Consider the following 144,179-nt stretch of genomic DNA (forward strand, 5'->3'; position numbering starts at 1 on the left):
GCTATATCATTGAATGAGTGAATTAAGATCTTCACTGATCATCACCTCCAACTATTTGAAGGTGTTTTGGGGCCGCCCAAAGCACATCAATTCTGCCCAGTGCTTGAACGATCTGAGTTAATGTTAACATTTCAGATTTATTATGATTTCTCCTCAGTCCAGAGATTGGCACAATCTCAATGACATCCTCCATGATGGGCACTAAAAGCATATCAGGATGGCAGACATTTAACAATATGTCAATCCCATACAGGTAGATTTCCAGTTCTTGGAAAGCAAAACACATCCCCCTAGTTAGATGCTTTTTCCTTGTGAGAACTGAAAGTGGCTGAGCAGCCAATGCAAAAAGCATGATCGATGTTTCATGAAAAGAACCTAGAAATGTGCCAATTTCCCACACTTGGCCACCTCCTCAAACATTCTTGTCAGGTACGGACTGAAGTAATGAAGGCTTGGAAAATAAATATCTGATAATATGCCCCCTATTCCTGGTCACCTCCTGCCCTCCCACCATTCAGTTACTCTGTCACAAGTTTGAACCTATTCTCATTGATTTGCTCATTCACAGCTTATCTAAGTGGGCCTTCATAGTGACTTGCTCCTCTGTTTTATCAATCATAGTTTGCCCTGTTAATGCCCATTTCATCATTGGTGGAATTAGGACCCTTTCCACTTCGTATTTCATGAATATCTGGACGACTCATTTTTAATATGGATAAGAAATGCCAAAGTCTTTCCAGGGTGCTCACCTCACCATGTATTGCTTCTCTAGAGTGCATCTCAATAAACGTCCCTACCCTTTCAGATAAGATATGCAAGTCTGCAAGGGATCTATCAATCTCATCAAGTGCCCGCTTCTAATTTCAGAAAGGGTAATATGACTCCAATGCAAGTATATCATGTTTGATTGTGGGGAGAAACCCTGCCTCTCATGAATTGCATAAACTGCATACTAAAAACAAAATGTCCCTGCAGATGTCAACCTTAGAAACCTCTAAGCCAGTGCTACTAAACAAGTTGAGAGATTTTCTTGTGATAGGAGAGATGAAGGATAGGTGACTCAGGCCTTTTCCTGCACTGCACACTGTCTCAGAAACAAGTTACCAACGAAGATAGAACTAACCCCATACAATTGCTTTCAACCGTGACCTCTCCTTTAAAACACACATCACCAACAAGAGCCAACCATCATGGTACAGCTTGCAAATAAATCCTTTCATACCTTCCTTGTGTTTCAGAAGAGTCATACAGGCCCTTGTCATCTCTCACCTATACAGTGGCAACGCCACACCTGCAGGAGTTCCAGTTGTCACCTTGGCCCCTCCGAAAGCTGTCGAGTATGCTGCAACATGCTTCATCACAGGACCAAGAAAACTCAACCACAACACCCCCATTCTCATGGAGCTTCACTGGCAATCCCATCACATATTTAACATGTTCATGACTGCCTGCATCCCCTACAAAGTAGACACAAACAAAATAATGCTGTACTTGGCCAAGAAACTCAACATCTCTGAAGGCCAGCACACCGCCACACATCATAATGTTGCCAGTCTGGAAACAACGAACTTCAAGAGGGGAAAACAAAGGGAACAGGCATTGCACTGCTGTGCACCATGGCTCTGGAAAAAGTTACCTGCACAGAAAAGACATGAAGACCCTTTTCTTCAAATCTTGCCAATTGCTCCACTCAACCCTATTTCTTGTCCTATATGTTCACCCCATCCCCAGTTCTCATAACCATGCAGCTCCTCTGCCCCCCCTAAACTCTACTTCTAGAGGAGCAGCTGAATGTCTCTGCAGGATGTCCCACCCCCCTCCTGCCTATATGCTGAAAGCCAGAAGTCGCACCATGCATGGCAGCAGTGATTGCACCTATTCTGCGGAGAGCCTTTGAGAAAAGGTATCCACTAAGAAAGCCCTATCTGATGTATCACTGTAGAGATGACAATCTCTTGGAAGAAGTACCCAAAGGACTCTGAAGATGAGAGGAAGAGAAGTTGGTGACGTCACAGGAGATGAGCGTGATGCACTGAGAAGACTGACTGAAGAAGAGAACGTATGGACCTTATAGAATCTGATGACGAAGTAAATAATTGAGTAATCTATCATATGCAAAGTGCAGATTTCACGCGTGAAGAGCACTGTAGAAAATGCATGCTGTTTAATTTCTACAGATGTAGCAATGCAAGTAGACTAATTAATCATAGAAGCTAACTATACGTAGTGAATAGACTGCAGGTGGTGCCACCATTATATATGGAATCTGGACTTCGGTGTCACAACTTTAGTAAGCTTAAGCCCATGGAGAAAATGGCTGAAAACTGTGTCACATCAAAAACACAGCTGGAATCGAGGAAGGACTGAGAGTGTCTGTCTGGCCTGGTGTCAAGGGCTGGAGCACCAAAGAACTGATAATCTATCCTTGAACAACAGTGACTATGAGAGGGAAAGTCATCCATTGTTATGGTGCATAGAAAGAACGCCAAGTTTATTCATTTAATACAATTAAATGCTAGAAAAGGAGCTGAATTGTGGTCTCCTGTCATGTGGGCAATCGATGAAAATAGAAGGTGGGCATGCAGCTATAGACTTGAGATAGCGCATGCTCACATTCCCACATATTCTCAGTGAGGACACTTTGAAAGGCCAAGTCCAAAGGTAATTTGCATGGCAGAAGGCATGGGTGATGATAGATGTTGGGCTAATTGGGTGTAGAGACATGGGCAAAGTCCACCCACTGATACCTGGGGTACCAGCTTACGTGCTGCTAGTGAGCCAAATGTTCCAGAAGGGTACAAGCCTGCCAACCAATTGTAGAAGGCCATATAACGAAGAGCCTTATAGTTTGATAGCCAATGATCTGTGTGTCAAATAACTGTTTAAGATGACTTGCACTAGGGGTGGGCATAAGTTGTCCACCTGACTGTAGAGACCCAATCACAACCCGTTCCCATATAGAAAGTATGCTTGGATGTTCCCCTTAAACCAACCACAACCTCTCATAGGTTTTTCTTGTTTGCCACGTAGTATGATGTTGCGTATGACACATTTTTATTATATAAATGAAGTTTTTTATTAAATGCTTTGAGTGAGATTATGCTGTGTGACGTCCGTTGATGTCCATTGTAACTCTGTTTTAGACAATTGATAATAAAACAGTTAAAAGACTTTGCCTTCTTCCACAGTTGGTTTATTTGGTGTAAGAGTTACTCTGCATCCCCGTCTACTGCACAATATGCTACTTAATTAAGGGCCATAAGCTCACGTGGTAGCAGTGTGGTTTAATACCCATCGGCCTGTTAAGATCCAGTATTTCGGACAATCGGACATCCTCCACCACTTAGCCGGAAGATTGCTGGGGAGAGTGGCTGAATAGAAATCTTGCAAGACAAATCGAGACGGTGAGCAGGATCCCTCTTTGACGAAATCCCTACCTGGTTTCAACAGGCACTCTGCAGACGGAAGGTGAAGTGGTTGGTTGGAGGAGGAGATGATACTGAGGGCCTCAAGTCGACCGAGTGAATGGTGAGTAGACAGAGGAGAATGGCAAACTAAAGGAACAAGGTTGTAGTAATTTAAAAAAAAAGAAATTTGGGGCACTTGATTTAGGTTTGGATTATAGAGTTGTTTAGAGTTGTTTCTCTCTTAGTTTTTCTTGCATGATTGCATCCTCTTTCAATGGTTGTGCTGTGATATCCCCTTTGGAGAAATTGCTCAGTAAGAAATTTGCATTCTGCCTGGAATGATTGATTATTGTTGCAATTTCTTCTGGCTCTTATAAATTCACCCATTGGGATGATGTTGACAACTTGTTTTTGGTGACAACTTGTTGCGTGTAATGTGGGATTCTCTTGTGTTGGTTTGCGATATGTTCGAGTTATTAGTTGTTGGTTCATTATTTCAATTTGAAGATCCAAGAAACAGATTTTTTCTGTATTTGTTTTGCATGTGAAATTGATGCCTAAGTCGTTGGAATTGATAGTCTGTGTTAATTGTTCCAGCTCTTCTATGTGACATTCCAAATAGCAAAAACATCATCAATGTATCTTGTCCAAAGGGACATTTTGTAAAATTGTCAAAAATGGACATAAAGTGATTTGCCAAGGCGGGGCATATTTGGTGCCAAAGGAACTGAAAGTGGTGACTGGGTCTAGCAATCCGAGATACGTACTGCTTGCTTATAGCAGTGACGATAGTCCAGAGGAGATTAAAAGAAAAGAGGAGATCTTTAAGATCATTCCAAGCAAGGAAGAGGAAAATGAGCGTTCAAAGGTGTTGACAGAAATAGAATGAGAGATCAAGAGATGGAAACGAGAGAAGGATAAAGCTGACAAGGTAATGCTCGTGCAAAACGAATGAATAGGAGGACAGATATTACTCAAGCCAGATGGGAAAACAATCCAGGAAGTAAGGCAAAGAGAAGATCACGTCGAACAAGATAGAAAAGACAGGGAACAAGAAAAAAGATTAAAGGAAGACAATCATAAAATAAAGAGCAAGGAGCGACAAGAACAGAAGTATCAGGAGGAGCAAGAAAAAAACAAGAATGGGCAGAGAAGCAATGAAAGTACGACAACAGGCAAAGAACAATAGTAAATAGGAATAGATGAGAAAGGAAGAGAGAACAGGAGGAATCGCCGAAATTAAGGGACAAAAGAATACAAAGGCAAAGAGAAGCAGAAGAAAGGAGAGCAGAAGCAAGAAGAGAAGAGAATGGAGGCGAGAAAGCAAAGAGAATGAGATGAAGAATTAGAACAAAAGAGGATCCAGCTAGAGCTTGATATTAACCGCAGTCAAAAGGAGCTAATGGGGCCCAGCATTACAATGGGATAGAATGGAAGAGTTCCTCCCTTTAAATCGAGCAACATCAGGGGCATCTAGAGTAGCACTAGATGTAGAGAACTTTGATATAGAAAGTATCGGACACAGGATCGATAAGGCCTCTCAAGAATTAAAGGAAAGTAGCAAATCGGGAAACCGAGGAAAGGGAGCTCAATCCCTAGTATTTGGATTACAATACGAAGGCAAATATCCATTCAACCTTGAATACAGAGCCTTATCCTTAAGTAGACTGAACTTAGATAAGGGTGAAGGGTTGAGAGTCATACTAGTTGGGGACTAGACATGTCAGATTAGGAGGGAGAATCCTTCCATGGGGAAGAGGGAGGAGACACATGTGCCCTCGAGGGTAGCCTACAGGCAGATAAGGAAGTAAGCTGGTCTGATCTGGAGCAACCTAAGGAAAGGATGCAAGATCCTATAGCATGGTATGGTGATAAAGGAGAATCGCTGCCATGTATAAGCAGGTTAAGATTCCTACCAGCAAGGAGAGGGTCAGGTACCATTGTCCCTGCCACAGATAGGCAGCTGGTAGGAGCCGATTGCAGATTAGGGTTCATGCATTTTCCCTTATTTGAAAAAGGGGGAGCAAGACTGCAGTATATTCCATGGACGCAGATGAGGATAATGTAAGATGCAAACTCCTAAATTTGATATCGCGGGCAATAAAATGGATTTATGACCTGGAAAAAATGACAGGAGGAAATACATTGGCCATAGGGGACATTAAGGGTCTCTTAGCAGCCATTCATGGGGAAAGAGCTGATATGGACATATGGAGGAGAGCAGGCTATTTAAGTGTGACATCACAGAACACAGTGCACAATGGAACGCCATTTAATAATTGCAGAACAGATGTTGGTAGGGCTCTCAGTGTGCAGTATCCTGACACATCAGACATGGGTGCAATTATGAGACGTAAGATGAAAGAAGTTGAAGATCTTATTGCTAACATTCAGGACATTCAAGAGCATTGGTCTCTTGAAACAAGGGAGCCGTGGGAAAAAACGTTGGCATTATTTTGCCAAATTTTATGTCAGGGGTTGCCCGAGCAAGTACAGAGGCAAATGATAAAGCAAGTGGGGATGAAAGTGAAGACATGGGCTGAAATACAGTTGGCAATGGTACATCACTGTCGCCAATTGCAGGAGAAAAATAAGAAGATCAGACGAGTTAAATTGAGTAAGTTAATTAGTTCAGAACAAATTCTCAAAATATGCCATAGAAGGAGCGGTATTGACAAGCGGAGAAGTGTTGGGAATACAGCAGGCAGTGGGTACATTGCAGGCGAATAATCAGCACCCGATGGACCAAGGAGGGAATGAGTTCATGCCACAAGGCAGAGGCATGGGCTACAGAGGAAGGGGTAGAACCCAAAACAATCAAGGTGGGTTTCAGAATGCACCGAATGAGAATCAGACTGTGAAAGGAGGATTCAACCAAGGGGGACTAGTTAGCGGGGTTCCTCCTGTATGTTGGACTTGTGGGATTAAAGTGCATATTGCACACATATGTGGGAGCCAAGGGAATGGCCAATTCTCAAGAGGGGGGACAGCTTATCCTCCACCATATAGCACACAGGCTAGGTAAGGGTTTTCCCAAGATCAGACAGTGTATCAGACACAAGCGCTGCAAATGCAACATACACAGCAACCACAGCAAGTGCACATTAATCCACTGCAAGGGCAATCACAACATGCCCCCATGCAGACATAGCACTATGCAAACATGGGACAATTATTGACACCCAGAATAGGAGGTGCCACTGTAGTGGAATGGAATCATTTTACAGGTAGAGGGGTATGAATATGCCCACAATAGGACAGCTCACAGGGCGACTTGATGTGTTCAGTACTATCAGTGAAACAAGACCTCCAAGAGGAACCAAGGGTCGATGTGACGATAGGAGGCAAATCGTTTTCTTTTTTAGTAGATACTGGGGCTACACATTCATATATACGAGATGTAAAATATTTTGGGAATTATCATGAAAGCTCAAGGGTTCTCTGGAGCTACAAGTCGAGTTCCTTTTATTGATGAATTACCAGTCTTCTATAGGAGAGTGTTGCATGTCTGTTCCATTATTGTATTCACAACAGACATCGGTTAACATTTTGGGAAGAGATTTGATAACAAAACTGAACATGCCGATTTCATTTACTGACAAAGGGATAGTGTGTTCCACCCCTGGAATACACTACATGAATGTGGGTGAATTTATACTGGCATTCATAGGGCAAGCAGCTCTTTGAAATGTACCAGTAGAGCTAGAGGGTTTTCTTTATGGGATGAGACATTGAAATCCCAGGGATCAAAATTGTCGGATGTAAAATAGTCAATCTAGCCACATTTGTAGCTGAGTCAGTGGCAGAGAGTGATCATGTGCATGACTGTGTGAATTATGTCGACTTTTATGATGATGTGTCACACGTGAAAGAGAATGGGCCTCATTACGAGGTTGGAGGTAGCCTTTCCGGTAAGAGCAGCAAGGCTACCTCCATACCAGCATGAAAGTCCGACTCCCGCGAAGGGGCAATTATCGGGGTATTCTAACCACACCGACCCGGTGATTGTCCTTTCGCGGGTGCCAGTGCCCCTAGAGTCCCATTTCAGCCCCATAGTGCTCAAAGGGAATGGGGATGCCTGTAGCACTGTTTATAATGGTGCTGGTGCTACAGGCATGCTGTGCTCTCGGGTGCCTTTCATTCTACCTGGGCAGACCTGGCGGAATGAAAGGCACCCGCGGCACAGCTCAGAGTTTGCCGGTCCAGTAACAACGGTACCGGCAAGCATAGCGGTACCGTTGTTACCAGACCGGCAACCTCGTAATGAGGCCCAATGCCTTGTCAGGGGGGGCGGACTCTCTTTCTTGATGGTTCTTCAAAAATATATCAAACAAGTAGAGAAAGATATTCTGGTGCAGCTGTAGCAAGGCATACAGTGAATGGGGAATTTGAGGTTGTAGTGAGTATAAGGCTACCTTCTCACTTTTCAGCACAAGCAGCAAAATTAGTGGCGCTCATTGTCGTGCTCGAAAAACACAAAGGACAGGAAGTGACAGCGTACAGTGACTCTGCCTATGTGACATCAACCGTACACGCAGGGCTAGCACGTGGAAAAGGAGGGGTTACCTCTGAGCGGACGGCACTCCAGTGCGGCACCTATCCTTATTGGACAGGCTTATTAAGGCACTACAGCTCCCAGCAGCAAAGGCGATAGTTAAATGCACAGCACACACTAAGCGGACAGACTTTGGGGGTCATTACGAGTTTGGAGGTAGCCATGGCTATTAGCGCCATGGCTGCCTCCAAACCCGGGTCCGTGTCTGGTTGAATGGGGATTTACCGGGACATTCTGACCTGTGCGGACCCGGTAAATCCCCATTCAACCCACCATTCCCCATTCCCATTGAGCCCACATAGGGCTCAATGGGAATGGGGAAGGCGCTAATTACGAGCCCGCAAATAGCAGGCCCGTTATTACCGCCCTCGTACCTTAGCGGGACCCGCAAAGGACGTGTGGTCAGACCACACGTCATTTGCGGGTCCCGCTAAGGGAACTCGGAATCGGGCGGTAAGGTTTTACCGGCACCGGGTTCCTTACCGGTGACCGGTAACCCTTTCCAGCCAACTCGGAATGAGGCCCTTTATCTCTTGTGGGAATGAAGACGCAGACGTAGAAGCCAAAAGGTTTGCATGCTCTTCAGATATATCGAGTTTCGATACTCGTAGCATAAGAAAGGGAGTAACCATGAGTGTGTCAATGCAAGAAGATTTTAATCATTTGCCAAAGACACAATTAGTAGAGATTCAGGGAAGTGCACTGAAGGAAGAGCAGGAATTAGGGAAACGAAGGGGGTGTTCTTTATCCCCCACAGAAGCATTATGGTGACAGTATAGCACTGGAAAGCCAGTGATGCCTGTGATGTTATTAAAGATAGCGCTAGAACAGCTGTATTACCACGCGCATGTGACTAGGGTTAGTCTTGCTGCAATAATTGCCGAAGACTGGTTTGTTTCCGAATCTGTTAGCGCGTGTTGCATTCCATTTCGTAAATTGCATCGTATGTCAGAAGTTTACAGCTGGGCATACACTGAGAACAATTAGAGGAGTAATTCCTCGACCGAATGGTCATTTTCAGCATTTACATATTGACTATGTTGATATGCTGCAGGTGTGTAATGTATACAGGTATCTGATAGTAGTGGTGTGTCCCTTCTACAGGTGGATCGAAGCAGGTCCAAGAACGCACCGTGATGCCACTTGCTCAGCGATGTTTTTAGTATGAGAAGTCTTTCAAAGATGGGGTGTGTGTGAAGTGCTGATATCTGATAATGGGCCACATTTTGTCAATTAAGTGTTTGAAAGATAGGACTATTGTTGAGCATTAAGCACATGTTTCCTTCTGCTTACCACCCACATGCGAACAGGATATGTCAGAGACTCAACAGCCTCCTTAAAGAAAGGATTGCCAAGCTCAAGCTAACGTTGAAAAAGGGATGGCTATATCACTTGCCCTTAGCTTTATATGCCCTAAGGAATCAGCCTGGGTAAGACCACCACCTCTCCCCCATGAACCACTAAGGGAGGTGAACTGGAACACCTCTCACACTTCCATCGAGGAGTAGAAGTGATACACAGAGTACTGCAAAATTGCTAGGTGATGAGCTACACATTTGGTATGACTTCTAGCATCTATCGCATTTCAGATCAACTTACGCATCAGGGGGGTCGTTCTCAGAACATAGATGAAAAGAATTCAGCAACCGGATCTCCAGAATTACTATCAGCACCTAGACTATTTGTTGACGACACCATGCTAATCAGAAACTTCACTAGGAAGTGGCACGAGCTGAGATTTAATGGCCCCTTTTGCGTTCAAAATGTCATTCCCTCAACAGTAAAAGTCCAAGGCAGACACACTTAGATTCACCTGAATGCAGCAAAGTTATATGTCAGCAAGACTGCACCACCCCCAACTGTTGATCCAGAAGCATGACAAGAAGAAGATTTCAGCGTGTGCAGACTGGATCGATGATAAAGAAGAAGGACGATATAGTGACTAAGCGATAAAGCGCCCAACTGATAAATGCAGATTTTGCATATAGACTGTGGCTCGTGTAGACACTCCTTATTATAGCGGAAGTGCAAAACCTGAGTTTGAGTTTGACAACTAGAAATGCAAGTAATTCCCAGAATCGTTTCTTACTGAGTTTCTATTTGGTTAGCTCTATGGTTTTAACGAACGGAGATGTCCACAGACTTATACTTGTTGTTTTTCTATTCATCCTTCAAGCTTATCCTGCTCTTGTCAGAAGGGACGTTGATATTCACACTTTTTTTTACAGGATCCTAACAATGGCCCTGTAATCAGAAGGCTGCTTGTAGCAATAGTACAGTTGCCAGAGTAGAAGTGTTTCTTTTTCCTTAAAAAATTGAAATAAAAATGATAAATGTTGAAGCATGTACGATTTTGGGGGAATGAGCAAGCCCAGTCAATTCCAGAATGCCACAAGTGGTGGGGGTTAATAAGTTGGTTCGTAATATATATATGATCGACTATGCTTTGTGTCTTTCTGTTTCTCCTTTTTAACCTTCCTCATGATATAGATGCTCCTGTTGAAACAGAGACTACTATGATTTCTCTTACTACAGGAACTACTCTTGGTTTGCCTACTTCCACTGGGTAGATGTTCTTATGATCCTCCCCACAGAGAACTTATTTTGATGTGATTCATGAGTATCACATAAACCATGCATTGGGGAGATGCAAGAGAAATGCAGAAGAAGATAATGATGGGAATAAACACTTATGTAGATAGTACAGCTCACCTGGGTAATAACATGTGGTACCATCACATGAAAAAGGTGGGAGAGAGAACATTAAAGGAGGTTTGCTGTGTGTGTTCTCTAGTACCTTATGCCATGGGAACCTCCAAAATATTTATAGTTACAGAAGTACCAGTGAAAAAAGGCCATGGCCTGACACATCTCGCATTTTGACTGACAATAGGACAGTTTGAGGGCCAACAGCATCCATAGTGTGGATGAATAAAGCAACAAATCAAGGAGAAGATAATTATTTGCAAAGTTTAAAGACAAGAGAGAAGCTAGAAACAAGGCATCAAATAATAAAATATGAACATCCTGGAATGAATGGAGGTGGAATCAGGATTGAAGAAAACAAGATGTTAAATAGACAAGGCAAGAAAAAAGAAGAGAAACGGATATGTTTGGAAAGAGGACAATTAGAAATTAAAGGAACAGTGCTGATTCACAAAGGATGGGTTGACAGATTGGTTGTGTGCAAAGCAGTAGCATTAATCGGACGGTGGGAAAACGTTGCGTTGAATGCAGAAAAAGAATGCAGGGATCAATGGCCAAAGATTGCAAAATTGTTGACATGGGTCGACGATAAAGGAGGACCATTGCATAACTATGCCTGAAGAGTGTGTCTTTATGCTTCAGAAATAACAACATGAGGAAAGTCGCAGAGAATCACCAGTGTGGATGAATTTTTGATGTACCAGGCATGAAAGAAGGAACGGCAGTCCTAGTGGATTGATATTGGGCTTGTAGGTCCAGAGCCTACATGAAACTGCCCAAGGACTGGGGAGGGACGTGTTCCTTAGTGCTTATCCATTTTCCAGCATTAGTGATTCTACAGAGTGACCTGAACTTTGGTGAATTTCCAAAAGCAGATGCCAATTTGAGAAGGAGAAGAGCACTCACATTTCTCAACTGATCAAAGAGGGAAAACTATTTGCTGCAAAATCAATAGAAGTGGTTTCCTCCTATTCCATTGTTTAACCAGACAGCAGCAATATTCACAATTATATTTATGCCTGGAATCCAGACGATGGCAAATGTGAACACCACTATAAAAGGATTCAATGCTATCAAAGAAGAATTGAGGGCCATACGACTGATGACCCTCCAGAATAGGTATATCCTTGACATGATCACGGCGATGGATGGAAGAGGTTGTGCCAAAATTGGGCTATCATGTTGCACGTTAAAACCTTCACATGACGGCGAGAATGGGACCTTAACACAGGCCACCACATTGGTGACAAAACTGCACAACCAGATGGAACATGAGACAGAGGTCACTTCAGATGACGATTGGTTTGCGTCTATCTTTTCATGGGTTCCACAGTGGATGACGAACATCTTCAAGTTTCATGTAGCAGTATTAGTGATGATGATGTTTGGATTCTGTGTGATCAAGATAATAATTACACAGTGCAAGAAGACAGCAAAAATGCAGTAGGAATGAAGATCATGATCAATGTCGAATCAGGGTTTGGACCAAAGGAATTGACAGATGAAATATCAGAAAATATATAGAGGCCAACATCTTAGCACCTGCAGGAACAAAGTTCCTGCATCCATGGAATCACAACAAGTATGTGGGATGATGGGTCTATTATAATCTGAATTGACAGTGCAGCTACATGACCTGGAGCGTAGAGGACCACGTAAAATCAGCAGGTTCCCTGAAAGGAGTAGTGAAGATTTGGACCCCGAAGAAGTACGTTTTCAAGAGAAGAAATCAAATGTGGAGATTAATAAAGGTGTGGTCGATGAATCAACCAGAGGGTGGAATGTAGAGGAGCAGCCAAATGCCTCTGTAGGAAGTACCACCCCCCTACTGTTTATATGCTGGAAGGCAGAAGTCACGCTATGCATGGCACCAGTGATTGTGCCTATTCTGCAGAGAGCCTTTGAGAAAAGTTATCCACTAAGAAAACCCTATCTGATGTATCCCCATAAAGATGTCAATCTCTTGGAAGAAGTCACCAAAGGAATATGAAGATGAGAGAAAGAAAAGCTGGTGACATCACAAGAGACGAACGTGACACACTGAGAAGACTGACTGAAGAAGAGAACGTATGAACCTTATAGAATCTGATGACGAAGTAAAGCATTGAGTAAAATGTCATATGCAAAGTGAAGATTGCATGTGTGAAGGGTACTGTAGAAAATGCAAGCGTTTAATAACTGTACAGATGCAGCAACGCAAGTAGACTAAGTTATCATAGAAGCTAGCTATAAGCAGTGAATAGACTGCAGGTGGTGCCACCATTATATATATCTTAAGCCCATGGAGAAAATGGCTGAAAAATGTATTGTAGCAAGAAATCAGCTGGAATTGTGGAAGGACCGAGAGGCTGTCTGGCCTGGTGTCAAAGGCTGGAGCAGCCGAGAACTGGTTATCTATCCTTGAAGAACGTGAGAGGCTGAGTCATCCCTTGTTAAGGTGCAAAGAAAGAAGACCATGACTGCCAAGTTTATTCATTTAATACAATTAAATGCTAAGAAAGGAGCCAAATTGTGGCCTCCTGTCACATGGGCCATGGATGAAAACAGAAGGTGAAATAGTAGAGAGGTCAATCATTTGTAGGTACTGCATTATGCATATGACTAAATGTGTGTCCATGTGATTGAATGTCTTGTTTAAAAACTTTCTTACATACTCCCTAAATACTTCTTTCTATAAAAAACTTCAACCTATATCTGCATTCAAATAAAATAGGCAGATGTAGCTAGTTTCTGTGTATGAATGGATTTTTCTCAGTGATACAAACTTGGGTTTTTGATCCACTGTTATCTTTACGAAGGTTTGAATAATTTTTGCAAGAAATTATTGCTTTTACAATTTACAGGGCAGGATGCCCCCCTGTATATTGAAAACAGAAGGTGTGCACGCAGCTCTAGACTTGAGATAGCGTTTGCTCACACTCCCATATATTCTCAGGAGTGAGGATTCTTTGGAAGGCCTAGTCCAAAGGCAATTTGCTTGGCAGTTAGCATGGGTGATGATAGATGTTGGGCTAATTTGGCGGGGCGACACGGTCAAAGTCCACCCACTGACACCTGGGGTACTAGCTTACGTACTGCTAGTGAGCCAAATGTTCCAGAAGGGTACAAGCATGCCAACCAATTGTAAAAGGCCATTTAATGAAGAGCTGTATAGTTTGATAGCCAATGATGAGCTGTGTATCAAAAACTGCTGAAGATGACTTGCACTAGGGGTGGGCATAAGTTTCCACTTGACGGTAGAGACCCAATCACAACTGTTCCCATATATAAATTATACTTAGATGTTACCCTTAAGCCAACCACAACACCTCGTAGGTAGTATGATGTCACGTATGACACATTTGTACTATATAAATTATGTTTTTTATGAAATCCTTCCAGGGAGACTCTTCAGTGCGACGTCCGTTGATGTCCGTTGATGTCCATTGTAACTCCCAGTTTTAGACAATTGATAATAAAATAGTTATTTGGTGTAAGAATTGCTCTGCCTCCCCATATACTGCACAATATGCTACTTAATTAAGGGCCATAAGATCACTACTTGTAACCCATTGAGTGAATCTCCTTTGTACAGTGTTCTGTTGCTGCCCTGCTAGTTTCTTGTACACATACATACATACATACATGCATAGCCAAATGTACATCTGAATGTCGTTTATTTGTGTGTTCATGTGTGTGTGTGTGTGTGTGTGTGTGTGTGTGTGTTTTTGTGTCTATTAGTGTGTGAGCACTTGTGTGCATGTGCATAAATGTGTGTCTGTGTCATGGTTGCAATTAAAATGTGGGGGACTGAGTTCTGAGACAAATGATGCCCTCCTCCTTGACTCAGTAAACAATAACCTCAGAAAGCACTAGAAGAAAATCCTGGCTGGAGCCTCATTGAGCTGATAAGGCCATGACATTCTGTTGCCTCATTTATGGGACTTCCAAACATCAAGTAACCTTTAAATATCATCCAACTGTAAATTGTTTAAGCAGTTCAAGACATGCATCTGATCACTTAACTGGAGCAGTGCATCATAACTTCAAAGATCACACTAAATGTACTTAATTAAATCATGGAGTCAGTGGATTCAAGCATCTTGCCATTCAGCCAGTTGCAGGACTCAAGGTTATCTAGATTGTGAGAGTAAACAGTTTTGAAGGCAAGCAAGCATCTGCCAATTGCCACAGCTAACAGCAGGCCTTTTACATCGTCATCTTTGTCTATGATGGCATATTTGAATCCCGCAGACCTATAAATGTGGATAACGACCTATGGATGTGGATAACCACCCCCATTCATGTGGGGGTGAAGGAAGAGAAGCACCAATGCAAACGGCATCTACTGGCAAAACACACATCAATTCTCAAACAGTTTCAACGTTTGCTTCTTTAGGGAGTGGGTGAAACTGTAAAAATAAGTATTTCAAATGTTTCTGCCAAATTAGGAGCATTTGGCAGCTCCTAATGTAACCCTGATGTTCAGGGAGACATTAAAAGATTAACTCTGACACGTCCTTTACAGAGTTGCATTAAAAGATTAACTCTGACACGTCCTTTACAGAGTTGCATGCTGTGGGAGTACTACTGAGTACTACTGCATTCTGTTCTTATTGCTGGCTGCACCCAGAGAAGTGAAAAACACCATTTTGAGAGCATAAATTGCCCAATGCATCACTGATTATTTCATTTGCTTCACCCTGACTTCCTTATTAATCTCAAAGTAGGCCTTTACAGCAGCATGTACAGCTCTGGTGATGTCCAGAGAGATGGAGATTGATGATTCTTTGTTTTTCTGATCATCCTCCTCCCTCAAGTGGCATATGGTTATCACCTTGCCTCTGTAATTGAGCAGTCAGACATTGATGGGTCTTAAGTGGGCGCCTAGAGCCAACCAGGCCACCAAAGATCCATGCTCCCGCTCAACCACAAACATTAAAGAATTCTGCGGGCTGATCCTTGACTCTAAAATTGTTTCCATGTTGTCTGTGGCCATCGAGTTAGCAACTGTTTTGAATTCATTTGTATGTTTTAGGTTGTGTATAGTATGAACCTACTTGTGAGGCAACAGAGTGCTGTAAAACAAGGAGATACAGTTATAGAGTACTATGATATGGATACATTTAAAATGATAGAATATTGAAGGTGCACATGAAAGAACAGAGAGAGAGTGGGAAAGGCAGAGGTTCAATGGCAGGTAATAAAGGTTATGAAGGAAACAGCAGTGCCCATTCTTGATTAATGTGTTGATGTATCCTCAGCTACACTCCCACTTATGCTATAGTTCTGCGTTTCATGCAATGTAATGTTCATTATGGCACTATTGAGCTCCTCAATCTGCATCAGCAATTTTCTAATTTGTTTTCTTCTTCAAGGATGCTCCCACTAGGTCCACAATGTATTCATTTGATTGTGTGGATGGTAGCGTGCAGATGCTTTTTTCTATGTTCACAGATGAGGTAGCATCCTCTACTACACATATATGATGCACTACCTCGTCCATCTATCGTCAATCCCATCCAATCTTGCTTGTGCATTTTCAAATATGCAGGTTAGATCATCAAGTGTGACCCCAATGTTAGCCATTATATCCTTGAGTATCTGAAACATTGCCTTGGAATTACTCCAGACGTTCAGACCTTCATGGTTTGCATTATTAGTGTCAGTTCTGGTCTGTGCATTGGGCATTGAATTGCAAATTTTCTTCTCTACTTCTTCAAAATTAAGTCTATCATGGCTTTTATGTATTGGATTTGCCCATTCTGAAGGTAAGAAGACCAGAAAACAGTGACAGAGGTACCACTGACAGAAACATCGAAGCAATTGTTGCTGTTGCAAAGCTGCACTGACTATAAGAGAGCAATTGTGCATACAAAACTGTCCAGATCATTATGTTATTTATGCCATGTCATGTCAAGGCCATATCTTTTATTTTTTATGTATTGGTCATTTGTAATGCACCTATACACAAGTGTTCGGAGCTGCAGGAATGCAGGAGGTGGGAAAACAGGAAGGAGAAAGTAGCAATCTTAATATACCATGCAACATTGAGATCATACAAGTGCTGTAAAGGGAAGTATGCCAGAAGCTCAGACTAGCTCCACTCAGGTTTAATTATTAGTGGAAGGTGTGGAATGACCACAGTGTGCCCAGCAATCACCCTTAGGGCACGAATCAGGGCCATCTATGAGCAACCACAAGCAATTGAGATCCCCGGGACAGTGAAATGTTTGTCCAAAGTCATTCAAATTGATTAAAGGAATACAAAGTCTGGTGCTACTATTCTGCTGTAGGCTTCCTTCCGAGAGGCAGGAGATTGTTGCTGGAAGTAGACTTAGGGAAACAAGGGAGGGCCAATAAACCAAAGTGGAGCTAGAGTCATTGAGAGGTTGTTGGTGAGTGAGGACCCAGTCATAGAGTAAGATTTAGGGTAGGCTGTGTGAAGCATTCAAGGATTTGGAATGGGGGAACAACACAAATGCCATCACCAGAGGTTTGAGGAGGTGGGTGACACAACAGTCAGTGTCTTCTTTAGAAGCCAATGAACAAGACACATACTACCAGGTGCAAACTGGGGGAAGAGTGGGAGGAGACAGGAATTCTAGAGGGTTCATATGATAGATGCATGCTTGGCTGATTCTGCTGCGATTGAGCATCAGTGATTCAGGGATTTGGTAGACAAACACGTATGTGTGCATCTCTTGAAGTGAGTGAATGAGACGCATGCCATTGGGTTACACTTTTGAAGAGGACTGAAAGGAGTTAGTAATCCCAGAGGGCAGCTTGTAAGAGAGCCTTACATGCCCCATTTGATGTGAGAGAGCACCAAAGTTTCAGGGAGGCAGATGCTACACCAGTGAGTTTGCATCTCTTGAAGTGAGTGGACAAGACACAAGTCATAAGGAGAAACCTCAGAGGAATATAGGGAGGTGATTGGAATCCCTGATGACAGCATATTGTTCTGGAACGGTGTAGCAGAGAAGTGGCACACACATCAGTGTCAGTCTTTTGAAGTGAGTGGATGAGACACATATCTTCTGGGAAGATGATTGACAGGAGCCAGGAAACTGAGGGCAGCTTGTGGGAGAATCACTCATGCCTGATTTTGCTGGAATGGATTATCTGGGAAACACCAACCATTGGCCACCTCTTGAACTGATTGGATGATAAAAACTAGGAATCCATGAGGGCAGCTTGTGAGCGAGTCACACTTGCCAGATTTCTCTGGGAGGGAGCAGCAGACATTTGGGAGGGGTTCTGACACACTAGTCAGTGTCCCTTCCGTGAAGAGAGTGAATGAGACATCTACCACCCAGTGACACCTGGGAGGAGGAGTGCATGGGGCTGTAAATCCCTAATGTCAGCTACTGGGACAGTGACCCGTGCCTGATTTTGCTGTAGGCAGGAGACATACATGTTAGTGTCCTTCTCTTTAGCAAGTGTATGAAACATGCATAATTTGATGATTCCTTGTAGGAGAAGCAGGAGCCGATGGGAATACCTAATGGAAACTCAGGGCATGTCACACTTGCCTGATTTTGCTGTGAGGGAGCATTAGAGGTGCAGGAAGCCAGTTGAAGCAGTGCCCGTCTATTGGACGAGTGGACAATACCTGTACCATTGTTGACACTTGAGAGGAGAAATCCCTTTGGGTAGCATTTAAGACTTGACTTGAATTTAGTAGGAGGAGCAGCAGAGATATGGGGATGTGTAATACATGCCAGTCAGTCTCTGTATCTTGAATCAAGTGGACAGGGCACATGCAATAAAGTGACACTTTGGAGGAGGGATGGGAGGTGACAGTTGTAGCTGAGGGAGCTTGTGGAAGAATCACACTTGCCTGATTAAGATGAGAGGAAGCACTAGATATTCAAGGAAGAATTTGATACATCAGCCAGTGTCCGTCTCTTGAAGTGAGTGGATGAGACAAGTGCCATTGGGCGACACATGGAAGGAGGAGCATCTGGAGCCAGGAATCCATAAGAGCAGCTTCTGTGAGAGTGACCAGTGAGTGTGCTTGCCGGGAGTGAGCAGCATACATTTGGTGAATTGAGTGGCATACAAGTTAGTGAGTGGATGACATATTTGGAACAACATATTAGTACCCAAAGGGGTCATGCATGGGGAGACATGCTGCACATAGTATTTTCACTCCTTAAACAGTGCTTAGTTTCTACACTGGTATGGCCATAATTGCACAGGGTTGATTAAAGGTATAATCCAACTCACATGCCATTCCCCGTCATATGTAGCTCTGCAGTATATACATTAGTATAAGAACATGCATGAATATTGCACCACAGCTATGACAATTCCCTGAAACTCAGAAAGGATCTTGCACATTAATGTGTAGCTGCTATTTCAGGGGCAGAAGGGGGTGGTGCTCAGATCCAGCAAGAACAATGCACAGAGTATTAAACAATGAGAGGAGGATACAAATCAATGGCATCTATCTCCACATATGTCATCCATTGATATGTCAGACAATAATGATAGTGGTGTGATGGATGATGGATGATGATCAAGATAAAGAATATGATCCATCAATGTCCATACAGCATTGCTGTTGAAAAGCACTGATACTTAGGAGGAGGAGGAGAATAACATCACAATTACACAGGTTTAATTATTATTAGAAACTCACCCCCACCTGTGTACAGACTCTTTAATAAACAACCCGTCTCGGAAATATTGGAAAGAGCATAACACACTAGCTGATGGCACTTCATGCCAAGCAGTTTTGCAGGACCCTCTTGAGAGATAGCTAAAAGTGGGTCCCAAGAACTAACACACTAGCTGATGTCACTTCACCTTAAGCAGTTTTGTGGGGCCCTCTTCAAAGATGGCTAAAAGTATATCCCAAGAACCAACCTTTAGGTGCATCTTGGGACGGAACCGCCATGGGCACTAATGTCGGCCCTATGCCTGCAACCTGTTCTATAGCCTTGGAAAGAACGGCACCTGCTGTGGAGGATTGGCATGAGCCTGCCAGCTACCATGATTCCAGAGATTCACTGCCACATTCAATTATCCATACCGGCCATGAGGTTCAACCAACTGTCATACCACATAAATGTTTTAAGTTCTATTGTGACAAAATGGTACAGCTTCGGAAGGGGGTTAAAGTGGAGGAGCTGTCTCGCTCTGCCACCAGGCCCTTCCTAAATCGGGACCATCTGATAACTTTGTTGCACCGATTTCCATCGGTTAGAAATATTTGTAGGGAGGATATCAACAAATTGTTTACCTAAAATGTACACCCCTATGAACTGGGCCATTATATAATTCATAACACCTGCAATTCCTGCCCTATTGTTTCCTTACCAATCAGAACTCATGAGAATGGGATTTTTGCTCACGGTTTGCAAAAAGAGAAAGGTTCAGCACTCATTGCCTGACTGGGGGCACTGTTCCAATTTCAATTCTTTTTGGGCGACATAATGGAAATGCCCTGCACAGAAGAGCGGTTCTAGTCTGCTGGTGAGGTGCTGATCTCCAATAACGTCTGCTCTAAAGATCCTGCTAGAAAAGGGTCTTCTTACCATGTATGAACTCATGAAGTGGTGACTAACCTTTGTTTGGGGTTCTTAGAACACAAGAGGTTTTAACTCCTTTCTGAAAAATCCTTTGGGACAGCGTTCATTACTGTCCTGTGACATTTCTTTGCTACAGGAGACCTGGTTATGGGGGAAGTTTTGCCCCTGCTTATTGAGCGATTAAAACTGTTTTGATTGGCTAACACTCGAGGTACGCCAGCTAGGAACTTTTTTGATGTGGCCATACAGCAAAGAAAGGTAGGCTATCAACTTGAACGGGCAATCATTAGAAGAGCCCATGATTTATCTTGACCTATATGTACTGCATTATTGATTTCTTTGGCCACAAAACACAAAAACCGGGTCACGAAACACCGGAAATTGTTAAATAGTGTGAGCTGGAGACACATGTTTGATCTTCTTCGCACTAAACATAACAGACAGTTCTGGTCTTTCCTCAAGTCCTACCTGGCTGGTAGCAATATGCAAGAGTTGAACCACATTGCAGAGGTAACCTGGGTATGTTAAATTAAACAGCTATATCTCAATCCTGCAATTAACTATAAGCATACCGCCCGTTTTACAAATAAAACTAGAATTCTTCAAGGCTATGAAGCAGATAATATAGAACTTGTGATTAGGAGACTAAGGAGCTCAAGATCCCCCGGTCCGGATGTCATACCCAACATAGTCTTTAAGGTTAATCCTTCTCTTGAGGGCATGGCTAGCTGCCATGGAGTAGGTCGGCATCCCCCCACAGCTCCTGCCTGATCCATGACTGATCTGTCCTAGAAGGACTTCATTTTCTGCGGATAATTACTTAAACTGATGGGAGGCTGCATGAATACCCAGAGATTGAGCCAGTAACAACTACAGGTCCCGAAATCGCACGCTCTGACAGACGGGAGCCCCAAAGCCGTCTACGCTGAAGAGAACCGTGTTACCAAAATGGTGCCCGCCAGAGTATAGTCCAACAACGATCGCAAACCCAGACCTGAGGACTGCTGGCACATATAATTCACCCCTTGAAGCGCCCGGAGAGGCAACCTTGATATGGCACAGTCAGGAACAGAGCGCCTGCAACGTTGATTTAATCCGCAAAAGAAACGAGGTGAGAGCATAGTGTCTCCCACCCCCCTTCTCCTCCATTTGCCCAGAGGTGGAAGTGCTGCCCCAGCAAAGGCACAAACACATCTGCACCCCAGTTGAGGGGTAAGGGTGGATGATGGCTCATAGCAGTGACCCTAAAAAAGGCACACAGAGCACCGAAAAACAGAGCCCAACAACGAGAGACTTCAATGAGATGCGCAACGGTGTATGCATATACAAACACAGAGAGCTACTGTGGGTGCAAACAACACAGCGCCAGCCACTTGTAACAGTAGGAGAGTCCCACAGCACCCATCTCCATGCATGGGACACTGCCCCCAACTTATCAGCTGCAATACTTGCATGAAGTAAGTCATATCAGAGGATAAAACCTCCCACGTGGCAGCCTCACTAGGAACACACAAGGCCCCCCACGTAGCCAACACAAGGATAAGCATAGACCCCTTCGAGATTACATGAATATCACAAGCCGGCCCTCAATACATACTACCAAACCGCACAGCTAGGAGCTAGGAGCAACAGCAGATCTACAGACCAGTAAGAACACAATTTACCAGAAGCTAGTAAGTAAACTTAATTTTTCTTATATATTTAAAAAATGTCTGTATTAGATGCAATAAAAGTAATATATATATATTTTATTTTTCAGAGAAATGTCCAGTACTTTAGAATGGCTTAAGGAGAATTTCCCACATGAGGAAATTTCTGAAGATAGTGATACTAATGGTAGACACTTCTCTAACCAAATTAATAAGCATTACTTTATGTACACTTAACATAGATATATATATTTTTTAACAGACCATACAAACATTGAAAATAGTACACCAAAAGATACGTTGGAAAAGACTCTCCAGCGCATGGAAGAAAAAATGGAATGCTCATGGCAAATTTCAACCATTTGAACATTTTTGTGGAGGACCACATAAAAGAAAATAATAAATACCATTGTCCCACATGTACCTGTCCCCCCTCTCCATATCCCAGTCAATTATCCCCAAACCCTCTCCACGAAGAAAAACGTTTTGATGAGACTTCCATCCCTTCATCTCCTCCTACCCATCCTCTTGAAACCCCCAGTTCCCATGCTCTTTCATAAATTGTACATCTATATATAATAAAAAATATATATATTACGTGTGTTTTAATTCAGTCTTTTTTTTTTAAAAGGCAGTTGGGCTGTCCACGGACAGCGCGGGTGTCTGGGATGTCCATAAATAAATGGGGGTGTTTTAAGGACACTATACCTGTCCGTAATGTCCGCAGTCAAGTTGAAACTGTTCTAAAAACATACACGGTGTCCGGGATGTCCGTAAATAAACAAAATGGGGGTGTCCTGATGACACTATGCCTGTCCGTACTGTTATAGGCAAGGTGAAACTGTTCTAAGAACACACGCGGTGTCTGGGGATGTCCGTAAATAAACAAAATGGGGGTGTCCTAAGGACACTATACCTGTCCGTAATTTCTGCAGTCAAGTTGAAACTGTTCTAAGAACACACACGGTGTCCGGGATGTCCGTAAACAAAATGGGGGTGTCCTAAGGACACTATACCTGTCCGTAATGTCCGCAGTCAAGTTGAAACTGTTCTAAGAACACACGCGGTGTCCGGAATGTCCATAAATAAACAAAATGGGGGTGTCCTGAGGACACTATGCCTGTCTGTACTGTTCGTAGGCAAGTTGAAACTGTTCTAAGAACACACGTGGTGTCCGGGGATGTTCGTAATTAAACAAAATTGTTGTGTCCTGAGGACACTATACCTGTCCGTACTGCCTGAAGAACATCTACGCACATGCGCACCACACCCATAAGTTCTACGAACATCGCACCTGTCCGTAACTGTTCGTCTCACTTGTGTCACACTTCTAATTAGTTTCAGGACCTGAACAATGTCCGTAGAATATCTACGCACATGCGCACCACACCCATAAATCCTACGAACATCGCTCCTGTCCGTAACTGTCCGTCTCACTTGTGTCACACTTTTAATTAGTTTCAGGACCCGAACACTGTCCGTAGAACACCCGTGCACATGCACACAACCGTTCCTGTGCATTTGATGTCCTGGGGACACCCTTTCCCTTCACGGACATGCTTGCGACGCCATCATGTGACCGCACTCACGCTGAGCGTGTGTCCTGAATTGCAGACACTGTGCGGGTCCCTGAACATTGTAAAAATACCCTTTCAGGCAATCCACAGTATTTTATAGTACAAATTAACCATAGCATATGTCCCAGACAATGAGCCTGACTTTTGACATACTTTTTGGAACTTTTTGAGCCTTTTTCGGGTGTTCGGTCTGTCTGCGGACAGCGCGAGTGTCGTCGAAGCGCGCACGCATCCGTAAAAAAGGCAAAACCTCAGAGCTCATCCTCATTATGCTTTTGGCTTTTTGAAAAAGTATTGTCTACTTTGGCTGGTATTTTGCTGCTCTTGCTGCTGCTTTCCATCAGACCTGATGGCATCAATGCTTGCTGCTCCAGCTGGTGCTACATATGTCTCAGCACCACCCCCAACCTCTCCACCACCACCACCTCCCCAAGGGCCTGGAGAGGTAACAGGCATGAGGATGTAGAGGAGGAGGATGAAGAGGATGACGAGGATGAGGTAGTGGCGTGAGTCTTGGGTGTGGCGGTTATTTACCACGTACCCAAGACGCACGTGAACAATGTCACCTGCAACCAGTGCAATATGGTGCTGAGTCACGGGGGCCTGGTTCGTACAGCTTTGGTACAACAACTATGAAGCGACACCTAAGGTCGTTCCACGGTGGGGCTGTTCGCAAGGTTGTACCTTGTGAGGAACGTAGTAGGTTGAGTTCCTCTACTACATCCTCTGTTTCCGCTCCTCTAACCACAAGAGACACTCCTGTGGGAGAGCGCATTCCTCCAGCTGCCTCACAGGCCATTCACAATGCTGAAGACCTTTACCTTTCGAGGGTCACAGTTTTATGTATGTACTGCGACGCAGTACTCTGCAGGGGGGAGAGACTTTGAAGTGCTTTCGAGACTGCGGTCTCGGAGCACGAGAAGACCTGCCCACTACCTAAATAAGGCCCACCCTAAATCTTCCTCTCTCCACCTGCCCTTTCTTATCCTCGTGGTTGGTATCCCCTTTTGACCCTCCTTTCCCCTCCTCTCCTAGTGTGTCGTGTTTAAAAAACAAAAAAATATACAAAACAACAAAAATAAAAAAAGGCTCTTTTCAGAGCCGCCTTTCACAATCTAAAAATAGAAGTGACAAATAAATGGAGCAGGGCCCTGTGCATTTTTTAGAAGTGCGCAGACAGTTCGCGGATATCTTACATTTTGGGGTGCTGCCCTATCAAAACCATTGCACTTTTCTCTGGGAGGAAGTGGTGGCTCTGAAAAAAGCCTTTTGGTGGTGTTTTTTGGGTTTGAAAAACTTGAAATAGTCAACACCTACTGCAAAATGGATGGCTGTAATTCCACAAAAGGTCACAATGAATTTTGTACATTTCTCAGAATAATCTCATTACCAGCATAAGTAAGGTGAACTCCATCTCTGCGAAAAATGTGTGCGCTACGAAACATAATATTTTCATTGTGGAAAGAGGATATGCCAACATCTCTTAGAAAGGCACAAACAGCCTTATTAACATTCCGCCTTGCTTTCTCCATTTGTGGACCAAATGAAGAAGAACGCAGCCACATTTGTCTCTGCGCAGTACGAAAAAATATTACTTGGAAATTTAGAAACATGTCCATGACCTTCCCAAGTCCTTCTTTCATCGCAAATTGCAAAGAAATTCCTGACACATGTCCTAAACTGTTCCCTCCACAATTAATTATAATTATGTCTGGATGAAGCTCTGTCTCCAAACTAGCACAGAGAGGTACCAAGTCCAGCCACTTCATTCCACGCACTCCATGCCAGTGCACTTCCACATGAGGGAATCCGAGATCTGCAGCTACTCCACAGCATTCTGCATGCACCTTCAACGAATGTGTCCATGAGTCTACCAAAATCCAGACAATCTGTTTTCTGAAACACATAGCCATAGCTAACTGTTCTTCTCTCAGGAAAAAGACTTTCTGACAAACTCTCTCCTTACACAACACACCCACTAAATGTTACTGACCAATCAGTTGCTCTGCTCATTCTCATTTGCATGCCTCTCCACCCCAAAATCCCCGTATGTAATACGCGGTGTCCGCGAACTACCGCCATGTCCACGGACATATCGAAAATCTGAGCATGCTGAATGTAAATTTAAATAGTGTGCCCCATTTCCCCTTTGAGGTTGGCTCTGAAAAGAGCCGTTTTTTAGTTGTTTTTGCAGATGCTTGACAAACACCTGTACTTTTGGATTTTTTTGGGTTTTTATTTCTTACTTTACTCCTGAAATATTCACATAACCTTCTCCAAAGCAACCCTTACATTCCAAAACAGAATTGCATTTCCCAAAAAAGATAAGGAAATACCATCTTCTTCAAAATTACCAGCATTACTGGAATCAATGTTCTCATTATTATAGAAGAACATACCAGCTCTAAGCATGAAAGCACACATGCCTTGGTTGATTGCACACCTAGCAATGTTTTGCTGAGGACAAAAAACAGAATGATTGTCCCATATTGCTCTAGGTACTAATCCAGAAGAAATTACTTTGCAATTTGGAAGGATGTCCATTACTGCTTGAACCAAGTGTTCCAAATCTTCCAACAAAGTAGGGGCACTGACATAGCCCAAATGGAAAACTTCATAATGCAAAACTACCACATGGGGACTGTTCATCCTGCTCATATCTTTACAAACTTGTACAACTCCCTGTACATTGCAAACAGGCACAGTGCTCCACACCACCTCCACTCCTTTAACTTCAGAATTATTTGTCACATGCCTGCATTGAGCATACTGCTGTAAACCATGCACAAACATATCTCCAAGCACCAACACCCTGACTTTCTCCACCTCTGACATCTTCACTACACTCTGTCTCTTTCAACACAAATCCACAACCTCAACATCTGATTGGCTGATCCTTACAGTTCCCTTTTCATGCTGCATTTGCTGGAAAACCCCGGATGTGGCACGCCCTGTCCACAGACAGCTGCGGTGTCCGCGGACTGCGTAACTCTTAGGCAGCTCTTCTACCTTTCCACATCACTTTCTGTGCCATTCCCCCATTGGATACAGCTAAGCAGTCACACAACCATCCATCAATCACATCCAAGACCTCTACATCTAACTCCATCATCAGAGTTCAGCACTTCAAATGTACTGTTGATCACTCTGAGTACAAGTCTCATATCATTGGAAAGCACTTACTACAAAAACTACTCTACAAGTCTCCAAGATTTCTACTTGAAGTTGCATCTATATCCACATGCATGAATACAAACTACAGGTATGCATATTATCTGCACAGTACATGTACAACTCTTAAAAATGCATATAAATAGAGTAACTGCCACTCAACCTGTATAACCTATAAAATGAATTTATTGTCTTTTTTTTCCATCTGCTATAATCAACTGTCACTTTCAAACCTGTCTGCTATCTATTTTTTTTTTTTACACACACACCTATCTAAAAAATTATATTAGAAGATGGAAGAAATAACAATATCATTGTGGAAAAACACTTAGTAGTGTATCATAAAATTACACACAGCCAGTAAAATTTAATACATCTTCATACACTCAGACACATAGACACTTTCATTGAAATGCTCTCAGCTGCAATAACACCACTACCTGTAAATCACATTCTTCTACTTTATTACCCACAGCTTCACAAATACATATATTCCATGCTTTTCTATACAGTTTCAGCCATTTACCTAATAAAAATTGAAAAATAAATATAACATTATTTCTTCTTTCTCCTAACATTATATAATACAGTTTTAAAAAACCAGGATAATTTCATACACTTACAGGCCGATTCATGGAATTAATGTGCACTGAAAATCTCTGCGCAAGCGTGCAAAAGCATGTGAAACGCAGTGCAAGTGTGAAAATGTGCACAAAAGCTGCACACATCGGAAGTCTGTGTGCGTGTAAATCCATGGATGTGCTCTAAAATCCTGCGTGGTGCACGCGGGCGCACACGGCATCAAACAGCATGTGCTACGTGCACAGCAAAAGCACACATAGCGCGGTGCACACAACAAAAGTAGGCATAACACGGGGCGTAACACGCGGAATGGGGAACAACGCGTGAAAATGTGGGCGTTACGGGGGAAGTACAGGAGGCAAATGTGCGGAACGCCCACACGCGCGCCCACATCACGTATTCATGGAATCGAACAGGGCTAACGTGTGCGCCAAAAAAGACGTGCTTATCCGGAAACACGTACGCTAGCAGGAAGCAGGTGTATGTGGACCCGCGCAGCATAAAAGTACACGCAAATAACAAACAAGCTCAGACGCTATGATGAATATACCATTCCTCGCAGCAGTGGTCGTGGGATACCGCAGGAGGAGGAGGATAGTCAGGGCCAGAATTTTTACACCCAGGACCAGCCTTTTTGGAATGCCTGATAACCAGGTCTATGGGAGGTACACACATAATACTCGACCTGGTGAGTGAGTGGGAGGATGACCTCACAACACCCACCCTGTGCTCCCAAGCACTTAGCCCCTTGGAAAAGGTGCTCAATGTACTGCACTTCTTGGCCACTGGTTCATTTCAGCGGACAAGTGCCATAGTTGGGGGGTGTCACAGGCCACACAGTCACGCTGCCTACACCAGGTGTTGGCCATCATGACTGCACGCCCATCAGTCCGCAGCCACATATACCTGCCCAGAACACCTGCAGGGGTGGCACACTTCCCCAAAGTGCTAGGTGCCATTGGTTGCACCCATGTGGCTCTTCGTCCTCCCAGGGCAACTGAGCACATCTATAGAAACCGCAAGCACTGGCATTCCATCAACATGCAGGTAGTATGCGATGCCAAGGGAATCATCACCTCAGTATATGCCAACTATCCAGGGTCCACCCTTGACAGTTTCATTTACAGAATGTAAACCCTAGAAGCTGGGCGGCATGGAGATACATGGCGGCATGGTGAGTATAAATGCCACTGCACATGCATGCATGTCACACACAGACAAATACACAAACCCCAATAATCACAACCATTATCACCACCCCATGGGACAGTGCCTACCCTCTGAGCACCCACATGATGATGCCAATTCGGAACCCCACCACACCACCCAAGGTAAGATACAACACAACCCATATTGCAACCCAGGGCATAGTGGAGCACACATTCTGAGTGCTCAAGTCACGCTTTCGCTCCCTTGACCGCTCTGGTGGGCAGCTGCTATACGCTCCCCAAGTAGTGAGCAGGATCATAGTGGCAGCATGTGTCCTGCACAATGTTGCAACATGCCAGGGCCTGCCAGTGGACATGGTGGTGCCCCCACATCCCCAACCACATGCATGGCTGCTGCACATGGGAGGGGAAAGGGCACATGGTGAGGCAGCCCATACGCAGCTGGTGGCTAATTACTTTACCTAAAATCACACCCCTGTGGAGTGCACACAGCCCTGGCACATACCAACTGACAATCAATGATGATGACATAAGGGACAGTCAACTGTCACAATCATACCAGCCTGAGATTGGTCAACTGGAAGTGTTACATTGTCTGCATCCCTACCTACCGAAAGACAACCAATGCTGTGTCACAAAAAGAGATACATTTATGCAGCATGAATGACAACCCCCTTGCAAAATACAACATGAAAATAACGCCATGTCACCCAACCCCTCCCCATCTCCGCCACCCAACACACCATGGCATGTCATGCAATGTGATAGCAAACAAAGGAATGCACAACACCTGACACAAGTGTCACAAAGTGCACTGTCCCAAATGGAAACAGGCCATAGACAATATGCACCCAGTAATCAATAACAAACAGCACACATGACCAAATACTTACCAGCAACACAATACAGCAACACAGCATGAAACATTGCCAAAATATGACAGTACAAACTCAAAGTAGTGCAAGTATTAAAACCTGAATAAGCCAGCACATTGACCCCTTCCAAATGCAGAGTGTTGCTGTCAGGCAAATGTGTCAGTGTACTGCATACAACATGAACTGCATCTGCAAAGGAGACAGCCTTGTGAAGACATGAAGAAGGTACCTGCGAATAAGCTGGAAGACATGAATGCACAAGCACATATCAATACACCATGCAGTGTTCAATACAACAACAATACCCAATAGGGATGTCCACACAGTATTGACTACAGACTGCCCACACAGCTCATGGGAGCCCAATGTCACTGTGTAAGTCCCTGTCACTTGGTCACACCCTTTGCAAGCCCATGGAAAAGGGAAGCAGGAGGGGTGTGTGTGTCAGGACCCAAGCATCTAATCTAAACACAGGACAAGCCTGCATGTGCCCAGCCGGAATACACAGTGGATGCCCACGGGAGCCACACAAGGCAACACACTGTAAAAACAAAAAACAAAAAAAACAAAAAATGGCCATCTGGGGGCAAGGGAGGGAGGCCACCCAGGAGGTTCGGGGACAGGGTGCACACCAACACCCACCTGCGTGGATGTTGGGAAAAAAAATACCACCATGGGCTCATAGCCTGCACGGCTATGCCATTGTGGGAGAATTGCTGTCGCTCTCATCACCCTCTGCTGCTGCATCAGAAGGTGGTGGTGCTATGGGAGGTAGCCCACGCAAAGCCCTGGTATGGTCCTCCATGGCAGCAAGCATGCGGGTGTGGAAGGTCTGATTCTGGAGGATGATAGTGCAGAGATCCCCATGCAGCACCTCACGGGTAGCCTGCATTTCTGCAAGCATGGCTTCACGTGATGCCCGGACCTCCTCACGGATAGCCTGCAGCTCAGCTGAGAGCGAACATGTGTCTCAAGTCTCAAGTTCAACCAGAGTCTCCCGGAGGTTATGGAGTTCTACCCTTAGGGCTTCTCTATGGCTCTGTGACTCTATTGATATGGTTTTGCTCAGAGTCTCCAGTGCCGCCCGTCGGTCCCTGTTGGGCTAACATGTCTTCCCTGTGAGATTGGCAAATGGAGTCTGTTGCCTGCTGTTGTTGCTCCATCTGCCTTTCAGGGGGGAGAATGGAAGTGGCCACCCTCTCCATTGTCTGAGCCATCATTTCAACCGATGCTCTCTGTTGTGCTGCTATACTGTAAATGGAGTTTTCCCATACAGTATTGCCTGGTGGCGTACGGCCACCACGTCGCCGGGCACCACACCTGTTTGGGGTAAGGCGATCTGCACCTTGCTGTGCTGGCACTGCCTGTGGCTGCAGGTCTGCATTCCCCCTCTGATTTGCTGGCCCAGGAACAGGATCAGATGTTGTGGAGTGTGACCCTGCATCCATAACCGCCAAAGGCGGACCTACCAACACTGACATCCCCATAGAGGGTTCTACCCCTGGTGCAGGTGGGTTGGACAGAACAGAATCCCTGCCAGAAACACTCACCTGCGACAGCACATATGTCTCATCATCCGATTCAGCACCTAAATAGAGGTCTGGGGAGGTGCACCCAGAGCCACCCCTGGACAGTATGGTCTGCAGTAAGAAAGGGGTTTCACCCACCACCACACCACGTCCTCCACTGTTGCCCGGTTGTGGCTGAGATTCCTCCTGGGTCTGCACCATCTCCTCAACCTCAACAGCATCAAGTGCGTCATCACCTGCAAAAACATAAAAGACAAAAAATGGAAACAAGCATGAGCACCATAGCACACACATAGACTTGACAAGCCAGAGATCCAGTACATGATTTACACATGTCCCACATGACAATAACCCTGGCATGCATTCACTGTCAATGAGTTGGAAGGGGCGGCAAAAAGCAGACACTGCACTGAGGACACCAAGATGGAAAAGCAACACATTTGCTGCATGCTGGGTAGCACTGGCATCACACATTAGCCTGTGAGTGGCATGTCCAATACACATACATGACACATGCCAGCACACAGATGGCATGTAGCATAGCCATGGTACATTTGACAAGTACAGCCATATGTCAGTGAATGAGTACTGTCACCCATCCATGTGAGATGGACATGATGAGATGAAAAATGCCAAATAGTGTGACAAAATATACATGTGCCACACACTGCAACATATCCAGTGTACAATGATACATTTATTGCATGCAGATGTACACATCAATGGTTGGTCACTTCAACATGACATGAAACAACTATCATGTTCCACATTCCAAGAGGCCCCCAAAATTAATGTGAGCAGGCCAATTCTCAATCAGCCTGAATGGCCTAATCATTCACATAACAAGGTAACAAATGTGGGCCAATGTGGGGTGTAATCAATGACAGAAGCATGTCACGTATGTGGCATTAGGGCTGAAAAATGCATTTAAAAAATGGGAGAATTGAAACAATCAACCTGAATGAACACTGACAAATTTAGAACAATGTTGTTGCAAGATGACAGTTCAAGGGCAACTGCAGTAATGTGGCGCTAATTGCCTACTGTGGTCAGAAGGGATACTGTCATTCCAAAATCCAGGGCCGTTTAATGTTTTGGAGGAAGCACATGGGTGACCCATACCACTCAGGAGTACACACCCTCACCTGGCACTCATTCAGAACCCATCACCCAAGCAACATGCACATGGATTACACACACATGCATGGGCACTCACCGGACAATGCGTCGTAATCTGGTAGGTCTCCCACACCTTGGATCTGTTCCTCTGTGACAAAGGTTCCAGCAACAGACTCATGTTCAGGGAGTTGGTTGTCCTCTGGTGGAGACCCACCGTCAGTCACCAGAGTAGAGGCATGATTTGAGGCCAGCTTGTTCTTTGCTCTGCGTTTCAGTTCATTCCACCACTTGTAGCAATCATCAGCTGTGCGCCTCACAAATCCAAGGGCACTAATGATGTCCGGGATGGTCTGCCAGTGTGCCCTACGTTGACCAGGTGTGGTCTTGCACCCTGCAGTCTCCACCATTTCGCGGCTATGTGCTGACACATAGGCCACTAGTGCATCAAGTTCACCGTCATTAAAGCTAGGCTTCCTTGACGTGCTGGAGTGTGTAGCCGGATCTGGGGTCTCAGCCCGTAGTGCCAGAGCACCCTTCTTCTTCTTTTTCGAAGGTGGTGCGGATCCTGAGTGGCTTACACCACTCTGGTCAGTAGGGGCAGAAGCGCAGGTGGACTGGGTACTAGAAGTGTGCAAAGGCACAATGACCATAGGTCTTAGAGCAGGCATTGGCTGCAGGGTGATGTTGGCAGGGCCAACGTCGGTTTGATGGACCTGGACCGACACTGTCCCGGCTGGGAGACTCAAAGCTGGTGTGGATAGAGCTGCAGCTGCCCCTGGCCTGGTCCACGTGGCCTGGTGACAGCAACCTTCCCCGCCACACGTGGCTAAGACTTGCTGACCTGGAAGTCAGCCTAGGAGTCATCCTGTGCCAGTTCTGCTGCCAAAATGGGCTGGTCCAACAAGGGCTGAGCTGGGATGGTGTCAGCTGCGTTTCCCACAACCATTGGGGGGGCATGGGTGTCCCTGATTGGTCCTCCACACACGTGGGTTTAGGGGCACACTGCAACTCCTGGCCATGGCCCCTACAGCACCCACCACACCCACCTTTTGGAGGTCGGCCACCTTTGCCTCCCTTACTGCTTGGTCGCCTCCCAACCATGGCACTGATGTTGTTGTGCGTATGGGAGTAGCAGTAAACAATTGTCCTGGGCAATTGGGGTGAATTGGGGTGAAAGGGGTAGGGTACCAGATGGAATTCGTACCCTAGTGCTCTAGCAAGGCTGTATGTGACCCCTGGGGGAAGATGACGGGTCACGCAACGCACAGGCAACCCAAAAACAAAAGCACACATGCACTCAACCCCTGGTGGAAAAATAAACCCGCACTACTCTGTGGCACCCAGAAACACAAAAATAAGCGTACGCATGTTACACGCAGTCTACAATGACCTCTGAAGGGGTACGCGACACACGGGGGCAACCACAGTTGGAAAATACGTGTGCGATTCACTGTCTGCCTTGAAAAAGAATGTGAACAAGACGCGCGTGTGCGCGTAGGCAACACCCCCGCCAAAAGAAGAAAAGAACACAGTCTGAGGAAACAGGGAGTACGAACTGTAAACGTTGTGATGTAATCGCGTATGAACCGACAAGAAGTAGAAGATACATCCGCTCGCTCTCCACAAAAAGCACGTACAAGGAAATAGCGCGATACTCGTACCTGCTGGAACCGAAGACTCCCGACTGAGATACTATCGCTCCACAGCTCAGCCCCAGGACCCAGTTGCCCGCCCACACCTGCCTCTGGGGTTGCCATGTCGGTCACAACACCATCTGGCACCACTGGCAACCCCCAGCCAGAGAGGCAGAGGGCCACCAGCTTCAGTGCCAGGGAAGTCGGTGTCCTGGTGGAGCAAGTCCTGGGGCAGTATGATGCCCTCTTTGGAAGTTTGCGCGCCGACAATGAAGGACGGACCAGGATCTGGATGGATATCGTGACTGCCATCAACAAGGAGGGGGTGGCAGTCCGCGACATCAAACATGTACGGAAGCGCTGGGAGGACTTCAGGTCCAGGACCTTCGACAAGGCCCAGCGCCTCTTGAATGCAGCGGATGCCAAGGGGCGCCGGGCCAGCTGTCAGACCACCAAATAAGGGTCCTGGAACGCACACGCCCAGCGCTATACAGCCAGGTCCTTGATAGGCAGACCCATCTGGAGTCGAGCAGTAAGTGTACATGCATACTGATTGGACGCTGTGCGTGTTGTGGTGTGCCAGTAGTGTGCAGGTTACACATGTGTTTTTGTAAGGCCATGTATGGATGTGTATGTACAGGGGGCGTGAGGCTGACACATGTGAGTCCTCTCATGTGTGAGACACATGGATGGTGTATGTGTTGGTAAGCATGCAGGCCAAATGCAGGTGGGGGAGCACACAAGTTTGCATTACTGTGTAGGTACATTGGCATGGTTGTGGTGTCACACATGGTTGGTGGTTTCAGCTGCATATATCTGCACTGTGTACATGTGCATGTGTGTGTATTTGACAAGTGTGCAACCATGATGCAACATGGATACATGTGGCACTGACATGTAGAGGGCTGAATGCCAGAGGTGACTTGGATGGCAATCTCATCACTTTGACAGTTGGTGGACATGTACACGTGCATGTAAGTGTGGTGGCGTGTGTGCATGTGTTGTGCAATCCCCGTGTTTCATGTGACGTCAGGCTCACCTTCGGATGCTCATGCTGTTGTATGTGTATGGATGGTGCTGCCTGGTGCAATATTGCTGTGGAATTGCTCATGTGTGTGAGTAGAAATGACATGTGTGTTGGGGTGTGTGATGTCATGTCTGAAGTTTGACACTGTCACTCATGTACAACTGTCATGTGTGTATCAGTCCATTGTTCAGTGCCATGATGCCCGTGTTTTATCTCTCCCTGTCTGCAGCGTCAACTGATGAAGAGGGCGGAGAGGGTGCTGTGGAGCAAAGCAGCAGGGATCGCACCACTAGCCGGAGATGCAAGGCCCGGCTCCCCTCCCAGACTGTCATCTCGTCGGGGAGTGAGGAGTCTGGTGCCGCGTCCCAGGCTGCAGCTGCCGAGGGTAGGTTCAAGAGGCGGAGGTCGGACGTGGACTCCTCGGCAGCAGAAGGGGCAGCTGAGACCCCACAGGGTCCGACGGAGGAAGATGGCACAGAGTCATCCAGGTTGGTGGGGGGTTTGGTGTTGGAGGAGGCCGCAGAAGGGACACACAAGGGGTCTGGAGGTGGGGATTCCACTGGTGCTAGTGGTGCAGTGCAGGGGCAGGGACAGGAGGCAGCACAGGCTGCCGCTGAGGTACCTGTGTGTAATCCTGTCCCTGATCCTGTGACTGCATCATCTGGCACCAGCAGGGATGCCTACGTCCAGACCCGTTTTCAGGGAGGGGATGAGCGCACAACTGGCCTTCCTCTCCCTGCGGACGTGGCTATCCAGGACCGTATTGAGGCTGTCCTGGCTGGGATAGCGTTGCGTCAACGGGGCGTGCCAGGTGACCTGCAGTCTTTTCGTGAACAGACTGCATGTCATCTTGGATGCCTCTTTGACCACGTTGACCTACTGGGACGGGTCACCAGTGCTGGATTCCTCTGTGTGCTGGATCTTCTTGCGACCCCCTCCTCACCTGAACCCCCTGCATGCCAGTCGTCCTCCATGCCATCTTCCCACCCATGTATCACCTGGGTACCCTGTGAAGCTGCCTCTGACCCAGCGGCCAGGATGGTGGAGGACACATCCCTGCCACAGTCGGGAGTCGGACGTCCAGAAGGGGTGGCCACCACGACAATTGCACCCCAGCCAGAGGAGGACATGCAGGCAGCAAGAGCCAGGGCGCAGGCAGAGGCACAGCAGCAGCAGCAACAAGGTGGGAGCAATGATGGCTCGGGGCCTTCAACATCGGAGAGGCAGGCATCGGCCAGAGGGCAGGAGGATGCAGGATTGGAAGTGTCTTCCATGTGGCAGCAGTTTGGCCAGGCTATAGGTGCGGAGCGGTGGCGGGCGGAAGAGGCACAGCTCACAATGGTCATTGGGGAGAACTCCATGCGGAAGGCACTGAGGCGGGCCGAGTGCCTCGAGGCAATTCGCAGGGGGTTGGAGTCCAACATGTCATCGTCCCTGCGAACCCTTGGGGCCATGGAAGAGGACCGCCTCCAGGACATTGAGCGGGAGTTCGATGATGCCCGGGCCCGGGACATCGAAAAGTGAGCCGTTGGACTAGCCCGCCGCCATTGTAAATAGTTTTTAGTGTTAGGTTTCATTTTCATTTTCCTTTGATTTGGGGTGATTGGACTATGCCCCACACATTTGTATATAGTTTTTTTCTTAGGTAGTTTCTTAGGTAGGTTTCATTTCTTTTGTTGGGCTCATGGACCCTTGACTATGGATTGTACATAGTTGGACATTGGATTTATTGGAATTTTTATTTGGTTTTGACCATGGATTTTTGGATTTTTCTTATTGACAATGGATTGTACATAGTTGGACAATGGATTATTTTGAACTTTTTCTTTGGATTTCACCATGATTTAGTGGATTTTTCTTTTTACGTTCCTTTGGATTTGCTTTGGTGGAGGGAGAGTTTGGACTATTTTTCTTTTGGATTTCTTTGGATTGGCTATACTTTTCATTTACTCATCTTTTGCACATGCTTTTCATTTCATGTTTGCCATTTTGTTATGCTTTCATTTCATTGCTTTTTTTGTCCATAATACATTTTGATATTTTACTTCCGTGTGTGTAATTCGCTCATTGTGTTCATGCATGTGAAAATGTGGGTTTACACAATCAATGCCAACCAGTGTGTGTGTGTCTGACGGACATGTGTTGGTGTACATAGTTGAGTTTTGGTTTGTGTCTTGAGATAGGCATGTCAGTGTGGGGTGGATTGGGAAATCATTGTGTCTCAAGAATGGGGTGGCGTGCTGTGGTATTTTGGTGTAGAAGTGGGCCATGATTGTGCATCTTTATGTCATGTAGGGGGGGACATGAGTGGGGGCCTGCTGGTAGGTGCCCCTCACTGCTGGGGGGGCGCTGGGGGACATGAGTGGGACATGATTGGGGGCCTGCTGGCAGGTGCCCCTCATTGCTGGGGGGTGGGAGTGCAGGGGGACATGAGTGGGACATGAGTGGGGGCCTGCTGGCAGGTGCCCCTCACGGCTGGGTGGTGCAGGGGGTGCTGGGGGACATGCGTGGGGGCCTGCTGACAGGTGCCCCTCACTGCTGGGGGGTGGGGGTTCAGGGGGACATGAGTGGGACATGAGTGGGGGCCTGCTGGCAGGTGCCCCTCACTGCTGGTGGTGGGGGTGCAGGGGGACATGAGTGGGGGCCTGCTGGCATGTGCCCCTCACTGCCGGGGGGGTGCAGGTGTGTTAGGCAGAAACCTGACCTGTTCCCTCTGGGGCCACTGCAAAAGATTTAAGACTACAGGTGTTTGGCAGTAAACCCACTTGGTAGCAGTCTGTACCACACAGATTCACTTGGTAGCTGTGACTGAGCAGTCAGACTTCCCTCAATAAGAGTTAGGCAGTATACAGAGTATTCACAATAGGTCAAGAGAACACGATAGAACAAGTAAACACTGACCAGGGCTTGATGTAAAAGAGATATAATTATTTATTTAAAACCACATCTAGAAAAACACACAGTCACTAATAGTAAGCAATTCAAAAACACGGTCACTAAAAGATATACACTCCCTTAAAAGAATATTAGACAAGTCTTAAGTAAAGCCCCACTTATTTTCAGACAGCGATGAGCGCTTAACGTAGATGGCACTCTAATAATTTGTTTTTAAAAAGGGAGAAAAAAGCAGAGAATAAATTGAAACAGATCCCAACACATTTTCACGAACACAACAAGAGCGGAAGGCAAAGTAGCACCGTGAATTCAGACTCAGTAGGCCGGATCCGCTTTAAGAGGATCAAAACGAAATGTGTCCAAGGTCACACGGTTGCAGTGCACAAAAGTCTTGTAACGGTTCAAAAAGGAGTTGGACCAAAGAAAGGGACCAGTTAGAGGGTCAAGGCAGCCAGCCCAGTCCAAAAGGTTGAGGGGTTATTATTACCTTGTAGCAATCTTTAGAAAGGGAGGCCTGGCGGACACGGTACCTTAAAGTGGTGAGAACACTCCAGCGGGGGCAGTTGTTCCTGGCAGCGGATGCAAGTCGGTACTTCATCCGGGGGAAGAGAGGATCTCGTTGGGGAGGAAGACAGGAGTCTGTTGCACTGCAGGGAAGAAACCAGCCGCGGAGTTTCTCAGGTACAAGGAGCAGTCTGTGGAATTGCGGTTCAGTGATAAGCGGCTATCCGGCCGCCGGGGTGCTTGGCACGGGCAGTTCGACCACAAACTGGTCTGGGGTGCGAAGAAAAGAAGGTAAACTGGTTGTGCCCACCAGTCAGGGGAAGAAGCCTCTCCAGCCAGGAGATCTTCTCTGTCATCGGGAAGTGGTGAGTCGGTTCTGCAGGGCTCCACCAGTGGTGTCGTCGTGGTAGGTCGGCTCAGCTTCTCCCTCGTCGGATTCTCAGGTCCTGTGGCGACTTCTGAAGTTCCAGTCCACAAAGCCCTGCTTTTATGCAGCATACCCCCATTCACTCAGCCTAGCTGTCAATCAAACATGCTAAGTGGTGAGCCGGCCGGCTCACCACTTGGGCCAGTCACACAAGAGTGTGACTTGAGTTACCAAGGTAACTCAGTCCAGGGTGCCTAAACCCCCTCCCACATCCCCTGTGGTACCCAGACCGAGTGGCACCACTTTTGGAGGCTTCTGTGGAGAAGCCCGCCAAAAAGTGGAACAAAGGGCTCGACTTGGGTTGGAGTCACAGAAGAGAACACAAACGCCATTTTAGAATCGAGTCCTGGCAAAAAATACCAACCGGCAAATTAATATTAAATAAATAAACCAGCGGTATGTTCGAGGCTATGAGAATTAAATAATTAAAGTTGGTAGCCTCGAACAATGGGAAAATCCCATAGGGATATATTCGCGGTCAAATATAAAAAGTAGTATTCACTGCCACCAGCCAAAACTCGATCAGGGGGGACGGAGACGTGCCCCCTCGACTAACAGACCCCGGGGCAATCGAATTGCCCCGACCCGTACGTCCACAATATGATGGTTTGTACCGGTTTCTGTTAATAATTTGGGACTAGTAAAGCCAATGGTGACTTTACATGCCCTGGGAGGCAGTAGTCAGTCCCAGGGTATGGAGTCTATGGTGGGTTGTAACTATGACACCCCTGTGTTACTGCACGGAGGGTGCTGTGTGACACACATAGTAAAAACACTTGAGACCCTATGGCGTAAAGGACCCCATAGCCCAGAAAACACATTAACAGTCAAAGGAACACCATAGATCATGTCCAAGAGTGGGAGAAAAAGAGTCTCACTCTTGGCAGGAGAAAAAAACAAACTCCAGAAATCCAGCAAAGCTGCTGGGGGACTCACTAGGTCAGGAAATTCAGCCTAAAAAGAGAATTCTCCCTAACAAGGGGGTGCTGGGAGACATGAGTGGGGGCCTGCTGGCAGGTGCCCCTCACTGCTGGGGGGTGGGGGTGCTGGGGGACATGAGTGGAACATGAGTGGGAACCTGCTGGCAGGTGCCCCTCACTGCTGGGGGGTGGGGGTGCAGGGGGACATGAGTGGGACATGAGTGGGGGCCTGCTGGCCGGTGCCCCTCACTGCTGGGGGGTGGGGGCGCAGGGGGACATGAGTGGGGGCCTGCTGGCAGGTGCCCCTCACTGCTGGGGGGGTTCAGGGGTACTGGGGGACATGAGTGGGGGCCTGCTGGCAGGTGCCCCTCACTGCTGGGGGATGGGGGTGCTGGGGGACATGAGTGGGACATAAGTGGGGGCCTGCTGGCAGGTGCCCCTGACTGCTGGGGGGTGGGGATGCATGGGGTGCTGGGGGACATGAGTGGGGGCCTGCTGGCAGGTGCCCCTCACTGCTGGGGGTTGGGGGTGCTGGGGGACATGAGTGGGACATGAGTGGGGGCCTGCTGGCAGGTGCCCCTCACTTCTGGAGGGTGGGGGATCAGGGGGTGCTGGGGGACATGAGTGGGGGCCTGCTGGCAGGTGCCCCTCACTGCTGGGGGGTGGGGGTTCTGGGGGCATGAGTGGGGGCCTGCTGGCAGGTGCCCCTCACTGCTGGGGGGTGGGGGTGCTGGGGGACATGAGTGTGGGCCTGCTGGCAGGTGCCCCTCACTGCTGGGGGGTGGGGGTGCAGGGGGTCATGAGTTGGTGATCACTAGTGCAAGGTGACATGTGGCCTGGCTGGGGGGCATTCCCATGGTGGATGGGCTACCTGCGGGACATGACCAGGGGTGCAGGCTAGTCCCCTGTGGTGTGGGCTGCCTGCAGGGGCCGTGGAGGGGGTAGAGGGCACACCTGGGAGGAGCCACACTGCCAATTCACGTGTGGGACTCCCCGCGCACCCCACTGGATACACGTACCCCTCTCACCACACAGGGCCAATCACATGTGAAACTCCCCGCGCACCCCACTGGATACACGTACCCCGCTCGCACAGGCCCAATCGCGCGTCAAACTTCCTGCGCACCCCAGTAATACGCGTACCCCGCTCGCACAGGGCCAATCACGTGTGAATCTCCCTGCGAACCCCCGAAATACATGTACCCCACTCGCACAGGGCCAATCGCGTGTGAAACTTCCCGCGCACCCCAGTTATACACGTACCCCACTCGCACAGGCCCAATCGCGTGTGAAACGTCCCGTGCACCCCAGTAATACACAAACCCCACTTGCACTGGGCCCATCGCACTTGACACTTCCTGCGCACCCCACAAGATACACGTACCCCGCTCGCACAGGGCCAATTACATGTGAAACTTCCTGCGCACTCCAGTTATACACGTACCCCCTCGCACAGGCCCAATTGCGTGTGAAACTTCCTGCACACCCCAGTAATACACGTACCCCGCTCGCACTGGGCCCATCGCTTGTGAAACTTCCCACGCACCCCACTGGATACACGTACCCCGCTCGCACAGGGCCAATCGCGTGTCAAACTCCCCGCACAGGGGTGTACATGTATTCGGAGGGGTGCGCGGGGAGTTTTACAGGCATTTTCGTGTTTGGGGGGCTATATGCTGGTCCAATGGCTTGTGCGCCATGTACGGGATTTGTGCGCTGTGCATGGCGCACGGGGAGGGGTTGGGGGCCTAACTGGCGCTGCTGCAGGGTCGCTGGGACACTCTGCGCCACGGCTGGTTTTGGATGTTTAAATCCATGAATACGCTGTGCGCGGAAATGGATTTTAGCGCACGTGGCTGGCGCAGACTGTCGCATGCACAAACTGTGCACCAGCCGCGTGCGCCACTTGTGCGCTGGATTCTATGAATTACCCCCATAATATTCTACTCATTTACAAAGCATGTTGAACTAACATAATATAACTAAAATATAAAGGCTGTACATAGTCAAATGAAGCTGCATGCATACACTATGTTCAGAAATCAAACAAGAATACTACTACAAAGACATAAAAATGAACCTCTCAATTAACATCACTTCTATAAACACACAAAATTACTAACTTCTTTCTTTTACAATTGCAGTGAAGACCACTCTCCTGGAAAACAGCAACATCTGAACTATGAAGAAACCTGCTCATTCCACAAAAAAAGAGTAAGTACCATACTACCTTAGTTTCTCTGCCTAGTCTTTAAATCTCTCCACAATCTTGCTCCCCCTTATCTCTCCTCTCTCCTCGCTTTCTACACTCCCTCCCACTCCCTTCACTCTGCTGACCACTTTCTTCTCACTGTTCCTCCTTCTCCTTGTGCCACATCCCGTTTCCGCTCCTTCCATCTCCTAGCCTCCCTGCACTGGAACTCCTTACCTCTCTCACTCCACTCTATTTCTACCTTTTCCTCATTTTGCACTTTCCTCAAATCTCTCCTTTTCCATTCCCCACCATGACACCCCTCCCACCTTCTTTGCCACTCCCCCCTTGCCTTATCTCCTTAATCATCTCCCTCCTCTTTCCCCTCCCCCTATTCTCACCCTTAACCCCATCCGCTTCCCCCTCCTCCTCTTCCCCACCCCTCCCTCTCTCTCTCCTACTTATACTGCACTACTGTCCTTCTCCCCTTCAGTTTAACTATTCTACTTACTGTTTTCTTGGTCTGATCTCAATTTTAAATTGCTTCAACTGTTACTGTTATAATGTTAATTGTTATATGTATCCTCTTGTTGTTAAAATGTGTTACTCAAACACACTGTGCGGGTGATTCATGTACTTTGGGCACCAAAAAAATGAAGATTTGTGCACCATTCTGCCTACAAATCACCATCTATTAAACGGGGATTTGCATGCAGAATGGCACACAAATCCCCGTTTTTTCAGAGCACAAATAACATAACTCAGCCCCTAGAATATTAGTATTACAAAACAAAGAATTGTTTTAATTTTATACCATTTGATTTACTATTAGTGCTTATCCTCACCACTAGCTCACTTTCTACTGTCATCGAAACCGCAGTATAGTAACACACAAATAGAAGAATAGACTTCCCAACTAATTGTAGCTGCCCAATGCACAATCATACACCACCAGATACATCTTTACCATCATACTCAGACACTCATGCATACAGCACACATACATTGCACAACAGCCCAACCCATACCTTCTATTTTTTTGTTTCAACAGACCCCACAGAATGCCTACCAGAAAGCAAGTCCATAGAAAGCAACGCAGAAATAGAGCAAATGAAAATAAAAATGTCCAAAATAAGCATCTAGCAGAGTGTGTACAAAAAGTTCAAACTAAACAGATAATATAGTCATATAGCAAAACAAAACAATCTTCCAGTATAGAAAAGTTGCCTCCTCTATCAAAATGTAAAAGAAAACAGAAAATGATTAACAGAAATGCAGCTACCACTACTGATAAAACTGCTCCTATAAATCTTGATATAGTAGGAAGTAACCATACCAAAAAAAGTATATTAGCAAAAAATGTTCGCCACAGAGTCCTTCAGATTCTTATAAAAACAGGAGACAAATCATGCACAACCCTTTAAATCTACCATAGAATATTAATCTTAGAAGCTTTGATAGACAGTGCAATCCTTCTCAAAAGAAAGTTATTTATTTTAGTGTTAAACAGAATGAAACCACTAACAAAACTAAGTACTAAATTAAAAAAAGGCTTCTCAATAAACGGAATGTCAACAAAAATAACTTCTTAAATATCTGTGGAGGTGAATGGAGTCACACAACAACCACAGAACCATATTTCAATGAAGAAGCATACAAACAAATCAAACAAACACAATTGCCATCCATAGCAGTGGACGAGGTTATAAAATACGTAATAATACCATAATGGAACAAGAAATACTGCTTATAAAAATATCCCCAGAAAACTCAGTATCAATTCTCCATTTGACTGAACCAGAACTTCAAGTATACAAATGGCCATGCACGTCAATGTGTAACATTGCCAAAAAATCTTTCAAATCTTTAAGGCAGTTCCTCAATCAATATGTGAATATGTGAAAGGCAAAGACAACCTGTCCAGTGCGCAAATACAGAGGACTGCAAGGACATTCATTGGCCTGCATTTCAGGACCTATTTGCAAAAGCAATTTCCATCATATCAAAATTATATCAACACATCATTCAACTATAAGAAATCTACTCTATAAAATGTACTATGCTAAAAGTCCTGCTTTAGCACTAGCTAATTTAAATAACAATCTTCTACATGGTACAGCCAAAGACCAACTCGAAGAAATCAACCATATCCAGAGGAAATATTTTGGAAGTGAAAACCACTTACAGAATGCAATAGCTTTACAACAGACTAGCAACAATTCTGCACATGGCAACCTTCTACTACACACATACAAAAAAGAAATACAAAATTCAAAAGTACATCCGCTGAAGTACCAAACCATGTGTGTGTGTGTGCTGCCGCAGACATTTTTATAAAAGTAACACAAAAACTATAGACATAACATACAAAATAGAAGACAATGAAGATTCCAAATGGTTTCAATTAGCTCTCTACCTTATAGCAGAAAACAAATACAAAATAACTGACCCCCTAATACTTTGCAGTTACTATAATTTGGAATTATTCCCACTACCAAAACCCCTGTAACAACTCAATTTATATGAGAGCATCATAATTCAAACAGTGCACCCATTTCAAGCAATAATATGCCTTCAACCAAAAACAGCAAAATTACCTCCCTCTGAATTGGTGAAAGGCATTCATGGCAAAGTAGTATATTTACCATTAGATCTAAAAGCAAATGTGCACACTCTGGGAGTGCAACGTCCAATAGAGCAATCTTTAATTGTCTTAGTCAATGGTGTACCGACAAAAGACAAAACAAAATAGCAACAACTGGAAGACTTACATAAAGTTAGACAAGCCTTGCAATATCGAAAAGACAATAATGAATACTACAAAGAAATAAATATTGAAGAAAACTTAAGGAAAACAACTGAAATAATTCAAGAGTCATCAGAAACTGGACAATTTGAACTTCTAGATCCTGCTACAGTATCCAATATTTTAGACTATTATAAAATGCATTCATTACACTCTAATGACACCATAGAAGATGCACTAGAAATGTAACAAATGCGACAAACGAAAAGATCACCAACCAGCATATGGAAAAAAGTATAGAAGCACATGCTTTTCCTATACTCTTTCCTACTGGCAAAGGAGGAAGGTACGATAATAGACCTATTCAAATAACAGCATCAGAATACCGCTCGTTACGGATGTATTCTGAAGATCCCAGATTTAGACAAAATGTGGAATACATATTCCACCTATTCTTTGAAAGTGAACTAGCAACTCTATGTTATGGAATTGCACACACATTAAAATCAGGAACCCACTTTCAAAATATGTCAGCTATGCAATTACTACAAAAAGTGCAAGAAAAAGATGAGGTTTTACAATCAAGCATTATAAATCTGTTAGCAAACATGCGTGGTACAAAAGAGTACTTGTTCCGATGTCACAGAGATCTACGTTGTATGATAAGAAACCATGGCCCACCCACTTGGTTTGTTACATTAAGTTGTGCAGAATATGCATGGGAAGATCTAAATGATTGAATTTGCATTTTAAACAAAAACAAAAACAAACAGAGATATACTAACACTTGGAGAACTTTGCTCCGTAGATGCTGTTAATGTTTCAAGATATTTCCATCATCGCATCATTGCTATGCCACACTTTATTTGTAATAAAACTGTTCCTCCCCAAGGAGAAGTGCAACACTTCTTTTGGGGAAAAGAATACCAAGCCAGAGGAGCACCACATATCCACATGCTTTTATGGATTAAAGATGCCCCTAAATTTGGTCAAGACAGTGATGCCAATGTGTTACAGTTTATCGAAAAATATGTCACTTGTGAAATTGCATCAGAAGCAACAAATTGTGATGTTCATGCACAAATTGTACAATTTCAAAGACACAAATGTGGCAAATATTGTCGTAGCAAATACATTGGAAATACTACACCAAATGCCGCTTTGGTTTCCCTAGACCGGTTACAGAAACAGGTGAAGTGAACAACTTCATGTCTTCAGTTAGACATAGTGTTAAAGGTAAATCACCTAGAAATACATATTACATAAAAAGAACAGAAGAAGCAAAATATATCAATGATTACAATGCAATCATTGCCCTATTGTGGAATGCAAACATAGATGTGCAGTACATTGCAGCCAATTCCACTGCATTGCACGATATGTTACAGCCTACTTAACCAAAGCAGAGCTTCAAGACCTCTGGAATGACCTGTCATCAGACAAAACACTGTCTCAGAAATTTTACAGCTTGGGCATAAACATGCTCTCCCATAAAGAATGTGGCTGCTATGAAGCTGCAAATCATTAAACCCGTACTGCTTTGTATGGAAAATCTGAAAGTATACTATGGCAAAGTCTTGTTCCTGCCAAATCTAGAAAAAAGAGTTCTCAAATCATACGACGACATAGAAACAATAGCCAAAAATGGTCCCAACAGCCAAGACATTTTGAAAAACACTTTACTGGACACATACTACCCAAACAGAAATACCACTTTGGAAACCATGTGTCTATACCACATTGCCCAAAACCTCACATACAAAAATAATATAAAACCCAATGAAAAAAAAAGGTAGATACAGAGTGACAAATTGTGAAGGCAGCTTAGTAAAACTTACCAAACCAAGTTTAATTAATCATATCAAATTGTCATTAAAAACTCCTCAACATAAATAACTATATTACATGTCCCTGTTACAACTCTTTAAACCATGGAGAAAAGAAGAAATACTAGATAACTATGACTCCTATGAAGACGATTTCATAGCAAATGAAAGCACTATCACCGATGTAAACTTTACACAGTACAAAACAATGTTGCACAATGGACAGCAACACGAAGAAGAACTCCAGGCACAACTAGATAAGGACACTCCTGACAGTAGTTCACCTTCTGTAACAGGAAGCCAAGAACCACTGGGACAGCCACTAATAGCAAATGAGGCAAAATTAGCTATGACACAAGTAGAAAACACCATGTGTAAGTATGAAGATACAGAAGACTTAACTATACCACAATCAAAACTAAACAATGAGCAGTGTAGCATTTTTCAAGAAGTAACAAAATAAATTGCATATGGTGTACTCCATGATATTAAAGAATGTACCTGCCAAAATTACAAACCTATACTACTATACGCGAGTGGTGAAGCTGGTTCAGGCAAAACATTCTTAATCAAAATCATCAGCAAGTTCCTTCAACAATTGATAAACAACAAACTGTCAGCTGTTGTTGTTGCCCCCACAGGTTTAGCTGCTTACAACATAGGCAGTGTCACTTTACAACGATTACTACTCCTGCCAGTAGGACACCAAAACAAATTAGAATATTACAAACTTTCTACAGAAACTGCAATGGAACTACGCAGAGTATTAAAACAAATGAAAATGCTACTAATAGATGAAGTGAGCATGGTCTCCAACCTAATGTTGGCTTTGATTCACCTCAGATTGCAAGAAGTACTTAAAACAAACTACGAAGAGCTCTTTGGAGGAAAACACATTATTGTTTTCGGAGATCTTCTTCAATTGACACCAGCGAAAGGTGAACCTATTTCTTAAACCTTAGGACACAAACTCTGCCGTAAAACCTTTGGCAACATTTCCAATACAGAGAACTAACAGAAAACCTGTGTCAGTCTGCAGACCTCACCTACGCCAACATTTTAAAAAGTATTAGAGTTGGTGTACTATCTCAAGAAGCACATGCAATATTAAAAACCCGGCACATCCATGCACTTTATGGCCATAACTCATGTGCTACTGATGTTATGGAACAATTAGTGCACAACAATGTCAATTGTATGTCCTTAATGCCAACTCTTGCAAGCTGTTCCAAATTCAATGAAACAATGTTGAAAAAAGAAATGCAAACAATAATTGAAATTTTCTCCACAGACATACTGGACGTACATGGTATGACACTACCCATGTGTCAACAAGCCACAACAAGACTAAATACCTTAGAAAATTCTATCTCCAACACAGCTGGTTTGGAGAAAATATTAAAATTATCCTTAAACTATAGAGTAATGCTTAAACGTAACCTTGACGTGGAGCAAGGACTAGTTAATTGAGCACTGGGTACAGTTATTGGCTTTCAAACATACCCACATGACAACAACATTCAGTTTGTCAATATTCTCTTTGACAATCTTTCAGAAGTAAAAAGGAAAGGGCGCTCAGCAGCTCGATTCCTTCTCTTCAAAGACATGTATGTGCATAGAGAACAATTTTCTCTAACTCTAGCAAACGCAGTCACCATTCATAAATCACATGGTCTTACTCTAGACAAAGCATTGATAGATATTGGTAACACAGTCTTTAAAGAAGGCATGAGCTACGTAGCACTATCATGCTTTTGTACACTTGACGGTCTATTTCTAATGAACTTTGATGCAAGTAAAGTAAACGCTGATATTCCTTGCATTTTAGAATACAATAGACTATGTTCACTATACACCCCCATCTAAAAACATATCCGGTTCCACAAAAAGGAAAATGTTGTAAAAGAAAACGAATTCAAACATAAATGCAACATGATCTTACTGCAAATCCTCCAAAGAGAGGAAAAGAAGCTAATACTTCAATTACCACAACCAAAGAAGAACCTATTACTCAAAGTAACTCAGGTACTTCTTCAAAGAAGCAACAAACACTCTGAAAAAATGACTTGGACTCAGAACTATCTGGTCCATTCAAATTTCCAAATATAACTGGTGTAAATTGCTACGTAAATGCAGCAATGAATATTCTATTTCAATTGCCACCAATTGTTGACAACATTTACTTACACAGTACAGACCAATTGTGTTTGCAAATGTTAGTCCTTCATAGAAATGGAACCAATAATCCTGACAACACGTATAGTGTTCATGGAATAAGACAAAAATTGGACTACTGTGCTGGAATGGTGAAATTCACTATAAACTCATAAGAAGATCCACAAGAATTTCTAATGTACTTACTACAAGTACTGGAAAACAAAAACATACCTATAAATGAAATCTTCCAGATTTCGTACATGTGGAAACATACATGCACAATCTGCAACAATGTGACACAGGAACAAATTCCTAATGAGATCTTTGTGTATGTATCCATACCTAATTGTGAATCCGTTCCATTTCAGCAACTTGTACAAAATGCAAACCATGGTAGATTATGTACTACATGCAATTCAGATAATCGCTCCACCTTCCTAATACAAACACAGAGTAAATACGTAATCCTAATGCTTCTACTTATAATGCAGATGATACCAAAAACAACTGCAAGCCAACTGGATTCACACATGGTCAAGTATCACTTGGTAAGAAAACCTTCACAACAGTAGGTATAATCTACCATGCAGGAGCCACAACCAATGCAGGTCACTACACTGCATATATTAAAAAGAAATGTGGACGGTTCGAATGTAATGATAGTACCATTACTCTAAAGCAGAGATTACCAGCAAATCTTACAAACACTTATTTAATCTTCTTAAAACCAAAATTTAATAACTAACCTGTACATAAACATTAACAAAACTTCAATTAAACAACTATACATACGCCAACAGGTAACTAAATGCCTCAAGATTCTATAACAACCAAACAGATAAATGAATACCACTAAATTATAACAAGAAATAAACAGTTAGAATCTGCCAACAGGTATCTAACTGCCCCAAGATTTTGCAACAACCAAACAGATACATCAATACCACTAAATTATACCAAAAATAGACAGTTAGAATACGCCAACAGGTATCTAACTGCTCCAAAAATCTTCAACAATCCAACAGATAGTACATTAGCCAGAAACAACAAGTGAAGACTGAAAACAAACAAACAAATAGACTGTAGCATAACAAAAAAAGACCCAATGATTTGAAAAACAAACACAGAAACTGAGCAAATTGCACAGTACACTGGTTTGTAATATACTAAATATGAGGGTCGAAATGAATAAAGAATGTATATTATTCAATGTTAGAAGTCCTTACAAACTACCAATACTAACATGATCTTTTCTTTTATCACAGAAATTGACAAAGAATATATGTACTCCAGTTACCAAACCAAACAGTAAGTATATTACAATAAGTACAACTCATAAATACTGCTCCATGACCCAACCATTGAAGCAAACAGTGCATATAACTTCAGTCTTCGGCCATGCACCCAAGACTCTAGGCCCTGGCCACAACCACCGCAGCATATCACACCCATGGTGCCTTATAACTTCAGTCCAAAGCTATGTGTTCTCCACTCAGGAAAAAGACATTCTCACTAAATCTCTCCGTTCACAACACACCCTCTGAACTTTACTGACCAATCCCTAGCTCTGCTCATTCTCATTTGCATGCCTCTCCACCACAGAATCCCCATATGTAATACGCGCTGCAAGCAGACTACCGCCATGTCCGCGGACATGTAGAGGATCTGAGCGTGACGACTGTACATTTAAATAGTGTTCTCCATTTCCCCTTTAAGGTGGTCTCTGAAAAGAGCCATTTTTTGGGTTTTTTTTTTTGCAGATGCCTGACAGACACCTGTTATTTTCTATATATTTTTCTATATATTTTTTTTTCTTCTTAGTTTACTCCTACAATCATCACATAACCTGCTCCAAAGCAAGCCTTACATTCCAAAAGAACATGGCATTTCCCAAAAAAGATAAAGAAACACCATATGCTTCAAAATAAGCCACAATGTTCTCATGGCTACAGAAAAACATACCAACTCTTAACATGAAAGCATACATGCCGCGGTTGATTGCACACCTACCAATACTTTGATCTGGACAAAAAACAGAACTGTTGTCCCATTTTGCTATAGGGAGTAAGCCTTGGAAAGATGTTGATGACTGCTTGAACCAACGGTTCCAAATCGCCCAACAAAATAGGTAAACTCACGTAGCCCAAATGGAAAGCACCTTTGCAAAACTACAAGATGGGGACCGTTCATCCTACGCATATCGCTGCAAACTTGGACAATTGCCTCTTCATTGCAGTCAGTCGCAGCGCTCCACACCACCTCCACTCCTCTTATATCAAAATTGCTTGCCACATGCCTACCTTCAGAATAGCCCTGTCAACCATGGACAAAAATATATCCAAGCACCAACACCCTGACTGTCTCCACCTCTGCCATCTTCACTATACACACTCTCTTTCTACACAAATCAACAATGTCAACATCTGATTGGCTGATCCCTACAGCCCCTTTCCATGCTGGATTTGCTGTGAAACCCTATATGTGGCACGCCCTACCCGCGTACATGCACGGTGTCCGCGCTGCACGTAACTCTTAGCCAGCCCTTCTACCCTTTCCACATCACTCGCAAATCCATTCCCTCATTGGACACAGCTAAGTAGTCACACAGCTAAGTCCACCAATCACATCCAATACCTCTACATCTAACTCCATCATCAGAGTTCTGCACTTCAAATGTACTGTTGATCACTCTGAAGACAAGTCTCATATCATTGCAAAGCACCTACTACAAAACTACTGTGCAAGTCTCGAGGATTTCTACTTACATCTCCATGCATAACCACATGCATGATTACAAAGTACAGGTATGCATATTTTATTCAGAGTACATGTGCAACTCTTATGATGCAATTTAAACAAATTAATGCCACTAAATCTGCATAGCAAATACATACATACCAACGCTCCCACTTTAAGCGTGAGACTTCCGATTTTTCATTGAAAAATCATACTTCTTTTTACTATCTTCCGCTGAGACTGTGTGGCTCATTTATGTAATTTGCGCACCAGAAATAAACTTCGATTTCTGAACCATTCTGCCCACAAATCCCCATTTATTAAACAAAGATTACCAGGTAGAATGGCACCAAATCACATTTTTTTTGGAACACAAATAACATACACAAGCCTTAGAATGTTAGTACTAAATAACAAATACATGTTTTCATTTTATACCACTACGTTTACTATTAATGCTTCTCCTCACCACTATCTCATTTTCTACTCTCATCTGAAGCACAGTGTAGTAACATACAAACAGGAAAAAAGCCTTCCCAACTCATTGTAACTGCCCAATGCACATTCACACACCACACAACCATCTTCCCCATCAAACTCATACACGCATGCACACAGCACACATACATTGTAAAACAGACCAACCCATACCTTCTTTTTTTCAACATACACCAAAGAATGCCTACCAAAAAGCAAGTCCGTAGAAAGGAACACAAAAATAGAGCAAATGAAAATAAAAGTGTCCAAAGTAGACATCCATCTCTACCAGAGATTGTACAAAACGTTGAAACAAAACAGCTAATGCACTCATTTACCAAAACAAAGGAAGCTTCAACTACAGAAACTTTGCCTCCTCTATCAAAATGTGGCACGAAACAGAAAATACTTAACAAGAATTCGGCTGCCACTACTGCTAACACTGCTGTAAAACCTACCATAGTAAATTAATCTTAGAAGCTCTCGCAGACAGTGCAATCCTTCTCAATAGGAAATTATTTATTTTAGTTTTAAACAGGATGAAACCACTAACAAAACTAAGTACTAAACTACAAAAGAAACTTTTCAATAAACGGAATGTCAACAAAAATAACTTCTTAAATATTTGTGGCGGTGAATGGAGTCACACAACGACCACAGAATCATATTTTAATGAAAAAGCATACAAACAAAACCAAACAAACACAATTGCCATCCATAGCAGTACTACAATCAAAACTTAACAAAGACTAGCGTACCATTTTTAAAGAAGTAACAAAAGAAATTGCACATGGTGTACAACACGAAAATAAAGAATGTACCTGCGAAAATTACAAACCTATACTGCTTTATGTCAGTGGTGAAGCTGGTTCAGCCAAGACATTCTTAATCAAAATCATCAGCAAGTTCCTTCAAAAAGTGACAAACAACAAACTGTCAGCTGTTGTAACTGCCCCCACAGGTTTAGCAGCCTACAACATAGGCAGTGTCACTTTACACTGATTACTACTCCTTCCAGTAGAACACCAAAACAAATTCGACTATTACAAACTTTCTACAGAAGCTGCAATGGAAGAGTATTAAAACAAATGAAAATGCTACTAATAGATGACGTGTGCATGGTCTCCAACCTAATGTTGGCTTTTATTCACCTCAGATTGCAAGAAGTACTTAAAACAAATTACGAAGAACTCTTTGCAGGAAAACACATTATCGTTTTCGGGGATCTTCTACAATTGACACCAGTGAAAGGTGAACCTATTTTTAAAACCTTAGGACACAAACGGTTGGCAAGATAGGAAATGTCAACCTTTGGCAACATTTCCAATACAGAGAATTAACAGAAAACATGCGTCAATTAGCAGGCCTCACTTACACCAACATTTTAAAAAGTATTAGAATTGGTGTACCATCTCAAGAAGCGCATGCAATATTCAAAAACCGGCACATCCATGCACTTTATGGCGATAACGCATGTGCTACTGATGTTATGGAACAATTAGCACACAAAAATGTCAATTGTATGGCCGTAAAGCCAACTCTTGCAAGCTTTTCCAAATTAATGAAACAATGTTGAAAAAAGAAATGCAACCAATAATTGAAATTTTCTCCACAGACATACTGGACGTACATGGTATGACACTACCCATGTGTCAACAAGCCACAACAAGACTAAATACCCTAGAAAATTCAATCTCCAACTCAGCTGGTTGGAAAAAATATTAAAATTATCCTTAAATTGTAGAGTAATGCTTAAACGTAACCTTGACGTGGAGCAAGGACTAGTTAATGGGGCACTGAGTACAGTTGTTGGCTTTCAAACATACCCACTTGACAACAACATTCAGTTTGTCAATATTCTCTTTGACAAACTTTCAGAAGTAAAAAGGATAGGGCGCTCAACAGCTCAATTCCTTCTCTTCAAGGACATGTATGTACGTAGAGAACAATTTACTCTAACTCTTGCATAGGCAGTCACCATTCATAAATCCCAAGGTCTTACTCTAGCAAAGCATTGATAGATATTGGAAACACAGTCTTTAAAGAAGGCATGAGCTACGTAGCACTATCACGCTTACGTACACTTGACGGTCTATTTCTAATCAACTTTGATGCAAGTAAAGTGAATGCTGATATTCCTTGCATTTTAGAATGCCATAGACTACATTCACTGTTCACCCCCATCTGAAATCATATCCTGTTCCAGAAAAAGGAAAACATTGTAAAAGAAAAGTAATTCAAACAGAAATACAACATGATCTGATTGCAAATCCCCCCTCCCCCCATTATTACAAGCACGAAGAACCTATTAGGGAAAGTAAACCAGGTACTTCTTCAAAGATGGAACAGAAACTCCGAAAAAAGCACTCAGATACAGAACTAGATGGTCCATTCAAATTTTCAAATGAAACTGGTGTAAGTTGCTATGCAAATGATGTAGCAATGAATATTCTATTTCAATTGCCACCAATTGTTAACAATATTTACTTACACAGTACAGACCAATTGTGTTTGCAAATGTTAGTCCTTCATAGAAATGCAACAAATAATCCTGACAACACGTACCGTGTTCACGGAATAAGACAAGAATTGGACTACTGTGCTGGAATGGTGAAATTCACTATAAACTCACAAGATGATCCACAAGAATTTCTAATGTACTTACCACAAGTACTGGAAAACAAAAGCATACATATAAATGAAATCTTCCAGATTTCATACATGTGGAAACATACATGCACTCTCTGTAGTAATGTGATACAGGAACAAATCCCAAATGAGCAATTTGTGTATGTATCCATACCTAATTGTGAATCCATTCCATTTCAGCAACTTGTACAGAATGCAAACCATGGCAGATTATGTACTAGCTGCAATTCTGTCAATCGCTCCACCTTATTGATACCAACACATATTAACTACATAATACGTATGCTTCTACGTTATAATGCAGATGGTACCAAAAACAGCTGCAAGCTGACTGGATTCACACACGGTCAAGTGTCACTTGGAAAGGAAACCTTTACAACAGTAGGTATAATCTACCATGCAGGAGCTACAACCAATGCAGGTCACTACACTGCATACATTAAAAAGAAATGTGGATGGGTGGAATGTAATGATAGCTGCATTACTCTAAAGCAGAGTTTGCCAGCTAATCTTACAAATGCGTATTTAATCTTCTTAAAGCCAAAATGTAATAACTAAAGTGTACTTCAACATGACCAAAAAATGAAGTGAAAGTGTTTGAGTTGGTTTTTTCATAGGAAGAGCACTTTTTGGGCGGCCTATAACTCTGCTCCCCCTGGACGAATCCTCACCAAACTTTGCTAAAAAGTATATGGGCCACTCTGAATTCATTTGCAAAGTTTAGTGATGTTTGGTCCAGGAGGGTAAAAGTTATAGGGGGGTCCCAAAACGTCTTTTTTTCCCATAGAGTGAATGGTGGAAAAACTTTGCGCATACCTAGAGCCCAAACCGCTGGACGGATTTTCACCAAATTAGTAGCAGGAGGAGGACCTTGGTCCTGAAAGCATGCTTTTGTAAATTTGGTGCCAATCCGTCCAGTAGTTTTCTTTAAAATGGCCAAAAAGTATGTCTCAAAATATTTGTGATATCTATGTCCACTCCGCGGTCACACTTCCCTGTTCGCTCTGCAGACAAGATAATGATTGGCTAAGGGGCCCACGTCATGACCGCGGACACGCGACGTGTCCTCTGATTAGCTGGAGTGAGGCGTGATGTGCATCAGATTACTTCGATGCACCCGACATCTTGGATCCGCCGACAGTGCAGTGCTGACCAGATGCGAAATGCTGTTTTGTGGAGTGTTTTGGTGTGTCAGAGTGCTTGAGGAGGTTCAGAGAGTAAGAGATGGGTGAAATACTGTATTTGTTTAGGCAGCAGGTGCTAATGATTTATTCTGCATGACCGCGCTGTCCTGGATGTTTGTAAGTACTGAAAATGAGGCGTCTCATAAGGATAGTATTTCCGTCCGTGCTGTGCGCAGGCAAGTTGAAACTGTTCTAAGGACACTCGTGGAGTTAGAAAATATTAAAATTGAGTACATGCCAAAGTTAAAATTTTTGTTTGTATGGGTGTGGTACTGACTTATAAATCACCATGGGTGTGATATGCTGCGGTGGTTGTGGCCAGGGCCTAGAGTCTTGGGTGCATGGCTATAGACGATAGGCCGTAGGCCATACTCCCAAGACTCTAGGTCCTGGCCACAGCCACCGCAGCATATCACAGCAATGGATACACCCACCCATAGTATGGAATATCGATCAGTTGGTTGTGGGGAGGGCCTAGAGTCTTGGGTGCCTGGCCAAAGACCAGGCACCCAAGAACACATTTATATGTAGTGAAGTTATAAGCCACAGTGGGTGTGATATGCTGCAGTGGTTGTGGCAAGGACCTAGAGTTTTGGCTGCATGGCCGAAGGCCATGCACCCAAGACCAAAGTTATACGCAGTGAAGATATAAGCCACCATGGTTTTGATATAATGCAGTGGTTTTGTGTAGGACCTACAGTTAAGTCTTCTATATCTTCTTGATAGTGACACATGGTGTTTTCCACTTCTGTCATAGCTAATTCTGCCTCATTTGCTATTAGTGGCTGTCCTAGTGGTTCTTGGCTTCCTGTTACAGAAGGTTGACTACTGTCGGAAGAGTCCTTATCTAGTTGGGCCTGAAGTTCTTCTCATGTTGCTGCTCATTGTGCAACATTGTTTTGTACTGTGTAAAGTTCACATGGGTGATAGCGCTTTCATTTGCTTTGAAAGCATCTTCATAGCAGTCATAGTTATCTAGTATCTCTTCCTCTTTTCTCCAAGGTTTAAAAAGTTGTAGCATAGACATGAGGAGTTTTTAATGACAATTTAACATGATTAATTAAGCTTCATTTGGTAAGTTTCGGCATTTGGTGTAGTATTTCCCTTTGTTTTTATATTTGCGATGACAATATTTGCCACATTTGTCTTTGAAATTGTAAAATCTGCCCATGCAGGTTAACATGAGCCTCATTAAAGGTCGTGCTGTCCGGAATTAACATTGGCGGTAAACCTGCCGCCACTGTTAATTCTGGACCGCCCGATCCCGACTCCTGCAGGCGGGAGGTGATGTTCCCGAATGCGAATGGGGATTTACCGAATTCTGCCTCTGGAATTCCCGGGACACCAGGGTCGTAATGCCCTGGTATGTCCGGGAGTCACAGAGACGGAATGGTAATACGAGTCCAGCGGTAACCAGGAGGTTTTACCGTCTTGGTTACCGCAGACTCGTAATGAGGCCCTATGTGTCCATTGTGAAGGGATTTCACAAGTGACATATTTTTGGATGAACGGCAAAACAGTGGCATCAGTGTCGTGACCAAATTTGGGTGCACCTTGGATTCATTAAAGCATGTGAATATGTGGTGCTCCTCTCGCTTGGTATTCTTTTCTGCAAAAGAAGTGTTGCACTTCTCCGAGGGGAGGAACAGTTTTATTGCAAAAAAAGTGTAGCATAGCAATGAAACGATGATGGAAATATCTTGACACATTAACTGGATCTAGAGAGCAAACTTCTGCAGGTGTTAATAAATCTATGTTGGTTTTGTTGTTGTTTGATATGCGTAGGAACTCATGTGAATCTTCCCATGCATATTCTGCACAATTTAGTGTAACAAACCAAGTCGGTGGTCCAAAGTTTCTCATAATACAATGTAAGTCTCCCTGCCATCGGAACCAGTATTCTTTTGTACCACGGATGTTTGCAAAAAAATGTGTTATACTTGATTGTAAAACCTCATCTTTTTCTTGTACTTTTTGTATTAATTGCGTAGCTGACATATTTTAAAAGTGGGATCCAGATTTCAAAATGTGTGCAACACCGTAACATAGGGTTTCAAAGAGTAGGTGGAATATGTATTCCATATTTTGTCTAAATCTGGGATCTTGCGAATACATTCGTAATGAGGGGTATTCTGATGCCGTAATCTGAGTGGGTCTATCATCATATCTTCCACCTTTGCCAGTAGGAAATAGCAGTGGAAAAGCACATGCTTCTATACTTTTTTCCCATATGCTCATTGGTGAACCTTTGGTTTGTTGCATTTGTTAAGTTTCTAGTGCATCATCTATGCTTTCATTGGAATGCAATGGATGAATTGTGTACTTGTCCAAAAGAGTGGATAATGCAGCAGGATCTAGAAGTTTTAATGTCCAGTTTCTAATGACTCTTCAATTATTTCAGTTGTTTCCCTTAAGCTTTCTTCAATATTTATTTCCTTGTAGTATTTGTTATTGTCTTTACGATATTGCAAGGCTTGTCTAACTTTATGTAAATCCACCAGTTTTTGCCAAATATTTTTGTCTTTTGTTGGTGCACCATTTACCAAGACAATTAAAGAATGCTCTATTGAACGTTGCACTCCTAGAGTGTGTACATTTTCTGTTAGATCTAATGGCAAATAAACTACTTTGCCACAAATGCCTTTCACCAATTCAGAGGGAGGTAATTTTGCTGTTTTTGGGTGAAGGCGTATACTTGCTTGAAATGGGTGAACTGTTTGAATTATGATGCTCTCATACAAATTGAGTTGTTGCAGGGTTTTTGGTAGTGGGAAAAATTCCAAATTATTTGTGATAGCATGTGAAGGAGTTTAGTTGTTGTCTAGTTTTGTAGTGCAGTAACTCCAACATATTAGGGGTTCACTTATTTGATATTTGTTTTCTGCTAAAAGGTAGAGAGCTAATTCAAACCATTTGGAATCTTCATTGTCTTATATTTTGTATGCTATGTCTATATTTTTTGTGTTCCTTTTGTAAAACGTTCTGCCGCAACACACACACACATGGTTTGGTATTTCAGCCGATGCGCTTTTACATTTTTGTATTTCTTTTTTGTATGTGTGTAATAGAAGGTTGCTATGTTCAGAATTGTTGCTAGTCTGTTCTAAAACTATTGCATTTTGTAAGTGGCTTTCACTTCCAAAATATTTTCTCTAGATACGGTCAATTTCTTCTTGTAGGTATTTGGGTGTACCATGCAGAAGAGTGTTATTTAAATTGGCTAATTCTGAAGCTGGACTTTTAGCATAGTATATTTTATACACTAGATTTCTTACATTTGAATGATCTATTGATATCCTTTTGATATCATGAAAAGTACTTTTGCAAATAGGTCCAGAAATGCAGGCTAATGAATGTCCTTGTAGTCCTGTGTATTTGCGCACTGGACAGATATCCATATTTTGCAGCACTTCCATTTTAATTTTGTCTTTACCTTTCACATAGTGATTGAGGAACTGACCAATTCAGAGGGAGGTCATTTTGCTGTTTTTGGGTCAAGGCGTATAATTGCTTGAAATGGGTGAACTGTTTGAATTATGATGCTCTCATACAAATTGAGTTGTTGCAGGGTTTTTGGTAGTGGGAACAATTCCAAATTATTTGTGTAAGCATGTGAAGGAGTTTGGTTGTTGTCTAGTTTTGTAGTGCAGTAACTGCAACATATTAGGGGTTCACTTATTTGATATTTGTTTTCTGCTAAAAGGTAGAAAGCTAATTCAAACCATTTGGAATCTTCATTGTCTTCTATTTTTTATGCTATGTCTATATTTTTTGTGTTCCTTTTGTAAAACGTTCTGCCGCAACACACACACACATGGTTTGGTATTTCAGCCGATGCACTTTTACATTTTTGGATTTCTTTTTTGTATGTATGTAATAGAAGGTTGCTATGTTCAGAATTGTTGCTAGTCTGTTCTAAAACTATTGCATTTTGTAAGTGGCTTTCACTTCCAAAATATTTTCTCCAGATACGGTCAATTTCTTCTTGTAGGTATTTGGGTGTACCATGCAGAAGAGTGTTATTTAAATTGGCTAATTCTGAAGCTGGACCTTTAGCATAGTATATTTTATACACTAGATTTCTTACATTTGAATGATCTATTGATATCCTTTTGATATCATGAAAGGTACTTTTGCAAATAGGTCCAGAAGTGCAGGCTAATGAATGTCCTTGTAGTCCTGTGTATTTGCGCACTGGACAGATATCCATATTTTGCAGCACTTTCATTTTAATTTTGTCTTTACCTTTCACATACTGATTGAGGAACTGACGTAAAGATTTGAAAGATTTGTTAGGAATGGCACACATTGACGTGCGCGGCCATTTGTATACTGGACTGTCTGGTTCAGTCGGATTGAGAGGTAATTCTGAGTTTTCAGGGGATACATTTCTAAGCAGTGTTTCTTGTTCCATAATGGTATTATTGATTTTTTCATACCCTCGTCCACTGCTATGGATGGCAATTGTGTTTCTTTGATTTTATTTGTATGCTTCTTCATTAAAATATGGTTCTGTGGTTGTTGTGTGACTCCATTCACCTCCACAAATATGTAAGAAGTTATTTTTGTTCACATTCCGTTTATTGATAAGTTTCTTTTGTAGTTTGGTACTTAGTTTTGTTAGTGGTTTCATCCTATTTAACAATAATATAAACAACTTCCTTTTGAGAAGGATTGCACTGTCCACGAGAGCTTGTAGTATTAATTTTCTACGGTAGGTTTTGAGGGTTGAGGATGATTTCGGTCCTCTTCTTTTTAGATTCTGAAGGACTCTGTGGTGAAACATTTTTGCTAAAATACTTTTTTTTACTATAGGTTCTTGTTACATTGGGCCTCATTACACAGAAGGCGGTAAGGGTTAACGGTCACCGGTAATGGTACCGGTGACCGTTAACCCTTAGCGCCTTACTACGAGGTCCCTTTGCGGGTAGGTACTTTAACGCCTGCTGTTTAGTAGGCGTTAAAAACCAACCCGCAAAGGGAACAGGGTGCTAGTGAATGGGGAAGTGCAATGGGGGAAGGGGGAATTACCGCCCCGCCAACCTTGGAATAAGGCGGTAATTCCCCTTTCCACCAAGGCGGTGCCGGTATTTTACCGGCATGGACCAAGGTGCTAATAGCACCTTGGTCCTCCGCCTACCGTTTAATATATATCAGGATTAATAGGAGCATTGTTAGCAGTAATGGTAGCCGATTTTTTGTGAAGAGATTTGTGTTTTGTGCCACATTTTGTTGGAGGAGGTAAAGTTTCGGTAGTTGAAGCTTCCTTTGTTTTGCTAAACGACTGTATTAGCTGTTTTGTTCCAAAGTTCTCTACACACTCTGCTATAGATGGATGCGTAGGTTGGACACTTTTATTTTTATTTACTCTACTTCTGCGTTCCTTTCTACGTACTTGCTTTTTGGTAGGCATTCTTTGGGGTCTGTTGAAAAAAAGAAGGCATGGTTTGGTATGTTGTACAATGTATGTGTGCTGTGTGCCTGCATGCATGAGTTTGATGGGGAAGCTCTTTGTGGTGGTGTGTGAATGTGCATTGGCCTCTTACAATGATTTGGGAAGGCTGTTTTTCTGTTTGTATACTACTACAATGTGCTTCAGATGAGAGTACAAAGTGGGCTAGTGGTGAGGAGAAGCATTAATAGTAAACGTAATGACATAAAATTAAAACAGCTATTTGTTTTCTAGTACTAACATTCTAAGGCTTCTGTATGTTATTTGAGTTCCAAGCACACAGGGATTTGTGAGCCATTCTGCCTGTTATTCTTTTGTTTAATAAATGGGGATTAGTGGGTAGAATGGTTCAGAAATCACTGTTTGCTTTGGTGCGCAAATTAAATACATAACCCACACAGTCTCTTTGAGGAACAGTTAGAATATAAAGGTAGTACTGTAGTTACTTTTTTTTTGCAGAATGACCCGGTTTCTTCGGATATGTCGTTTGCAGTGTAAATGCTGTTGATTATCAGGAGAGTAGTCTTCACTGCGATTGTAAAAAGAAGAAGTTAGTAACTTTGTGTGTTTAAAGCAGTGATGTCACTGTACACGTTAATTTTGCATCTTTCGTCAGAGGATTTCCTTTGATATTTCAACACAGTGCATGTGTGCATTTCACTTCACTATGTGCTGCCTTTGTATGTTACTTGCAGTATGTTAGTTGCACGTGCTTCAGAAATGAGTATAATTTTTAGGTTATGAAAATGTCTTGTTTCTTTTAAGCTGTGTTATCTACATCAGAGATCTTTGTAAGCGATAGGTCATTATAGTAGATGGGAAAAATGTCTCTACTTTATATTATACGTACGATTTCATAAAATCGGGAAACCCTCAGAGGGAGATGTCACCACAGCAATCGGGAGCGTTTATTTTTCTCATACGATCGCATTGCAAGTAGCATTAATGTAGGCAGTACACAATAAAACATTGTGCCATTTTCTAATGGAAAATCGAGTTTCGCGCTAAATATGGAGGGTTGTAATGTATGTATAGGTTATGCGGGAGACAATAAGAAGTAGTGCGGTTTGTCAATGAAAAATCGGAAATCTTGCACTTAAAGGGGGCGCGTTGCTATGTATTGGCTATGTAGATTTAGTGGCATTAATTTGTTTAAATGAAATCATGAGGGTTGCACATGTTCTCTAATTGAAATATGCATACCTGTAGTTTATACTCATGCATGTGCGCATACATGGAGCTGTACGTAGAAATCCGCGACACTTGCACAGTAGTTTTTGAAGTAGGTGCTTTGCAATGATATGCGACTTGCATTCAGAGTGATCAATAGTACATTTGAAGTTTGAAATTTTGATGACGGATTTAAATGTAGAGATGTTGAATGTGTTTGATGGATGGTTGTTTGACTGCTTAGCTTTGTCCAATGAGGGAATGGATTTGCAAGTGATGTGGAAAGGGTAGAAAGACTGGATAAGAGTTACGTGCCACATGTAGACAACGCTTGTCCGCGTGTAGGGCGTGTCACATATGGGTTTCTACAGCAAATCCAGCATGGAAAGGGGACTGTTGGCATCAGCCAATCAGATGTTCACATTGCTGTATTGCTGTTTGTGTCAAAAGACGGTGCGTATACTGAAGATGGCAGAGGTGCAGACAGTCAGGGTTTTGGTCCTTGGAGATATGTTTGGCCATGGCTTACAGCACTATGCCGAAAGTAGGCATGTGGCACAGAATTTCGATGTGAGAGGAGTGGAGGTGGTGTGGAGCGCTGAGACTTATCGCAATGTTGCGGCAATTCTCCAAGTTTGCACAGACATGCGTACGATGAACACTCCTCATGTGGTACTTTTGCACTACGGTGCTTGCCATTTGGGCTACGTGAGTTCCCGTACTTTGTTGGAAGATTTGGAACTGTTGGTTCAAGCAGTTATGAACATCTTTCCAACTGTGAAATTCATTTTTTCTGGGTTACTCCGTAGAGGAAAATGGGACAACAGTTCTGTTTTCTGTCCAGATCAAAGTATTGGGAGGTGTAATATCAATCGCGGCATGCATGCTTTTATGTTACGAGCTGGTATGTTTTTTCTGCAGCCACGAGAACATTGTTCCCAGTAATGCAGCTTATTTTGAAGCTGATGGTGTTGCGTTATCTTCTTTGGGAAATGCCATGTTCTTTTGGAATGTAAGGCTTGCTTTGGAGAAGGTTCTGTAATGGTTGTAGGTGTAAAGTAAGAATAAAAAATATTTTAAAAAAACAAAATAACAGGTGTCTGTAAGGCATCTGCCCCAAAAAAATGAAAACGGCTCTTTTCAGAGCCCACCTTAAAGGGGGAAAGGGGAATAATATTTAAATGTACAGTCCTCACGCTCTGATCCTGTACGTGTCCGCGGACATGGCGGTAGTTTGCTGCAGCGCGTATTACCAATGGGGATTCTTAGTGAGAAGGTCTTTTCCCTGACAGGAGACCAGACAGCCATGGCTCTGTGTGCTCGAAAACAGATTATCTGGATTTTGTGAGACTCATGGATACATTGGTTGAAGGTGCATGCAGAAAGTTGCGGTCTATGTGCAGATCTTGGATTTCCTCATGTGGAAGTACACTGGCATGGCGTCCATGGAATGAGGTGGCTGGACTTGGTACCTCTCTGTGCAACTTTACAGACAGAGCGTCATCCTGATATACTTATCATTCATTGCGTAGGAAACAGTTTAGGCCATGTCTCTGGAATTTCTTTGCAATTTGCAATGAAGGAAGGACTTGCGAAGGTCATGGACATGTTTCCAAATTGCACAACAGTGTTTTCCCGTATTGCACAAAGACAAATATGGCTGCGTTCTTCTGCATTTGGTCTACAAATGGAGAAAGCGAGATGCAATGTGAATTAGGCTGTTTGTGCCTTTCTAAGAGAGTTGACATGTCCTCATTCCACAATGAAAACATTTTGTTTTGCAGCTCTTTCATTTTTCGCAGAGATGGACTCCATCTCACATATGCTGGCAATCAGATTTTTCTTCACAATGTACAAAATGCATTATGACTTTTTTTGGATTCATAATCACCTATTTGTCAATCTGTTTTTTCCAACCTACAGTTTTTGAAGCACACAAAACAGCACCAAAAGGCTCTTTCAGAGCCACCACTTACTCCCAGCGAAAAGTGCATTGGTTTTGCTACGCTTGCACCCTCCATTTTAGTGTGTCCTATGACTGTCCGCAGACTTTTTCAAAAATGCGTGGGGGCCTACAACGGTCACTTGATAGTTCTATTGTTAAACTGAGAAAGGCGGCTCTGAAAAGAGCCTTTTATGTAATCTTTGTTATTTTTCAGTTTACTGCTTTTGAGCACACGACACACTAGGAGAGGAGGGCAAAGGAGGGTAAGGAAGGGACACCAACCATGGGAATAAGAAGGGGCAGGTGGAGAGAGAAAGATATAGGGTGGGCTTTACTTAGGTAGGGAGCAGTTCTTTTGGTGCTCTGTGACTGTAGCCTCAAAAGCACTTCGAAGACTCTCCCCCCTGCAGAGTACTGAGTCGCAGTACATACACAATATTGTGACCTTCAAAAGGTAAGGGTCAACAGCATCGCGAATGGCTTGTGAGGCAGCTGGAGGGATGCGCTCCCCCACAGCAGTGTCTCTTGCGGTGAGAGGATCAGACAGAGAGGATGCTGTGGAGGAACTCAATCTACTACGTTCTTCACATGGCACCACCTTGCGAATGTCCGCACTGTGGAACAAAGTTAGGTGTCGCTTCATGCTTGTCGTACCAAAGCTGTACGCACCAGGTCTCCCGTGACTCAACACCAACTGGCACTGGTTACACCTGACCAGGTTCGCACGTGCTTTTGGTATGTTCCCAAAACGGAAAAGAACCGCCACACCCACGACTCCCGGCGAGTGCTTGTAGTGCGGAGTTCCTCCACCTCATTCTCTTCTTCCTCTTCTTCCTCGATCTCTACATCCTTACCCGTATTTCCCTCTGCAGGCCCTTGGGGGGGTGGTGGCGGTGGAGGGTTTGGGGGTGGTGCTGAGGCTAATGAAGCAACAGTAGCCATGGATGCCATAAGAATTACTTGCCCAATGGTCGTGACAGCAGTAAAGGCAGCACAACTCACTCTGCTAGAGCCAGAAGCACAATGAAGATAAGCTTGGGGGTGTGGCCATTTAAAGTGGTGGAGGAGTGCGCCTCATGACCATATTGATCATTCAAAAACGCTGCAAAAATTCTAAACAACACGTTCACAGGTAGAGCTATTGTATTGGACATGTGAAATGGTGATTTTATACTGTAAAATAATTTCCCATGTATGTATAAGTTCTTTTGCAATGTTGCGGAAGCAGACAAACTGTGCAAATTAGTCCACATGCTCAGCGTGGGTGCGGTCACATGATGACGTCCTGAACACATCCGTGAGGGAAATGGGTGCCCGCTGGACAGCAAATGCAGACTAACAAACGTGCGCATGAGCGCAAATGTTCTACGGACAGTGTTTGGGTCCTGAAACTAATTAAATTAATTAAAAGTGTGACACGAGTGAGACAGACAGTTAGGGACAGGCACGATGTTCGCAGAACTTATGGGTGTACTGCGCATGTGTGTGCAGGATCTGCTGACTGTACGGCCAGATCCAGTGTCCTTAGGACACCTCCATTTTGTTTCACTATGAACATGCTGGCCACCGCGCCTGTTCTACCGACGGGTCCATCTTGGCTGCGGACGGAACAGACAGGTATAGTGTCCTTAGGACACTCCCATTTTGCTCATTTACAGACATCCCGGACACCTGGTGTGTTCTAAGAACATGTTTTATCTCGTTTGTGAGCGGTAAGGAGAGGTATAATATCCTTAGGACGCCCTGTTCTGGTCATTTACGCACAACTTGAACAGATGGTGCGTTCTATGATCAGTACCATCTTGGTTGGCATTGGTACGATAAGTGTATTGCCATTAGAACATCTAGAACATTCTATTGCTTACGGCTAGCTCGAACAGGCACACTGTCCGTGGACATTTTAAGTCTTTTTAAAACATTTTTTTCCTCAAACCCTTCGACTACAACTAATATAAAAAAAACTTTAAAAAAAAACACACACACATCAATCACCAGAAATACAGGGGGAAGCAGATACTGACACAAATATAGGGGAATTAGGGTTCAACACAGGCTGGTTGTGAGGGGATGATTTGTGAGGGGATGAAGGGATGGATGTTTCCTCAAAACGTTTATTTTCTTCTTGAAGGTTTGGGGATGGTTCACTAGGAATTGGAGAAGAGGGACAGGTACAGGTGGGACAGTGATAACGTATTTTTCCTCTCACAAAATCCTCCACAAATTGTCTTAAACTGTTAAAATTATAATTTAGTGTGTCCATTTTCAGTTCTATCCTTTTCAGCCTGTCTTCCTCTGTGTCGTTTGTTGGCCTTTCTTCTTTTTTTTCCTGGTCTGTTAATAATAAATATATATATGTTAAATGTCCATAAAATACTGACCATTATCTTGCCTATGCAGAGCAGTGTGTACCATTATTATCGCTATCTTCGGACATTTCCCCATGCGGAAAATTCTCCTCCAGCGACTCCAAAGTACTGCACATTTCTGTGTCAAAACAACAGAAAGAAATAATTTTTTCTGCCCCTCATACCAAAAAAAGTACACACACATATAAGAAAAATGAAGTTCAATTACTATTTTGTTGTAATGTTTCTTCGTTGTAGTGCTTGCGTCTACTGTCAATCCTGGCTGCAGAGTTTCAGTGAGGTAATTACATTGGAGGCATACTTTTTTTTTGTTATGGTGTATAATCCATTTAATTCTACATGGTCATTAAATGCCTGGTTTTTGTTTCAGACGTTTAGGTTTCCCTTTTTATTTATTAGTACTTATAGGCCCTCATTACGACCCAGGCGGTAAGTAATCGAAATTACCGCCATGGCGTAATGAGCGTTAACGCCATGGTCCGATGGCGATAAGAGCGCCATATTACGACCCATCGCGCACGAGCATTACGCCATGGTGGTAACGTAAACTACGCCATGCCGTAAATAGCCCTTACCGGCCTCGTCCTACCGCCACCCATCATTGCGCCGACCGTAGTCAGCGGTCACCGTAATTAGCGGTGACCGCAATTAGGCGGAACCGGAAATAGCGTAATCGCGGCGGAACGGGAAACAGCACAGCGGCCATCGTAAAAAACACAATCCATTGCCATCCTACCCAACCACACCACAACCAACCCTCAAACCCTGTCATTCCCATAACCCACCCATTTCCTCACCCAACCATGCCGAAAGTTGTGAAGAAGGCATGTGACAGGCAGCGGCAGGAGCGCTTCAGTCGTGAGGAACTGCAAATGCTTGCAGACACGCTCCAGGAGAAGGCCGATGTTGTCTTCTCCACTGAGATGACCCGGTCAGCCATAGGCCGCAAAAAGGAGGTGTGGGAACTTGTGGCACAACGTGTCAGTGCTGTTGGAACCACCCCACGCACCTCCAAACAGTGCCGCAAGAGGTGGGACGACCTGCGGATCAGGGTCCGGGGCATTATGTCTGCCAACCGTAACCTGGCCCTGGGAACTGGCGGGGGAGCAGACTCCCCACTGAAGATGCAGCCATGGGAGGAGACATGTGCCTCTCTGATTGGCATTGAGTGCATCGAAGGTGTCGGCGAGATGGAGAGAGGGGCCCCGACATCTGGAGACACAGGTAGGTGCCTCATAACCAGCCTTGCAAGACACCCTGATACACTTGCACGTGACAATCACAATGTGGCAGACGCAACACATCAGCAGATGAGCCACACCCTGCGCACATGCAGCATGTACACTGTACAGTAGGCAGACACACACCTGCATGCAAAACCGAACCTAAAGGGAGGCAACCTGTATGTCACGGGCTACTAACTCCACCATTTATCCATTACACTCTTCACAATGCCTGCTCAATGTCCGCTGAACCATCAATAACAGTCACCCTCCTCTGCTCCACCACAGGCTCGCAATCGGACACTGGCAGGGACGACAACACCAGCACCCCAGCCAAGAAGGCCAGGAAAGTGGGAGAAGAGAACCATGCATCCACCTCTGCTGGACCCAGGCCGAAACCACGCCAGGCTGAAGAGGCCAGGGCAGCAAAGTTCCCCGAGGAAGGGGTCGTGACAGCGCCTGCAGCCCAACAACACCCACTGTTGCCCACTGAGGGCAATGTGTCAGCAGGGAGCAGTACTGTTGGGGAGACTGCAGCCATCGCTGCCTGCTCCGATAGTGATGTGGAGGATGACACTGGACTTGACCACAACACGCAACTTCACTCACCACACCTATCCCCAATCAGCCATCATGGAGATGACACCCAGGGCCAATCGCCTGCTAATTCATGGCCAGCAACTCCAAGCCCAGTGGGAGCTGGGGAAGATGGGAGTAGTCCCATTGGTCCCCCATTGGCACCCTCCATTGGGCCAGATTTCCAGCTGTCGCTGGAGCAGATTGCCAACAGGCAGGAAGTACTGGGCACACTCCTCACGCAGCATGTTGCAGAATGTGGAAGTGCCAGTGCAGCCATGGAGAGGAGTGCTGATGGCATCAGGTCTGCCATCCAAACTGCCAGCAGGGACATATGCACCGAACTTGCTGCAGTGCGGCAGATGATGAGCCAGCTCATCCAGACAATTGTGGACACATGCCGTACTGAGCAGCCCGGTACATCCTCAGCTGCAAGTTCAGCACAAGCCACTCCCGTCCGCAGGTCATCCAGGACCCTGAGGAGCACAGGCAGGGGGGCCCCAGGTTCCGGGAGAGGGGGCAGTCAATAGTGTGCAAAACTATACACACTTCACCACGGGCACTGTCACATGTTTGCAGGGTGTTCAGGGGGGTGGGAGGGGGGAATTGGGTGTGTTTGAGTGTTCAGGGGGGAGGGGGAGGGGGGAATTGGGTGTGTTGGAGTGTTCAGGGGGGAGGGGGAGGGGGGAATTGGGTGTGTTGGAGTGTTCAGGGGGGAGGGGGAGGGGGGAATTGGGTGTGTTGGAGTGTTCAGGGGGGAGGTGGATGGGGGGAATTGGGTGTGTTGGAGTGTTCAGGGGGAGGGGGAGGGGTTCTGTTATACCTATTCAGAAGAACAATACACTTTTTCATTTCTCACAAACGAAATGTGTGGACATTGCTCATTGCGTATGTGTGCTTTATTGTTTTACAGTCCACAGTGTTGACATACCAGACACACACAGTGCCCCAAGTGCCATCCATATGTTACACACACGCTGTGTGTGCTAGAAGTATCGGTCAATGACATTCTGACGCATTATATGCCCCTCCTGTGCATCGCTGCCTCCCTGAGGTGCTGCCCCATCCCCATCATCATCATCCCCATCATCAGGTGGTTGTGGTTCTGCGTCAGGGGGCAGAGGCACGTTTCGTCTGATGCACATATTGTGTAGCATGACACATGCCATGACGATCTTTGCAACCTTCTCATGGCGGTACAGGAGTGCCCCGCCAGACCTGCTGAGGCAGCGGAAACGTGCCTTCAGTAGGCCAAAAGCCTGCTCTATCACCACACGGGTACGTACATGGGCACGGTTGTAGTCCTCCTCATGCTGGTTCGATGGGTTCCGCACTGGTGTGAGGAGCCACCTCTTCAGGGGATAGCCCGCATCACCTGTAAAATGTGAGAAATGAATGTGTCAGGAACGAGATTGATTTGTGAACATGACGCACAACCATGCCTTGATTCCGACTGTTACTGTGCAGCAATTAGAGTAGTGCTAATGGATTTACACTGTGCAACCAGTATGTGTTCATGGCTCTCATGTACTGTTTTGCATGCAAAAACACAATGCAGGGGGGACGATTGCCTTGTGAATGGCCATCCACTGTGTCTGTTCAGGCCGTCATTCATGTGACCTTGCACGTGTCCTGTGAGCTTGAAGCTCACATGATAGCAACATTGATGTCTGGCTCATTATGACCCCAGTGAGCATTACTGGTGTCAATGGGGACAGTTTGTGGGTCTTGTAGTGGTGCATTGATGTTCCTGTCTGTCATGTGCCTCCTTTGTGCGCAGTTGTGGGGGACAGGCCTTTCAGTAGTTGGTGCATGGTGACGTGCATGTTGGTGGTTTTCTTTAGGGTCAATGCGGTCACAATTTGCACAATGCACTTGCAGATGGTTGTGTCGTATTTGGGATGCACTTTCATTCACATGTTGGGATGATTAGGTCAGGCATAATGTGTACACTACTCTGTTGACGTCAGTGCTGCCACAGGGAATGATCTGGCTACTGCTAGTTGCACCCATGTGACGTATGCATCACCCCCCTGTATCTGCCAGATGAAATATGCATTGGTACGTCATTCAACACCCACTTTGTATTTCCATGCTCAAGACATTAGACTCACCGAGTAGGTAGGATCTTGGGCCTGCATGTCGCTCCATGTAGCGTGGTATTGTGGAGTTCCGAAGGACCATTGAATCATGGGTTGATCCGGGGAATCTGGCAGAACAATGTGGGATGATCCTGTTGGAGTCACAGACCATTTGCACGTTGATTGAGTGGAAATGTTTACGGTTGCGGTACGGTACCTCCATGGCATGTGGGACCACCAATTCAACATGGGTGCAGTCAATGGCACCAATGCAACCAGGTATGCCGGCCAGTGCATGGAAGCCCACTTTGGTGTTGGCAATCTCCTGGGCAGACCGTGGTAATGAGATGTGGTCATCTGTGTGCTTGAGGAGGGCATCGAGCACTTGCATCAGTGTACGCGAGAATAATGGTTGTGATATGCCATGCAAGTGCCCCACTGTGTGCTGGTAGCTGCCTGTGGCCAGGAAGTGGAGCAGGGACACTACCTTCAGTAGGGGGGGGTGGCAGTGGGTGTTTCAATCATGCTGACGATGTCGTTGTGTATCATGTCCACAATGGTGGTGATGGTGTCCCGGTCCAGTCGGTACAGGGTGTGGATCTGCTCAGCGGTGAGGTTGAATGGGCTGGCTCTGATGCGTGGGATTGGGGGCTGCCTGCGTGGTGGCACTGGCTGTGCTGGTGGGGCTTGCTGGGCCTGCCTTGCCCTCCTTCTCCTCCTGCGTCTCCTCTGTGCAGCCTGTTATTGTTGTTGTTGTTGTTGTTGCTGTTGTTGTTGTTGTTGTTGTTGTAGTTGCTGTTGTAGCACTTGCATTGCTATCAGGTCCTCCAGCCCCAACATTGCTAGTCCTATTGGTATCATTGTGGAGTGTGACTGGGTGTGGGAAGGGGTGGGGTGTGCTGTTTTTGTACTTCCTGAGTCTGTATTGCCTTCACCTGTGCTGTTTCTGTGCACCTGTGGCAGCTGCATTCACTTTACATGGCCCTTTACGGTTGGTTCGCGATGGCGTAATTAGCACCATGGCGGTAAGGTACTTAACGGGCTGGGTGATGGCGTTAGGGGCATGTCCGCTTGGGTCGGCATTCGCGTACCTTTCCGCCATGGCACTAAGTACGGTGTGGATGTTCGCGTGCGCGCGCCCTTGGCGCAGTCAGCGGCAGCGTTAGCTACGATGCCGATAATGACATCGTAGTTTACGGTCATGGGTCGTAATCGGCCCTAGCGGAAGACGATGGCGGTAATCGTTTACCGCCATCGTTTTTCGCTTTGCGCCAGGGTCGTAATGAGGGCCATAATGTCTTTATGTGTCCTTTTTCAAAGTTGAGCATTTTTTGTATAACACAATAGTACAATTTCAGATAACCCCTGACTGTTTGTGTAGTGCCAGTCATCTCCAAGCAATAGACACTTAAGGAAGATGACCATAAGGTTCTTACTACCTCCCATCCCTCTTCCACTACACTCCTTACACAATGAAGCCCCCTGTCCCCTGCACAACCTCTCCTTAAGCTTATCCTTTTATTCAATTTCTAGTCTTTTTCAAATGTTATGTTAAAATGGTTTTTATAAAGCGCAAATGTTTGCCTTGAGACATCTTGGTGCTATGGAAACCTAAGGACCCCCTCCCCCCATCCATGTTCTGTGTTTTTCTTGCTTAACTGGTAAAGTGTGGAATGGCTGTGGGGCTGTTGCTGAACAGAATGAGTTCCCAATTGGGGAACTCCCCTCCCCTGCACACTGTATGGGGCTATATAGCCAAATTCATAAAGAATAAAGTGATACAATTATCTTTATATTCACTGATCTTAAGACATTAGATTCATGAGTAAAATTTAGGTATTGCATGATCTGGTTGTTGATAACATTTTCGATTTTTGTACACAAACAAAACGTATAACTTGAATGTTTGTTTAGTCCAGGATTTTTATTTTACAAAAAGCAAGTTGCCCAATGCGTTTCGAGAGTAAATTCTCTTCTTCAGGGGCAGTATTAATGCAATTTCAACTTTTCAAATTCAGAAAACGAGTAACACATTTCTAGAGGGTTAATTACGCTATAGAAGCGTAGTATATACCTGGTCTGATTCTTGGTCAGGTTCCCAAAAGTATCCCAAAGGGACCAAAAGATCAAGCAAAAAAGGTGTGCTAGGTGTAAACCATTTTTTTGTGGGGCTGTTGCTGGCAGCTGTGCAGGTCCTGTGGCTGGTGTGGTGCTGTTGTGGAAGCCGTTATGTGGGACTGGTTGGAGAATGGGGCCTTCGGTATGCGGCTGTGTTGACGGGCATGCCATTACGACCCACCCACATCCACTATTACTAAAGTTGTTTTGTTGCAGGCTCTCTCCGGGGTCACTCCACGTATTGCTCTCCTCTCACCCTCCCTCAGTGGACCACCCTGTTGTGGATCCCGTAACCCCGGAGATCAAATTTGCTGGTGAACAACACCTGCATGTGAAACCACGCATGCTGTTATACAGTCCTTTGGCAACATGGGCATGGACTGGATTCAGCCAGCCCAGTCAGCGTTCCTGTATTTAAACGGCCTCCTCTTCTGCCGGGAGTGCGGAAAGTAGGCCATTTGCTGCGGCTGCAACTATGGAGGGCAGAAAGTGTGCAGAGAAGAGGAAGCAGATTTCGGATTCTTCTTTCCTGCGTTCCACTGAGCAGAGAAGGCACCACAGGCATAACCACTCCCGCGGGCGGATGTCTGAGGACAGAGCAATTTGCCTGGTGCAGAGGTCTGTGGCTGAAGTCATGCAAACCACCAGTGAGAACCCTGTGCTGCCTATTTGAGGGACGATTCCACACAGCCAGGCTGGCTTGGAGGCTCCAGAAGTAGGCCCTATGACCGGTGGCCAGGAGGATGACCAGGTCACTATCAATGATGCAGAAGAAACGGTGGTCATCTTCTCAGGGTCGTTTATCAAGAAAGACAACCTGAAGGATATATTGGACCATATGACGGCTAACCTGGATGTTCCAGTGTGAATGGTGGCCATGGAAAAGCAATGGTTCAAACAGTTAACTCCCAGCATGGCATTTCCTTTTCATGAAAATATTGAACAAGTGTTACAAAAACCCTCCTTTCCCCTCTACTTGAATAAACTGTACCCCCTGGAGGGCTTTGATGATAACTACCTGGGGAATGTAAAGGCTGCCCCTAGTTGGGAGATCCGATTGGTCAGAAGAATTTCTCTCCAGAGGTACTTCTACCAATGAACCCGGTGGACAGGAAGATGGAGAATGCTCTGAAACTTACCTACTCAGCGGTGAATCTCACTATTAGGGAAAGTTCTTACCTGGCCTATGCAGCCCTGGCCATGTAATTGGATTCTCAAAGCCTCCAGGCGGCCTATCAAGAGGATGAAGACATCAGAGAAACCATGGAACTCATTGACAAGCAGGCACAATACCGTTCTGATGTTAATTATAATGTCTTGAGGGCTGCGGCTTCTGTAGGTGGCTCCACAATTGCAGCCAGATGGCAGCTTTGGTTCAGGTCCTGGAAAACGGAGCCCACCAGAAAGGAGTCCTTGACCAAATTGCCCTATTTGGGACCATTGCTTTTGAGCTCAAATTGGCCTAGTTTTTGAAGAAATCATTCAATTATCTCAAACATGCACTCTTTTATCAGGGACATTTGAGGACCCTGAGCCAGGGGCTGCAGTCCACAGCACATGTATGCCTGCCCCTTCATCAAGTTCTTCTTTTCGTGCCAGAGGTCACTGTTTCTCAAGTAGAGGACTCCACCAGACTGCTGTGGCCTTGCACCCATCTTCATCTACCCCAACTCAGCCAAAGCTTTGACTATCACAAGCAGCCTTTGCCAGTGGGAGGTCGAATCCATCTCTTGCATCTCTTTTGCATGGCTTGGCAGGATGTGATGGATCTCTGGGTTTGCCATGTACTGGCTTCAGGATAAAACAACACACTTTGCCTCCCTCCATCCAGATTCAGGCATCAGGGTGACCCCTGTGTCCCTGAATGTTGAGAAGTAGGTGGCACTCATAGAGGGGATCCATCTATTGTTGCAAAAGTGCACTATCTCTGTGGTTCCTAAAGCAGAAGAACACCAGGGTTTTTTCTCCATAATATTTTTGGTACAAAAGCTGAGTGGAGAATTCCGTTCAGTAATGGACCTCAACTGTTTCATTCATGCACAGCAGATTAAATGGAGACTCCCCTCCATGCCATAGCACTCATTCAACCTTGGCTCATGTTGTTGGATTTAGAAGAGGCGTATTTGAGATTTTGTATTTCTGGGCCCACCATCGGTTTCTACGCGTCAGGGTGGCAAGCATCACCTACCAATTGCAGGTACTTCTCTTTGGTCTGTCCATCACCCCACGGGTGTTTGCCAAGACTTTGGCACCAATTATGGGGATTCACAGTGAGAAAGCTGTATGGGTCCATCCATATTTAGATGGTCTCTTGATCCAGGAGTGTTTGGAGTCAGAAGCCGTAGCTCATGCAGTTGAAATTGTTTGCTACAAATTAGCATGTCATTGTTTCCTGATCAATTTCTGAAGTCCTGCCTAATTTCATCTCATCTCAGAAGGTGGTCTTGATTGGAGAACACTTCCAAACTGCATGCAACCTGGCCTCTCTTCCAGTACATGTTCCCCTCTCAAGCTCACATACGGGACCTACTCAGTGAAGAACAACCTTTTGCCCATCTTGCTTAGATCTGAAGGATACATGGCAGCCACCAGTGGTGTGATTCCCTAGACCAGGTTGCACATGTGTCCATTGCTGCTACATCTTGCAGCCTCCTGGTCTCCTGTCAGTGGAAATTATGAGCACCTAATTTCCATCAACTCGCAGATCTGGAATTTCCATTCCTAATGGTGATCACTACAGATGCCAGTCACAACGGTTGGTGGGGGGGCAACACTCATGCACAGATGTACTGAGGGGAGGTGGTCGGCCAGCCAATCCCAAAAGTCATTGAATTGGAGGGAGCTACAGACAGAGTAACTGGCATTAAGATTCCTCCTGCCTTGGATCAGGGGCGACCATGTCTTGGTCTGAAATGACAATCAAATGTCACAGACATACTTCAAAAGGCATGGTAGTATGCATGCACACCCTTTTGACAAGATTGCAGTGGATACCAATGCTTGGGTGGAGAGGCATCTTCAGTCACTCAAAGCGTTGTACTTACCTAGCGAGAACAATGCAACAGAGGACCGTCTAAGTCGTGACTTCCCACCATCAGTGGAATACCATCTGGATCCAAAGATGTTTCAATTGATGGTACCTCAATGGGGTCAGCCGTGGTTGAACCTATTTGCAACCAGAATCAACAGACATGTGCAATGGGTTGGAGCTCTCTTGATGGATCCCAAAGTCTGGAAACAGGACTCACTGGCAGAAACATGGCCAGCGCGGATGCTGTCTCCTTTCTACACATTCCCGTTGTTGTCCAGGGTCCACCGGCAGATAAAGGAGGATGGGGCAGATGTACTGCTGGTGGCACCTTTCTGGCCCAGGATGCCTTGCTTTCCATTACTTCGCCATCTGTCAATGGATGCCTAGATGGTCTTCCCATTGAACCCACCCTGATATACTCTCTCCTCCTCATTGTGGACACATTGCGCGGGCTACATAGGATGGCATGGAATTTCATTCACCATTAGGCGTCATTTAAGGCATGGTGTCTGTGTAAGGGGAGAGGATCCATGGCAGATGCTGGATTTTTTGACAGATGGAATTGAGCTGGTATTGGCTCCTGATAACCTTAATGCATAATTGGTGGCAATTTTGTCCTTCCGGGTGCCAGAAGCCTCCCTGGCATCTGTGCAGCCATATGTCAGCCATATGTCAACAGAATGCTCAAAGTTTTTTTTTTATTGTGGAAGCCACAAACACACCTGGTGGTCCAAGTGGAATCTGTCATTTGTCCTTCAACATCTTCAAGATCAGTTCGCAGCCCCTGCACAAATGTTTGACATAGAAAGTGTGAAAATCAGAAAAGGCAGTTCTAGAGCAATAAATAAATATTTCAATTATAATACTTACAACGTAAAAATCGTTTTTTTAAATTATTTTTTCATCAATAATCATCAATTACACAACATCACCACATTTATGGACATATTTTTTATAGCTTGGTCCAACAAGCTATAAACAAAAATGGGGGGGAAGATAAACAGTCCTGACTAACTAAACCCGTCTACATGTGAATATTCAGTAGTATTAACTCATGATATGGTATGATAGGTTATTTATAACCCACTTAATTCCTAGAGGTTTCTAATTGCGGACCCGGGGATCAAACCTGTGGTGCTCCCTGTTGTCTTGCTTCCAAGGAGAGCACGTTGTCCCTGAGCTATCCTCCCGAGACACATATATTAGTATAGTTGCATACAACTGTGTAAGTGTGTTCTAGCAGCGGAGGTAACCACATATTCAATAATAATTGTATATAGGTTAAACCACAAATGTAACCAGGAGGAACACATCATTTGTGATTGGTTCCTTGCTTCTAAAATAACAAAGCCCTGGAAGTTATGTGTGGCTCATATGTTGTCTCTTTCAATCCTTTCTCGTTCAATCCTATTTCGTTCTAAATAACGTGATAAACGTTGAAACCAGTCAGTGCTTTTTGAAATAGCCTGAAGACAACAATACTTTTTTTAAATTAAATTTGTCTCTCCAATTGGTTACATTTGTGGTTTATGCTAGATACAATTATTATTCAATTTGTGGTTACATTTTGTGCTAGAACACACTTGCACAGTTGTATGTAACTGTGCTAATATATGAGTTAATGCTGCTCGATATTCCTATATAAACAGGTTTAGTTTGTCAGGACTATTTGCCATTCCCCCTTATTTTTTTAATTGCTTAGTCCATTTGTCCATGTATGTACTGATGTTGTGTAATTGATGATTATTAATGAAAAAATAATTTTAAAGCTATTTGTACGTTGTATGATGTTGAAATATTGATTTATTGTTCTAGATTTGCCTTTTCTGATTTTCACACTTTATTTCCCATAATCTAGAAGACAAGGAACCCTGCTTTTCTGTTATCCTGACATAGAAAGTGGCCTTTCTTGTAGTGTTCACTTCAGTGAGGTGGGTGTGCGTGCTGGGCGCACTTCTGTTCACCAGACCCAATCTGCAGGTTTTGGTGTTACAGCTAGAAACGCACTTCAAGAAAAAGGTGTCGTTCTCTTTCCATATGAATTGGGAGGTTGTGTTGCCAAGTTTTTATAGTAACCCTTTCACTTAGGCGGAAGTGTTGATGGATTAATTTGATATCCGATGGGTACAGTCCATCTAAGACAGAGCACCTCAGCGTTTCTGGGTTTGCCAAGCCTATTGATGGCCTTCGGGGGTTCAGCACATGGTAGGAAGCCATCGGCCAGCATGATTAGTTGTTGGATTAAAGGGACTATCCTCGAAGCCTACAAACAGGTGGGGTTGCCTCTGGTGCAGGGCAGATCTACTAGAGGCATGACAACATCATGGGCTTATGCCCAGGGGATCACCATGGAGGACATTTGAAACTCAGCGACATTGGCAATCCATCAACCTTTGTGATGCATTGTGAACTGGGGTTGGGAAGGGCATTCTCTATGGATTCTGGGACAGAGGTCTTGGCAGTAGATCACTGAATTAGTGCGTATTTTGTATGTGTTTACATTTAAACTTTTTTGCAGGTACATTGTCCGGATATGGGTGATTCTTTTCCACGGGCACTGCTATGCATGCAAATATTGAGTAATAAAAATGCAAGTTCAGCACAGTATGAAGAAACACACTTATCAGCTGCGACAGTAGCACTGTAAAAGTGAAGGGGGCTTCTGATATCTGTGAAATTAAAGGCTTAAAAAATTAATCCATAAATCCTGGGGCACAGGTTAGGATAATCATGCGTAGTGGTAGAATGAAATACAGTAAATAGCCCCTAAAAGCTTGCTTTTGCTTTAAATGTGTCCGAGCAATTTGTTTGCAGCAAAATTCAGGACAAGTTGCCGCAGCGCGAAACCTGACAGTGATGCGTCCAATGTAACTCTAAGTGCAGCAATACATGAGAAACGGACACTCAGGGGAAAGATGACCAGCAAGGTTAATGGAGTGTTAGCAAAAGACTAGCTGGACAGAGTATTTGCATGGGTTCCCACCTGGCTTTCCAGATTGTTTCGAGTGACTGCTCCTGTGTTAGTACTGATTCTCATCACCTTCTGCATGTTTAAGAACATTTTTAAAGTATATTTTAACAAACAAAAAGGACATGTGATGTTACGCTTGAGTGTTGATAAGAATAGTTTTGAAATGAAGAGCAGGAAGAAAATAATGGGGGGAAAGTGAGGGGGAAGGATCCTGATGGATGGGTTTTTACACAACCTGCTGATGTTAAAAATTATAAGGAATTCTGGATTCAATGTCTAAACGGTGGGACGGGCTGTGTATGGGTTGGGGAAGATTTGAATGGCTAGGAGGAGACTGAGGGAGACATGACACAGTTGGAAAAAATATGGATACATGAAGTTGAAGTTGTTAAAACGGAACGAGAGGTCCCAAAGGATTTAGTAATTAATACATTAATAAAAGGGGGAATAATGTAATAAAAATGTAAGTTCAGTGCGGTATGAAGGAACACACTTATCAGCTGTGAGAGTAGGACTGTGAAAGGGGAGGGGGCTCTTTCTTAAATCTGTGAAATCAAAGGCATAATAAAATGAATCTATAAATCCTGGGCCACAGGTAAGTATAATCAGGCGTAGTGGTACAATGAACACAGTAAATATTCCCTAAAAGCTTGCTTTTGCTTTAAACGTGAGAGAGCATATTGTTTGTGGCAAAGGTTGTTGCAGCCGGTAAATTAGTGCAAAGTCTACAATCCCAGGCCATCATTAAGAGAAATAGACAGTGGTTGTTATTTATCAGTGTCAACAAATTAGGGCCCCCAGGTTTCACCAGCGAATAATGAATACGTGACCATTTTATAATTCAAAATCATTTATGAAATGCAATTTTCTAATGGAGCCGGCAAGAACCACAGCAGGTTCAAATTGCTCCATAGAATGTCTCCTTGGGAAAAGGGTTAGAGTGTTCTTGATATGCAACATTTGTGCAGCAGTGTGTATGTGGTTCAAGGCTCTGGTGGTGTCATGATAGGCAGCCATTCTCATGTGAATCAGGGCGAGGTGACCAGGGCAGATTATTAAAGTTCTGCTGGTCACCTCAAATGTAATAATGACTTAATTTTGTGCTGTTGGGATTGAGGGTGGATTGTGATGTGACAAGGTATCATTGAGGACGGTGTGGGATGGTTCATGGACTCAATATTTGATTGCAATATATGTTTTTCTATAAGGGTCCAAAATGTGAAGTCCAATCACTTTTGTGTGGGGAGATTTTTTGTGTCGCATGATAACAAATGCTAATTACTCTGCTTTGTACTAAAGTTGCTAGTTTAGGTGTGTTTCTTTGACAGTGCCTTTTCATGCAGTTCTGTTCCACGATCTGTTGGAATTTGCTGTCCCAGCTGTGTCTGGGACCTGAATATATCGGTGTTACATTTTGGACCAGTGTACACTCCTTTTGACTACTTTTGTAATGTTTTGTTGAGTTTTACGAGGTGACCCCAATGCAATTATGTAAGGACTGTGGTGAGAGGGGGATGGGAGGTAATATCTGATTAGGTATGGTAATGTGTATCAATCCTAATTCTCCGAATCACCACAGTTCTTACAGTTCCTCCATGTCCCACCCCGGGCTGGTGCTTGCAGTTGCTGAGAAAATCAGAACAAGGATGGGGGGACTTATATGCAAATATCCAACATTGAAAAAAGGATAATCTTAAGGAGAGGCTGTGCAGGTTCCTGCTTTGTGTAAGGACTGTGGTGATTCAGGGGATTAGGAGTAATAAACATAACCATTCGTAATTGGTGTACGGTAGGTCCAAAAAAAATCAGAAAAAATAAATCCAAGGAAGCAATAATGAAGTGCTCAATTTGCAAGAAAAACAGCTCTAATATAAGCAACATACCGCCTGGAAGGAAGGTCAGTAAGATCCTTAGAAATGAAGACTGAAAACGCTTTTTACACACCCACATTGAGTTACAGTATTTAAAGACAAAAACCACAAAATCCGAATTCCTTACAACTATAAAGTACATGTTAATCTCACATTCCCTACTGGCTCCCATCTATAGAGAAATCTAAACACAATATACATTAGTATGCTCTATTGGTTAGTAAATTACCCATAACCATTCTAAGTGCACCCCCTATGAAGAACCTAATTGTGCAGTCAGCAGAAAATACTCCATCCTGATTGGCTAAAGTTATACATGTAACATTTGCTAAAATGACATATCCTCTTTGGCCAAAACAAGTTCATGTAGCTTCTGATGTGCAGTACTACCAAAATGACCCAATCAAGTAGTAAGTGTGAACAATGAAGTCAGAATAATTGACACAGTAATATCCTCTCCCATCAGCTCAGCCAATTTGGCAATCTAGACAGTTCCCAGGACTTGTAGCAGTTTACTTCGCAACACTTTTTGCAACTTTCGTTTTGAAACATGTTGCTATCCCTTGCACACATTCTGCTGGTTATCTCTTGGGAACCAGATGGCTTCATAAAAAAAAACATAACTGATTCTCCACTCTTTGGAAATGTATATCTCATATTTATTTGTACTAACAAGCCATTCTATTGCATACCCAGTTGTCCCAACACTCTCTAGAGGGCAGTATAAACAGAATGTAATGTGATACTTTGGCAATGTCTCCACTCCAGGCTTCGTTCACATTAAAATCTATCATTCACAACTATTGTACATTATCTATTGACAATGCACGTTTTAGCATCCTTCCTGTCCAAGAGATAAGTGCAACTGGTTGTAACAGCACTTTGTTACCTGAGGGTTTTGTGCACTTAATACATGTAAATATAAATAAATTAATAAATCTGAATTTCACTCATAGCTCCTGACAACTGCTATGCCCTGCCACAATAACTAATATGTTTGCTGCCCCTCACAGTTCCTCCATGCTGAACACTCGCTGGTGGCATGCTGAACAGTCGCTAGTGGAAGCAGGAACAAAGCTTAATTAAATGGAAGGACAGAGTCTCAGAACTGTGGCCTAGTGCCATAAATTACAGAATTCTACACACTCTGACGGGGCCTAGTTCAAAATGGAAGGACTCTGGCTAATGCAGCAAGAGGCCTTTATGCTAATTGAAATCCGGTAACAATATCTTTTACTACCCATCATTCCACCACATACTCAGTATCCTAGTGCTCTCTAAAATGTGGCAAAACTAAATCCAATTTCGAAAGTGGCCTGAAATGCTGAGACAAATGACAGAAACACTGACACTAAAAATGATCACAATCTTCATGCTGATAGAATTTCCACAGCTTGCAATCTCCTTCATGTTTAGGGGATTGCCCCTGCATCCTAACAGTCCCCCCTTTAGTTAATTCATTAACTACCTTACTCACTTCTTTAATTTTGTTAAATTCAGTCCTTGGTACTCATACCTTACTAACATTGTGCAGATTGTCTCTTGGGTCTGCGTATTCCTCTAGTGTACAAGCCCCATCCCATGTTCAGTCAATGTATTTTTCACAATAGTTGTCTGCGTTACTGTGGGGATCAGAACATGTTCCTGGTGGGCCAACCAGTTGCCCTATTCTAATCATGCGATGCTCAACCACACCCTTCCATTTCTCTGTGTGCGCACATGTTTCAAAAGTGTGTGTGACATTATAGGCATTCCAATGGCCTTCACCTTTCTGCAGCAACCCATAGCCGGCTGGCAGGTGCAGGACCCATCCACGACTGTACCTCGTGTGCAAAGTGTGTAGTGAGTGAATGGCTTGTGTTTAGGCACTGTTATCTGCGTCATTGGAAGGTATGTAATTGCAACAGGAACTACCTATCTTTGCACAGACGTCACCCTCAATAGCAGTGAGTAAGTTGAGTATATATCAGTTTTGGAGGATGGTCAATGTAATGGCTGTCAGTTCCTTGTTTTCTGATTCATTTGCCAGATTAATCTGCTCCCACCAGGTTGTTTGGAGCCATTTTGCATTTGCTGCTGCCTGTATTCCAGGAGCAAGAAGAGAAGAAAAGAATGTCTCAGCTTTACTAAACAGCCTAAACCCCTAGGGAATAGTATTTAGTCTGACACTGGAATACTGGGAAAACAATTACTGTGTCAATGATGTTGCAAGCCCAAAGAGAGCTGGGCCCACTGATGCATAAGGTGCTCTTGTTTAGAAATGGGGTGCTCACTGATTATGGTGAGATTGATATCTGGGAAAAACAAGCATGGGAGACTGCATGATTACCAAGGAACACAACCTTCCAGAGTGGTGGCAATTGGGTGCAGGACGAATCACTACAAATCGAAAATACTTCCATGAGAGCTGCTGTTCCCTCTGTGATGTCTGGAAGATCAATGGTCATGTTACACTGTGTGCTTTTCCCCATATGCATGCTGCTGTTGCTTCTGAAACATAAGGGAAATCATGTGAGTTTCAGTACTTCGGTAGGTTTCTCATGCTGGTCAAGCAACATTCATTTCTTAATAGATTTCTCCAAAATAGCAAAATAATTCTCATGAATGTGCGATATTGCACTCTCTGATACGCCAACCATCCCTCCTACTTTGCACCCTATCAATCTGCAATTGAGGTCTTGTTTTGCACTAAAACTGTTTCTATCCTACTTTATCAGGACACGTGATCAGGGGTAGTACCATAAAGACAACTTCACTTTCCTCTGCCCTACTATTTGATAGTTCAGTATAAGATTCTTCAAACTCTCCATGTCTTCAATTTTCTTCATCTTTATGTAGTTATCTGTTTATGGTGTGGTGTCAGCTTCTACCCATTGGGTCTCATTACGACCCTGGCGCTAAGTGGATAACGGCGCCGTAAAAGGCTGCAGTGCCGTTAACCACTTAGCGCCTTACTACGAGGTCCCTTTGCGGGACCCGACCTGAACGGCTGGTCTGGACCAGCCGTTAAAGTAGGGACCCCCAAAGGGACCTCGCAGGAAATTATGGTACCGCAATTTGCGGTACCGTAATTGCTGCCTTCCCCATTCCCATTGAGCCCTATGGGTCAAAAATGGGAATGGGAAGGGCCATGGGGAAATGGGGAATTACCACCCCGCCAACCTTGGAATGGGGTGGTATTTCCCCATTTCCCCATGGCGGACTCGTTACAAAACCGGCACCAACCATGGTGCTAATAGCACCATGGTTTAGCGCCGGTGTTGTAATGAGGGCCATTGTGATTGGACTTAATGTCCCTGAACCAACCCTCGCACCCTTCATAAGGCAAGGTGCACTGAACATCGAAATACTTCTGGTGGAAATTCTTGTGGTATAAACAGTCTGGGTGGGCCTGTTGCCTGGTGGATTAAAGAACAGACCTAGCAAGAATCACTTGACTTCCCTCGTCCCACTTCCTTCATGTGGTTGTACCACGTATTGTCCTTTTTGGGGTGACACAAATTGTAAACACTACTTAAACAAAATCCTGGGTTTCACTTCTTATTCCGGTCACACATACACTACTACTCACTGGCATATATGCATTGTTGGTGACATTATTGGACCCTACCCAAGAAAACAACCGTGCATTGAAGATCTGAGGGAAAGGCATTTGAAGCTCTCAGCAGCTCCGCTGCGAAAAAACAACATGCTGCACGAAGAAACAGCTGATCCATTTATCCGAGGAACACTGGTGTGTTCCCTGACCTCCACTGAGCCTGCCGCGTGGAGGGCAACATTTCCAGCCCCTAAAATGGCTGCCATTGTTGCCTCTGCAACCCTGATCAACAAGATTACCCCCAAACACATCACTGCCACAGGGTCATGGTCTGATAGACTGCCCCTACCTGCCAGCACCTCACCTCCCACCTTAAAGGGAGAGGAAGCACAGCGGCAGGCAAAGCCATGCGTTGAAGGCCTGAGGGAAAGGCCTTTGAAGCTCTCAGCAGGTTCACTGCGAGAAAACAACCTGCTGCACGAAGAAACAGCTGTTCCATTAATCCAAGGAACACTGGCCTGTTCCCTGACCTCCACTGAGCCTGACGTGTGGAGTGCAACATTTCCAGCTGTAAAATGGCCACCGTGGTTGCCTCGTCAATCCTGATCAACAAGATTGCCCCCAAACACATCACCGCCGCAGGCCTGGGGTCTGATAGGCTGCCCCTACCTGCCAGCACCTTCACTACTGCTTTAAAGGGAGAGGGGGCTTGCTGGCAGGCAAAGCTGTGTGGTGGAGGCCTGAGGGAAAGGCCTTTGAAGCTCTCAGCAGCTCTCTGCTGCTCATCGGTGCTAGCCACAAAATATGCCCCTGTTCCAGGTAAGCCGCAATCCAACTGTAAAGTTAAGCACTGCGCTATGTCCGCATTACTACCTTCTACGGCCACCATGGTGCTAGCTGCCTAGCCCTCTTTGCCCCTCAGGAATGAACGCCTCCAGGTGTGCACTCGCAGTATGCCACCTCCCACATCAGCTGCACTCTTTGACTTCCGTAACCTACACCTTGCCTGCAGGACTACCGCACATGCCCACAAAGCAATGTACACCCCGACCCCAAAACCGTACCTATATCTGTTCCCCAATGAGCACCGCTCGCACCCCGGCTCTCGCATGAGCACCAAGCACAGCAGCAGAATGAACCATAATCTGCACTTGCCATACTGGAAGAAGCAGCATCCACCCCCCATACAGTCCTCTTCAACAAACCTGCATCAAATACAATGCCTGTCTGCCACCCAATGACTCACTCACCTTACAGACACATCGCAACACAATGGGCCTCATTACAAGTGAGGCGGAACGGGTTAACAGGACCCGCTAAAGGAGGCGGACCCGTTAAAACGGTTCCGCCTCATTACAAGCTCCCCTCGCGGTACCCTGTAAGTAACGCCTATTCAAAACAGGCGTGCTTACCGGGTCCCGCGAGGGGAAGAGAGAGCAAACAACGGGCTGCTCGTAATCGGCCCGCTGTTTGCTCCCTTCCCCATTCCCATTCAGCCCTATTGGGGCTGAAATGGGAATAGGGAAGGTCCGGGCCTGGGTTCCTGGAGGGAGGAATTACCGGGCCCTCCGAACTCGAAATGGCCCGGTAATTCCCCATTCTGGGAACCCGGACCAGATTTTGGTGGCAGCCATGCCGCCAATAGCGGCATGGCTACCGCCAAGATCGTAATGAGGCCCAATGCCTCTCAGGACCTAGGCCAGGTTGCACTAGCAGAGTTTCCACTCCACCATTCCACCCCCACTACGCGAACACCTGGTTTTAAGAGACTAAACCTGGCCGACTCGTCACTACCCTAAAGGAGAGTCCACACCTTACTACAGACTCACTAACCACCAAACTCAGTAAGGCCATCTCCCCCACGTGTGACAATGATAAGAATATGTCCTGAACTTATACATCTTCCAACTACGTGATTAGTGAAATCCCCTCATCCATTTCCAAATGCAGTAACCTGGGCACCACTGTAAGCAGCCATATTACTGATGTAACCATGTTCAATTCCAAACTCAGCTTAACTAACATTACTGTATGTGATTATGATACTACCGATGTAAGCAGTCGTGTTGTTGGTGGAAGCAGTCAGGATGATACTACCAATGTAAGCAGTCATGTTGTTGATTTAAGCAGTCATGTTGCTGATGTAACCTTGCACAATGCCAAACCTAGCTTAACTAACATTACTGTATGTGATGATAATACTACCGATGTAAGCAGTCATGTTGTGGATTCATAGAGCATCACCAACGCCCACTGTAACTAAGCCTTAGCATGTAACATTGCTGCAATGCCTCTAGGCTGTTTTGCATGCTATATAAATCTAAATAAATAAATAAATAAGTTTCACCATAAGAAAGGAAGTAAACAACTTGGAAATAAATAAATCAAAGACAAAGATAATGATCTTTGATAAACAACGTTAAAAAAAAAGCGCAACCAAAAATGGTTGTATCGAATTCGTCCCGCATTTGAAATACCTGGGAGTGCTTATTGATGATTCCGCGAAAGAGCTTAAAATGCAGGAGACCCTATGGGAAAAAACAAGGAACCTTGCGGCACGAATGAGAGCAATTGACAAGAAATATGGCAAATTTTCATTAGTGCCAGTTATTCAATTCTACAAAGGAAAAGTGGTGCCAACCCTAACCTATGGAATGGGTGCGGCACTCAACATGCCGGCATCAATTTGGCACAAACTTGAAGGGCACTTATGGAAATCAGTCCTTTGCCTGCCCAACTCGGTTTCGATTGTGACCATAAGGTGCAACCTGGGTTTGTTGTCCTTGAAATCAACAGTAGAACAAAGTTACATGCAATTATTCAGGAAAACACTCCTTCCGGACACACTCCCAATATACAAGATCATCACCACAGAAATAGCAAGTAGGCATTCAAACATCTTAAACGCCTGGGTAGAGAATCAAAAAGCCAAGTTGTCCAAGATAACCTGTACTGAAGATGACCTAATAACTAACCCACTGAGAGTTAAGTTTAAAATGGAATGCCAAGACTGGATCAAAACCATCGACAAAGCACAAGCCAACAAACTTGCAAAGCATCTGCCTCCTAACTTCAACAAACTGAAAATGCCACTGGCTTACTGCGTCAAATTCCCAGAAAAACGGTTAAGGAAAACATTCATGAGGGCACGTTTGAATCTACTCCCTACCCATGAAATTCTAGCTATCAGGTTGCAGACAAATAACAAGGAGTGCGGACTGTGCGCCTTGTCAAACCAAATTGAAACCTTAAGGCACCTCCTTATGCACTGTCCAAAACTGAGACAAGAAAGAGCTGCGTACTTGTCCCAGCTATGTGCGGACCTCCCAGTCACTGAAGAGTCTGTATAGTGGAATAGGCTGATGTCCGAACGAAACTTCAAATGGACCATTGCTGCGGCGAAATATTTCGAAATTGCTTTCCAAAAGATCAACTTATCGTCTAATCTGCTGAACTGAGCATTTGTTGGTCATAAGAGTGTTTCTCTTTCCATAACCACTGGTTTATTGTATTGCTACAGTACATTGACCAGTGAAATAATCAGCTCTTAACCTTGTAAAAATTGCAACGCGATTACACACAAGTAAAAAAATAAATAAAGCCAAATTGTGTTCAATGTGTTACAAATCTTAGCAAGGCATTGTTTCAACAGACCATTTAGGCATTCCACAACCCGGATGAATTGCCAGTGATACATTTAGCACAATCTGTGCTTAAGCCCAATGAAAGGGAAATCAATTTGAACCACTCATTAAAAAAGATAGCCCCATTGTCAGATCTGAGGACATCACATATCCTACTGTGTGGAAATACTTCACATGCTAGAATGTTGCTGCCGATTTGGAATCAGGGTGGACACAGGGACCAGCTTCAAGCCAATGAGACAATGAACTCACCACAACAATTAGATAATGGAAGTTAGTGCATGTTAGGGAGAATTCTCCAGAATGGCTAATTTCCCTTACCTACTGAGTCCCTCAGCAGCTTTGCTGTGTGTGTTTAACATTTTTGTGTTCATAGACTGTGGAGCCTCACCTACTCCATAGGCATAATCTTTTTCCTGTGCGTCACACAGCACATTTAGATCAGTGACAGAGGGTTGTCTTTTTCAGACTTGCCACTTTAAACTCCATTTTCTGGGATTGACTACTGTCTCCCAGAACATGTAAAGTTGCCATTGACTTTATTAGTCTTTTTAAATGCATAGACCCAGTACAAACTACCTTACATAGAGTACTGTAAAGAGTTAATAGTTATGCCTTTTTGTCTGTCTCTCATGGAACATTATTTTGTTCCCCTTTCTTTAGCATTTGGCTGGTGGCAGTGATATCTACCATATTTGTCCTACCACGGTCTATGAAAATAGCCTTGGTACTGTTTTAGGCTATGTTAGGGGAATTGATAGAGGAAATTATCACCCCCACCCCACAGGAATTGCTCACTGCTATTTCAGGAAAGAAAGAGGCAAAGGGGAAACCCAGGACCTCCAGGAAGAAAGAAGATAGTACCCCTGTGCTGCCCACAAAGACATCTCCAAGATTGTCCAGAGTCACATGTGACTCCTCCACCTGCTGAGGCTGAGTGTAAGGTACAGCCCTGTGTGGTTGATCCCGTTTCTGAAGAGTCAGATCTGGAAGAAGACATAACTTTATTTGGAGATCTGGATCCTGTTGACCATCTTGAGCTGCAGTCTTTACTGGCAGAAGGTGGACCCAACAGGGCAGACTTCAGCAGAGGACAAAGAGAGTGTCCTACTCTTCACTTACAGACAGCTTCTCATCTCGATGGGAAAGAGCCTGTAAAGCATAGGTTGCACTTGGAAGATGTCTATCCCTGGGCACTGCAAAAGACTTGTAGTTCCCCTAGAAAACAGACTCCAGTACCTACAGTTGGCCCATGAGATACCTTTGGCTGGTCATTTGGGTTTCAAAAGACCAAGGAAAGGCACTCCTTACACTTCTACTGGCCTAAAATGGGTTCAGAAGTTGACACATTCTGTAGGAGCTGTCACACTGGCCAAACCTCTGGCAAGAGTGGAGCCAAGAAGGTGGCACCATTTGTGCCTCTCCCCGTGGTGAGAGTTCCTTTTGAGAGGGTGGGCATCGACATTCTTGGTCCCCTTGACCCTCCAACATCTTCAGGAAACAGGTTTATCCTGGTTGTAGTAGGCCATGCTACTAGGTATCCTGAAGCAATACCTATGAGGACTGTTACGGCTCAGGCTGCGGCTAAGGCTCTACTTCTTACCAGAGTAGGGTTGCCTAAGGAAGTGATATCCGACAGGGGATACAATTTTATGTTCCACTACATGCAAGCCATGTGGACAAACTGTGGTGTCACTTACAAGTTCTCTACAGCCTACCATTCACAGACAAATGGACTGCTAGAGAGGTTTAATCATAATATGAAGAGCATGGTAGGTGCTTTAGAGGAACCCTTTAAAAGAAAGTGGGACCTTCTACTGTCATGCCTTCTCTTTGCTTATAGACAGGTCCCTCAGGAGGGAGTTGGTTACAGTCCTTTTGAACCTCTCTACGGCCATCCAGTCAGAGGTCCATTGACCCTGATTAAGGAGGGGTTGGAGAGTGCTCCTTCCCCCAAGCCAATCAAAGTGACTGACTATGTGATAGGTCTCCGAAAGAGAATGTCAAACATGATGGCAGAAGCAAGTGATAACTTAAAAGCGGGTCAGGCTCTGGTCAAACATTGGCATGACCAGAAGGCCAGCATGGTTGAGATCACTCAAGACCAGTTTGTACTAGTTATGGAACCAACAAGGCAGAGGGCCTTGTAGGACAAATGAATAGGACCCTTCAAGGTTGTGGGAGGTGAACTATTTGGTGGACTTAGGCAGACCTAAGGAGGCTCCCAGAGTCGTTCACACCAACCGTATAGCCAAAAGGCATATGTCTTGAGACCAGAAGTGGGAGATTTGCTTCTAGCTTCAGCTCAAGAGGAGGAGGAGAGTGAACTTCTACCTGACCTACTCAGAGGCCAAACGTTGGATGAGAACATAGAAGTAGTCAATCTCTCTTCTAAACTGATATCTGAACAACAGGAGGAGTGCAAGGTTCTGTTAAATGAGTTTGCCTCCCTGTTTTCACTTTCACTAGGCGTGACCCCTTGGAGCCAGCATGATATTTTCACTGGTGACTGTTTACCTGTGAAAAGCAGAGGTTACAGAATGTCAGAACATGTGAGATTCCACATCAAAGGAGAGGTCAAAACGATGATTGATCTTGGGGTTATAGAGCCCTCTACAAGTCCATGGTCTAGTCCAGTTGTTCTAGTACCAAATGCAGGATCCAAGCAGTTCAAATTCTGTGTGGACTATAGAGCTCTAAATGCAGTCACTAAGACTGATGCCCACTCTTTGCCAAGGACAGATGAACTGGTGGATAAACTTGGTGCAAGCAAGTAACTCAGTACATTTGATCTGACGTCAGGCGGTTGGCAAATAGCCGTGACAGTCCATGACAAGGAGAAAACTGCATTTTCAACCCCATCAGGCCTCTACCAGTTTAAGGTTATGCCTTTTGGATTAAAGATGCACCTGCTTCATTCCAAAGGATGGTCAATCAAGTTCTGAATGGGATGGAGGACTTCTGCATGGCATACCTAGATGACATTGCAGTGTTCAGCCCTACTTGGAAAGAACATGTTGATCACTTAGGATATGTTTTGCAGGCTCTTGGTCAGGCCCATCTGACCATAAAGGCAAGCAGATGTCAAATTAGTCAGAGCAAAGTGGTCTACCTTGGTCATGAGGTAGGAGGAGGTGAAATAAGGCCATTGCCTAGCAAAGTACAAGCTGTACAAAACTGGGCCACCCCTACTACTCAAACCCAAGTGAGAGTCTTCCTAGGTCTCACTCGGTACTACAGGAATGTCATTGATAACTATGGGTCCATAGCTTCTCCTTTGAATGTAATCTCCTCTCCGAAATTCCCTAAAAAGTTTAGATGGAATGAGGAGTGCACTCAAGCCTTTCAAAACCTGAAGACAGCCCTTTGTCAAGTTCCAGTCCTAAGAGCTCCTGATTACCACCAACCCTTCATTGTGCAGACAGATGCATCCAATACAGGTATAGGTGCAATCCTTAGTCAACTGGATGAGAAAGGTAGGGAGCACCCCATTTGCTTCATCATTAGGAATGAGAAACAAGGTGGGCAACCATAGATCGTGAGTGTTTTGCCATTCTGTGGCCTCTGAAGAAGTTTAGACCATACTTGTTCATAGACTGTGGAGATTCACCTACTCCATAGGCTTCATCTTTTTACTGTGTGTCACACAGCACCTTTAGTACAGTGACACAGGGTTGACTTCTTCAGACTTCCTACTTTAAACTCCATTTTCTGGGACTGACTACTTTCTCCCAGAACATGTAAAGTTGCCATTTACTTTATTAGTCTTTTTAAATGCACAGACCCAGTACAAACTATCTTATATAGAGTACTGGAAAGGATTAATAGTTATCCCTTTTTGTCTGTCTCTCATGGAACATTATTTTGTTCCCCTTTCATTAAGATTTGGCTGGTGGCAGCGGTATCTACCCTATTTTTCCTACCGCAGTCTATGTAAATAGCCTTGGAACTATTTTAAGCTAAGTTAGTAGCCTCAAACTTAAATCCTCTGTACCCCATGTACCTTTACCGTTCCAACTAGGTTTATTCACCATTTCTTTTTGTAAAGGTCTTTCTCATGTTTTACTCTGCGCCCCAAACCAGATTTGGTTCCTTTGTTCACAGTCCTTTGGTGGGCTTCTGCACAGAAGCCCTCCTTAGGCACCTGAATGTCTGAGGGGGACAGGATGTGAGGGAGGGGTTTGAGACTCCCTGCACAGGGTCTCCTTGGAGACCCATGTCGCACTCTGTATGATTGGCTGTGGTGACTGTCCTGCCGGACAGCCACCCTACTGTGTGATTGACTGCCAGGCTATGTGAATGGGGAAAACTGCATAAAAAGCAGGTCTCTGGGGCTTGGAAGGCAGAGTTGCCACTAGATCGAGAGAATCAAAGAGAAGCTGAAAGAAGAGGAGCACTACCCCGACTGAACCGCCCGGTGAAGCCCTGCAGCGGGTCCGAATCTCCAAACTTCGACGACAGAGAAGATCTGCAAGGAATTTTCTTCCCTTGAGCTGGTGGGACCAACCAGTTCGCCAAACACCAAGCAAGGCCTCCCTCAGCTGGTTGAATTTTCTGTGCACAGCAGCAGTGAACCGGATAGCCAGGAGGACCGGACCCTGTTTGGTTTTAAGGAGTGCACCTTTTATTCATTGCTTTGCTCTGCTGCTGGTTTCTTCCCTGCGCAGTACAGGACCCTCCAGTCTTCCTACTTTGTGTCAGTCCATCAGTCATTTCAGGAACCGTGAGCCTGCAGGATCTGCCAGGAAAGTCTGCCTCAGCTACAGCCTTCTTCTTCATTTAAGGTACTGTTCTAACCCGTTTGTTCGTTCCGTCCGACCGCGGTGAAAGTGTTTGAAATCTTTTGCCAATCCGAGGGCTTATCCTTCTCTACTCTTTTAAGTAACTTTTCTTCTGACCAACTTCGTTTCGAACTCTTGGCAAAGACTTGGGCCTCATCACGAGTCTGGCGGTAACCCTTAAATGCGGCGGTAGCGCTAGTACCGCCGCATTTAAGGGTCCACCAGATCATGGCCAGATCAACAGCAAATTTGCTGATTTTCTGCGCTATTACCGCCGGTGGGAAATCCACCGACAGTAATAGCGTGAATTTTCCTCATTGGGCCCAATGGGGAATGAGGAATTCCTGAATGGGCCCAATGGGGAATGGGCACTAACCATTCTGCCAAACCCGTGATCTGGCGCTAATAGCGCCGGGGGTTTGGCGGTAGGGCTAATAACGCCAGCGGTAATAGCGCTGGCGTTACCGCCTAACTCGTGATGAAGCCCTTAACCGCGAACTACTCTGAACTGTGTGATCCTCTGCAAAGACTCTGTACCATTAACATTGGCCCAGGCCTATTGATTTGAATCCTCATTGTAGCAAGCCTTTTCTAGATTGCCCTGCCTACTTACTTGTTGGTGGTGCTTAATGTTGTATAACCTTGTCTTTTCCTCCCTTTTAAATTGCCGGAGTGCCATTTTGCACACACCTCATTTTGAGCTTAACTTGTCCAGAATTCATCAGGTGTTGTGTAGTATATTAGGAGTGTGATGTTTCTGCTGCTTTACTTAGTGAATTGTTTTACAACTGATGGTTAAATACATGTATATTCTTTTGCTCAGAAACCTTGAGTCAGTGTTTGTTTGAACCATAGTAATTACTGTCTTTTGTGTAACTATTGATACTGCTCACTTTACTCTTGAGATAAGTCTGGCTTCACAGCCATCGCTACCACTTTACTGTGTACTACAGGCTTGTACCAAAGGTGAATTTGTACTGTCACTTGTAGTCTTAATTGTGTCTGGTGTTCCCAAAGGGTACTGCATATGATTCTGCCTAACATTGCACCTGTTATTCATGTCCATGTAGTTAATGTGGAGGTGTTGCAATGGCCCTGAGGGGAGGGCAATGTTGCTTTCAACATCCTAAGGGTGCAACATGTAGTGCACATTTGACATGTGGCACAATTAAGTATGACATTATCAAGATGTTCTTGGAGGTTGGGAATTAACCATTCTTCCTGTAAGTCAGCTGCAATGTACTGCTTGGATATGTGCACTTGGTAGTGCAATAGCTCGAGGTAAACTGTCGGTAGTTTGTCGGCCATCACTTCTTTTCTTGAAATATTCTGTCTCCAAATTAAATATGCGGGTGATAAGGAACACCCTCTTTTGATCCATAACTCCTCTTGCTGGGGAGCCTGTGCCTGTAATTCGATATTCTGAGTTACTGGGAGTGCATTATAAGGAATCGTTAGTTCTACCTGCTGTACTATTACTTCAGGGTACATGGTGGGATTTGGCATTTACAAATATGCTGCTTCTTTTGCTGCTAATTCTGCGCATCATTACCATAAGCAAGCAGGTCTGTATTCTTAGTGTGGGTAGTGCACTTTACTACCGCAACTGCTGTGGGGAATGTTAATGCATCAATTAACCTAGCAAGTAAGGCAACATGTTGCACGGGTCTGCCATCTAATTTTATGAACCCTCGCTTCCGTAATCAGGAGATGCAAGAATGTACTGTTGAAGCGACATAAGCTGTATCTCTGTAAATTGTAGCAAAGCACCCGTTGGATAGTTTTAATGCTCTTATTAGTGCTACAAGCCCTGCTGCTTGTGGGTATTAGTGCAAGGGCAATCATACCATAGATATTACTTCATATTCACCTTCTTCAATCCTCATTACTGACCCCAGTGCTCTGATTAATCGTTGACAACCAGTCAATGAAGAACAGTTCCCCTTCTTCGTGTGGGTCTTCCCTGACATGCGGTGTCATGTGAAGTGTCTTCATATGTAGCACAATGATGCTCTACATCATTTGGCTGTACTTCAATGAATGTTGCTGGATTGACAAAGTGACATCATACTATGTGAATGAAACGGATGGAGAAAATTACCTTGTATCCTATTGCTCTTTTTGTGGTGTGAGTGGATTCCCATTTCTCTAGCATGGCAAAAACGATATGTTCCATGTATAACGTGGGAGGGTATCCCATTGTATTGCAGGGTATTTTTGTATTACGAAAGCAGCTGCGGCTAAAGCCTGTTCACAAAATGTCCCTGCATCACTGGGTCTAAGAGACCACTTTAATATGTCAAATGCTTGTGTCCCTTTGATGTCTGTTGAGTGAGAACAGCCGTCAACACTTGACCATTAGAATGTGAGAAAAGGAAGATTGATTTATGATAAGAGGGCATTACTGATTGCATTTGTGAGTACTTGGAATGACTGAGTCATCTCATCTGTCCATATAATGAGTCCCTTAACTTTCTGAGCTTTTTTTTAACCCCTGCATTAGAGGTTTGGTGTAGGTGGAGTAATCGAATAGCCATCCATGACAATAGTTACATAATCCTAGGAATTGCTGAATTTGCATCTGCTAGACATTGGTTGGCTGCATGGTGTGGTGTAATGCTGCTGCCCTTTCTGGGGTCACGCTCCACTCCGCTTCTGGTATTATCTGCCCTAGCTATACCACTTCCTACTGGAAGTATAGTGATTTCTGTTGGATGAACTTGTATCTTTTCTCTGCCAATAAAGTCAAAAGGGCAGTTCAGTCATTTCTGCACTCCTCTTCTGTTGTGCTGCACAGTAGGACATTGTCTAAATACTGAATTACTATGATCCATACCTGTATCTCTCAAAAGTCCATTTTGTCATAGGGCATTACCCTATTGAAAATGCTCTGGGACTCACAATACCCCTGTGACAAACACGTGTGTTGGAACCTCTGTCCTCTTTAAGTGAATGATGTGGGATACTGGGAGTCAGAGTGCAATGGGAGGGAGAACAATGCATTCTTATGGTCTATTACTGTGAAATGGGTCGCAGCAGTGGAAATATTGCAAAGTATGGTGGTGTTATTGGGGACCACTGAGAACTCTGCCTCTACAAAATTGTTCAATGGCTTAAGTCCTGAACCATCCTCCATGACAACCCTTTTGCTTTTTTCACTGGGTCCACGTCTGTGCTGCATAGGGACTGTGATGACACTATAATGCTACAGTGGTGAAATAAATCCCTTTGGCTGCTTTTTTGGCCATGTGGTACTGCCTGACCTGTGGCAACATCGCCCTTGTTTCAGTTTGATTTGAACTACCCCTATCCCTTTTAAGAGACCCACATCATGGGGTGACTTGTCCATAGCTCTCCGGGAACATTATCTAAATATTTCCTCAGATGTGGTAACAGTGTGTTAGCACGGAGCACAGTATGGGGTACTTCTCTTTGTTCAATAATTATCCGACAGGGTATACAGATTTGAAACAACATCTTCCCTGTGTCATCAGTGTCTTTGAACAACTGCTCCTCAGAGAGCTCTGGCAATTGCTGTTGTGGGTAAATACATAGGACCGTATCCTATTCAATGTCATTGTCGTCCGTGCCTGACAGTATTACTTTGTCTGCCATAGTCATCACTGCATCTAAAGCTAATGTGGTAATGGTGCCTGGTGCTACCTCCTGGGGGATGGAGGGTCTGAATAAAAATTCTGCGAGTAGTATTTTGTTCCCAATCCCAGGCAATCAACCTAACAGAACTGTTACCATATAGAAGAACAAATCTGGGTGGAGTGACATACCCGTAGTGCGCTGTAGCCACAAAGTGATTGTATTATTGCAGTAGCCCTAACATAGTATATTCCTGGGGTTCAACACACTATGGGAAAAACCAAGGTAGGTTTGTCCCATCAACAACCTCAGATACTGGGGCTAATAATTATAATAGTTGAACAGAAGGTGTATCTAAGGTTGAACATAACCCAACAATTTGTAGAAAAAGACATATTCTTTATATCCCAAAAAATGGCAATTACCCAGAAAACCAACTTCATACATGTGCAAATCAATGCATACAAAGAGTACTGGTCCCAAAATAACAAAGACAATTTGTAAATGCCAAATGCTCCCCTTATTCCATCAAGGAGATAACACAAAACAATAACATGAAACAACATATAATAAGAACATGGTTCTTGTTTTGTCCAGACAATCAATAGTAGGTACTCAAGCAACTCATTAATTTAGACAGTTGTAGGTCCATAACATTGGTGCATCAAAAGACATTTCAAATCTTGCATTAAAAAAACACATTCTACTACAATAGATAAATACAATGTTTGTCTTCAGTAATTATCTCTAAAAGGGTCCTTTTTGTTGCAACCCTATGCTAGTTTCAACCTTGTCCCTAGGAGGGGCTGGTTTTCATCAGGGCTGGAATCTCCTTGTATTGCCTCACTCTACAATAGTTTACTATGTTTGCATGTATTTCAGGCCATGCCTTTGCTTCAATGCCCACCACCTTATTCAAATTGGCTTGCACTTCTGGCGGTAGATCCTTGAGCAACATGTGAGAAAACACAGTTCCATATTTGTCCCATGTTTCTCCCATCTCTAGCCACCACATTTCCTGTATCTGTTTAATGTAGTATGTAGGGTCCTCATCTGTCTTCATCATGTGGCCAATGATAGAGTGTATGTCAGATGTTTCTTGTTATCTGTCCCTTAAAGCTTTCCATATATTGGCTCGACAGTTGTTGACTTGTGTGTCATTGTGGGTATGACTGCTCAATTTTAATCCTTTGTACCCCGTCTTCAATATCTCATCCGCCTGTTCCCCTAAAAAGGTGGCAAACAAACTCTTCATGACCCCAACAGCTAAGGGGATCCCTGCTTTCTGTTTTTCAAAGTGTGCTCCTGCTCTGAGGGTGTGTAAGGTGTGTAAGGTGTGCATTAAGTTATCCTGATCCATGTGGGGCCAGTGCAAGTAATGGGCTCTCAATGGTCCCTTCTTTAGCAATGGGAACTGTGTCCCATGTTTTTTATTATGGGAGGCTTGCTTCTTACTCTTAACTAGGGCAATTTGCCCAAGCCATGGCCTGAGCCGGTGGCCCCAAGGTGTTAATTCCTCCTGGTCATCTGTCTCTCACTCATTGTCATCATCCTCTGCTTCCTCTTCAGTGTATACTGAGTCATAGTATATATTATAGTGGTGTTCATTCCTTTCTCGCTGACCTCTGGATCCTCCCCTGAATTGGGGGATTCCTCACTTATGTTTACCTTAAGATTGTTGATAGCTTTATTGTCGATCTTGAAGAAAATCGAGTTCATCCTCCATTTGTCTGTCCCTATCGCTGTGCACTGCCCCTCCCCTTGTCCCTGTGCTGATTTTGCTATGTTCTCTTTCACCTTCTGCAATGCTGCTTCTACTTCTCTGCAAGCCTTATTTTCTATTTCCATAAGTAATTTGCCTCGGGTGGCTTCCCCGGGTTCTCCTGATGTTCCCATTTTGTCCTCAGTTCGGGGTCGCGAAACAGGGGTTGGTGTACCCTGCTTCAGGCTGTAAAGATAAGGACCCATATAGAGGAGGGGTGGTGCCTATATTCATACTTGATTGGTTCACTCTGTACTGCCATCAGGGGTGTTCTCTTCCTCCTCAAACATTTCCCATAATTCAAGTATACTCTGCCTATTTTTTTCCCTTTTTCCCTTTATGAATTGACGAAAAATGTGTATACACATGTTCCATTACTTTTTTTTCATGGGTGCCCTCCTCGCCCACGTTTTAAAAAATGTGCCCACAGTTCCCTAAACTAAATCATGGTGGTGCTTCAGGATTTTCTCTTTATTTTGCAGTAGTGTTTTACACATGTGCTTTAACAGAGATGCCATAATAACACAAGGTTCCAAGCTTACTCAAAACAGCAAAAAATCCACTGACACCAAACTTGCAGCACATTATTTCAAATTCTCACAGCACCCAAATAAACCAATAAAGCACAACCCCAAAACACTGACACTTGTACACAATGGCCAAAAACTCCCTACCCACAAACACCTTTATAAACACGATGTGCTCATAATACATAAGAATCAATACCTCTATGTACACGCTAGCTAATGATACCTGCAAGAAAAAAACACATTTATATACGCATTGATGTAGATCCTTCCTCTGCCTCCTTGCTGCGAGGAAAATCAACCCTCTTCAAGAGCTGAGGGATATCTTGTCTGCTCCTCAATGGACCATCACTTTGCATAAAGTGGTGTCTCTCCAGGTTTAAGAGGTGTTTCCCCACATCAATTCTTCACTTTTGATATTCCAAATGATGTCCTCTGTCCCTGCAGTTATGTTATGTTAGGTAGATTTATAGCACGCACGTTCACCCAGAGGCATCTTGGTGCGAGGAAGAACACAATAAGACCGCAGGCAACAACGGTTTAATAGAAGGCAACAGTTTTAAGTAAATGACGGAAGTCTAAATTGTTTTCAGTCTAAGTTTCAATGGAAGACTGTTTCAAAGTTTATCGGCCGCTACGGACAAGGCCGAGCTATCAACTCTCTGAAGGCAGAACTTGGGAACTAGAACCAAGCGGTCACAACCATAGCGGCGAATCGGATGAGGACTATAAGGCTGGAACTTATCCTAAAGGAAATCAGGCTCAACCTGATAGTAGGCTCGGAGAACCAGACATAGGGATTTAAAAGCTATGTGCTGTTTCACCGGAAGCCAATGTAGACGACGCAGAACCGGGTTGTTGTGGGAACCATATGGTGTTGTAGTGGCAACCCGAGCAGCCAGGTTCTGTAACAGTTTCAGCCGATGGATAAGACCAGCCGGCTGACCGAGGTAGAATGCGTTGCAATAGTCGAGACTACTAGAGACAAGAGAAGCCACAACTAACGAACGAGCAGAGATGGAAGAAAAGGTAGAATATTGCGGAGAACCCACAGTAAAAAATGTCCAGACTGACATAGCACGCTCACCTGCGTGGCCATAGACAGCGATGCAGACAGGTAGACCCCTACGTTTTTCACCACTGTCACTGGAGTAGGAAATGCACCCAGCGAGGAGAGCCAAAAAGAAGAAGACTAAGAATCCGATGCAGATGAAATTCCTGCTACCAGGATCTCCGTCTTATCCCAGTTTAGTTTAAGCCAGCAGGTGCTCATCCAGTCACCCATGGCAGATAGGCAGTCACACAGGTGAGAAGACACCCAATCCCGATCAAATGTATAATTGTACCAGGATTTTCGTGTTTCGTATTGTGCTCCCTCAGCTGCAAATGTAATTGCTGAGTTGGAGTTTCCATCGCCATGAAGGTTCTTGTACAGATCCTCAAAATAGTTATAAGCCCAGAGTTATACAACACTGAATCACTGTTTCTCCCTCCAAGTTGCTTTGGGCAACGGATTTCCAAAAGCTTGCCGCTTGCAGAATGGCCCTTTTTGGAAGCCTGCAGCATTTTATCCCATTTATTGTTCAGAAAATCACTTTTCTTTTACTTAATTAAGTTTTTATAGTTGTCTCTTAAGACACGTTAACCACTAGATTGAACTTAAAATATAGAAGTAAAGCGTTCTTGGCCTCCCTACAATCACAGCCGTGCCAGGCCTCTTTCCTTCTAGTACCATCTGTAATTGAAAGTTTAGAACTAGTGACCAAAGGTTGAATACATGTAGTCATCTTATCAAATACCAAGATCATTACCCTATCTGATCTGGCACTAGCGCCAATCTGTTTGATGTGCCCAATAAGGGCCCATAAATACCAGGAATTTGATTCCTGTGTTCAATGAGTGCCCATTTAATTGATCGGCAAGCATGGCCACTTCCAGTAGTGTTAGGAGTATTTTGCAGCCTATTTGCAGTTTGGGCCTTCAAAGTTAGTGATATGTTCTTATGTTCGCTATCATGATGATCAAAGTTCTGGAAGTTATCAACCTCGTGTCATTCATGGGCCTGTACCAATGCATAATCTATCCTGGAGTTTCCATTTGGTCCCTGGTATGTATATTTGACCGGCTGGTCTTTTGACAGGCTCCCATTAGAAGCTCATAATTCAAGGTTATACATAGTCCGGGTAAGATTGACCGCACTGGCATGGGTTCTAGAAGGGGGCTTGCTTCCAGGTGGGGAATACCCCAAGTTTTCTCCTTTTTAACCGAGAGCCCATATAGATCCCTCAAAGGTTCCAGCTGAACATTAAACTCCCACATAACAATGAGCTGGAAACTCACTACCAATTCGATACACACTCTTGTAAAATGGCAACCATGCTGGGCACTTTTTTATTGTTTGGTCTGTTGTAAACATTGAATAATAATAATCAACAGTCATCTAGGGTTTTTATCACTAATTGCTGCAGATCGAACAAACCAGTACTGATCTGCTCAACAGCAGAGTTTAATCCATCCTCTACCCAGACCAGAAGGCCCCCACAATGTCTTCCCCTTGGCCGTTTCTGTGCCTTTATGTAATGAGTATCCTTGAATTTAAACCTGGTCTACCAAAGATAACATTGAACCCATCCAGGAAATTACACCATGTTTTCAGCCCTGGTGATATTCCAGCGAGAAATGTATAAACTTCATGAAATTGGGAAACAGAAGTGCTGGTTGGCTGGTTTAGTCAATCAACTTCCTCCAAACCCTTAATTGTACTTTGTATTTCTGTAGTCTTTAAGGGGCTATCTCTCACAATCATGGTCTGCTGTCGGCCCATAGGGGGCCCTGAAGCTCCATTCATGTTATTACCTTTGTGCTGTAACTCAGGTTGCAGGATGTTAGGTCTAATGATGATTATGGATCCAGGGGGTGGATATGTTCTGAGCTCTATTGATAGTAACCACTGCACAAGCCACCCAATGGGTTATGTCTTCTCAAATCACAGAAAAACAACCCTTTTTATGGTGGATCCAGTGGGTCACCTTATTAATGAGGCCTTCTTGGTTTTCACAGCACCTCTCTGAAATTCTCGGGACATGTGCATTACCACAAAGTCATCTTTTCTCCCCCTTCACTAGGTCCCCTCAAAAGGCTAAGCCTGTCAATCCCCCTCACCTGACTGGCCAATTGATCTTTTTACCCCCAAGCTGTTGGTTTTGGATGTTGGCCATTTTATCTATTTATTTTATTTTAGCATTGATAGCAGCCCTCAAGACCCTCGGGTATCACAGAGATGCTAGTTACGTTAAGTGCTTAGTGACAAATTATAAGGTGAAAGACAGCACATAATGGTTACAACATGCCGCACCTCATCGTACGGGGGTTATATCAAATATGTATGGTACAAGTAGGTAAAATGCAACATTAGAATGGGTGCACACATTACGAAACCCTCATCTTGTGGTGTGAAGTCTACATCAAATATGCAGGAACAAGTAGGTCAAATCCAACTTTAGGATGGGTGCACACATTGGGAAAGCCTCATCTCGTGGTGCGGGGGGCTACATCAAATATGTAGGAACAATTAGGTAAAATTCAACATAAGATGGGTGCTCAAATTGGGAAAGCCTCACACCCTGTGGTACGGGGGCTACATCAAATATATAGGCACAAGTAGGTAAAATGCAACATTAGGGTGGGTGCACAAATTGGGAAAGCCTCACTGCAAGGTGTGGGGGGGCTACATCAAATATGCAGGAACTAGGTAACATGCAAAAATAGGGAGGGTGCACAAAGTGGGAAAGTCTCGCCTCATAGTACATGTGCTACATCGAATATGCAAGAACTAGGTAAACTGCAATATTAGGATGGGTGAACGAATTGGGAAAGCCTCCTCACCTCATGGTGCAGGGGGCTACATCAAATTTGCAGTAACTAGGTAAAATGCAACAATAGGATGGGTGCACAAATTGGGAAAGCCTCACTGCATGGTGCAGGGGGCTGCATTAAATGTGCAGTAAATAGGTAGAAGGCAACATTAGGATGGGTGCACACATTGGGAAAGCTTCACCGTAAGGTGTGGGGGGCTACATCAAACATGTAGGAACTAGGTAAAATGCAACATTAGGGAGGGTGCACAAAGTGGAAAAGCCTTTCCTCATGGTACAGGTGCTACATCGAATATGTAGGAACTAGGTAAAACGCAACATTAGGATGGGTGAACGAATTGGAAAAGGCTCCTCACCTCATAGTGTAGGGGCTACATCAAATTTTCAGGAACTAGGTAAAATGCAACAATAGGATGGGTGCACACATTGGGAAAGCCTTGCCTCATCTTCCAGGAGGCTACAACAAATATGGAGCATCTAGGTAAAATGCAACATTAGGATGGGAGCACAAATCGTGATAGCCTCACCTCATGGTGCAGGAGGCTACATGAAATATTCACAAACTAGGTAAAATACAACAATAGAATGGGTGCCCAAATTGAGAAAGCCTAAACACATGATGCAGTGGGCTACATCAAGTATGCAGGAACAGGTAGGTAAAATGCAACATTAGGATGGGTGCACATCACTGTGATGCTGGAAATGCTTCGGAGGGACAAAGAGTCTGCATCCTTGTCCTTTGTTGCTTTATCATGTATGTTCTGACTTGTTTTCCGCGCAGGAGTTCATGTGGGTCTCCTGGCGGTGCGGCTCTTCCTGTATTTGGTTTGGTGAACAGACCCTTGGGATACCCTTATGGCACCCATTGGTGGGAGTACAACCCTGTACTGCTAGTGCATGTTTTTGGGCAACTGTGTGTGGCCCACAGAATAGGGTACAGGCTGGTGGCAGCTCTGTGCTGAATTGGCAGGTTCCCTTCACATCCTCCATTTTGGATGCCCAGGCCCTGTCATTGTAATCAGTGGATTCCTGATGGGAAACAAGATGGTCCCTGTGCCCTCTTGCTTTCTATGACCTGTTACCTTACTTTTCCTGAAGTCCCGAGAAGCCCTGACTCTGCCCCTTCCCCCTGACTGGCTGTTGGGTGGAAGTTCCATATATGGTGTTGAGGGGGAGTCCAGGCCAGACTGGCTGGAGCCTTCCCAATGACTACATGTTGTGGGTACGCCCGTGGGGTGGGACCTGGGTGAATGGAGTGTGTGACGAATATGCATTCTGTGTTATGGATGTCTAGTATCTGGTGTTTGCCACAATGACTGAGACAGCCCTACCCAAAACTGATATGAATGCAGTGTGTAGTGCTGAATGGCAGAGTGCTTCTCCAAATCCATATTCTGGGTTGTGAGTGTCTGGATGGAGAAGAATGGTTTGAATGCACTGTGCACCTGATTGGCTGCCTGACTGCCTCAATGCCCTTCTGAGTGACTGGTTGCCTGAGTGTGACCCAGCATAGTGAATGGGAAATCAACAGTATGTCTGGGGGCCTCTCACTGCTAGAAATAATTCAGAAGTTGAAGTTGAAACTGATGCTTAACTTTGAAGCCCACTGGAAGAAGAAGAACTGCTGCTGCTGTCCACTAATCTGAAAGCTATTGTGCCTTTAAGGAACTGACCCAAGAGAGGACCTGGCGAGGAGACGTCTACCCAAGCTACGAGGGACCATCGTGCACCAGCTGATCTTTGCCAAAGCTCCCTGGTAGACAGAACTACGAATGGCTGTCGACCAGAGAAGGGGACCGCCGAGGAGAACAAAGAGAATCACCGGACAGCGATCCATCACCGTCGATGACCGCCGTCGCTGATCAGAGCCGCAGTGCTCCTTTGCCTAAGACATTTGATACAAGGACTCCCTTGCTCATCCTTTTCGACAGCTTTCATCATGCCGGAAAAAGTCAAGGCTGCGACAACCGAGGAGAATCCGCCGGTGGGTTTCCCTCCACCCAAAGACCTCAGAGGTGCCGATGAAGCTACTGAAGCCAGCTGTTGTCACGTCTCATCCGCCGATGCAGGCTCCGATGACCCGATGCCCTTGCTGGGCCAAAGTTTTTAATTGACTCTTTGCAGCAAGGAACATTCGTCATTGAGGTGCACCGCACACCTCTTATTCACAAGACGTTCACAAGCTTTTGTCAATGAGCACCGCAAAGATGGAAGCTGCTCCCTCTACGAAAACGTTTGCCTCTTTGTTCACTGAACCTCGACGACCCGCGAATCCTGCCTTAAAGGAAGTGCGCTCAAGAAGGGCATGTCGATGACTCACTGAAGAACTCTACGAAACCAGGTACTTTGAGGCAGTAGAACTTTTATAGAAGGCGATAAGATTCTAATAGACAATACATGGACTGGTCTTGTAGTGATTCTTCATTTACAGGTTGCCCAGGTGGGGGGCTCCTCATACAGACCTGTGTTTATATCGGGGCCGGTATTCTGCCAATTGCCTAACCAACTTGTCTTCCTCCTAGATCTATGGTTGATATTGGTTTGCTGTGTTGATTCATATGCTATTTAAACTGAGTACAGTGGATGTATTTTAATGGAATCAGAATCATCGTGGTACCACCTAGAACTGTATATATTTACCATTTTAGAATTGTCGGAGCACAAAGTGTGTTATTGTGATTGTGTATATAACGTGCACCTTATTTATATAAAGAGCTGTGTTTTAGTTAACATAGTGTGTGGACATTTCTTTGTGGGGGCTTGGGGACTACACTGTACTTAAGAACCAGCCTGCATCACCTCCTGAGAAGCTTGGCCTTGATTGCTCGACCATAGCTACCCTAATAGAGAATCTTGGCTGGGGTCCTCTGTGCCTCTCCTCTACCATATGGAGAGCAGAAGTACAGACACCCCCCTCCAGTCTTTACATCACCCATGTAAAGTACATTGGAAACAAGGTGATGCCGAGTCAAAATCAGTTGTCAGAATACTTTGGCAGAGCCGCGCCTCATGGTACAAGGAGCTAATGTAAGAGTACAGGTAAGCATAGCATTTTATTCAGCAAAGTGCTGCTGCAACAGTAGCAGCGGATTCCAGGTCACATCCGGGTACAGCAGAATGCTGCTTAAGTCAAATTGGGTATGTGATAAGGTACATCAGGATCATGTTACCAAGGTGTAAATAGTTTACTAGACTGAGTTGAGAGCATCTCTGCCAAATTCCAGTGTGACACAGGGCCTATATTCAGAGTATGTTACTAGTTTAAAAATGTATACCAGAGCTTTAGGCAAGAGAGTCTGATACAAAGCAGACATGTATATTTCAGGTTAAGCAATTATCTAGGGACTGGATTAGGTGTAAAGCACAAGCACAAGTACATAGCAGGGGAACAGTTAGACTTACTGGGAAGGCGATAAGGATATGTGGCTAAATAAGACAGGCATTGCATTGCTGAACACGAGACAAGGCCCTGTGATATAGGGTAGTTTGCCTCAACGAGCACTGGCAGGCTCAGACAGGAACAGGCAAGTGCCTTGTACCCATGCCTTTTACACGGGCCAACATCAGCTGCCAACTTGTTGATGGTGGGCATGGAAGATCCTGATGAGGCCAATCAGGTCACTGATGTGCAATCAATGCAGTCAGTGGAGACGGCAGAGCAACAACATCCACCATCTTTCTATGGAGCAGAATCTCCTTGTCGGTGATGAGGGGGAATAGGTGACAAGTTCTGTCTGCAGCAACCTCGGTCTGCCAGGCCTGATGGTGGAGGGCCCTGGACCTCCCAAAAGAACAGTCATCAGGCACAGACAGGAACAGGCAAGTGCCTTGTACCCATGCCTTTTACATGTGCCGACATCGCCTGCCGGCTTGTTGGACGTGGGCAGGGAAGATCCTGATGCAGCCAATCAGGTCACTGATGTGCAGTCAATGCAGTCAATGCAGTCAGTGGAGTCGGCAGAGCGGCAGTATCCGACATCTTTGAATGGGGCAGAAGGTCCTTAGCGGCCTTTAAATAGGGAGTGGAGATTGTCTGGTCTGTCTAAGATTTTAGATTTCTCATGTTGTTTAATAAGATCTGTAATTTGCAGAGCCCACTCTATTGTATCCTGACTATTTGAAGCCCTTAAGGTTGAGTTGAGTTTTTACATGAAGTGCCTGCAGCAGTATCACGAGTAACAGTCCTATGTTTGCCTACTACAGTCTTGCCCGTTGCAACTGCTGTGTTGTGATCTGGGTTCTCCTCAATACTTTTTGGCCCAGGGATAAGCATTTTTTTACCACATAATTCCTCCACCTTTTCTATTAGATAGCTCATGGAATCCTTTAGTTTATGGACAGTGTGCAGTAAAGATGAGTACACTCTACTGGTTAGTACATCACCCTTCACAACTCTAAGTGCAGACCCCTATGAATTACCTTTGTGCAGACAGAAGAACATACTCCATCCTGATAGGCTAAAGGTATACATGTAACAGTTGCTAAAATGAAATACCATCATTGGCCAAAACAAGTACATGTAACTTCTGATGCACAGTCCCACCAAAACGACCCAATCATGTAGTTAGTGTGAACAATTAAGTCAGCAAATTAGACACAGTAATATCTTTACCCATGAACTCAACCAATTTGCCAATACTGACATTTCCTAGGCCTTGTAGCAGTTTTCTCTGGAACAGTTTTTGCAACTCTCATTTTGAGACATGTTGCAAAAACTGGCATGCATTCTTTTGGCTATCACTTGTGAACCTGAACTAGGTGGCTGCATAAAAAACGAAACTGAGACTCAACTGTTTGCAAATTAATTTCTCACATTTACTCATCCTACCAAGTCATTCTATTGCAGACCCAGTTGTCCAAACATCCTCAGACGGCATTATAACCCCAATCTAGTTTGACACTTTTACAATGTCTCCACTCTAGGCCTCGTTCACAGCAACATATGTCCTTCACAACTACTGCACTTTATCGTAAATAACACAAAACGTTATTCTATATTTACTCAAAGTTTCTCAGATCCGAAAGGCCCTGCCACAATCATTAATATTTGTGCTGCCCCTCACTATTTATTCCTCCAAAGACCTTGGCATGCTGAACACTTGCTGGGGGAAGCAGGAATACAGCTTAATTAAATAGAAGGACAGAGGCTCAGAATTACAGCCTATTGCTGTAAATCACAGAAATCTACACACTCTGATGGGGCCTACTTCAAAATGGCAGGACTCTGGCTAATGTGGCAAGAGGCCTGTATGCTAGTGGAAACCAGTAACAATATCTTTGCTGCCCATCATTCAACCAGATAATCGGTACCCTAGTGTTCTCTTAAATGTGGCAAAACCAAATCCAATTTGATAGTGGTTGCAAATGCTGTGACAAATGACAGAATCACTGATAATATAAAATGACCAAATCTTCATGCTAATAGATTTTCGCAGCTTGTACTTCCCTTCGCGTTAAGGGCATTGCACCTGCATCCAAACATGAAATATTACTTTTGGCACATCGAAACAAGGACAAAGCAGAATTTGTGCAAAGCTACAGGGAGATTGCTAAATGTCAATGTGCACATTATGATGTGAAGGTGTGATGCATAAGGATACACTGTGCAAAATTTTGGAAAAATTTAAATAATACCTTTTGACCTGAAATAATTGTTAACATTTGAATGCCATACAACTACAAACACTAGAGCAAAAACAACTAACTTCATCAGACTCTAATAGCCTTCTGCAGAATTTGTCCTAACGCGGCCCCATCAGAGAGATATTGGTTTGATTTACTGCTGGGAGTCTTTTTCTAAAACTGCCTTGAAATGCAAGGAAGGCGCCTATTACATTTTCCCATATAATGGTTCTTTTTCGTGCAGGCTTTGTCATTTGACTACAAAGTGCAAGAACAGGAGTAATAGCAGGCACATTGCTTGGTAAATTGTGTAAAAGCTGTTTGCCATTTATGCATGTTAGGCAACAATTACAGTACATTCCTATTGACTCCTTGTGCTATGTAGGAGTTTGAAGCTGGCAGATTCAATTGGAGTCCAATACATAACCACAAGCATGAACATCGGATGCTGTTGGTAATGCATGTGGATTTTTATGGTCGACAAGATGGGGTGGCAAAAGCAATAATTCCACTCTGTGCCTAAAATCCATCATTCAAATAAAAAAAGGAAATCTTAAAATCTTCATGAATGCTTTTTACCTTGCATCAGAAGGAAATGACTTCAGTTTTGCCTCATACAACCTGATTGCAACAGGCATTGTGGGCCATCTTCTGGTCAAGCAGGTTGTAAAAAGTGGTGTAACACACTGTTTCCCATTTCATGATCTACTTAATTTTCCTACATTTGCAGGTGGATTTGGGGAGCAAGCGGACATTCCATGTCAGCCTCAATGTACCCCTTATTTTAATGCTGGCGGTAATGTAATCAATTCCTGGGGAATCCAGCTGAATTTGGTAAAAGCAGGCAGATTCCATAGGAATCCACTGAAAATGTCTCCCGCAAATGTTATGTCTAGGCTGTATTTACACAGAACAGTTAGTAGTAAATGCAATTGACCCTATTTTTCTTCGTCACTTTCCAGGTGGAAAAGTTGAACATTCCACGGAAGGGACTTTTCACACTTAATTGTAAACACAGGTGAGCCATTCTGCGTTTAAGGCTTTCAGCCACATACAATTTTTTTTTAATTTTTTTTATTGTCTTTAGTTTGAAAAAATACACAAACTTTTTTCGTCACAGTTTCATCATTACATTTCAAATTCCTAATGGGGGAGCAAAAAAGGTACATTAATGATGGGCAAGAAAAACAACAAAACAAGAGCGTATGCCTCAGATTGCTCCTTTTTGGCTTTCCGCCATAGTTTATTTCTTCTAGTCGTCATAGTCCCACTCAACAAAAAAAAATGTCTCCCAAATTTCTTACTCGATTCTCTTCTTCAGCTCCCCCACCTTAAATTTAGCGCTTCACGTCTTGTTCTCGCTCAACTTTTGTTGCCATGGAAGTATCATATCAACAAAATTGATGAGCGAGCATGTCAAGTTGGTGTTAATCCCTGATATAGCATAACTCCACCATTCAGCCATGTTTCCATTCTTTGGCGCAAAGCGCGACAGATGTAGTGTATGCTGGTTGGAAATCTTTGGGCATTCAATTATCAGATGTTTCAATGATTCAATCTCTATCAGACAATAGCGACAGATGGCACTTGTTGTGGCTGGATCGTTCCTTTTCATCAGGATCTCACAAGTGTGGTAAAGATTAAGCCGCAGTCTTAAGAATTGGTTTCTGTGGTATTGTGATGGAAATCTGGTAAGATACTTAGGGGGTTCTCCTACTTTAGTTGAAGACATACCTGGATCAATATTCATCGTCAATTCATCTTTCATGTTGTTATTTATGATCCAGTTCCATTGGTTGAACTTGATTTTTGCCAATTGCGGAGTATTCATTACCATTTCCATTTTTATGTCTGCTGCATCTAAAATGGCCAACAATTTCTCTTCCCATTTGTTTAGCAATTCTGCGGACGGATCTTGACTCTTGTTATTTCAAATCAAATATTGTTTTGCTCCCGGTGTTAACCTCATTTTACGGAGCAAACATATTGACTTCCATAAAACTACTGAATACAAGGAGTTCAGTCCAAGCTCATTGCGGATTTTTACCATTGGGGTACATTGTGGTATTTTGAGAACTTTGCGCCAGAATTTGCCTTCCACTTGAGACCAAAAGCTCACATTAATATTCGAACTTGTTTCGCTTCCAAAACACAGTATTGGGACCACTTTTGGGCATAGAAAGTGATTAATGGTAATAATGATAATTTCCCAGAGGTTGCGTGTAATTTTGCTCCTTGTAGGGCTAAGATTTTCATTCTCGAAGTCACTTCGTTTGTCCAGCTCCATTCCCTTATTGAGATATTGAACACAATTCCCAGATATCTAATTGTATCTGCCTTGCACAACGCTTCATTATTTATTTTCCACGTGAATGTTTTAGCCTTTGGTCCCTGTGCAATGACTTGCGATTTCTTTACATTTATTGTCATGTGATTTGCTGTTAGATAAGCTTGCAAGGACGATAACAGTCTTTGGAGTCCTATTTCCGTACTATCTAGTAGTACTATGTCATCAGCATATACTATATGGCTTATCTGATTTCCATTTACTTTTGGTGTAAAACATCTTGTTTTTCTTAGTAAAGCTGGGAGATCGGCAATGAACAGTTTAAATAATAGGGCCGCTAGGGGACAGCCTTGTTTCACGCCCTTTGACGTTGATATTTCATCTGTTAGATCCCCTTCTCTATTTAAACGTACACGAATGCTAGTATTTGCATAAAGAGCCATTAGTGGAGCCAGTAGTTGATTTGGACATCCCCAATTTTTCAGTTTGTTCCAGAGGCGTTGGCGGTTAATACTGTCGAAAGCTTGTTTTAAATCGACGAAAGCCAAAAAGAGCCTCTTTTTTTGTTTTAGCGTGTTCAGTTTGGCTATATTCAATATCACTAGATTCAATTCAACTCCAACGCCTTTGGTGAAGCCTGTTTGTCTGTGGTCTGATATTAATGCGTTTTGCGCCCATTGGGTAATTTTCTTTTGAAGGAATGTGGCAAAGACTTTACCCATGGTGTCTAGCAGTGCAATGGGGCGGTAGTTCTCTGGATCACCACGATTTCCTTTTTTAAAAATTGGAACTACCACCGCGCTTGTCCAAGACGTGGGTATCTTTTTTGTCATTGCGATAAGCTCAAATAGTATTTTAATAAATTACGCCCAATTTTCTTTATGTGCTTTGAGCATTAAATTTGAAATGCCATCTGGTCCGGCTGCTCGCGAGGTTGACAATTTTTGAATTGCTAATTCAATACATACCATTATTTTCTTCAATTTTGATCATGTGATCTAAACAGACAAATAAGACAAGTAAACTTAATGGAGTACTCTATTCATTGTTCACATGCCGTATACTATAAAATAGTATGTAGATAATGAGTGTCCGTTTTCAAAATACAATATGAATGCCTTCAAGAATTATAGCTGTGTAAGACAGAAATACATTAAAGTGAATAGGGCTGACTTATAGTAACGATGTTTTCGCATGCCAATGCTAAACTATTTTTTCTTCTCTGAAATACTTTAAATATATTGTCCTATCCATTGCTAGTATACCTAGGGAATTAACAAAAAAATGTGTATGTGACCAGAAATTCTGCAGACCAATCATTATCCCCTATTGCATCGATAGTGTATCCATATATTAAGACTATATATGAATATGCCATGATCAATGAACTATATGTAGTAGCGGTGCAGCGTATCTTGCGGTAATCACCATTGTAGCGAAGTAGCCCAGCTCCCCCCATGTTACCGCGAACTTGCCTATCCCAGCCTACAACTACTTCATTAGCTAATCTCTACTATTATACTGCTAGTCCACTACTAATAAGCAGTTATGCCAGGTTGGTTAACCTTCATTATGTTCCCCTTCTACATTGTACCCTTTGACGTGCCATGCACAGGATATCATTTCCTATCTCACTTAAACGGTCTTAGTAGACCAGCATGCCCCAGACACCACCCTATCCCCTGTCCGACACCATTCCTTCCTAATTTAAACCCCTTCCATCCTTACCATGACCAAAATAACCTCATTGCTGAACTGAGTAGTAACCAAAATTTCAGAACTACACCTATACCATGTACCCTCACCATGAACAACAAACCCATAAGGAATACCTACCTGAGTCTAGGTACAGTGAGACGTGTCCGACTCAGATAATGGACATATACCACTCTACCCCATCAAAATGTGGACCAGACTAAAAGTAAACAATTAAAATTGAACCCATCGCAGTTAGGCGCCAGAAATGAACGGTTCAGGTCACGGACCACGAATTGCTCTTTGACTGATGCCCCTACATCAGCTAAGACCAATCTTACGATCTCCACAGTGGACCAGCCACCCAATGCCCCTAAAATGACCATCACAAATACTACCAAGTATCAACTCTCCCCACATAATGTCAGCTGCCCCCATTCACCAACTACACCTCAGATTCAACTGCCTACAGAACTCAAATTAGTGCTCATCAATGCACGATCCATAGCTGTCCATGCCCCAGAAATACATGATTATATCAACGATCAGGAACTCGACATGCTCATAGTGACAGAAACTTGGCTCCACCAATCTTCTAGACCCAATCTTAGCATTGCTATTCCACCCAACTACACCATCCTTAGGATAGACAGAACCAAATCAGTTGGTGGGGGAGTTGCCATCATCGCCAAAAGCCACCTTAAACTAAGAGCCTGCCCCATTGAGAATTTAGATGGCTATGAAATCCTATTCACAAAACTTGCTACCAATCATAAAACTACTATTAATATGGTAACTATATACAGAGCAACCAATAACAACTCTCAGCCTGACCTAGATATACCATTATTACTAACTCCACTTATCAAACCTAAGACAAAATGTATCATCCTTGGTGATCTGAATCTCGGAGTCAATGACAGCCTAGATCACAAAGCAGAAGCCTTACACAATGCTCTTAAAGACATGCTATTCACAAAACTTGTGAATGTGTCAACTCACATTAACGGGAGACTGCTGGACTGGGTATTATCCCTCAATACCTCAGTCTCCATAGAAGAGATCACCACACTGCACTGGACAGGTCACCATAGCATTAATTTTACTATTAAGTGCAACAAACTTGAATCACCTAACCCCACTACGTTGGTCTCTTATGTAACTAGGAATATTCGTAAACTCTCAGTTGAAAACTTGACCCCAATTCTAAAAAACACCCTTAGAGATAAGATGATCACAAATGATAACCCATGTTCTCTTGTTGATACTTACCATAACTGCCTCACAAACGCAATTGATATCAAAGCACCTAGGATTACCAAAACCAGATGTGCTGATAAAAAATCCTCCTTCTGGTTTAATGATAAATTAGTAACACTTAGACAAATCAAATGCTCATTTGAACATCTCTACAACAAATCTCATACTCCTGAGGCAGCTGATGCTTTCAACTCTGCAAACAAAACTTACAAAGCTGCCGTCATAGCACATAAAGCAGATGCGCTCAATACTAGGATTAACAATGCATCATCTGATTCAAAAGAACTATTCTCTATCCTCAAAGAATTTGAAAACCCAATCCCAATTATCAACCCTGTTCAACCTAGCAAAGAATGGTGCGCTACCACCCAAGATGCTCTTGCCGCTAAAATCAAACTATTACATAATAAAATCCTCTCTAAAAGAATAATATTAGGAGAAAAGCAAACCATGATGGATTCAACCTCCAGTCCCATAGTATGCAACACCTCAACTTTCAACTTCTCATCAGTCTACCAAGAAGTAGTGCTCAACACTATAGCTAAATTGAAAGCATCAAATTGCAAAGGGGATAATTTCCCAGCGCACTTAGTCAAACTATGTGCCCCCACCTTTACCCCTATCATCACCAACTTTGTTAACGCATCCTTCAACTCCAATCTGGTCCCAGCCAGTATTAAAGAAGCTTGGGTCACACCATTATTAAAAAAGCCCACGCTGGACCCCCTAATTCCAACCAACTACAGACCCATAAAAACAGACCCGTCATTCTTAAAATTATTGATAAAATAGCATATAACCAAATAGAAACCCATCTCGAACAGAATAAACTCCTAGGAGCTAGACATTCCGGGTTCAGGCCCAATCATAGTACCGAAACCGCCCTTACCGACCTGAAAATCCAAATAGACACCATCAGAGACTCAGGAAAAATGGCCATACTACTGCTGCTGGATCTATCAGCAGCATTTCACCTTGTAGACCATGACACCTTTGCGAGACACTAGCTAAATCATTTAAGCTTCTCCAATAATGCCGCGCTCTGGATCAAATCATTTCTAGATGAACGCACATCCAGAGTTGCCATTGGTAAAGAGGCGGCTGACCCCATAGCGGTCCCCATCGTAGTACCCCAAGGATCATGCCTCTCCCCTACCCTTTATAAGGCATATACCAAACTCCTATTCTCAGCATTGGACAATATGGGTGTGATCTACACAAACTTTGCAGATGACACCCAAATCCTTATTCCCATCACGGGGACTACACCCTAGATACCCAAATCATCAACAAAATCTACAATATCATTCAAAACTGGATGGCTATGAGTAGCCTCTGTCTTAATGATGAGAAGATGGAGGTTCTCATTGTAGGATCCCAATCTAGAATAGGCACACTTCATCCTGATTACACAGCCATCAATATTGATGGCACTTTGATACCAGTACTCAAGCAAGCTAAAACTCTTGGTGTCTATGCCAATCTCACCATGAATAAACATATCTCAGTCCTCTCATCCTCTACAGCATACATAGCCAAACTCATTGCCCTAAAACGCCAATACCTTACACCCTCCAATTGCATAACGCTAGCCAGAGCTTTGATATTAACTAAGCTTGACTACTGTAACATCCTCCACCTAGGAACTTCTAATGCCAATATAAGTAAATTACAACTGTTGCAGAATAAAGCCCTTACAGCACCACTAGGTATAAAGAAATCAGACCACATCTCCAACATTAGGCAAGAAAACCATTGGTTGTGCATCAAAGCTAGAATCATTTTGAAAACTCTTTGAGCATCATCACAAGTTTGGCGGTAACCCTTAAATGCAGCGGTAGCGCTATTACCACTGCATTTAAGGGTCCGCCAAATCACGGGTTTGGCAGATTTGCCCCCAGCTCTGTGGGAAATCCGCCAGCGATAAGAGCACGAAAATTCCCCATTTAGCCCAATGGGGAATGGGGAATTCCCGAATGGGCTCAGTGGGGAATAGGTAATACCCGTTCCGCCGAACCTGTGATTCAGCGCTATTAGCATCGGGGGGGTTGGCAGTAGGGCTATTAACGCCGGCGCTAATAGCGCCAGCGTTACCGCCAAACTCGTGATGAGGCCCTTTGTGTGGTATATAAATGTTTCACAAACAAAGCACCTAGCTACCTCGATAATGCCATAAGGAAAGAAACTAAAAGAGCACTCAGATCTAACAACAAGGAACTATTAGAAATCCCGCGTCACGAAAGTACCAAAGCAGGAAGGAGCAGTTTCAGAGTCCTCGCCCCTACCGTATGAAACTCCCTACCACTCAGAATTAAAAAACGAGGAAACTATTGCGAGCTTCAAAAAAGCGTTGAAAACCTGGTTATTCAACCTTTACTGATGGAACTCAGACATCCTACCTGCTTCTAGCCATTATAGGTTTACATCATATCGATGAATCGTGGAGGCTTTCCCATGAACACTTTGCTTACAAAAACTGTAACTATTCTGATTCTGAGCCACTTAGCCAAATGTCATTCTATTTGTATTATTGTAAGATTGTAAAAGCATATTATAAACTGTCTGTAACCTCGCAGTGATACCCAAGGGTCTGGGCGTGTAACAAATGTAATAAATAAATAAATAGATACGAATAAATAAATGATAACAAATTTGCCTGGATAGCAAATAATGTTTTAGGGCAAATACATTGTGGAAAGATTGTTACAGAAATATGAAATGTGTATGCAGTGGTGCGGGAGGTAAACCTGAAAAACGGATGGCAAGGAACTGATTGCCTGCCATAGATTTTTGTGACACATTATGCATGTGAAAATCAATAACTTTTGCAAATGTATTCCTGCAATTACGTTGTGCCTGTCCAAGTGCAGGTCATGCTGTGTTCTGCTGTCCCTTGCATAGGAAAAGAAATGAAATACGTTACGTGTGCATGGCAGGATTCAGATAAGATTTCCTGACAGCGTGTCTTCATCAATCAGTGCACACTCATCCCGACGATGACGTACCGCCTCCAAATATCAATTGGGTTCACCTTATCAATAATCATGAAACAATAAGGAACACGGTTTCATTTTCGTTTCTTTAAACAAAAATAGGCGATTGTGCTTAATTGCAATGCCATGGAAGACAGTAAAAGTGATTATTACTTGATGCTGCTGTGAACAGCATTTGAGTAATGTAGGGGCACTTTTATACACAAAAACACTTTGTATAACTCACATCATATTTTTGATGAAAATAACAGGTTTATTCCAAAATGGTTATGAAATGTGCATGTGATGCTGACAGCTCAGGTTATATTCTCTGAAGTTACAAATTCAGCGTGTGTGTGGCACCTCCATATAGCTCACTGAAACAACAATTCAGCACACGTGGCTGATGGTTTGCTGCTGTGTAAATACAAATAAACCATGTAGAGTAAAAGTGTTAGCTAACATTTTAAAAGTCAATTGTTTTGACTATTAGGGCAAAGGGGGGCAGAAGATGTATTAGCGAAACTGATCACAGTTTTGTGTTACAGTCGGAAAACTCGCTTTAACAAAGGCAACAGTTTCACACTTTGATTGCGAAAAGTGTTCATCAGAATTATGCATGCATTCAAGAGATTCAGTTAAATAAGCACACGTATGTAACGTGAATTGCCGGTATATGGCCAGTGGTGGCAACACATTCCCAGTTACTAAGACCATGATTTGCCAAATCGCATCAAATGCTCATGTATTACAACGATTTGCTGAATTCTCAATCAAATAGACGGGCACTTCAATTGGTTGCACCATATAGTGACAATGCACACATCAAATGATAGTTATCAAAAGCCGGTATCCAGGCACAATGTTTTTTTCAAGGTATCGCCTACATAAAAACTTTTTTTCTACATAAAAAAGCGTAGAGGGACACATGCTATAGCAAAGTCTTGTTGCCATAAGCGAAGGTACTTCTCCATTTATGATGAATTGTCATCAGACGACCTGGACCTGCAACCATAGGGCACATTCTTCCATGGTATGTCTTGGTAAACAATGTGAATGTCAGCATATGTTTGTTTGTTTGTTTGTTTATAGTGCGCACCAGACCCTCAGGTATCCGGATGCAAGGCATACGATTACGTTCAGCTTAGTTACTTAGGTACAAGACATACATCATAAGATCATATAAGAACGCAAATCACATACAGGACTAATTACAAAATAGTAGACAATATACAGAAAAGTATACAATGAGAAAGAGCATGAAGATCAGGTACATGGTATAGCAAGAATATTTAAGCTGGAATCTGTACAGTGATGGCCACTATGTCCTGGCGATTTACTTGTTGTTTTCTTTTTGCCAAACAGTCATGTTCTGTCTAAATTTGGGGAAGGTTTGGTGTTCTCTTAGGTGAAGGGGCATGGAGTTCCACAGTTGAGCTGCCTTAACGGGGAAGCTGGATCCCCCAATGGTGGAAAGTTTAAAGCGTGGTACAAGGAGACAGTTGGAATTGGCTGATCTGGTCGGTCTGAGGGATGTTTTTCTGATAATCCTATCCGTTAAGTAAGGTGGTGCTTTATTATTTAGACATTTGTGGGAGAGGGTGACAATTTTGAGTCGAATTTTGTCAAAAGTAGATAGCCAATTGTATTTTCTCCTAGTAGAGGAAATATGTTCTTTTCTTTTTATCTTTAGTGCTGCTCTCAGAGCGTTATTCTGGGCTACCTGTATTTTTTTGGATGTTGTGTTTGCTCACACCAATGTACAGTGCATTGCAATAATCCAATTTGGAAAGTATGAGACCTCTGGAAAGGATTAGACAGCTGTTTGTGGATAGAAATTGTTTGCCTGCTCTCATTAGTTTGCATGTATATGCAGAGGAAGATGCCAGGGAATTAACTTGTTTTGTAAAGTTTAAGGTGGCATCTAGGTAGAAGCCTAAGGTCTTCACCTCATTAGCTAGTTTGATGTCATTGCCATCGATGGTGAAGTATGCGTAGTCCAGGCTTAATTTAGACAAATGGACCGTGGTGCCTAGGATGATAAACTCTGTTTTATCATCGTTCAATCAGAGTCCATGGGTGGCCATCCATGCCTGAACGATGCCATAAATTCTATTCACCAAAGCCAGGTCCATGGCATAATCTCCGCTAAGAAGTAGGAGGATTTGGGTATCATCTGCATAATTTGTGTAGGCGATACCCAAATGTTCCATTTCGTCAAAGAGGGACTTGGTGAATACATTATAGAGAGTCAGCAAAACGCAGGATCCCTGCGGTACAACACAAGTAATGGGGATAGGATCAGCAGATGCTGAGGGTGAGAAGACTCTCATAGTCCTATTGCTCAGGAATAACTCTATCCATATTAAAGATTCCTTGGAGAAGTGGGCTGCGGAGTCCAGATGGCTGCAGAGGACTTTATGGTCTACCAAGTCGAATGCAGCCGAAAGGTCTAGGAGGAGGAGTAGGGCTTATTGACACTTATCTCTGAATTCATCTATTTGGGCCTTAAGAGCAATTAGAGCTGTTTCCGTGCCATGTTGTGAACAGAAACCAGATTGACGAGATCCTATTAAGCGGCTAGATTCCAGGAAATTCTGCATTTGAATATATGCCACTTAATCTAAGATTTTTAAGAGAAATGGCAGTCGTTATATCTCTGTAGTTTGTATGTATGGTTGCGTCAAGGGTTTGCTTTTTAAGGAGGGGTAGTACCCACAATTCTTTCATATTATTAGGAACAGTACCTGATGTGAATGAAGCTTTAATAAGTTTAGAAATGAAGGGTGAACGTTCTCTAGCAGCATCCTTGATGAGTTCTGCTGGGCAATGGTCACCCTTACAGTTGGAATGTTTGAGTCCAAGTATGATCTTCAATCTATGTCTTCAATCGCGAGGACTTCCATCATTAGTCAGGTATTGCAATCAACTACTCTTACTGCAAGCAGATTCAGGTGAGCACTATCACTGTGCTGGTGCATCCCTTTTTTGTTTACTTTGTGAACAAACTCGTTTTTGCTACCTTGTTAGTCTGGGCTTTGCTTGATTGAAAATTGTGCTGCACACACACCACGTGGTCTCCCTCTACCCCACCTGCCACCTCCTCTCCCACCCTCTGCCCGCTGATTGGTCTTGTGCAGCCTCCTGCAAGACCTGGAACACCTTTATCAACGACACTCCAGGGCAGCCTCCTGCCCTTGCAGCCCTGGGCTAAGAGCCCCAAGAAAAACGGCCATTCAGAGGAAGGAGCCCCACCCTGTGTTTGCCAGTGTTCGCTTGTGGCTGTGAAACTGAAGTGAGTACTCCTTCACCTTAATCTTATTGCAATACATATATTGCAAGTTACTAAACCCAGTCTCTAGCTCATTGGTCCAAACCATCTCATACCCAACCTAAACCATCTGCACTCTCCATTTCAGCATATTGTGGCTAGTACTCAAATTCTGCATCTGCACTGCAACTGCAAAGTTTCTAATCTAGATGTGCTCCCCACTACTGCCTTGTTTCGATTTAGGTGTGCTCCCCACTACTGCTGTGTTTCAAATTTCGGTTTTCACCACTACTGCTGTGTTTCGATTTTAGGTGTGCGGCCCAATACTGTTATGTTATGTTATGTTAGCGGAACTTGTATAGCGCACCGTCACCAATGGAATTGGTCCCCAGGCGCTCTGGCAGATCTGCAAACAGGGAGGGTGGGTAGGGTTAGAGGGGGAGAAGGAGAGTGGGAGAGGTGATGTGCTGTTGGCAGTTTCAGCTTGTTATACACCGAGTGCTGGGCTTTGGTGCTAGTATCGGATCGGGTGAAGGCCTCGAGTGCTGTGGTTGAAGTTTATGTGTTGTTGTTGCGGTGTGGTAAAGTATGTGCGGATTGCTGGGAGAGAGGTGGTTGTGAGGTTTTTGTGGGTTTAAGTATGTGGAAGATTGAGGATTGGGTTAGTAATTTTGGCATATATTGATGCAACCTGTATGGACATATATGGGTACAGCCAACATGAAAAGGTTGTATATACACTGGTATACATTGTTGGCAAAAGCACTTTGAAAACATGTTGAAAAATGGCCCTGTGCAATGTTGGTGACTTGCATCTATTAGGTTTTGCATGTGCTTCCATTCTAAACTGATTACCAACGGTGGCTTTTTAACTAATTTTTCACAGAAAGTTTTGTAAAGTGGACCACGTTATCCAATTATTTTAAAAATGTTGTCAGGGATGATTGGGTAGTGGGGCAAGAGAAGTGTTCTGAATCCCCTTGTTTGGTTCATGCTCTCTCAGTGCCCAGTCCCTCCCAAATATCGTGTTGATGGCCACACATGGCTCTGCGCGGGTGGTTACTTGCATTACAACAGTAAAGGTGAGGAAGAAGCGGCCAGAGTGTTCGTTGCCACAAAATATTGGAAGGAATCGAAAGACCAGGTAGGTAACTCGGTCGTTTATTGAAGTAAATCTGCGAGCACCCTAGTTCAGCACACATCATTCTGGGACTTGGGATCTCCCATTCTAAACAAAGTGCTTCAACTCTACAAATCTGTATGTACTAAAAGAAGATCATTGTGATTAAACTGCTCACATGACACTAGTGTATGGGTCATACTTTGCTCAAAGTGAAACTCACTCCACGAGCAAGGGAATTCACCCACATTGGCGCTTGCGCCCATAAAGGTACGCCACTTGAGATTTTTTTTTTTAAAGTAGGCCTTCAAAAAGCACTAACTTATATAAAAAAAAAGAAAATTGCAATCCAAGTGGCGCCTAGACTTGATATCACTGCCGTGGGCAGTCAACAGTCAGCTGTGAGACACCTAGACAGCAGGAAAGCACCCCAATTTGTCTACTTTTCAAATTTGTCACCGACATTTTTGCTCAGTAGCGTGCCTTGTTCTCCTTCCCCCTCCGTACCCTTGCCCCCCTCCCATCCCTCCTCTTGTTACCACCTGCACTGCGTAAATTGTCGTCAGACATAGTAATGTTAGTGCTTGCTTTGTTCTCCTTCTATCCATTACCTCTTGCCTTACTTGTTCTATGCACTTGCACTATCAGAAATGTCGACAGGCCTATTATGATAGTTATTTTCACATTCTGTACTGTTTCAAGGACTTTTGCTGAATGTAACTGTATTTTCCTTTGTTCCCCTCCCTCCTTGAAGCGCTTTGAAACACATTGTGTATAGGCGCTATATAAATAAACTATCATATCATATCATATCATACTAGCACCTTCATTCATGTACCCCACCTGCATGCCACAACACCTCTCCATCTCCAACCCTGGCACCAGAATCCTCTTACACTGTAACCCTTTACCCCCTTTCCCTCTCCACCACACCCCCTTCAACTCTCAGACCACAGGAGCTATCTGACGCAAGAAAAATTGCGCCTCCCCTAGTGCACTCCCGTACACTTCTGCAAAACCTTCCCTCACACCAACCCTCTCTCTCTGGTCAACCATTGAGAATGACCCCCTGCCCCACTTCTATACACCGCGCAACATCCAACTCTCAAGCCAGCACAATGATCTGGTGCTCCAAACACAACAACCTCCCTGCCACTACCGCAACATCTGCACCACCTCACAGGAGTTCCCCTCCCAGATCAATCCCCCACTCTCATCCATCCCTGCCTTAGCTAGAACCCCAGCATTGCATGCCTTGCTCTTTCCAGAACTATCACTTCATTCCTTTTCTCCTCTGACACCCCTACCCTTTCTCACACACCTCTTTCACACAAACGTACACAACCCGGGACCAGAGACCCAGCCTCACGCTTGACTCTTCTTGCCTCAACTTGCCTGCATCAGTCGGTCCACCCCACCGTCCTCAGCCCAGCTGTCAGGACCTCCCTGCTAGCCAGTCCGTGATTCTCCCTCTTTGAACACAATCTCTTGCTTATCACATCTAAACCTCTTCCTCCCTCCAGACTTGTACCCTATTCAACAGCTAGCTGGAACCCACAGCCCACACTGGCACCACTCATCGGTCACCTCCCTACCACCGATCCACCTTCTTCCATCTCATGCAAACCACCCACAGCCCAATCACTCTTCATGCTCTCGACTCATTCACTGCCCCCTCAAGTATCCCTGACCCAAACACCACCACCCCTCCGTCTAGTTCAGTGACTCCAACTGTTATGGTCCTACTGCCCACACAACTCTCTGTGACTGAAACCTCCCCACCAGCCACTCAGTCCTACCGAGTTCTGGCCCTAACGCTCATACCAGACCCCCCAGTGACCGACACTTCCCCACCAGCCACTCAGTCCTGCCGAGTCCATCAGGCCACAAGCATCAATGGAACCACCACATCCCATCAAGTCAGCTGCCTCTTATTCAATGCCTGCTTCATGGCCAAAAACAGACACAGCATCTTTGACCTTCTATCCTCTTACAATCCTGATCTCATCTTCATCACTGAAACATGGTTCATAGACAATTTCAAAACCGTTGAGCACAGGGCTTTCCCACCGACTACTCGCTCATCTCCACCAACATACCTTCCAGAGGTGGCGGAAAAGCCATCCTCTACAAACCTCACATCTCCGTCTCACTCACCGAAACCCAGCCATGCACAGCTAACTGTGAATCTCTTCTAGTCACTCTCTCTGTTGCCCACTCTCTCACACAACTTCCTACTCATCTTCAGACGACCTGAATACAACATCAACTTTAAAGAGCTACAAAAGTCCTCTTTTTAGGGGCTGTGTGGGTGAGGACAGTGAAAACCAAAATACAAAGAGTCCCACAATACAACTTCCTTCCCTTGCTGATCAGAATGAGTGACCATAGATGCATGTCAACTTTCTTATGCTCGCCCCTTATCCAAAAAACAAGCGAAAAACCATGTACTTATCAAAAATATACACATATGTTAATGTTTATCAAAAAACACATCACATTCACAACAGAATTTTCTTAAAAGTAACACATCATTGTGGTCTAGACACGACGTCATGAACCACATATATCCGTGTATACATATTAAACAACTGGCATAGAGACTGATACTTCCAGAGAAACCTTTTCTATGCCTCGATGTGGGGTATTTTTATGTTTTATATTTTAGCCACCACTATTATTTATGCCCTCCTTAGTTTCTGCGGGCACCAAGGCTGTGCATACAACAGACATTTTGTCAAAAGTCCATGTGACTCACTAGCTACCACTCTGCTCAACCACCCTGCACTCACACTACTGGGGTACTTTAATATCTGGTTTGATGTGCCCAATAACTCCATGACCCAACCCCATGTCGACAATCTAGAGGCATTCAACCTCTCCCGGAATACAATAGGTTCCACCCACATGGGAGGCCACACCTATGATGCAATCTTCAGCTCCTCCAACCTTGTCTCTGTGTCCAGCCCCAAACCCCTCATCTGGAGAGATCACTCAGCCATACCCTTCTCAGTCCGCACAATGCCCCCAAAACCCAAGGTTGAACTGTCCCCTCACATTACCACAAATACTAGAACAAGGTCAAGTTAATACCTGACCTAGCTGAAGACCTCAGATAGACCCCTACCTATTGAATCCTTTGACTCCTGGCTTAACGACTCACTCCTCCCTCTCACCTCCTCCCACTCCGCTTCCACCCACAAAGTACCTTTATCGAAATGGTTCACGTTCCACCTGTAGAATTTCAAAACCCATAAACGCTTCCTCGAGGGCAAATGGCAAGCATCTAAAGCCCATCATAGCAAGTCTGTGTCCACCCACCATCACTGTAACTACAAATCTGAGATCTGAAAGGCCAAAAAAGCCTACTACAATAAAATAATTCTGAACCACCGCAGCAGCAGATAAGCGTTCCACAGGATCATCTCAGAATTTGTGAAGCCCTGCTGCACCATTGACCCAACCACATATCCATGCAAACGCTCTGCAGCTCCCTCTCCCAACACTTCCACAACACAGCACTGGACAGGACGGCCATCCTTTATGCCAAACTTTACAACTTAACGCCCTGTCCAACACCCTCTCCTTGAGATTCCACTACCCCTTCCCCAGTAATGCCATCTTTCAACTCTTTCAACCCTATCTCGAGCGAGGAGTTCCTCCATCTACTGTCCAGCAGCAGTCCCTCTGGGTCCCCCTTTTGCCCTTGTCCCGCTTCTCTCCTCAAAGACATCTTCACCTCACCAGTGAAGGAGAATGGACGAGGTCCATACTCAATGACTCCCTCACTTCTGGCATCTTCCCAGAACCCTTCAAAGTAGCGCATGTCACAACCATTCTGAAAAAGCATGTCTCGACTCCCTCAAGCCAATCAATCACAGGCCCATCTTAAACACCTGATTCTTGGCCAAACTCATCGACTGCTCTGCTTACTCTCAGCTCAACCTTTTCGCGGGATCCAACAACCTACTAAACCCAGCTCAATCAGGCTTCCGGCTGCACCACAGAAAAGAAACCACACTGGTCTCAATCTGGGATGACCTCAAAGTCTTGGCAGACTCTGAAGGATCTGCAGCACTGGTTCGCCTTGATATCCCAGCAGCTTTTGACACCATTAACCACTCACCTTTACCTAATCCACTACCTAGGAATCTGAGACGCAACACTCAACTGGATTGCCTCTTTCCTCAACACCAGGAAACAAATCACTTTCCTCCCCTCTTTTCTCTCCACTGCTCACCCGATGATCACTGGAGTACAACAAGGTGCGTGCCTTTCACCTCTCTTTTTTAACCTCTACAATAACCCTCTGCCAGGGATCATCCATGTGCACAACCTCACCTGCTATAGCCCAAGTTATCCTGAAAATCTCCCTGATCCATGACCCAACACAGCAGTTTGCCTCAGAGCTATAGACCTATGGATCACAAGAAAGCACCTCTTTCTGAACCCAGAGAAACTGAGATCATGGTGTGCGTCAACACAGCTCTACTCCCACAACCAATCCCATGGCCCCCCTCCTCTGCAGTCCCACCACCCACCTCCAACATGGTCAAAAATCTTGGCTGCACAACGGACTCGGGTCTAACCCTGTCCCACCATATCAGTAATATATCCACATCTTGTCACTGCCACCTCAGGCTTCTGAGATGCATCTTCCCTTACCTCACCTACCCCAAAAGAGTGGCTGCTATTATGCCCATTGTCATGTCCAGACTGGACTATGCAAACTCCATCTACTTGGGTCCACTGGCATACCAACTTAACAAACTCCAAAGAGTCCAAAATGTGTCCGACAGACACATTCTTTCACTGGGATGAAGGGATCACATCTCACCCACTTGCTGCACCCTTCACTGGCTCCCTATTGGAGGAAGGGCCACTTTTTAAGGAAGCCTATGCATCACCACCAAGCAGTGCACAAGACCGGCACCGCATACCTACAAGAGAAAATTATGCCATATCTCCCAACATGCACCCTAAGGTCAAGCACCTGCTAGTGATTCCTGCCTCCAGTTCACCCAGGATTGGAGGGTCCACCAACTCTACCTTGGCACCAACATAGTGGTACTCACTGCCTTCCCACATTCAACACAACCAGGACTACATAGCCTTCCGTAAAGCATTGAAAGCCTGGCTTTTTCTATAAACCATGAAATGGACCACCTAGGGCCGCCAAACCCTCCACTATTGGTCAGAATTCAGCTAGAACTGCATTATCTCGAAAGGTAGGAACAGCCGGGCCAGGGAAGCTGGCTAGTAAGGCATAATCACAGAAGTAGGAACAGTCAGGGCAAGAGACGAGCAGTCTCTGGGCTATGTAGCTGTTTGGCCTCAGCACCCTAGCTTGACAACAATGGCCTAGTAGACCCCTTGTGCCAACAAGTTTGCCATGCCACCTGCGTGGCTACAAGGCCATGTAAGCAGACGTGCTTGTGAGGAGCTCCTGATGATCCTGTATTTGGATCCGGGAAAGAAATACAGCTGCACTAGCTGTACGACGACAAAAACATAAGCATCTGCTTATGAACATATGAGGAACAATCGTGGACAATCTGGAGCATATATAAGCTGAGTAACGCTGGATAGGGGCGAGTGAAGTCCCCGAAGGATGAAGACTCTGTGGACCAAAATGGCAGCCTCCTAGACCAAACGAAGAGGAATGGGCAGGCCTGTGGTGGTACCCACAGTGCGCAAGACTGTGGGGGTAAGCAGAATGGAGCGAGCACACGCTCTGAGTAGTGCCACCGATGTGATCGATATGCTCCAGTGGACTCCAGGTGAAGCAAACTAGCCCCAGAGACCACGCGGCAGAGAGGCGGCCAGAGCTAGGACCACGCATACGCCACGGCAGGTGAGACAGACCTCGCGGTCCGGACCACAAGAGCCCCCACTGGTGCTGAGTTGGTCAGGGGCGAGCGGCGGGCTCCGACTTGAGATGGACTGCCGGGTGCCGTGAGCGCAGCGAGGCTGCTGAAGTGCCCACTCGCGAGCTCCTCGGCCCGCAAATTGGGAAGCTCGGCGGCGACCCGGAGGCTATGTGCGGGCACCCGGGTCGCGCTCCGAACTATAAGGGAATACCCTCAGAGTGGGCTGATGCTGGGCCTGCGCGCAGGACCGGAGTGAGTAGCCGTGAGGTGTAGAGGCGTTAGCACCTCCCAGCGCGAGACCAGATCATTAAGGGCTGCTTCGGTGCCAGACAGCTGGAGAGCTTCACACAGCCGCAAAGAAGAGGCAAGGCTGTCTGGCTGCAATACATGGACTCTGATGGGGCTTGAGGTGAGAGGCTGAATTGGAACGGCTGGGGCTGATGCATTATAACTAACCTGGGGACACCAAGTCCAAGTGGACACTTCCTCCCCCCCGGTAAGGGGGAGAGAGCAACGGTCTGAGGGTGAGCCCATAAACTAGCTAGCCCAGGGCGAAGAAGGAAGTAGTGAAGACAATAAGCGAGGCCTGCCTCTGGAAACTGAGTGTCTCATACAGCAACAGACGGTGAGGGCATAGGCATCCAACAGGATATAACACCCACAACAACTGAGTAAGGCGCAGCCTGGGGAGAGGACGCCTGGGTGCCCAGGCCTGAGTACGAACGAGAGGTACTCCAGAACCGGAAGAACCGTGTACATAACACTGGGTGGCACCCGAATTCTCAGCCCGCCTAGACCCACCAGTCACGACTGCCTAGTACCAGAACCCCAGTGGAAATCAGCAGATCAACGGGCTGCCACGTCCGGGACCCGGTAAGAAAGGAACACTGGTAGTGGCACCTTGAGGACGCACGCAGTGGTAGCATATAAGCCCATAAAGCCGCATTAACACCGGGAGGAATGCCTGGCACTAGTAACTGAGGGGAACCCGGCATGGACCTGAGGAACTATCCAGAGCTTGAGCAGACACGTGGGAGGACACAATCCATTCCAGAAGCGCAACAGCCAGGAAGCATATACCCCCAACACAGTTGAATTGGGCCCTAAACAGCAAGAATAGTCCGACAACACAGACCTTCCCACACAAGTTTGCTGTGTGGGCCCGCACCAAGCCAGCACAGCACGATGTCTAACAAGACAGTAAGACCGAAGAGCAAACAGCCCACGCTGGAAGCCTACGCTAAGACATCCCCAGGGGCAGAGACAGCCAGAAGTAAGGACAAAACTACCCCTGTGATGGAGGAGGCTCCGGGTATGATCCAGGAGGTGATGGCTGCAATTGCGGACCTCAAAGTTGCCTGGGAGAATAAACTGGGTCTGGCTATGAATGAATTGAAAGTGGCACTGGACCTCAAGGTCGGAGCGGTCCAGGAAGATGTGAACTTACTAAGGCAAGACGTGAGAAAACTTGCAGAGCGCACTGGGAACCTAGAAAAGGAGGTGGCCCCGAACACGGCAGAATGCGCCACCCACAGATCGGAACTTCACGCCCTAGTGCAAAGAGTGGGAAACCTAGAAAATAGAGCTGAAGAAGCAGAAGGTCACGCTAGACGCAATAACATCTGTATTGTTGGATTGCCAGAAAGAATGGAAGGGCCTGATCCTACGGAATACGTAGAAACCATGCTAATACAGGAAATAACTGTTGGGGTGCTGACCCAAGGGTTTGCTGTTGAAGGGCACACAGGGCTTTGATGTGGAAGCCGCCCCTGGGAACCCCTCCCAGGCCATTGATTGCAAAGATCCTGAACTATCGGGATCGGGAAAAAATTCTCGAATTCTTCCGGAAGGGAGGAACGATCAAAAGGGGGCCAGTGAAAATTACTTCATACCCGGACTACACCTTGCAGGTATAACGCAGCAGAATGAACTTCGGAGCGGTGAAAAGAAGATTGCGAGAAACAGGATACAATTATGTGCTGCTTTATCCGGTCAAACTGAAGGTGTTCCACAGGAATAAAACTTTGTTTTTTGAATCGCCAGAGAGCGCCATGGAATGGCTAGACATGCAAAGATGCCCCCAGGAATCGGGTATCCAGACAGGAGCCGAGGAAGATAAGTAAAGAGCGGCTTGGTGACAGAGTGCAAGATCCTGGGACTAGAATATAGTATTGAATAAGGCTCACAGAGACTGAGATGCCAGGACAGTACATGCTTGAAAGATCCGTTTGAACTAAATAATCCTTTTTATATAAGCGGGAGCTCCTGGGAGACGACTATTGAACCCCCATAGCATCAAGCTTAGTTAGGTCCCTAGTAGTTTGGTGATGCCCCGCTGGGTCCTAGCCCTTGGCTTTCTGAGGAGGGACCAGACGCGGGTGGGCCTGAGATCCAGGGATGGATCTGGGCATTTGTTGGGGTCGGATGGGGAGGGGGGAGGGAAAGAGTGGTGTGCAGTGGGGTATGGTTGGGAAAGGGGGGTGGGGAGTTGTTGGGGTTGGGAAGGAAATGAGCCAGAAAACAAGTCATCGGGAACAACACGGGAAGCAGAGGGGAAAGGGGAGACAGCAAGACAATGGCATCGGGTAACCGTAGAGTTGTGACCTGGAACATACAGGGCCTCAATAGTTACCTTAGACGTAATAAAATAATGATATACCTAAATAGGATGAGGATTGATATAGCCTTGCTACAGGAAACCCACCTCACCAAGGAGAAAAAAGAAAAAAAAAATGTTTGCCAGGCCACCCTTAGGTGCTCCCAATCCTGTTGCCCATGACTCCAAACCTAAGTCCTGACATGCCTATAATTTTATGCTGTGACCAGGCAACCTCACTGCCACCCGACCAGACATGCCCCATGCTCTAAGACCAAAAGATGTCTGTCTGTTTATATCAAGCTGGAAACCAGAGCTCAACAGCACCCATAAATGAGCGTAATCATGATCTTCCCATAAGGAATCACAGCGCTATCACTCCAGGAGACGCCAACCACTGTTATACAACTTATCTGCAGACTCCTGCACACCACGACAATCCCAGAGTGTAATAGCTCCTCTGACAATAAACTTTACCCTTCTGGGAATTAACAGACATAGTCACCATTGCAGACTCCCCTGTCAACCAACTATGTTTGTCCATTTTTCCTGTTAACGCTGTGTCAAGCTCAACCTTCCTGAGAATCAACACACAGAGCCACTACTGCAGAGCCTCATAGCACTTATGTTTCAAACATTCCGATTGGGCCATATCATGGCATCTATCGGGTGCACAAGGCAGTATATGCTTAAGTCAGGCAACCCTGGCCTACCAAGGAATATGGCTAAGAATGGCCTCACCCGAGGTGCCATTGCAACTATGCTTGGGTGGACACTACTGAGAATTATACACTCCGTCCAATCATTTCTCTAGCAGCCCTGCTCTCGATTGGAAACATTTGTTGCAATACAGTTCCACAACTGTAACACAAATGTGTATGGAAATACCCAGCAACCTGCCATAAATTATGACCAGGGACCCAGAAAATGAACTCTCAGACACCTACAACAGAGCCTCAGAAACAAGGAGCCTCTGACCAGGGAAACACAATATACTCTGCACCAACCAGATAAACTCTCTCGGAGATCCACTACCGTGAACCACCAGGACAGACACGGCCAACTCTTTGGCCATCAGGGGCCTTCTGCCAGTAAACACAAACACTCACTCCTGCCAATATGCTCATTCTCCAGTTTACACCGACAAACAATAGAACGCAGCTATACCCCTCGAGCAGTTTCATCCTAGCTGCACACATACCTACACTACTCCTTGAACACCTCAACAGTCTGTTAGAATGCAGATATACCCCATGATAAAATAGGCCTAGATGCACACATATTCTCACACACAGGCCCCACGGCCACCAGCATGCAGACTCAGAGGCCAACTACCTTGCTGCACACATTCGACTGGTCTCTCACAACCACTGCACCACACCTATCATTCAAATTAGGCCACCTCCATGCAAACCACACTTGCTGCAAACATACTAAGTGCACCCAAGCACTATATGCTACCCTACTTTCTTCACTGACCTGGACTACAGTCCCCAAGGGTGTTCAACCCATGACAAGTTATTTTATTTTTTAGATTTGTAGAGTGCACTACAGCGCACAGGCATCAAGGCGCTATGAGCCGGTCAAGTGGCACAGCGAGTAGAGTGCTCGCTTTGACATCAGTGCAGAGTCTGCTAACGCAGGTTCGAATCCCAGCGGGGCCAAACTCAGCTTTTCATCCTTCCAAATGAGCACCACACACGGTGGGTAATAATAAGCAGCGCTCAGATACCTGAGGGTTTGTAGCGCTATATAAATGCCAAATTAGTATTATGAGCACACTTAAGACGGCTTCATTCAGGGTTACAAAAATGTGTCCCAACAGAAAATTGCTTAGTACATATTGTTTTGTTGCATAGTACATTTTATGGACGTTACCTAGGTGCATACAAAGAGATGCATACAGGTGGAAATAAAGCCCTTTCAAACAAAGAGCCTCGTTTTTATGGCTTTCCAGAAGGCTGCATGAGAGTCAATCAACCTAATCTGGGACGGGAGGATGTTCCAGAAGGTAGCGGCCATAGTTGGGAAGCTGGTACCTCCCGCACGCACTCTGCGTGTAAGAGGAACAGTGATTTGATTGGAATATGCCACTCTAGAGGGTGTAGATGGCGTGTGTCTGATGATCCTTTGAGCTAGGTAAGGGGGAGCCAGGTTGTGGAGACATTTGTGTGCCAAGGCGAGAGTATTGAAAACAATCCTTTCCTTGACGGGGAGCCAGTGCACCTGACCTCTGACTCCCGAGATATGGTCCCTGCTCGAGATGCCTGTTGCGGCCCTCAAGGCATTGTTGTGAGCTATTTGCAGTTTGGCCAGATTCTTGTGGGAGGTCCCAACAAAGAGGGCACTGCAGTAGTCCAACCTCGACCCAATAATCACCCTAGCATTGGTGAGGCAATTCTGTTGAGAGAGGAAGGTTCTGGCTGCGTTCAGCAATTTGGAGTGATACGCTGCACAGGATGCAATAGCATTAACCCGTCTGTCCATGGTCAGGTTTGCTTCAAGATACACGCCCAGTGCCTTGATAACTTGTGAGACAGTGATGGGAATGTTATCAATGGTGAAGGAGCAATATTGCTTGTCCAATTTACCCAGGGTGGAGGGGGAACCAATTAGCAGAAGTCTGGTTTTCTCACTGTTGAGACATAATGAGTTTTCTGCCATCCAGGATTGGATCGTTGAATAAATGGAGTTGAGGGTGTTCATGTCTGTTGGATAGTTACCGGAGAGGGGGATGAGCACCTGGGTGTCATCTGCATAGTTAGTGTATGAGATGCCCAGGGTGTCCAAGATTCTGAACAGGGGCCTCGTGAAGAGGTTATAGGGGGGGAAGAGGGTATGCACAAATCATGTGGGACCCCACATTTAATGAGACTAGGGTTGGCACATGAGGATTCAGCAAAGAATCTTCATCACTCTTTCCTCTAGGAACCAGGTTATCCATACAGGCCCTCAGGGAGAGGTTGGCTGCGGAGGAGAGATGATGGCAGAGGGATGGCTTTGAGATCATTCAAACAGTACATAAGGCACTATACAAATGCATAATAACATAATATAACAAATGCGCAGGTATTGACATCATATTCATATGAGGACATGTCATATGCTACAATATGCTTTCATTTACTTTGTGTTACTCTCACATTTCTGTATTGTTATCATAATGAAATAGTTTCGTTTCATATTCCAGGCATTGCTATTATTTGCTGAGGTCATCACAACATTTTTCAGTTATTTTCCAGGTTTTGGCTTCATATACCCAGGTACTTGCAACATTTGGCTAGTAATTATTTTTTTACCAGCTTACTCTCTGCACTTTCCAGGTTTTAATATCACAGTTTAAGGTATTCAGAGAATTGACAATGCATTGGCTTCTTATGGCTAAGCCACCAGACCATTTAAAATGTGTATTTATTGTATGCATATGATCTCACTCAATTTAGAAACACCATATAATCTGAAAGCCAGATAACAGTCAAGCAGCCATGCCTAGAATTGCTCTAATATTAGATGCTGGGTGTGCCCAGTTTCTGGCTATCCCATAGAAAAATTCCACAGCAAACCTCAGGCAAATGAGAAAACCTGTAATTGCATGTTTTGGCCAGAGCACATGCTGACCTTCATCATCATCAAAAGCTACAATTGGCAAGTTTGTTTAGAGTACATGATGTGGATCATTTTGCATTTTGTTTTATATGTGTGTATGTATTATATTGTTAACCCTATTTTATGAACATGAGATGACACATTTCAGTCACAATACATATCAGCAATCCAGTTATGCTGATATGTGTTGTGACTGAAATGTGTCCTCTCTGAGAAGAAAAAAACTTAACACAGTTGAGATGGTCTGCAATTACATAGGACGGGAATCCAAAGTTGTGTCAAGCCAATGATCATGTCCCGTCAAATAGTAAGGGAAGCAAACATCTTTGAAATGATGAGAAGAGAAGGCAGACTACACACTATTCTCAGTAGAAAGCAACAGTGAATACCAATCATAAGTTTAGAGTTCCTGTAAGTGGTGAAAGCACTTAAAAAAAACATGGTGTGCTTTGTCAACTGCATGCTCTTCCTCATTAAGTTTTAGCATCGGCACTCTCCATAGGATGTAAAAGTGATGCAGTCAAAAGCTACCATCTCAACTGGTTAGCTCTTCCTTACACTAAGGTCCTTATTTATGGAATTATCTGTATGGAAAATCAGGACTTTGCATGTCATTCTACATGCAAAACCCTGTTAGTTTATTTGTGGAATCAACTGCGCTGGAATTTTCCTGAACTTGCCTGGACTTCACACTGGTCTCGAACGGCTGTGCGAGCAGTCAAGCAGTCAAGCGACTTGCGCGAGACTCCTCTCAGAGTGTGGTTTGGGTTTACGCAGAGTCCAAAATAGGGACCGAACAAGAAAAATGAGGAAGAACAAGGGAAAATGTGGTCATGGCGACAGACAACTCCCACAACTGCGTAGAACAAATCACATTCATGGATCTGACAACGCAACCTCACATCAGGGAAATGACCACACAACGCTCCTGATCTAACTGCCACCGAAGCCAAGCGTACACACATTTGCACGTAGGAATCACCACGCAGAGGTAAGATCGGATGTTGGATTTAGAGGTGTGTGCACCCAGCTGGTGTTCCGATCAGACTTAGGGGTGCTTGTAAGTAGTGTATTGGGGTGCAGGCACGGTTTACAGGGGTTCACATGCAGGCTCCTGCGTCTCCCCAGCCCTTTACAACATCTTTCCTAAACCTCTTTCCAACCGCCTCAATTATTTGGGTGTCACTTACACTAACTATGCAGATCGCACCCAAATCCTAATCCCTATCACAGGAGACCATAGTACCAATCGGCCACCCTCAACGCCATCTATCTAACCATCCAAGCTTGGATGGCACATCATTGCCTGTGCCTAAATGACAAAATGACAGAGTTGCTCCTCTTAGGATCACAACTCTGCATTGCCAAACTAAACAACACCTTCAAAACCTTCAGCATTGATGGCAACATCATAAACGTTGCTAAAGACGTAAAAACCCTTTGTTTTTACCTGGACTTGTCACTTACACTAACTAAACAAGTCAATGCCACAGCATCTGCGACTGCATACACTTGCAAACTCATCAATGCCTGCAGACCTTTCTTGTCTACAGACAGTCGCATTACGCTGGCCAGAGACCTTATACTGTCCAAACTGGATTACTGCCTTGCCCTGTATGCCGGCACTAAGACTCAAAATATCAAAAAAACTCCAAATACTCCAAAACAATGCCATATGGGTGGCTCTCAGCATTCCAACAGCCCCCCATATCTCTAAGGTTAGACAGGATGTGCATTGGCTACCAATTCAGGAACGTATGAAATTCAAAACTCTCACTCTTACTCATAAATGCATAAACAATGTAGCGCCCACCTACATTGCAGACAAAGTAGTTAGATCTCAGACTAACTGGCCTACCCACTCAGCTAACATGAACCTACTCGCCAGACCTGGATTGAATTTACAAAAAGCAGAAGGCAGCAGCTTTCTCACTTTAGCCGCCAAACAATGGAACGCCCTACCGGCCAAACTGAGAGCTCAAAACTCCTTTTGGACATTCTGCAAACAACTGAAAACCCACCTGTTTACACAGGGCCTTTGTAACTAACCCTTGTAACCATGCGATGTAACTAAATGAACACTTCCATAATCTGTACTATACCTGTAAACTTGTAACTTGTAACAAATAATGCAATGCACCATATGACTGTGAGTAACTATGTATAACTATGTGTGTAACTATGTAAAATAGGCGCCCAGATGCCTCCGGGTTAGGCGTGTTATATAAATGGCAAAAATAAATAAATAAATATTTACCTGGAAATTACAACTTTTACGATACATAGTAGGCATATTGGCGGGTTCTGTGAACAGTTACAGGGAACCCTACGCAGTGTCGCCGGGGTGTTGGCTTGGTTGCAGGGAACCCCACGCAGGATTAGTGGGGTGCATGAGTTTGCGCCCAATAACCAGGCATAGGTTGGTGTTAGTGGTTAGGTTTGCTTTGCAGGGGGGTCGTGTCGGGGGCATTCCAGCCGCAACTTGCGCGTAGGGTTATTTTGCGAGGAAGATTCCATTAATACATGGATCACGCACAGGTGCCTCATGCACGAGGGGCACGCAAAGTCCTTCTCGCCATACAAACTTTGCAGGGTCTAAATGCTCTTTTCTATGAATCGGGCATACAAGCTTCATTTTCTGCACATAGAGTTTTTTTTAGCCACCCACTGAAATGCTCAATCTACTATATTATGCTTGTTTGTGCCACTGTGTGTAATTGTGCATAGTGTCTTAGATAATAACAACAGAGACAGAAAGGTGTGAATGAAAAAAATCAAGATAATTTGCATTGTGTAGTATATCTATATACCATTGCTGCAAAAGCAGCTAATGACTGACTTACATTCAAGCTCACAAGAAAGAGTTAAGTGACTGCAACTCACAAATAATATACATTTTAATGTAAAGTCATGTAATAGAAACCAATCATACAGAAAGGGTGCAACAAGCTAAAAATACAATAATTACAATTATCAAGTCCAAAGATATTGAAATGGAGGCGGATGCGGAGGCCTTGAATTTTCTCAACACGTCCCATGTTGTTTGGGATGCTAGACAAACAGGTGTATGCAAGGTACGGGTCCCCCCCAGGTCATCCGAGACCTGGTCAGAGGGTGTGAGGAACACCTTGCATCACCCACGATCGGCTCCCATGCACTCACCCCTTTGGAGAAGGTGATGTCAGGCCTACATTTCATTGGCACAGGATTCTTCCATCGCACCACTGTCATTGTAGGGGGCATATCTAAGGCCATGCAATCCCGGTGTCTACACCAGGTTTTGGCCTGCATTACATGACATGCGTGCCTGCACAGGCACATATACATGCCAAACACACTGCAGGAAAGACATAGAATTTGCCATGAATTCTATGCAGTAGCAAACTTCCCATGTGTACTCAGAGCCATTGATTGCACACATGTAGTGCTACAGCCCCATGAAAGACGGAGCACATTTACCACAACCGGAGCATTGGCATTCCATCAATGTGCAGGTCATCTGTGATGCAAATGGAGTCCTCATGCAAGTGAACGCTAATTTTTTGGGAAGCACACTTGACAGTTACATCTACCGCCTGTCATCAGTTTACCCGGCATTGCCTCGGGAATTAATCCAACAGCTGGATCCTAAGTGAATTTCAACTGGCATGCACATGCATGCAGTCGTGTGACACACTGAACAACTGAACATGACAATCAATGGCAATAAAAAACACGTACACATGTCCAGGGCAGAGTGCATACGGTCTTTCACCATTCCTGCTCACGCCATTCTGGAATCCTGCCACACCAGCTGAGGTAAGGTACAATGCAGTACATATAGCCACCAAGGGTATGGGGAGCACACATTTGGGGTGCGCAAGTCATGTTTCCGCTCCCTTGACCACTCTGGCGGGGTATTTCTATATACCCTTCCAGTAGTATGCAAAATCATTGTGGCAGCTTGTGTCCTGCACAATGTTGCTAATTAGCGTCCCATACCTTTAGAGTGCAAGAGGGACATCACCCTCAGCCACAGGCACCACCCATGCCCTTGGTTGTACAAAGGGCACAGGGAGAGGCTGCATGTAATCAGCTCGTGCAATTGTACTTCATATAAATATCATGGGGCAAATCCACTGTGCCCATAACAATACCCTGAGAATGTGTGTCTGGGAGAGGCAAAATGAGTGTGCTAATGATTTGATTACATCAACTGCACCAACCACTGACACAGTCATTGCAAGACAACACAACAGTATACATGTCTCACACAACAAAGCACATGACACATACACAGAATCCCTTACCACTTACACATGCCCCACAACACGCAGAACCACCCCACCAAGACACAAGAGAACACCAGTGAGAAGGCGCAATGCAAAAATCAACATGAAATAAACACATGTTAGCATGGCCCTGGTTACCCTATTTGTGTTGCACAACAACGTACAGGTGGACTTACCACCACATTCCCTGGCAATAATCATGTACACAATACACATCTACATCAAAATAGTCATATGAACTGAGAAAATAGCAAGCTCACTACAAGACAGACATACATCTCACCTCACATCTGTTCCCTTGTGGGCCTGCACCACCATTAACCAGGAATAAATTGTTGCTCCACTTTTCTTCTCAAAACCAGTGATGAGGTGTTGAGTACAGGCATGACACAGCACGGCTCCCTTGAATACCAGCAAACATCTGCCATTGCCGAATGCCTCAGTCCTGAAAAATAACAGAAGCTCATAGCATGTAACACATCCATGCACGCAATGCCACTGCACACTGTAGTCCCCTGGATGACATGGAAAGACTGCAAGTAAAGAGTTGTCAGCCCATCATCACAATGCCACATCCACACCCACGCAGCTGGACCAGCTTACCTCAAGCCAATGTACTGCAAAACACCCCAAACAGTGACACCATCACCACCCACATCACCTCCACTGCCTGCCCCCCGTGATTGCCATGCTGTGAAGGACCAGGTTCCACTCACCCCTTGCCCCAGAAGGACAAGGGGTGAGTACATCAGATCAAGCTGCAGACAGAATGACACGGAGAAAACTCCCAAAGAGAGATTTCTGAAAGGTTGGAACTGCAGGTTCCCCAGGGAAGCCCTCCAATGCCACGATTTGGCATCCCCTGACTAACGTGGCATCAGGTCAGTGTAGGAAACACTGGCAGGGGAGCCTAAGATGGAATGTACAAGATGACGGTAGGTGAAATGCTCAGCAACTGCAGTGAAGATGGATCTGGCAGAAGGCATCTGGGCATACAGGCAGCAATAAAAGAGGAAGGCAGGTAACAGAGGCAACAGGAAGAAAATAGACAAGCAGTAAAGAGAAAATAATGAGAAACGGAGGGCAAGGTTACTGGCACACAAAAAGGAGCAGGCAAGAGCAAGGGAAGGCAGAGACTAGAGGGATGAGCCCAGAGGGACTGGATTGAATGGGCAACACTGAGCATGTAACTGAAGGGAGCAGCGACATACATCTGCAGGGGTACAGTGCACGTTACGCATTGCCATGGCAAACAACATCATCAGGCTTATGGCGGGTGACTGGTGTCCAGGGATGGGACATCCACCCTGTTGCAGTCAGACATACAGGGCAGACTCCACACAGCATGGCAGGTCGTGTGGAGGCTGACCTGTATGTCTGACTGCAACAGGGTGGATGTCCCACCCCTGGACACCAGTCACATGCCATAAGCCTGACAATGTTGTTTGAAGAAGGACAATAGGGGTTGAGGGAGAAGTACAGACTAGGAAACAAAGGTCACCTGTGAAAGGGCAATCCTCAGCTTATCATCACAAAAGCAACATGCTCAACAATTACGATTTGAAACAATATTTTCTTATTGTATAAACGCCTAACAAACAAACAATAAATAAATAAATAATTTTATGTACACCAGAAAGAGACCCATGCTGGCAACATCCACACAAATAAGTCTGTTCAATCACAACTCCAGACTCTGCACCACCCGCCAACCTCCCACCCCCCCGCTGGACACCACAGTTCATGGGCAGGACATCAAACTTCAGCTGTTGCCTCCCCTCCAACAGACCACACACTCTGGATGAGACATTCCCAGGAAGGGGGTGGGGATCATAGGGTGCACTGCCAATACCTAGAGGGACAACAGCTGAACAGAGCTCTGGAGAGAGGATGTTGTACCACATGCATATGCCCACAATATACACACACACCATGCAGTCACTCACAGTTCTGGGTTAGAACAACAAGTAATGGACAATAAAGTAATGTAATACATTCAGGAGGAAAGAGCATACAAGAAACAACAATGAACAACAGGTAACTTGAATGGGGAACACAGGTAAAGCCCTTCAGGGGTCCACATGTGCAAACAAGAACAAACATAAATGTACCAAGTGTGCCAAACCTGACATGTGTAGTGCATGGAGACATATGGCCAGATCTGCGTTTCCAGAGGCAAGGTCATGAAGGGGAGCAGATGAGGTCTTGGTGATCTCTGAATGGATGTTTGTTTAAGACCTGTAGTTGTAGCAGGGCGGGTCATGTGAGTGGATAAGGGTGTGGAGTGGGTTTAGCTAAGGTCAAAGAGTAGTGTGGAAGGGGGACACTTGCAGGTCACTGTAGGACATGGGGTAGGAGGAGGAGAAAGGTGGGAGGAAGAAGACATCAGAATGGTCAGTGAGGCAAGAGGTGAACAATCAAAATGCAGAGTCATTATGTACATATAATTGAGATTGTTTATGAAGATGTGGTTGTAGAATGTGTCAAATACTGACAATGGCTCAAGTGTGAGGAGTGCTGTACATTCCCATGAATTGGCTGTCCTTTCAGGAAGTGCATCCTGAAAAACCAAAGCACATGCATGGATGTTTATGGGGACATACACACACATGTATGTTGGCAAACACACATCTGCACGGACATTCACTGTGACAAAATGACTGCATCTGCGGAAAATTAAATATATGAGCATGCATGCAAAGATTGTGGTGCACACTAAGACAGACATGTACATGAACAACAGTGCTCAACCTTACCTGCTGACAGAGCTTACCTGATGTGATTCTCTCATCACCTCCACCGAAGACTGCTCCTCCACATTTGTGAATAGAGGGCCAGTTCCTAGCAGATGGCATCTGAACTATTGAGGTGAAAGGGTGCAGTCACTGGATAAATCAAGATCACTGCAACAACATGTGACATTGCATTACACCAGTCTTAGGAACAAACCATACATACTGTGCAGATGTTAAAAATGTCTATTGACCGAGTGTTGCCTGTATGTGTCAAACTGTTACAGTCAAGTGAACCATGTCAGTTAACACCACTTTGCATGGCTACATGTCCAGTACTTCACCCATTATTCCCTTGATAAGGCAACAACACATCTCCTCAAGGTTGAAAAAAACTATAAATGTCCATCCTGGACAGAGTTAACCAAAGAAAAATGTGTCTCTCTTGGACATGAGTATAACAAATGAGAACAATGTGTTCATCCTGAACATGGGGCCATAAAATAGAGAAAATTACAAAATATCCATCTTGGACTGGGGGGAGAGTGTCCACCATGTAGCGGGCAGGGAGAGGGTGTGTGTCCATGCCCATGAGAGTGGATCAAAAACATACACCACCAATGGAAAAAAAAATCCCTCCATGGGCTCATGGACATCACAGCACAGGAGGTTGATGTGGCATGGATGGACTGTGACTGCCATCCTGTGGTGGATCATCAGCTGGTAGTGGTGGTTCATCCTGTCCATGCAGTGCCAATTCCTGGTCTTCATTGGCTAGGGCCAGCTGTGACACAGATGCATGCACCAGCTTCCCAAAGGTGGTGAGGTCATGACGTGCTTCTTCACGAATGGCCACAGAGTCTGCATGTGCTCTCACCAGTGATGCATCCACTTGCTGGGACAGCGTCTGCCTCAAGATGTCCATCTCTTCATGGATCTGGGACCTCATGGCAGAAAGTTACTTGTGCAGTGAAGCCCTCAAGCTCTCCATTTCTAGGCGATTGGAGTCTCAAGATGCCAACATCTCCTGATTCAGGGCTTCTCTATGTGCCACTGCAACTGCAAGCAAGGAGTCTTGAAGACACTTTAGATCAGCCCCTTGGCCCTTGATGCTGGCCTCCACGCACAGTTTGTGGGAGAGATTTGAGGACTGCATCTCAGCATGCAACTTCTTCTCCAGGCTGACCACCAGTTGCAGTTGATGTCCCTGAGGGGCCCTATGCTGTGCATCATGGTCAACAGGTGTGGAGATGTTCCTGGCCATGCAATGTATGTCCCCAGTCATGCAATGCATTTCCCCCGAAATGTCCTGCAACTTCTCACCATGGCGAATGTCTTGCAACAACATATTCTGCTCCCACACCATCTCTCCAACATGTGTGTGGCCAATGGCTTTGGGATGCTGGGATCCAGGCCCATTGCAATGGCACCCCTGTTGTTGGCTGCAGGTCTGCAATATGCCTTGGGCAGCAGTCGGTGAATGTGACCCCAACTCAGGGGGCTGCGATCTTGCAGCTGTAACCACCACAGACATGAGGCACACCACTGACTGGACCTGTGATGCCTGAGGCACATCCGCATACTCAACAGCCCCATCCGACAAGTCCATTGGAGCAGCCTCCTGGTCCCTCAATGAGTCATCCTCAGTTGGTTCTCCAATGTCACTTGCAGAGTCAGAAGAGTCTGAAGAGTCAGGAGCACGACTGATGATTGTACCACCTGTGGCTATTCATGGCCTACAACACCAAGTCCTCCATTAGTGGACTGATGTACAAGCTCCTCCCCGTCTTCCTCCTCTGCATCCGATGCACATGGACAGACAACTACATCATGAGACATGAGTACCTTGAAAAACATGAACATGCACATTACAATGCAAAAAGACACAAAACGGATGGACACACATACATCACACATTGTGAATGTGCACATTGAGCCGTGCATCACGGATGAATGGTAGTAGCATGAATGCACAGTCATGTATTTTCTGATCCTCACCTACATGTCATCCCTAAACCCTTTCTCACGGGTTGTCTTCAGACAGTTCCATAGGAGAGTACATGACTGTCCACCTTTGAATAATGACACACCATCAGATAATTCAACCTGTGTTTTGAGTAGTGTCGCCCTCTGCAATATATAAGTTAAGTGCATTCAAAATAATGCCTACAACACAGGATAGTGGTTTGTGGGCACTCTGACCCTGGGAGGCATGTCACAACACTGTCTGTCAGTACAGGTAGCTTGGAAATGCATCCTGAAAAGGCATTCCATAAGAGCAGGTGACAGAACAAACATGCAACTCAGCAGCAACTGCTGTTTCTCAATGTCACATATTGCATGTGCCTGATGTACAATGGAAATTGACTGGGCCCATTAGTGTGGCAATGGTACATTGATGTTGAGGAGGTATGTTTTTTGTGACACAGAGGTCTGGCTTGGGAGTGATATGTGCCTGCTCCTTCAGAGCATGGCACTCAGGGGGGATTTGATTATTTAATAAATCTCATGCATTGTAAGCACATCTATTGTGGCCGTTAAGAATGTGATCTGTTACTTCAGTGAACACCATGAACAATTAGTATTGTATATACACCGTTAGCTACTTACACTTGTAACAATTAAATATCTTCTTATGACTTGATAGCTTACTTTTGCTCTCTACATCCATATGTGACAGCATTATGTTCCCATAAGAATGCCTGTATTCTGAATTCCCAATTGTATTCCAACACTGTATAGTATTGTAAATCAGTTGACTGTCTGAGTTATTGAATGTAACATACATGGTCTGATAAAGACTCTGGGACTCATTAGGAGTTTGGAGGTAGCCATGCCATTCATACCGGCATGGCTACCCCCAAACCGGGTACCGGGTCCGGGTCCCAAAAATAGGGAATTACCGGTCCATACTGACTTTAGTGGGCCCGGTAATTCCCTTTCACGCGACCCGGACCCGGTACGTCCCCATTCCTATTTGAGCCCCCATAGGGCTCAATAGGAATGGGGAGGATGCTAACAACGGGCCCGTTTTTAGCATCCTGTACTGCTAGTGGGTCCCACTCTGCACATCTGGTCTGGCCAGGCGTCCAGAGCAGAATCCGCTGCAGACCTTGTAATGTGGTGGGCCGGAATGAACAGCACCGGTCCCTTACCAGCACCGTTCATCCCACGGCCGCCAGCCTCATAATGAGGCCCAATGTATAATATAATGTACCCCACAATACTTGACAAAACTGACTCGTACAATCCTCCACCAGCAATCTCCTTGAGAGTCTTCCCTTTTTAAAGAGCCCTTACTCAAGGTAATTGGGCAAGAAATGCCTGAGCAGCACGCAAAAGCATTGCTGTGAATATTACATGCTGTAACCTTCAGGCTTCAGCAAGTACATTTAATTTCCTGATGATGTCGGCACGTAGCGTGCGTCAACGTCATCACGGTAGCACTCTGACCCCCAGGCATGGAAATGGAAGTCCTCCCCTTTACTGCCTGGTGGTCAAAGATATCGAAGGAGATACAAGGGGGCGATCCACCCCCCAAAACTTAAGCAGTGTGGAGAACGAGCTATCTCGTCCACCGCACTGGGAAACTAGTGAGAGGGATGAGATATCTCATTCTCCGCACATAAGGGGTTAAAGCACACACATTTTCAGATCACCCCAAAAAACACTTTAATACACACCATAAGTGATTATAAAAGCATCTTTACATATAAAGCTGACTGTATGTATGTATGCATGTGTGTGTGTATATTTGTCCGGTTATATAAATCCACACCATTGAATCCACGTCTACCAAATTTTGCATGGATTCCTGTTTTGTCTGGGATAACATCTTATATGCAAAAACATTTTTGGATGTGTGTGTGTGTGTTTTTTGTCCGGCTATACAAATCAACAATGTTGAACCCACTGCTACCAAATATTCCTCATTTGTCTGGGGCAAGATTGTAGTCAATGGTTGGATGCAAAAAGTTCACTCTGTAGAGAGGCTCATGTACTGATGCTCACCCCAATGCACTCAGAAGGTTCTAGAAGGAGGCAACATTAGGAAAAGTGTCTGAAACAACATGTTCGATGTGTTGGTTATTCCTTTGAAATACATTACTACTGTATACAGTTCAAAAGTGTTTATTAAAGCATTTTTAAAGGAATAAAAAAGAAAATCGTACATTTCTTTTTATCACAGCACTCCAAGTATGGGAAATGGCAAGGTTACAGTTTAGTTAAGTTCATTCACGAGAAAAGAGCACAATCAATCAATCTTTCTTGGACATTTTCTCAAATATGCCGAAGCCATTGAGTGACTGAGACATGCCGCACAAAAAAACAACATCACTTGGAAGAGCTCCATCTAATGGAAAGCAAAAATCAATATCAATAGCTTCTGAAACACAACAACAAACAGCAGCACGACTTGCCAAGCAGAGGACAAGAGCAACTTTCTGCAGGGCACATGAGACACCAGAGCAAACTTGCCACCCAGAGTATAAGAGCAAATTTCTCCAATTCAACTGAGATGCCAGATCAAACTGAAGCAAGACTTGCTGACATGAGGAAAAGAGCAACATCGTCCAGGGCACATGAGACACCAGAGCAAACTGAAGCAAGACTTGCCGACAAGAGGACAAGAGGAATATCCTCGAGGGTACATGAGACACCACTCGATCAGGACATTGGCAACGCTGGGTACCCCGGCTAGTTGTAAATAAAATTAGATTCATACTGCTCTGTGATCATTCTTTTATTTTCAGTGCAGCAAGTATACTTAATTATTATATATCATGCACCTCACTTAAATTCATTTTCTTTCCTAATAAACATCTTCCAACAATTATTATGACCCATTTCCTACATATATAGGAGGACCACTTCATTTTTAACAAATACAGTTAGATAGAAAAAGCCCCATTTTCAACATATTATCAAATACAACTTTCAACAAACCCAAGACAATCAACCAATGAATGCCTATGATATTTTGTCACAGGTAACATGAACTGCACAATGTGAGTTCATAAGTCAAAATGAGAAAAGTACACAACATGGTGGGTTTCATACTTTCCAAAATCAAAAGCAGAAAAAGAGGACTATATTGTAAGAAAACTATTAAAATGGCTGA

This window comes from Ambystoma mexicanum, chromosome 7q, assembly GCF_040938575.1.
Source record: "Ambystoma mexicanum isolate Mex_15411 chromosome 7q, UKY_AmexF1_1, whole genome shotgun sequence".
Taxonomy (NCBI): Eukaryota; Metazoa; Chordata; class Amphibia; order Caudata; family Ambystomatidae; genus Ambystoma; species Ambystoma mexicanum.